The sequence below is a fragment of the Pempheris klunzingeri genome, chromosome 10 (assembly GCF_042242105.1).
Source record: "Pempheris klunzingeri isolate RE-2024b chromosome 10, fPemKlu1.hap1, whole genome shotgun sequence".
Lineage (NCBI taxonomy): Eukaryota > Metazoa > Chordata > Actinopteri > Acropomatiformes > Pempheridae > Pempheris > Pempheris klunzingeri.
In genome coordinates, this window is record NC_092021.1 from 26174992 (window position 1) to 26295736 (window position 120745).

Consider the following 120745-nt stretch of genomic DNA (forward strand, 5'->3'; position numbering starts at 1 on the left):
TTGGTAAACATTAGCAAAACATTAGCCAACATTAGCAAACATTAGCCAACATTAGCAAAACATTAGCCAACATTAGCAAGCATTAGCCAACATTAGCAAAACATTAGCCAACATTGGCAAACATTAGCAAAACATTAGCCAACATTAGCAAACATTAGCCAACATTAGCAAAATATTAGCCAACATCAGCAAACATTAGCAAAACATTAGCAAACATCAGCCAAAAAAATGCAGTGAAGTTCGCACATGACAAGAACTTCGTACGTTTCACAGCTTGATTGTAACAACGTCCAAATATGGTTTTAATGAAAATCCTTCTTGGATTTCTTCAACATTTTTAAAAAACAAGAAATAATTGTTTGCATCACAAACACGTGTGAACCTTATTTTTGTCTTTTATTATGCCGTGTTAAATATCGTTGTGTGCATTGAAAATGTTCTGTGTAGGCATTTTTATATTAATCACAAAATACATTTGCGAATCCTTCTGTGTGCATTCATCAATATAGAGGCTGGTCGGACTCCATGGGAAGTATTATGCAAACATAGCACAGACTGGAAGATCAAATGACAAGTGTGAAAGAAAACAGAGGGCTTATGGGAGAGGGAGGCAATCAAACTTTGATCTTGGCACAGACAGTGTGACACAATAAAGACATCCATCCATCCATCCATCCATTCATTCATTCATTCATCCATCCATTCATTCATTCATTCATTCATTCATCCATCCATTCATTCATTCATTCATCCATCCATTCATTCATTCATTCATTCATCCATCCATCCATTCATTCATTCATTCATCCATCCATTCATCCATTCATTCATTCATTCATTCATTCATTCATCCATTCATCCATTAATTCATTCATTCATTCACAGCAGACTGAACTACATGAGCAACTATATCATTGATAACCCCAGTGTCTGACTGTCTTTGTTTCACCAACATGTGTGTTCATTTCTGCTGTTATGTGTCAGTTATAGTGGGAAATGTAATGAAAGCTTTATCTTTAATAAAACACACACACACACACACACACAATTGGAACATGACTTCATCCTTGACTCAATGAATGTTTCCTTGGTCTTCCTCCAGTCGGTGGTAATCAAGCACTGAAAATAGAAATGCATTTGCTCTAATGAGGACAGCATACATTTGGCCATGTTTTCTAAAGGTTGCTCAGATCAGATGATTCTCGTGGCTCAGTGTGGCGATCACACACTGAGACAGGAAGTCAATGATGATGTTGGTAGTGTATAATCACACTTTCACTTTCTCTGTCTACACACAGCTGTTATTGGCAATATCACAGTTGTAGACATTTACAGTCCACACCGTTCCTTGTGGAGATGAGCTTTCATTTCCTCCAGCATTAACAAATTGCAGGAGGTGAGGTATCAGATTAGAGATGCCCTCAGGCAGCCAAAACACACATTAATCCTGTAATCACCTGTGCTGAAGTGAACGCCATTATTTTTCCAGTGACATGGAGCAAGCGCTGGCAAAGTGCCTGCTCAATCAACTAGACAAAATCTGAAATCGCACATCTCAATATCACAACTTGGGCAACTGACGTCTGAATTTTACTTCAAAATCACATCAAAACTTATCAAAATCTGATGAATTTGCACTTACTGATAAGAATTAAAACCCTGTGGAGAGTCAAGCAGCACAGTTGTTTAACAATCTAAACAATATCATGACATCATTCATAAGGACACTGCAAAAGTCCACCATCATTACCTCCAGCTGTAATCGATGAGGCACAGCAAGAATGAAACTATGAGACCGAACATTCACCAAAGCTGCATCTATTGCTAAAAGTCCTGACGTTTATCGACAACTCACTACAACTTTCTGAGATGGAGCAGCATTTTCTGAATGGAGGAAATGTTCCCAGAGCGTCCTTGAAGCCCTTCAGGCCGCTCTGATGTCGGCTTTGACGAGCACCTGACACAGATAGATAGAACAAAATGGTTTTAACTATCTTGGTTCATTTCATGGGAATTCATATCTCATCTTGTCCATACGAGGTGTTGAACCTGTTGATCTGTGAGAGACAGAGACACTGACAGGAACATTGACCAGGGGCGGCTGTACAGGATGTATACATGGACTGAGGCCTCAACAAGTATCTCTCAAGCTGTAATATTCATGCAGAACACAGCAGCTCCTAAAGTGGCTTTCACACCTCCGCTTGGTAAGTCACTGCCTGCAGACATTTCACTGAGGGGACGGAGGGGAAGCTGTTTTAATCTCGGTGTAGCTGTATGAGGCAGTTTCCACCTACATGGATGTGCACAGATTTTGCTCTGAACTTTGGGCCGTAGCGCCAAATAAAAACCAGCCAATAGAAACAAAGGGGACAAGCATCAGGGGTCAAAGAGAACGGTGCCCCAATACCCAGAGCTGTCCAGCGTGGCACTAGCTAGTTATGATGCTAGCACAGCTGCTACGATGGAAAATGTGGTTTTTGTTTGATTAGCAAGCTGCTAAGGGTGGAGATGATGTGATGTCACACTCTCCTGGACACTAGGTGTTCGTATGCATGTTAAAGAAAGGGCATGCTCCAGTGCTGTGACGTAATCACAGCCTCTGACCAGCTGATTTTAAAGCCACTTTGCTTTTTTGGAGTCTCTCACATTGTCAGAGCACAGAGGCGGTGTGAAAGGGCCTTAACATTATCTCTTGTCATACTTTTTTACTTTCTCTCTGTGCTCTCATATCTCCCTTTGCCTTTGCCTACCTTGAACACAGGAGAAATTTAGAGTGTGAAATACTGAAGGTCACTCAGTGACACTTTGCAGGTAATTCTTGGTAAAAACTGAGGCACTCTTGAGGTGAAACTAGCTCTGTCAAGTGAGTTAACATGGTGAGAAATCGACTGAGAAAGCACACGTGTCATCCCAAAGAATGTGCCAAGTGACACACTCCAGTTTCACTAGTGGTAATTAATCTTGTGTTACATGTGGAAAGAGGAGAGGAGGTTACACGAGGCACAGAGTCAACAATTGCAGTGGGACAGCAGACAGCAATGAACGATTCAGAGGGGAAGTTTGTCGGATGGATGAAAAGCAAAACTTATAGATAAGGAAACAGCATCAGCCACATCACCACCTCTCAGCGTACAGTTATTGATGTGCATGATTTTTCCCGAAAGACAAAAACAGAATCCACATTTCTGAAAAACATCGATTTGAGGATAAAGCCCCATTTTGAAATAAGACAATAGCAGTGAGGCTTGTGACAGCGCAGCACCTTCTCAGTTTCTACAGATGTTCTCTGGGGAGTCATTTTTGTGGCGATGAGAGAGAAGATTGTAATTGTAACTGTAAAGTCAGTTTTTTGTCTCAGCAGAAAGAGCTTCAGTCACGACAAGGTGGAATGATTTGCCAGTGTCAGCTGGCCGCAGTGTACAATCCCCAGTTGGGAGCTTAGCTGCTCTCAATTAAATCCACAACCGAGTACTTTGATGGTGGAGGGCTGCACTGTGAATTAGCCTTTGTGTGAGGCTTTTCTAACTCTGCCACTGGCTGAGTGCACTCACACTGACCTGTTTTCTGTCCCCAAGCCAAGACAGAGAAAATTAAAAGGGAAAGGCAGCAGTGTCACTGAAAAAGTGTTTCATTAGACACTTATAACAGAAGACTGTGAAAATGAGGAAATTATAGTACTTTGTGTTTGTTAGTAAAGAATGCTGTGCTGCCTCGATCCCACCAGGTTAGCCACGGGGGAAAACATCTTTCACTTTAACACCGACTAATGAAGTTAACACTTCACAAGAGCGTAGCTTAGTTCACCAGTTTGAATTTGAAAAAAAAAAGAGCTTTTGCCCCCCTGTGCTTCCACAGTAATACAGTGGAGAGTGATACGCTCAGGACGGGACGTGGGCAGAAGCAGTGGTTGGGGGCAGGTCATTCAGAAAAAAAGGTCCTTTACAAAATACTGACTTTGATGTGCAAGGAGGAAATGTGCAGCTGTTGGCTTGTGGTATTACCCTTTGTTACTCATTCATTCACTCACAGATTTAAACTGAAATTCATTCCCCATATGGCCGACGTTCTTTTTTTTTTTTTTTTTTCACAGCTAGATATCGTTTATTGATCCCTCAGTGGGGAAAGTTTGCTGTTACAGCAGCTCAAAGGGGAAACAGACAAAAGCACACAGTTAAAAGAAATAGAAAATTAAATAGCAATAATATAATATATACAGAGGAAAAACCTGTTTACACAAAGAAACAACTATATACACAATAATTACAACAGGGTGAGGTGGAATGGGATGTGAGAGGTTCTTGTGAGATGTCCTTCTGTAAGAATCTATTTTTATTTATAAAAGTCCTTCAGATATTCATGTGAACTGGCTTCAGCAGGATCGGTCGCTGCGTCTGAGCTGCCTGTTGCACTGTGGCTGTCGTTAACTGAGTTAAAGATGCCCACATGCAGAACAGCGTCTAGAGTGACCAGAGGTCTGTCAACAAGCTGTGACAGCTCAGATATCATGTATGTTGATCACAGAGACGTTTTATAAGTAGTTATGCTGAACATCAGGTTTTAGCAGCACTGGAGCTAAAGTCACGTTTGATCACTGTGAATGTAGCTTTACGGTGTGAGGGGAGACTGTTACCTAAAAAACGTTAGCACCCTTGACTCTTTGTGTTAGGATGAGATACCTTGAACCCTGATTGATTGTGTGTTGGTTTTTCTCTTTTCACCTCCCAACAATGTACTGCAGGACCACACACACACACACACACACACACACACACTTAGCTGCTCAGGCAAAATCTGCAGCGCCGACGTGTTCGGCTTTGTGATTTTCCACCAAGGTCTTTCCATCCCCTCCCTCTCTGTAATGCAAGATGGTGGGAGCCCAAGTATGACAAAGAGTATGTGTCTCTGTGTTTGACAGGGTGACCCAGTGGGCGAGGAAAAGCTTCGGCAACTGGAGGAACGCATCTGGTCGACTTGGTATTATGACAAATCTCCCTCAAAATAAGAATACGCTTGCAATATATTACAATGCTGGATAGCAGCCTCGTGGACCGTGATTCCAACAGCTGAGTTCACCTTCCTCTTCCATTATCTGTCTGGGAATATGATTGAGAAAAAGGTCGTACAGGATGACTACGTCAGGGGTTTATTTAGAATCTTAAAACAGGAGGTGTGAAGCAAATAAAAACAGCCAGTTATGCTAAATGAAAATGGGATTACAAAAACGCATATTTTCTTTCTAATTGAGGGACTGGTCTGCAGGGTAGAGAAGCTGTTATTGAATTTTTCTTCTCACTTTTTGTTAGTGGAATGAAATGACCCTGAACTATTGATGGAGACCAGGTTCCTCTGGCCATCAGTTGTGCTGAACACTGTCCTCTGGCAAAGATTACAGTCTGATGTTACCTGGGAACATAAAATCCACCTCCTCTTATTCCACCTCTCGTTTGGCTCTTTTGGTAAAAACTGAATATAATTAACTTTTAAAGAAATGTCACTAATGAGGGTAAAATTGTGAATAACAAACGTTGTCTTTAGACTCAAAAGTCAAAGTCTGTCCTTTGAAAGAAATCACAGGAAATGCAGATTTAAAGCCAGTGTTTGAGGTATGCTCAGGTCACATTCAGGTCACACGCTAATACACACCTGTATATGTAATAAGTATTGTTTCCATTACAGAGAATAAGAGGCTAAAATGAATAGAGATTCGACCAAGTATACCTCACACACAGTTTAAAACAAGCTGTAGCACTGACTGTCTACTTTTGATAATGATTACATAACTACAAACACTTCATTGATTGGGCTGCAACAATATCCAGGAACAAGCCAGAAGAAGAAGAAGAAGAAGAAGAAACCAATGAAGACAGAGAGAGATTATCAGAATGAAATCACCTTGTTCACACGGGACTGAGGCGTAAGTTAGTTACAACTGGATACAGATCAGATTAAAGAGATGGTGGTTGAGGAGGGAGCTGCTCAGGTGTGGATGATGGCTTGTAGTGATTGTGGTTCACTATAAATAAGTGGGAGAGGTCAGCAGTGACTTCATGAGGTGATGGATCATAAGCAACAAATTAAAAAGACAAGATATGTTGCTTGTAGTTGCTGTCCAGCTGGATGGAACAACACTGTGGTAAAGGTTTGGGTGCCAACAGTTAGAGAGAGCCTGGTTTGGTGTCTGTCTCCATTTAGCCTCCTATCAGAGCGCTGCTGAAATATTTATTCTGTTTTCTGTTTATGCCAGTAAACTCTGGCTTTCTACTTTTAGTTTTGGTGTAAGATAAAAAAGTGTCTTCAGTTTCAAGAGCTGGTCAATTGCACTCCCATATTTAGGGCAACGGGAATAAATATTCATGTGTGTGATGTTTGGAGTGTTTGTTTGTACCTGACATTTCCTCAGAGCTCTGATTGGACTTCTGTTAGTGCAGATAACTTCCTCCTGACAGGAAACAGTCTGCAGCTCTCTGTTTTCCACATTATGTCTATGCAGATGCATCTCCTGCCCTCCAACATAGCAGGACTACGTCTTTAAAGCATAGAACGAGCTCAGGAGAGGCAGCTGTGATATGACGTAGCGGCCCTGCTAGCATGTGTTGTCTTTGTAAACACCGACAGCGTCCCTCGATGCTTGTGGAGATACGTGTAATCTTACAGCATTTAGCAGCACTCTCCCCCTGAGCCTTTCCCCTTTTAATGCACTCCCCTCTCAGCTCCACCTTCTGCCTGTTGTGTTGATGTGTTTGTGCATGCACCAATCACATGTGATGACAGGCAGAGATCAAACCATCAGGATAAAAGCAAGCAGAGGACGGGTGGAGGGGTGGGGGGGTTAGTCTGCAGCTTGGGGGGACTTCAGCTGCACTGTCTGATTTTCCCATTTTGTTTAGCATTTTGAACACTGGCCTGACACTCGGGGGCCAATCAGCCTGCCAGGCCAATGGGGATTCACCTGGTGCTCCTGGTGGACAGTCCAAGCCTGCCATGGACACGGTCATGGACTGTTTCCAATCAGTTTAAACACTCCCAAAAAACTTCAGGATACATATGATGAAATTCCACAAAGTTTACTTGGAATCTCAATTACAATACAGTAAAACATATCAGCATTAATAAACAGCTTTGTTGATCAAACACACACATCACAACAGTATCCAGGCATTAAGCAGATCTTAACTAGCTTAGCCACGGAGCTAATATAATAAAGGCACGGCTAACATGGTCAAAAAGACAACCAGCAATTCACTAACTCAGCAACGCAATTAGCATCCAGCCGCACTTCTAATCATGCAAACACAAAATAACTCGATGGCTTCATGTCATTAGATGAATAGTAAAACTTTTTAGTGCTCTACTCCCATCTAGTTGCTGATATGACCGTCAGATGGACACAGACGTGTTTTAACCCAAGTTTGTTAGTTCAGTTGTTATTTAGTTTAGTTATTTCTTCACTTGTTCCATCCATCCATCCATGTTTACACCAGCTTGTCCAGGATTGTTCATGGTTAAAAGAAGAGCACTGAGAGTCGGTAGGAAGCAGGCAAACACCCATTTTCTGAATTTCAAATGAGCCGCTGCCCAGGGTGTGTTAGTTTGTTTTCCAGGTTTGAGACCTTGTAAATGATGATGTGAAAACCGCTTTGGTGAACTTTGGGGTAAAAGTTGTGAAACACTGAAATTTGAGACACTTTCAGAGCTGAGTTTGCACCATCCACTTCTCAGAGATCTGCCCCCACAGTTGCAAGCTTGATTTCTGGCAGCGTTATCTCACAGATCCGGTCTGAAACTCTAAAGCTTTGAAACAGACAGTTTGAAAAAAAAAAAAAAAAAAGGAAAAGCTGTTATCATAGAGGCAGGCCCCTTTGTTCTCCTTTGTTCTCCTTTGTTCTCTGGTGAATTCAGTCCAATCCCATGCTATGTTTAGGTGAATATAACCAACTGTTCTCTGTGCAGACGAACCTAGAGTGCCTTGTTGTGGCAAGCATGAGATCTGCAGTAACGTTAGGTAAAAGAAAGTAGCTGGTTAACCAAGTTAACTGGTTAACAAAGTAAATATAAGCTACTTTCTTGAGTTGCCTTTAATTAAAAAGCTCTGGGTTCTGCAGTCATGGTTCACCTTCCCCAGTTTTCACACAGGATTCAGATTAACTGTTAGTGAAACACTCTACACACAAATGCACTCATAAATCACTGTCTGCACCATGTGCTCATTTAGAAAGCACTGGCATTCAATATCATTAACTCAAGTCATCACAAGTGGAACTCAATTAGCTCAAAATTCATCAGATGGAAACGCTAAGAGTCAAAATTGCTCGCATGCCAGTCTGACTTGCAGGTCCAATGAATTGGGCCTAGAGGAGGGTCCTAAAACAACAACAGGGAAGCTGTGTCCGCTTTCTAAATCATGAGAAAATGGTCAGTTGTTCCAGGAATTGTGTCAAAGCAGTTAAGAAAAAGTGATTGTATAAAACTGAGTTTGTTCCTTATTGGTACAGGTACAACAGTCCATGGCCCTGTGAGCATCTGACGCTCCATGTCCACGCCTGCCACAGGTGGGTACTCTTGGCTCAGGTGTGGATGCATCCTGTTCATGTATCCTGTGCACAGCTGTCAGTCCCACCTGACCAGGTAAGCACCATGTGGATGGACTGTTCTTCAGCAGGAAAAGCCTGCTTTTATTCATTTATTCATTTATTTTTATGTTTTCCTTCTGACCGTCAGTTTCAGACCAGTTAATCAGATCAAATACCAAATAATGTGTGCAGAGATTTGATATTTCTTCAGTTTATTAAAAGATTATAGAAGCATTTAAAACTTTCAACACTGCAAAAGCTTTTTGGTCATGTCATTGTCATTTTATTTTTAAAAGAAATGTAAAAATGTAATTCTTTTTCCCAGTTTGAGAACACAGCATGGCATTCATCCCAGTAGATTAAGGATGGCACATACTTGCACACTTGTCATGTGCTGGTTTTGTTATTCAGTGTTATTAATCAGTGCTGGTAGAGTTTTTTCCATTTACCCAGCATGAAGGTTTTTCTTTCCCAAGACAAAATTAGGAACTTTAGCAAGATATCTATTCTAGTGCGAGAGGATCTAATCAGGATTTAGTCGACAAAATAACTGATCTTATCTCGCATCCTGTTAGAGCCGCTTTCTGCTGCTTGTGTGAAATAGAAGTGATGAGTGTGTCTGAAACTGCTCGTTACAGAAGCAGAGAATAATGTCTGAATGACAGATAATGTTGTTTTCATAAGTATTAGTCAGATTTGCCACTTAGGTTTCTTAGTTAAGTGGACATATTAGGTTGAGCAAACATGGAAAGGTGATAATTGTATAAAAACATCGAGCCTGTGCAGAAATCTTCCCGAGTACAAGGGCAGTCATTGAAGACAGACAATGAGCTTCTAATGGGAGACGAACAAGTGCTTACAAGTGAACATAGAGATGGAAAAACATCATTATAACAACACTGAAGAATATCTATTCCATCCAAATGAAAGCGAGGTGTACTCTGGGCCCATTTAATTAGCTGTTTTGTGAATGCATCGCAGTCATTATGTCTGGAGCCTGTTATATAAACGCCTTGGGTCATTTTCACTGGACAGAAGGCTTTAATAGCAATAAGACAACAGCTCTAACGTCCTGCTTAGTGCTGAGAGCAAGTCAAGACGCACAAGAAATGAGAAATGAACAGAAAGAAGCACAAATGCAGCACGTTGGCAAAATGAAATTCCTTGTATGAACTGTAAACCCCACAGTTATTTCTGCAAATCCCCTGCCAAATATGATTCTTCTGCCGTGTGCAGCAGTGACTTGTGCTGTGCAGTGTAAGAAGGAGGAATACAGTGAGCTGCAACAACAATGTAGGCACTGAAGGTGAAAATCACGTCAGCTGGAGTGTAAATTGAATGACTGGTGCGAGCGGCCCAGAGTGGACACACATTTAACAGGTTATCCTTTACCACAAAACAGCTCGTCATATACCAGAGCCCTTAGTTTAGACACTTTAACAACTGAACATCACCTTCATTCAAACATGACTTCCAGTGGAGGGAAGTGGAGCATGTGTTACAGTAACTGTATCTGACATATCAACCTGTGACATAATCACAATGATGGGGAAGAACAAATATATTTTATTGCTACAGGAAATCCTTCTTCTGACCTTTGCTTTTCTTCTCAAACAGTGTGTTGGTAGCTCCAGCCCTCCGTGCCTCTGATAATATTCAAATGAAACAATCTAAGAGAATCTCTTTGATGAAACACGTGTGGCATGTGACAAGGCGTTGGCATCGCTTCGTTTTAACATGTGGATCCACTGATCTCAGCTCATTGGTGGAGGATTTTGTTTTCAGTCTTCTTACACATGGGTTCTGTCGTGTCTTTCCAACGCACGGCCTTGTGTCTTGTGCTTTCGTCTGTTTTATTGTGTTGGATAGTGCGTTGCATGTTTGCCTCTGTGTGCGCCTGTTTGATTAGTTGGTTTTCTCTAACATTGCTTTTGTGACTGCAGATCAAGTCTTGACTTGTTTTGCTTTTCAACCAATTCCAGAGGCTATTTTCAGCAGCCCCCTGGTTTGACAATTGATATTTTCTCAACCAGAGAATAAAATCAAGGAGTTTTGTTTCTGTTTCTGTCGGAGCCAAGAGCAGCAAACCGTGTGATCAATGTGACAAAACAGTAGCAGCTGAACAAGGTGTAAAAGAACTTGACTTTTTGTAATCATTTCTAAATATTTGGGTTTTTGTGAGATTGTTCTGCTAACCTCTAGTCAGTAATGACGACCGTTTCCACATTTCCCGTGAGGGAATTTTTCTTCTGGTGAACAAAAAAAAGCCATGTGATTCAAATAAAAGCATGAAGGGACTTAATTGGCTTTTCAGCAGAAAGAAAAGCTATGACAGAGCAATATAATAGGAAGGAAAGTGAAAGGCAATGAAAGAAGAAACATTAGCTTTGGAAACGAGCTCCATGATCCATGCAATTAAAATGAAGTGGCTGACAATGTCAGCTGGCCGTTTCCGCTCTGTGTTATAGCGCTGCCTGAGCACAGCCCGTCGTAGCGTCATCCTCCTTTGATCCCTTCATGGCTCTCTGGAGCTCAGTACAGAGGAGGGGAACATTTAGGAACATTTATTTCAATGACCACAGCTGTGAGCTGTTTGAATATGAGAACTATGTTTGCATTATGTGGGCACAAAAGCCCACACGAAGATGCAGGAAAACATTAGGGCCATTCAAGCCCGGTCTAATTCCCCCACTGGCGTTGGTATTGCAGGGCTTTTGTCCACTTGGCAGCTGTGAAATGGTGCTGCTGAGGCTATCTGAGGAAGCGAAGTATAGGTTCCCTTTTTGGGGCTCACAGATCACCTGAATCTGTGACACCTTTCTGATTGCAGCTTTGTCAGGATCCTCTATCTGGCACAAAACTACTGAGTGAATCGTCCTCTGATGCAGCCACTGTGGAGAATTTAATTTGGGAAACACAGACACAGCGAGAGCTTCACTCTTACAGATGATGGATGAGCGGGGTTTTTCAGATGCAAAGAACTTCCACATTTAGGCCCGAGCACTTCTGTTGATAGTGTCCTTGAGGGAAGTATTCTCCTTCACAGTCGGTGTCCAACTAACCAGAAAACAGGTGGAAGTGAGTTACAATTACACTTCCTTCTTGTGATAAAAGTCTCTTCCTGAGCTCAAGGACTCAAACATTAAGGTAGTAGGTAGGAACGGTAGCTAGGAGGATCCATAATAGTCGTGTGTTAAGTAGTGTTAAGACATTCTGCAGACCTTCCACGAGCACCTACTGGGCTCTACTCGGTTTTTAGGCTTTTACCTGGAGTCTGACAAAAAGCCACAGCAGGTACACCACCGCCTCCAAGTCCTTTGTTGTGTTTGTGTCGCATACAAATGACGTCACTGAAGTCGAGTCGAGCAGAGCTAAAACTGTGTAATGGAAAAGCGCCATAAGGGAGCACAACTGCTAAGGAGGCTAAAGAGCTATCCTGCACAGTAATCCAACAATGAGAGGAGTAATGACGTTAGTTTCTGTCAGTGGAGAGACAGACATCGATGAATGCTGATGGCGTTCTGTGTCTTCTCCACGTGTGAACGTCTGTCAGCGCTTCAGCTGCTCCAGTTTTATCACTGCTGTTGTCACACCTCAAGAAACTAGAAGAATAATCAATGGTTAAGTAAAAGTAGAAACTCCAATATAGAAATTCTACATGAAAGTCTTAAACTTTGTATAGAACATGCTAGAACATAATCTCCTATGTTCGGCTGGCCTGCTGTGCACTGAATAATGACTATGTATAGGTTACACTGGAGTTAATTGGAAGTAATCCCCAGAAAGTCCACCAGTCGGACACCATGTCATTTGTCGTTTTCTCATTTCAGTCTTCACACCTTCACTGAAGTTCCTCACTTTGAAATGACAGGAAATTGGACCCCAGATATGAGATGTTACTTTAGTGGAACACAGTCATGTATTTTTCTTTAATTTTCTACATGTGGTTTCTAAATGGATGAAGATAACAGGTCAGACTGTGTGGAGGGAGGAGGGGCTGTACGGTGGTGTTGAGGGTCTGCAGAGGGGGAGCTCCTCGCTTTTAATGTTTCTCACCATTATATCCAAACCTCCAGCTACTGTATGCCTCAACTTATAGTAACTTTCTTAGGCTGATTGTTTTATCATCGAGGTAATCAGCTACCAGGAAATGCCACAATTTCCGCACACTCTCCGACCAAAACAAAAAAATCAAGATTTACTTGGGGAATAAACTGACATTGTCAGGGAAGCAGCAATGTGTGTCAGAGCCTGAGGGAAAACCACCAGAACACAGGAATCTGAGCTGTGCTTCTTCAAAATCTGTCCCCTCTTTGTTTTTTGTATTTTACTTTTTTATCTCTTTCCAAGATTTTCATCATAGAAGAACCATTGTTAAAGTATATTTCATCTCCTCGTATATATATATTCTTTCTGTACATCTCTGAGAATGTGTTCCTCCTCCATTAAAGCGGCATGTGGTGACGCACTGTAGCCGTACAGTATAGTGGAGCATTATGTATGGTGCACAGTGTGCCTGGTGCTGAATAATGCATCTTGTAGGCTATAGAAATGTAAAAGAATTTCTCCAGAACACTCTAAATATTACTTTGTGGGCCTTGTACAACATACTTTAGCACCACTGTACTTAATGATGCCAGTAAAGCACATTTAGACTGAATTAAGGGACTAAACAGGTACTCACAGTAAGCTTTAGTGCTATTCAGCATTGAGCAGACAACACAGAGTGGTAGATTATCTGGGCAGTGTGAGCAATCAGCTACTGAAAAAGACTTTCATCAGAAAAGACTGAGTGAGCACACAAGTGACCACAAATTGTCCATTGAGGCTGGCTGTCACTGGGAAAGCTGGCAGCCCACAGAAAACAGACTCAGAGTCAGCTCTGCCAATAACAAGATGCAGGGAGGGCCCACACGTCCTGGTACACTGCAGCCTGTATGAAGACACAAGAATCAAGTTCTGTAGCGCACCAGGAGAAAACTCTGTATTTACTAGGGGGCCAAAGACTGACCATGCAATCCAAGCAGCGAAGAAGCTGGAGGGAACAGCAGCAGCACATAAAGCTGTAATAAGCTCTTTAGAAATCTGGCTCCTCTCCTCAGTTTTATTACCTCTTTTCTTCTGCGACTCTCCCCATTACATCACATTCAATTGTTAAACTACAATACATCTCACATCTTTTATTCTATTTCAGTGATCTGTTGCACCTACTTGTTTTCCCGTTAATGACTTCGGTGATCCCGACTGTTCCTGCAGCGCCACTGGCAGGTTAACATTCGTGCTTTAGAGCGACATAAAAATGTCTCAACCTCTATTGGATGGATCGTCATGACACCCGGTACAGACGTTCATGTCCCCATCAGGATGAATTGTACAGATTTTGTTCATCTTTTAAGTTTCCATCTGCTGCCATCACGTTCTTTTCACTTTAAGAAGCAATGTGACATTTTGCTTTTAAAGTTAATTAGCAAACGTTAGCATGCAAACACAACAAAGTAAGATGGCGCAGATGGCTAACATTACAGAGAGTGGAAGTCATCCTGTGTCATGTGGGCTAAATTAGATTAGCCTACTTTGATCACAGGAAGAAAACTACAGTTCCCACGGAGCGTGAGCGTGGCAGCGAGGGAACATGTGTGTTTTTGTAGTGCAGCCTTCAAATGGAACTTGTGGTAAGAACCTGGGAAGTCGTGCACACGGTATGCTTTACGTTCAGGGGATTATGTGGCGGGAACACTGTTGCTTGGCAACATGGAGCCAAAAGGCTGCTCGCCATCAGCGTCCAGAAGCCACGAGGCTAACAACTGAGCTACCTCATGTTAGTGTGAGGCCATTATTATTATTATTATTATCATGAAAAACTCTACATTTACTACCTATTAACTTACTGCCCACCTAATAATTAGCTTCCATGGCCTCCATCATGGAAGTGAATTATTCCAGGTAAATATAAATTATTATTATTATTATTTCCAAACTGGACTCAGTGTTTTGGATCATCTGGATTTATGGTTAAAAACAAGAAGGTAAGAATGTGATCTGTTCATCTTTGGTATTATTCTGCATTTTATTGGACATCTCAGAGAGAGAGAGAGAGAGAGAGAGAGAGAGAGAGAGAGAGAGGGCTGTGGCTCTCAGGGAGAGAGAGAGCCGTCGTGGTAGCGCTCCGCTCCTCCTCATCACACTCCTTCCATCCCTCCGTGCTGGAGGACCGAGGAGGAAGCTCTCTGTCGTTCTCTCTGCGGACACACGGATAATACCTCACCCAGGCTGGGAAGATGGTTTTTCTGCTGCATGTTCTTACCCTCTACACCCTCTCCTCCCTCTCCACCCTGAGCGTCTTCAGCGGAGCCTCCGCCGCCTCTCACTGTGAGTATTCCGCCCTGACGCGCACCTGTGAGCCGCTCTGCTCTCCGGTGCGCCAGGTGGAAGCTGGTGGACACATTCAGGCACAAGCAGCCAACTTTGCGCCCGGCTGTGCTGCCTTTGCTGGAGAGGGGGCACGGTGGCTGTGAGAGAGGGCTGGAGGGGGTGGGCTGGGGGTCATGTTGAGTCCACTTTGCGGACTCTGGCAGCGTCGTGCAGATGAGCAAGCTGTTGATATCCCTTCGCCCGTGTCTCTGCTGGGCTGGATGGGCGATGAAGGTCAAGCAAACAGGTCCGTCTCTCCTCCGCCACAAGTCAGACGCAGAGAGGCATGGCTGCAGCCTGGCACGGCTCGGCACACTTCGGCTTGTTTGGCGTGTGGAAAAAGGCTTGAGGTGATGCTCTCAGAGGCAGAGCCGGTCTGAGGACGTGTTCTGATGCTGCTCTGTGTCGGAGGACAGAAAGTGCTGAGTGACCACAGCTGCTCCGTGCAGACGGATGCTGCTCCTCAGAGCAGCCTGCCTGCCGAGGACACACTCCGTCTCTCCCATCTTAGATGTGGAGCTGCACACATTCAGCTGCGAAGGGATCCACTAACTTCAGTGGATTAGAGTGTGTTGGGATTGGAACAGTTTGAATAAACCATCCATCATTGAATTTTCCTTGCAAAAATTCACATTTTCCATCCTCCTCTGCTGCACTTTGGTCTCTGTGGTGAACTGGATGCACTGATTCCACAAAACAAGCTGCCTGAATTCAAATGTAGAATATTTTGTACTATTTCTTTGTTACAGACCAAATCAGTCAATCAAGGAGACAGCAGACCAGTCAACACTGGGAAATCTTATTCAATAAAATGTAACATCCAGGTTCCTCACACCTAAATGACACACACACACACACACACACACACACACACACACACACTGATAGTAGCACTAATGCAGAGTGTGTTCATCCTATGATGCACATGCTGCACACTTAGTTGCCACACAGCTGGCGGAGGTAGTCTCTACTGTACTGTATGTGCACCCCACTTGCAAAATATCAGAAACACCTTTCAGCATAACTGAGTACAATTCATTAGCTGCACAGACTGCAGTGCAGCCTCCAGACTGAGATGAGGAACACAATGGGAACAGTGGGATCTCAGCAAATGGCAGAAACGTGTGCAGCCTCGGTGCTTCAGTTTATTCCAGTGTTTGTTGTCCAAAAATCTCCAGTAAATATGTGTTTTAATTGGCTTCACTTGCATCATGTACCAGAATAACTGTGTTGCCAGAGCATAAAAAAGGAAAAATAGTGGGTTTAAAAAAAAAAAGCTATTACAATTTAAATACAAAAACAGTCGGAGAAACGGACCGAAGGCATGTAAGAGTGATGCAAGAGCTCATTGTGGAGGCCACAGTCGGTTTAATTACCAGACCAGGCTGAAATGTGCTCACGTTGTGTCTCACTGCAGTGTGCTGGGCTGCTGCCTGTGTCTGGTTAGATGTGCTTGGTGCCGGTAGTCCTCTACCCGGAGGAAAACTTTGGCACCCAGGAGGTTAAATGACGTAGACAGCTTGTGTCACCAGGCAGGTCCTGACTTTTCTTTTGTTCCGTGGGTTACTGCTCAGATTGTTCCTGTGGTTGTCTCCACCTTTACACAGAATCTAATGGGTTGATTGCCAAAACACATTCATGCCCCCAGAGGTTGAACCTTCCCATTCTGGGCTCAATGAGTCTTCTTGCTCTGCTTTAAGACAAAAATGCCAATTTTTCTCACAATTATCTACAAACTAGTTTTGGTGATCCAGAGGGATACATATTTTTATTTCACTGACCCCATGACCTTCTATCCCTCTAGCTAACCACCGCGCTGCCCCTTTATTCTTTATTCCACTGAGTATTTTCACGTTGTACAATCTAAAACACAATCAAATCAAAATAATGGAGCTCCCCTGCAGGCTTTAGGTTTTTCTTGCCCTTTCTTGTCAGGTTAAACATGTCAGAAGAGAGTCCCAGCAGCATGTGAATCCACCGGAGACATGGCATCATTTGATCTCTTTGTTTGCCTTTGCTTCTGAGACACCAGACTTGTGTTGGGGTTTAAGCAGTTTATGTTAAGATGAGGAACTGAGCTAAACAGACAGCTGCATTACTCATTTATGACAGTCCTGGCTTCCTCAAATGAGCGCAGGGATCAGCTCTGACATGCTGCGCTCAGGTGAAATGGTGAGATGCTCCTGGAGGTCAAAGAGCAGCTCTCATATTTAAAGCTGAGAAACGAAAGGAGGGGAGCGGGGACGTGTCTCGGCTTCGCCAGGCGGCCGCCGCTTCCTCTCAGACGTCCTTGAGCGACAAGTACGTCATCGGATATGTCAGCATTTGATGTTTTGATTTTTCAGCAGGACTTTATTGACGCTGTAACAGTGTGACCTTTAGAGTAATTGCCAAATCGAGCAAACAGCGAGGCCTCCCACGTTGTCCCATTTACATGCTGTGTCTTCTTCATGTGAAGTGTGTGTGTGCAGACCTGGGGGCTAAGCTAGCTGTCCAGGGTAACCACCACAGTTTTACTGAATTCATACCAAGTTTTACTGCTTACTTATTACAGACAACGTGGCTTGTGGGTGGTGGAGCTTAATTTCAATGAGTACCATCTGATAAGTAATTGATCAAAGCAATTTAAACAAATGTGTACTGTAGGGATGCAGCTAATGATTAGATCCCACCGATTAGTCTGATGATTCTTTTCTTGATTAATCATTAGGTCTGTAGAAAACCCCCTTAAAGCCTCCCAGAGCCCAAGAGGATGTCTTAAAACTATACAAGATATTTAATTTTCTGTAATATAAGAGGAGGAAAAAACATATAGTTACATGTGAGAAGCTGAAGTCAGCACATCGACTTTCAAAAGATTAGAGGATTAATCCTCTGATGATGAGCCACTGGTTCGATGTGTCTAGATGCTTGTAACCTCAGCGTGTTGATGTGATTGTCAAATCGTGTCTGGCATTGACGATAAGGTTTGTTTTTCCCACTTCTGCTCTTCCAGTCCATTGTTTGTCCCATTCCTGCAGGACTATGGGATTGTTCTGTAATCTGCTTCGGCCCTTTTCACGCGGACGACCTCGGCCGTGTCGTAGGCCACCGTGAGGCTGACTGTGAGGGGATGTTTCCTGCCACAGTATGAGTTTGTTCTCGGTTTCCCTTTGGTTAAAAAGAAGGCTTCCATTACCGGATAATATGAAACTCTTCACCGCAGGTCTGTGGGAGGAATACTGCTACGCACTCGGTGATTACCCCACAGCAGGTGGAGACCGCTGCACCAGACATCTATCTTTTATAAGCTAGAATGTGTTTCCGGTGTGGCAGAGCACCACGCACACACATATTTACTTAAAATTTCATGCTTCAGGTTAGCTCAGTGAGCTTACTTCACAACTAATTATTTCCCATCTGAAGCACCTGCAACGTACTGGAGCCGAGCTGGTATTCAGGATCACAGCTGAAGTGACGGTGTGTGTGTGTGTGTGTGTGTGTGTGTGTGATGGAGATGATACAGCTGCAGATTCACTCGGCTAATCAATGTGAAGCAGGCACTCAAGGCACAGCTACTGCTGTACACATCCAAGGCCTGATGAATTTATCAAAAGGTAAATGAGGCAGAACACTGTGGCGTGACAGCGCGGGCACTTTTCCTCATATTCAAACACACAGTGTGTTTCTTCTACTAAACTAACTGGAGACACTGGCTCCACTAAGTCATACGTCACTGAATGAAAGTAACAGAAATAGTGTAAGTAGTCCTGTTCCACTGGAAAAATATAAACTGTTTGCTCATTTTGTCTGATGTCGTCTAACACTCGAGACTTTTTCTACAATTAACATGTACAAGAGTACATGTTAATTTCAGGGAGGATCAAGTCACTGCCGTGTTTGGTTCTGGGTTCACGTCATGTGGAAAGCTGACAAGATTACATCTCCATCCCGATCAGTCTCCGTCAGAATGACTTTCAGAGCTGAAGCTGAATAAATAGTGCTGCTTTGTGTTTATTCTGCTAAATTCATCAATTGAGTAAACAGAGCATTTTAAAGCTGCGTGTGTGATCTGTGACTGACTGCAGCTCTGCAGGGACACAGAATGAAGAGACTTGGAGTTTACATTTCATCTTGGGCAAAGCTTTTTGCTCCTTTTGATGCAGTTCTGTTGAATTATTTGGCTTTGTGGCGTGGAAACGATACAGACAGATGCTGCTGTCCTCACACTGTTTATTCATTATTTTAGCGTCGGTGGTAAAGCCCCGTCACGCTGCGGTGCCGTGCATGCACAGTGTATGTAATTCCATGTCCATATAATCGATACATACCTTCACACAATACATTTTCTGGAACATTTCAAATTATTTTAATGCATAAAATAACCAGACATGAATGTCAGCCCTTTAAATTAGATACCTGAGAGATGAAAATACTTTGATGCAAGAATCATGTAATATCTCTCCTTCATTTACATAATTGTTTTCATAGGTCTAATTCACCCAGAGATATTAAAGGGTTAGAAACCACGGTATGGCAAAATCCTTCTAATTATAATCGCCCACTGTTAGTGAATAGGAAGATGTGAAAGCGCCATGTTGTATTTTACTTCAGAAAGCTCGGGGTGGAAGCTAAAGGCTTTTCCACTGTCGTCTTCTGCAGATTCGATGTGCTGAACAAAATGTTTTTTGATTGTAACGACTTAGAGGAAAATACAATGGACACACGATATAAGACTATTTAGAGAAATAATTTTGGCCCGGTCCCTCAGGGGCAGGAAAAATCTATTGTGATGAATGTGGCGCCAGTGGAGGTCTTTCCATTTCCAGCTGCGTTGGTCACACAGTGACACTGCACCAATTCCCAATATATAGAGTGCAATGAATATGCTTCAAATAGCTGGAGAGTCTGTAAATTTCATCCTCTATTTATTTTCAGTGTTACTGGCAGAGGGTTTGAAAGGATTATCAACACCCACTTTCTATCGACTGTGCCAATAAGATTGATGCAATAATCAGCAAGGGACGGTCACAGTGATGAAAAACGAGACAAAAAAGATTCTGGTTTGAACATTCAGACTCTAAATAGTTGCTAAATTAGAAAAATGCCAAGGCCCGGTCACACTTGGTGATTCTGCCGAGCAAACTTTATTGTTTTATGTAATTACACCGTGTGATTATCTGTGAATCAGACACGGGCCTACATGGTCACACTCTGTGATTTGATATTGATTATGATATATTGGTGGGGAGCTGAAACAAACTGGTTCACAGGATCAGTTAAAAAGGAAAAAGGAAAAAAAAGAGCTTGTAGTTTCAGATCTACGATGCAGCGTTTCAGTTCAGTTCAGCAGTCACTGTTACAACACTTAAAGCAGCGTCTCCAGCCTTTAATTGTATATTTTTTTATTGCAGAGGAAGTAAATGGATGTGAATCCAACACTGGCCTGGATTAGAAAACATCTATTTCTCTGTGTATGTTTTGTTCACTATTTAGAAATTGGATCATCAGGAAGAGGCCACTTTAGTTTGCTTTTAATAGCACACGTCGTCATCCAGACGTTCTGGATTGCACGAATACCAACAATCTATTATGACCATTTATTAGTCTGTATAAATATAGTTTTACTGTGTGCTGTTCTTCAGCCCTTATTCTGCTCACTGCAGCAGCTCTGAAGCAGGAACTATGTGAAAACAGACTGAGGGCAGCACAGCCAGCATATTTACAAATGTGTGTTGACTGGAGTAAGTGCTCCACTCACCACCAAACGCCATGTAGAGCTAAGACCAAAAGTCAATCAGCTTCTGGTGCCGGTGCGAAAGTCCCTGGACCTCCATGAACCGTCCTCCCTGGTGCCTCTTTTTTTAAAAATCCACACCAGTCAGGATCGACTCTCTCCGAGGATGTTTTCCTCTTGTCTCAAATAAAGTCTACCGAGTCAATATTGGTTTGAACTTTTACTGGGAAGTACATAATGTTTGGACTGTATGGATATTTGTCTGGCACCCGAAACACAATGAAAATAATGAAAACCCATTTGAGTTAAAGGTCATTTTATAGCAAACTGCCCACTTTTGTTCATGCTATGAACACAGTGAAAGCATCGCAGTATTATGTCATTACCAAGCTGTTCCCCCCCGTAATAATAATAATAATAGGCTGGGACTTAAATCACAAATATACCATAAAGGCTATCGGCAGGGTTTTAGCCCAGAAGTACCCATTATGACCCCTTTGTTAACAAGGTATTATCCTCTTATTTCCTGGTCTTTGCCACGCTGGTGTTTTAAAATTGTCTCAGCAATCCTACAGAAAATCAACTCAAATCTTGTTTCACTACATTCCTGAATGAGCGTTGAATAATTAATGTTTGGCAGACGAGATGTGTATAATCACTAAAGCTGTCGATAGCCCAGTAAAAACATCCCGCAGGCTGCCTGTAAATGCTTATAGGTCCCTTTAGATTACAGTATGCAGTGTGCAGAGAAATGAAGTGCTACAGCGATCCAGGCGCTTCTCCGTCATTAGTATTGATGTGTGCTTCCTTGAATTCAGCCAGCGTTTGGGACTAATTGTCAAACGATACCTCGGCTCTACGCAGGCCATCGCTGAGCAGAGGTCACTGAGCCCCAAAGCCTGTTAGTCCATGCAAGGTATCATATGAAGCTTTATCGATACCACACAGAGGTCTGAGGCTCCTCTGTTACCAGATACTATCGCTGTACCCTTTGATATTATTGACTCTGTGGTCTGTGTTGACTGAACTTATGCACTCTCCAACAGACGGCCTTTGCTCTTGTGGGGTTGATGGCTTCTCTAAAAAAAAAAAAAACGAGGTGCTATGTGTATGGTTTGAAGTGTTTTATTGCCTGATAGCAGAACACGTCTATAAAGACAGCACAGTTAGCATCAGCGTCCTAAACATAAGTAGCTAATATCCTGCTTTTAATAATCAGGCCTGCAGGTTTCTGTGTTGCTGACACATTAGTCAAAATATTTTCGCCCACAGATCGTTAATAGACGACAACTCTGATGAATTGCCTTCCTCATTAACAGTCTATTTCATAGCTACTGTATGTTAATGAAGCTTCTTTTCAGATCATGTCATAATAATGTTGCCGTCTGAAAACGTAGGCTGTGCTAATGTGTGACAGGCGTTTGATTATTTGTAGAGTAATGATTTATTCAAATAGGTCGATTGTCTCTTTATTAGCAGGTTTGCAGGTCGTTTAGATGCTTTTGTTTTTATTGTCCTGTGTTCACAGGGCCACCGGGCAGAACTGGGTTATTAATTGATCTTATTGGAGCGCTCTGTATGAATTAATGAATGATTGATCTTCCGATTGGAAAAAAAAATGGATTAATTGTTAAAGAGACAGAAATGTGTTATTATGGATGTAAAACAAAATAAGCCGACATAAAAAACATAAACTTTATTATTAAAAGCCTTTAAGATTATTGGCACATTTGAATGCATTTTGTTAAAAAACAAGCACTTTTAATTTGGACATAAATATGTGTATTATATATATTTAATGATTATTATATATTTTCTATGTAAAATATTTCTATGTAAAAAAAAATAATAATCAGTAACTTCTACTATGAGTCTGCATAAAATGGATTTACTAAAGTACAGTACAAATAGTGCAGTTCTACATAATGTTTATCAATGAAAATCACTTACTATAATTAATTAGAATGAGTCAGAAGTTAATTGTCAGTCCGTAACATATTAGTAAAGCGATGATAAGTCCCATAATAAACACACTTACAGGCTGCTGAGACGTGCTGATGTCACAACTGCTTGGTTTTCTTGATTTATACATCACTGGATTGCTCTTTGAGCGATGTGTGCGAGCTGCTCCCTGATTTTGCAGCTGTAACTTTAATCACATGGGTTTGATCCACCCGCAGAAGCGGATCAGGTCAGATTGAGAAGTCTGCTCTACTCCGCTCTACCCTTTGCCTACAGTATCTCTATTGCATGTTCTATTTTTAGGAAATCCCTTTGGCATTTTTTTTATATCCAACTGTTTGTACATTTCCTGAGACTCGATATCCAAGAGGAAACTGAGGCTTCCTCATATCTGGTGCGAAATGCTTTTTGGGATTTGGGCGTGTACCCGTCTTCAGGTGCGATTATGCCTCTGAAACTGTAACTTAAAATATTCAGCCCATATGTGCTGCAAATGGCGCTTTGTTGTGATAATTGAGTTTGAATTCTTTGTAGAGCAGCATCTGTTTTGTGCACCCGCTCGCTAATAAGCAGCGGAGAGCATTGGATAAAGGTCTGTTTGTACAATAAGTCGATGCCACGATTAAAACACTGATTTTAATGTATAGCTAAGAATAAAGAGGACGTGTGGGCAGTCAAATATCTCACACTCTCCTGACTTAAAATTCACACGACTGATGTCTGTGAATTCAGAAGATTATTTGTATGTTAATTAGAGACTCGACCTTAAAAATGACAGATTTTTGATTAAATGATTAACATCTAGCAGGCCACCGTAGAGTGAAAACTCCTTCAGTCTAAATGTGTCTGCAGTCATTTATCGGGGAATAAATGGTTAAGAATGAGACGCCTTTGAGTTTTTAAAATGAAAGGATGGTGAAATGGTGTGAGGACACTGCAAAGAGCATTAAAAGGATAAGGCTGGCAATATTCAATGTTTCTTATTGTCATGAAAATCCCATGAAAAAAAACAAAAACAAAGAACTGATCCCATTAAGAAGGAAACAAGCCTGATGCACTGCAGCTTATTGCTCTGTGCCGTGGAGCTCCATTGTTGCCCAAAAACCATTAAAAACACATCAGTGAGCCTCACCGTGACATGTTCCATCATCGTGGTGAATGCATGCACTGCAAGCACTAAAGTTTATTTTTAGTTGATCCCACGTTCACTGTCCTGCTGCTGTAAATACTCACGTGTGTGTTCATCCGCAGCTGGAAATAGTCCCCAACAAAATGCACTACTTGCTTTTAATTTGAGTAAATTTACTATAAAACTACAAATGTTAAATTACTTGCCCTTTTTTGGAAATACAACCACATGCATGTGAACTAACATTATGTTATTTTAATGTTCTATACCTGTACATTGGCTGTTGCAACACCTGAATTTCCCCCATGGGATTATTATTATTATTATCAGTGTGAACCAATCAGATTAAGGTTAAGTGCCCCAGAGAGGGAAGAGGCCGCGATAAACTGACTAAAGCATCGTCACTATTGGCTAATTTATGAGATATGTGAAAAATATAAAATAACACTTGTCGAATCCTCGACTGAAACTGCAAACTACAAATGTGTTTAATAGACAGCGCTGGTTTTCAGTGGGGCAGACACCAGGTCAAGTTTGATGTAAATACATTTGAGGCTGGGAGAGTGTGCCGGCGCTACTGTTTAATACATTATTTTTTATCACAGAACACAATCAGAGATAACCTTTGGTGTGCTGCAGACCCAAGACTGTCAACATGACACTTCTGTGCAGGCCTTCACTTGGTTTTTATAGAAAAACGTCATCCCAGCACTTTGGTGACTTAAACTGAAAGCTCTTGCTACAGCAGTTGATGTACTTATGATTTCAAGAAAGATTAAGTGTTCCCTCTCAGCCAGCAGTGGTGTGCATGTGATTATGCCCATGCGTTCAGATGCACGTCTGGGTTCATTTGGCTAGAAGATTCGAGCCCCTGAGCCTTGCATAGCGATCGTGAGTCAGCCTCGGGGGATTTTCAGTTATCCCACAGGCCAAGGAGCAGCTTTGCAGACAAATCATCCTCCATCCATAAGTCTTCCTGACTGACAGCCAGGCGTGGGGCTCAAAACCAACTCTGTCAACAACAACATGGTCTAGAAGATGCACATGGAGAAACTTTCTCTGTGCTTACACAGGACCTCCCTTCACCTGTCAGTTTGAGAACACGTGTTGAACCATCAAAGTATTGATGGTTTGTTCCAGCTTCTGGAAGCTGTCGTATATGGTGTTAGAGAGGGTGGGCGGGGAGGGAGCAAGGCATTTATCTGGGCTTTTGAGGTGTAACCTCACATCAGAGAGGGTTTGTCAGCTTCACCCGGAGATGCATTGTGCACGAAAAGACAGATGGACACAAATCGGAAAGATGGGGAGAGTGAGAGTGAGAGTTATCATCATCAAGGATCAAAAGTAGGATGTAGGAGACTTCTGACAGATTAAGAGTGCTGTGCCTGCATAATGACCCCAGTTCTAGTAGTGGTGTTAAGTTGACGTGCCACTGTTCTCATTTCCCCCGATGAACATCTGCGACTGCATTGCAGCTTAGCCATAATTTGAGTCTTGGACAAAACAGCATGATCCACTTTAGTCACACTTGAAATCAGGATTAGAGAAATCTCTTGGCAAGCGATCTGAGAGCAGTCAAATCAGGTCAGTTGAAATTCGGCAGGATGCCCAAAAGGAGAACGAGATCACTCTGTCAGTTCTGCTGTGCTCTTGTCTACCAGATGGATGGCCGATTGTCACTCCAGATGTGCTCAGAATACATCTGAACTCAAAGCAGAATGGCATCCAAAAACAAAAAGCCTCTCGCACTCAGAGGAGTGAACTGCACACTGATGGAGGGAGTACAGGGATAATTGTAATCAGGCTGGTGCCACTTTTCATTACGTTCCCAGAGACGGGCCTGATGCCGCTCTGCACTCAAGTAAAGCCAAATAGTGGAGGGGCTGCTGTTGTACAGCTCGCTGCTCTTATTGTGATGGCAAGAGTGGATCAGAGGAAGATGAGACTGACAGGTTTAGATCACTGGACTCTTAATCTGCCGCTGCCTGTTGGATTTGATGTAATCTCACACTGTGGGATTAAAAAGGAACACGCTCATCCACACACATGCACACTGAAGCAACCACAGAGTTTTCTGTGCCATCTTCAAGGGTCACTTCATGGGTTAATAGACAGTTTGGAGGTATCTGAGAGGTGGATAAGAGAAGCAGCCCTGTTATTTTCCCCAGCTCTGGCTTTAAATCTCTACCAGCGGCAGGTCAAAACGCCCTTTGAACCAACTTAACTACTCAAGGACGCATTTTCTGTTATTACCATCAGCTGAATAAATCCAAATATGGCACTTTTAATAGTCAGATTTGCATGTGGAATATATGAAGTGTACACAGCAAGATAAAAAACAAAAAACCCAAAGAGTTTTGAAGTTAATGGCCTCTGAATCATTTATGCTTTGTTTTTGTTTTCTCTCACAGATAATTGCAACGGTCCCCTGGTATCTACACTTCCCCATGCATCCTTTCAGAGCTCCTCTCAGTCCTCAGTCAGTTATGCTGCTCACAACGTCAAGCTCAACAGACGAGATGGTGAGTACGAGGCAGGGGAGGTTTTGTATGGATTCACTATGTTGCACCGGCACTTACCAGAGAGGCTTCAGAGGCAGCAGACCGTCAACAGTCACATGAATCTTTTTTTCATAACGGCCACGTGGGTCGCTAGTGAAGCCGACGACTGAGCTGTGAGATATGGAGACTTTACCACACACGGCACTCTGCTTTAGTGTTATGAAGAGCTGAGACACAGATTGGTTGGCTGTGTGTAGTTACTGGAAGCAAGAGTCAAACTAAACGTCAAAGGAACAAACAGAGTGACTGTTATTTGGCAAAGAAAGTGACTTCATGTTTTGATTGAGAGTTCAGGCTAATAAGGAAGTCCTGGCCTCTATTGAATCCAGGGAGGAAACTCTCTGCACTGTAACAGGCCATTAGTCCCCCTTTGGACCCCAGAGGAGCCAACAAAGAAAGTGTAGCTGTTTTACAAACCCAATCAGTAATAAAGGGAAAGGAACTGATTACTGTGATGGGATTCTTAATGTACTTTAACACAGACTTTCAGGTAAAACCAAACAGCTGGTGAATAAACAGCACTCAACAACACATGCACTTTGAGCATTCTTTATGTATGCTATTGCTACAGCCACAGCAAAAAAAACATTTGGATCACCCAGTTATGTTAACACAAATCACCAGGTTTAACCAAAAAGAAGAAAAGCATGGGGGAAGTCTGGGCCAGCCTCCCCCCCAACCTAACAACAGTGATAGAAAACTGAGCCACCAGACTTCCAGCCGCTAAAGAAACAAGAACTAAACAAGAGTTACTAATGAACTAAACCCAAACAATCAGGAGGGCTGCTTCATCTGCAGAGAGGCCCCTCCCTCCCTTAAGTAGGGGCTCATCAGGATCACCTGAGAGGGGGCGGAGCCAAAACCGGAGGGAAAACACACAAGAAGACTCACTGAAACTTTCACCACATAAATGCAAAATGACAAGTGTGCCCCCACAGCTGGCCCCCACATTACCACCGCCACAGATAGTCAATGCTGTGTTTAAAGCACTGATTCTCTCTAACTAACACTAAGCAGTTCAGTGATCTGCTCCTAGATCAGTTTAAGGGAGTGAATGGCACTGCTGGTGTGTGTGTGTGTGTGTGTGTGTGTGTGTGTGTGTGTGTCCACTGGCTGATGACTTTAAAGTCGTTCCTACGGAGCAACATGTCTTCTTTTAGTCAGAGCTTCAGTCTGTGGATGCAAACAAGGTAAGTTTTAAAATTCAGACATAAGTGGGGGCAGCAGGCTTGTGGAGCAGAGGCTGTGCAGAGGTTAAACTAGCAGGATGACTGTTGTCTGGGAGTTTTTTTAAGCCGGCTGTTCACATTCACGTGAATCCACTGTGGACGTCCACAGAGTGCAGCTCCACCCTGAAGCCTTCAGTGAACAAACACTCCTCCTGTACACATCAGGACTTCATACACTTTTGCAATCTGAGCCCAGTGGCGATCAAGCATAAACCACAACAATCCACTGCTGACGGACAATATCGATGTTTAACGGGTCCCCCCCCCCCGCCTGCCTGTGTTTCCCTGCCCCCCCACCCTCCAGGAGCGGGAGGCTGGTCTCCCATGGTGACCGACCAGGAGCCCTGGCTCCAGGTGGACCTCCGAGAGCAGATGGAGGTGACGGCTGTGGCCACACAGGGACGATATGACAGCTTGGACTGGGTCAGCAATTACCTGCTGCTGTACAGTGACACTGGCCGGACCTGGAAACAGTACAGGCACGAGGACGGCGTGGGGGTGAGTCTAACACGCAGATGTTTCATCTCATCGGCTCTCTGAGTGACTGTGGATTCATCTGTGTCTGCTGTTTACATCTGACGCCCAGCAGAGTTTTATTTGTTCTGTTTTCTCATGAAAGAAATGAGGATGTTTGGAAATGCTAAGGCTTATTCTGGGTTATTGGTGATTAAAGGAATGGGTCAACATTTTGAGAAATATGCTTATTTGCTTACTTTTTGAGAGCTATAAGAGACGATCAATACCGCTCTCATGTGTGCACATTAAGTCTGGAGCTAGAGTCGGAGGGAAGGGGGCTAGCCTGGCTCTCTTCAAGGCGCCTCTAAGGCTCAGTAATTAACTTGTTTGTTTAATCCATAAATGTAAAAATGACAGATTGTGGTTTTACGTGCAATTTGTGTGGGAACTAGTTCTTGTCGAGCCACGAGAGCTGTTTGCCCCTGCTTCCAGTGACTAATTAGCTCCCCGTCCAGCTCCATATTTTACACACACACACATGGCAGTGGTCGCTTATTGATCTTCTTGTCTTACTCTCGGCAAGAAAGCAAAGGCGCGTTTTTCCCCAAAATGTTGCTCTATTCATTCCCAAAGAGAGAGCAAACAACAGGGCCAGCTGATGCTGTGAGCGCTGAGGACTGTGTGTTATAGAGTGTAGAATCTTTTTGGCAGGATTTTTATTGTAAGACACAAACAGTAAAAATGACTTCCAGCCTTCTGTCACAGGAGGCATCGTGTGTTTCTCATACTCTGTCCTCCGTGGGCCAGTCTATTAATGAAATGGTGCTACGACGTCAGATTACACATCCTCTCAGCTTTTTGTGACACATTTTAAGGTGTAGGAAGTGTCTGCTGTCAACACGGCTATTGTGCTGCTTTTTGTGTCCTCCGTGTAGCGTAGCTGTTCCTGCAGCCTGCACAAGGACTCCAGGTCTAAGAAAATAGCCGTATGTTAGCACATGTCATTAATTCTTTACTCTGTTTGCCCCAGTTATGTCAACGGCTGCTGACAACATGTTAAATTGTTTTTGTGTGACTTGGCAGTCCAATTAGCAGAGTGTGTAGTTGTCCAGTGGTGTGTCACTGCTGCAAAGTGGTGTTTCTCTCCATTGTGTTGAAATTAAAAGAGTCCAGAGATCTGAGGGTGAACGTCGTGTCTAGTGCTGTGTGTTTTCAATTAATTTTAATGACCTTAAAAAAGCATTATCAACTGGAATTAGAGATGAAATGCAACATTATGGGGTTGAGTAAGACGGCTGTGGCTCTGAGGCAGAGCTAACTCCTTTAAGGACCAGTCAGAAGCTCTGTCACCGCCATCAGCACACTGAATGTGTCTTCATCCAAGGCTGGAAAATCAACACCTTGTAACCTTCTTTAACAACAGGAAGTCGTCTTACACAGAGCTTTAGACGGGTAGTTTAAGTATCAGCGCCACAGAAACAACTAGTTAACTATGAGATGCAACTGTGATGTCCAACAGTCAACTTCAGGAGAAATAGATTATACATTCAGCAACAAATGCTGCCACATCAACACACTTAATAGCAGAGCTTCTCATACGTGTTAATTGCCCATTTCCGGGGCCACAGATGGCCGAAGGGCCTTAAGCAGCGGCTCAGTCTGCTGACGCCTCACACAAGATACTGAATGTTGCAGATTCCCATCAACCATCTGGTAAAAGCGTTGCAGAATCTCCTCGTCTTTCTAGATATTTAACTAGAGGTTCATTTGTTTGTGTAAACAAGAACAAAGTAACATAATTCAGTTTGGAATCGGTGCCAAGAAAAGAAATAGAAGTGTTTGCTTTTCTGCAAATAAAATGAGGTATTTGCAGAGTGAAGTTCACTGAGGCGTCTCCTTTATGTGTTGTGCAGTGATTGAATTATTAGAATATTATGATAAGCAGCTCGCAGCACAGGGGAGCAACGCTGCCGTGCGATGAGAAGCCAACATTATGTCAAGAGATGCCCAGCGTGACCTGCAGCGATCACCCTTTGTAAGAGACTTACATGGTGGAATAATTCCATGTTAAACCCTAAACCACAGGACACGGTGCCACATCATCCCAGTCCAAACAGGCATCATCCCCCAAAACCTAACCGCCGTTAAAATGAGGCGTGACTGTATTTAATAATGTGTATTGAAGTCAGACTCACACAGACAATTTAAAGCCCCCCCCCCCACTCTCTTTGCTGTTTGTGTGAACTAGGATTTAAAGACGGTGCAGGAATAAAAGCAGCCAATTAGTGTGTGTTTTCTGATGAAGCTCACACCCAAGCAGACGAACTAAAGCTTCCACCAAGACCTCGCTGATGCTCACATCCGTCTGGCATTTGAACTGGTGAAGCTCAAAGGTAGCGGCTCTCAGCCAGAAGCTGAACCGGAGGGGGGGGGGGACTAATGAGCGAGCAGCAGCTGCCGACATGAGTGCTAGCTGGTAGCCACTCTGAGCTAATGCTGAGCCAAATTAGCTTCATGGCAAAATTAGCTGAATAAAAACTGGGCTAAAGACCCACAATCCCTCTGGGCTGGCCGTGAAGATGAAACGCTGATGGTTCAGCCAATAGTCCTGGTGATGGACACCATAATATACTGTAACATTAATGATGATGGGAATTGATCACATTTTATTGAAACTAATACCATCATTGATTCCCTCATTGATTCCTGATTATTTTTTCTGTGTGGGTGAACACAGGTTTTCAGCATCAAGGCATCAGTCTGTCCTCCTCTGGAATAGATGAAATGAGAGAATAGGCTATTTGCACAGCATTCGTTGTCATGGAGGTTTTCTAAGTTAAAAAACTGGAGCCCTTGCTGAGCCTGCCTGCGTGGCTCTAATGTTATTAGGACATCAGATATCTCCCCTTGGTAACGGATGTGCTGCTCGGTTGGGAAGCAGTGACACTGATGTTTAAGCATGTTGCTGGTGTCTCTGCTCAGCTTCCTGCTTCAGCGCTAAGCAAAATAACACATGTGGAGCTTTACGTTGTTGTTGTTGTTGTTGTTGGGGAGCTGCAGCTTTTATTCCCAACAAACTGTAAACTTACTGCTAAACTTTATTTAATTTATATTCAACTCTATTTACCCTCCCTCTGCGCTCACTCACCATATGCACCTTACAGATAGCCCCCGTCTATATCCTCTCTGGAAATGATCATTTTACAGACATCAGAAGCACCACTGTTGTTGTCCGTCTGTGTGAAATGAAGCCAGGCTTTGGACTCTTCCCTCCTGTCTGGACGCTAGGCTGTTGTTGTTTTGCACTGTCAGCATTGATAAGGGAATTGATTAGCTCGGTTACATATGAATCCAATGGACCGGACAGTTTGGGCCCAGTTGTCAAGTGGAACCGGTTCATGGCTCCCATCTCTAATCATTAAGTTTGTAACGAGGATGACACTACAGAGAGATCAGTGGGCTCATTTAAATCTGTTTATTCTCTGGAGAAAAGCTTTTTCAGGTTTGTTTTGGGGCAAATTTCTCCATAATGATGCCTCTTAAGAAAAAGCCAGAGTCTCGGAAATCAATGGCAGCCCACCTCTGAGGATCGCTGATATCCATTCCAGATCTGGAGAGTATCTCTAAACATATCTTGTTCTGGATCAAAGTGTTGGGAGGAATTACAGCCCCACTGACATCTTCATCCTTAAGCCCCCCCACTGGGTGCTAAGACACTGACAAACAAGTAAACACACATTAAATCACATATACATTAAATCACATATTAAATCACATATACATTAAATCACATATGTATTTATTTGCTATTGCTTATTTTCTACTGTTGTTGTCTTTACTCTTTTTCTATTGTTGCTGCTGTAACATGTGAATTTCCCCCTATGGGGATCAATAAAGAAAAGTCTTAAGTCTATATTAAATCACATGTATATTAAATCACATGTATTAAATCACATATATATATTAAATCACATCACATGTATATTAAATCACATGTATATTAAATCACATATACACTGTGACAAATACAACAGCAGAACATACATGTAACATCTCCTTCCCATGCCAACACTTTACCTCTCCTTCTTTTTACCTTCCTCCTTTAAATGATTCACTGGACAGTCTTTCTTCTGATCTCAGTAGCGGTATTGACGTCAGCGTCTCTTCCTGGCCGTCTGTGGGAGTGTTCTGAGCAAAGCTTTTTGTTTCACAGGAGGAACGTGTGAAACAACAGGATGGCACTCCTCTACAAGCCAATAATAACCTAATTAGTGAAAGCCAGGGGAACAAAAATCTGTGAGAATGACTTATGTCTGCAAGCTATGAGGAGATGAAATGTGGACTTTTATCACCTCGTATGCTGTGAAACTCAAAAGAACAGCTTAGTTAAAAAGGTTTACTCTTGAATGTCTTTCCTCCTGTGAAAAAATAGGCTTGTGATTGATGGTGCTTTTAAAGTCAAATCTTTAAAAATGGCAGATCCCCTGTTTTAAATCCTGCTTTAACCTAATTCCCTGTTTAATATTTGCAATCTACTCCATGGCGAATTAGCTGGATGCTCTTTGCAAATATTCATATGTGGGAAGAGGAGAGGATTCTAGCAGGGGTCCAGATTGCCTTCATTATCCTTGAAAAGACGTATTTAAAAATCTCTTTCTTTTAATGCAGCCATGAATACATATTTGAAAAAAATTCTCCTCCTTAAGGGCAAATTTTAAACATTAATTTTCATGCTTGTTAACTGTTCAGGTAGATGAGATCTAACAAAGACTAAAAGGTATTTGCATGAGTGCTAATTTGTCTTTTTATCGGAGTAATTTTCTGCTCCCAATTACTTCTTTAATATAATGAAAAAACAGCTCAGATTGGACTCGTGATATTTTATTTCTCACAGCAAATTCACATCGTTATTAGTCGCTGGAGCTCTGGGCTCCATCAGTGTGGCTCTAGGGATGGGAACGCCACGTGCAGGGTGAGATATCCGACCACTACTGGAAGTTTGCACAGATTTCCACAAGACGAAGCCTCCTGACCTTGGTGATCAGCTGACTCCTCTTCTAACACCACCATGAGCTCCACATTTGTAGGTTTGGAGTGAAATATCTCCGCAGCTGTGGGAATGATGTTTAAGGTCCCAAGAGGCTGAATTATAATACGTTTGGCCAGACTGTGCATCCAACAGTCAAGGCCAACTATTGGCTGTTCCTCCTCAACAATCCACAGTCAGGACAGCGGCCACATGTTAACATGTAGCTCCACTGGGCTGCTAGCACGCCTGTAGACTCTGGCTTTACATCAAAACAAAATCCTTGACATTACCTCGATGTTACTAAATATACAAATGCAAAATGTAACTGCAGTAGATCTATTTTATTGGCAACGTGAAATACCTAAGCCCCCCCACTAATAGCTGAGCTATTGAAGAAATATCTGAGGCCTTGTTGATCCCAGTCAGGGGACTTCTGGCTGAATGAATGGCAGTTAGGGTTTGCTGTAGTATTTTCACTCGTGGCAAGGTCACGGACTCATAGCTATCTCTTCACTATGTGCTCCCCAAGGCTGTTTAACTGGCCAATGACCTTTTGGAATGGTAGCGTCTTTATTGCCGGCGGCAGGATTTATCCCCCAGTGCATTGATTAAAATAAACTTATGTGCCTGCGTTGTATGCAACAGAAAGGAAAACTGACACAAGGGAGCTCATCACTGGAGAGGAAGAGCAAAGAGTCTTAATGAATGGGGGATGGAGACTGTTCCACAGTGACAGAAACATAAATAGAAATAATGAAGTCACTGTGGGGTTAGGACTGTTTATGTAGATAAGGGCCGACCTCGCTCTTCTGGACCTCTGGAAAACTTTTGGCGCCCTCAGGCCCTTATTCAGAGACTTTACCTCATCTCCCAGCTGCACTCACAGGATGCTCCGCCACGAGACTTTCCAAAGGGGAAAAAAAACAAACGTCATAGTTCAGGACAGTCTCAGAGGCCTTCTTGTAGTGGTGTTGCTGCTGAATACTAATGGCTCCTGCTGACGTGTCTGAGTGCTGGTAGCTAATGGATAGTTAGAAAGGCTGCACTGCAGCTTCAATCAGAGTTTATTTGGTTCATTAGATTTTCCAGACGTTCAGCTGGGAGACAAGTGGAAAGACAGGGATGGTGATTAGAACAAAAACAAGAGTTTCAAACACGTAGCGTACATCAAGTGAATACCTTGATTTTTTTATTGCGTGCTTTCAGATTTGGCTGTTTCACCTGAGACGTTTGTTGGCAGCACTGTCTGCCGAATGAGGTCCAACCACACCCACACAGTCCTGATGAAGAAGATTTTAAGTGAACATGTCATAAAGAAGCACTAAGTAATTTTAGGAGCTTGTGATTATAAGTCTTGAATGCAGAGCAATCACATAATCATGTACTGCTGTAATGCAGTGTCTTACACAAAGCCTGGAAAGAACAAGGTCATGGCTGCAGCCCTGTCTGACAAGCACAGGCGCTTGTTTTCATCAGCCTGATTCCCAATAAAACACTATATTAGATATTGTTGTCTGAAAGCGTCTCCAAAGCTCACATTTGTGAATATGCATGTCTCGTTTTTTCTCAAACGTGTTTCTCTGACTTGGTTTGCTCTAGAGGCTGTGTGCATCGCTAAAGTAATGCATTTGCTTTGACCAAATGTGTAAGCCCCAGTGGCATTTGTTAATCCCTCCTGTGCAGACGTGAATTACTGTGTGTGTGTAAATAAGCCGAGCTTGTATGCATTTTAAGCCACAAGGCTTCACTCGGTCAATGGCTCAAACTGGGAAAGCAGTGGCATAAATCACAATAACAGCCTGAACAGTCACACTGTTGGCTTGATTATCTACCAAGAAGCAGCATCCTGGTACATTTAATGATGCTTCTGCTTTGCAGCGTTCGACAGTTAATGCATCGGGCGGTCATTTGTGCCGCTGGTCATTGTGTTTCTGTGGTTGCTAAGAGCTGAATTATTGGCCTTGTCTGTCTCTGTTGAACTATTTCCAAAACCCTGGAGCTCCACTGCCGGTGATCTATATGTTTTGGTCCTTATAGCACAAGTGCTTATTGATTGGATGTGTCACCTGCCTAGAATCGGTTATGAAGAAGCTGGTAATCAGTCATTGAAGAGGTGTGATTGTTTGTCTTTGCTTGTGTCTCCATCTCTCACTCCTCTTCTCTCCGGTCATGTCCCCTGGCTTTGGCAGGTGCACACTGAAAGTAGAGGAGAAAAAAAATGGAACGACATCTCACAATGGTGCTCAGAGGCATTTGCTTTTAGCTCTGCAGGGAGAAAACACAATACGCAAACCATTACTTTGCCCCCGGCTTCCTCTGTGGTGATTCTTCCTCCATCTCACATGGACCCGTTTGAACGGATATTCTCATATTTCCACACCACACTATGATTCTTATCACTTTACATCAAATAGTATGTTCAAGGAGAGGAAGAAGACATGCCCTTGGATTTGCCTCGTCAGCATTTTGCCGCTGTCTCTGTTATTCAAGTATTTAGATTTGATTTTATTATATTTCAAGTATTCAGCTAAAAAAGACGTTCCTACTCTGGTGATAACATTATTACTATACTATTCATTTAGGATCTGAGGTCATTTGTTGTTTCTCAGTGCAGGTTATGTAAGTTATGTATGTGATGCTGCCACATTAACCACTCTCTCTGTCCCTCTGTGGTCCTGCAGAGATTTGTCGGTAATGTGAATTCGGAGGCCGTTGTCCAGAACAAGCTGTCCCACCCCGTCAGAACGCGTTTCCTGCGTTTCGTTCCCCTGGACTGGAACCCCAGTGGCTGGATGGGCCTCAGAGTGGAGGTGTACGGCTGCTCCTACAGTGAGTAATCCACTCGGCACTTAATGGCACACTGTGAAAGCACTCACCGCACACGTCAAACCTCTGGAGCTGAAACACCTGGCAGGATTTGCTGATTTATACATCAGGCTCTGCAGCGACACTCCTGATGGAGCATTATGAGCACTACTTTATCTTTACTTAGTTTTAACATGCCGGTTGATACACCGGAGAACAGTGGAATGACAAATTTTAAAAACTTGACAGCCAGGGTGTTAAACATAGATGCACAGTGATTTCCTCACACTCATCATTCCTCCAGAATAAAAGCTGAATTAAATCCTCCCTAAAGTCAGTGGATCAAGACAGTTAGCAAAATGCTAGTGCAGCTAACAGCGACATCATCTTTTTGCCATGAAAGGTGATATTATTATTTTACATATGCAGGGTGGGAAGATTGGCCAGTAGAGCTTAGAACATTACATCACTGGCACTAATGTTGATGTTGTTTATGCACAGCTCACACCAACACTTGCCGTGGCACCAGAAGTCCCACACAATGGACACAGGAACACTGACTAAGGTGAAGCTAAGCTCATAAGGTGCAACACACACTGGCAACTAGTGAAACAGATACCAGATGTACCTGTGCTGCACAGACAGAAGAAGCAGTCATGGTAGAGTAGCCAGGATGTGCCAGTCCTGCTAGAAATCAGCCGTGATGATGATATATGCCAAGACACTGCAGGTGTGTGTGTGTGTGTGTGTGTGTGGCTACAGGTGTGTTAAGATGCATCACATGCTGCCAGTGTGTGTTGCCCTCAATGCTTGGCTGTTATTTATCTTAAGATAATGAAAGAAATAAGATAATTCATCTATATTACTTGGGAATAATAGTCATAAACGATTTAATCATTAAAATGATTCATTTGATGAATAATTGTAATGAAATGCAAAAGCAAACTTGGGCCTCAGTGACTGCACACAGAGGATGAGAGACCGAAACGCTGTTCAGACTCACGCCAACATTTATATCCTGAGTAATCCCCAATAAAGTACATGTAATGGGGATTCACAGACACATCTCTCCCATCACTGTGAAGCAGCACTAACTAGATGAGACAGTGAATTAATGCAGCGTGAAACACACTCAGAATATCCCACAGTTTTATGACGCCCAGCCACCACGCAGCACCGAGGTGTACTAATGTTGGACAAGCAGGTATAAAACTAACGCTGCCTCGTGTGCTCGCTGTTCCTCCGCTGGTCCGGATGTGTTCGGTCGGAACCGGTAACAGAACCAAGCCAGACCGAGAAGGAGACGCAGGCGGGCCACACATGCATCTCCCTGTGCTGTAATCTATGCAGCAGCGTCTGTCTGAAGCTGAATTATACAGAGGTGACACAGAGACTGCCCCCACGCTATTAACTGGTGTATTCTCCACGACTGCCTCAGATCAATTGTATATGAATGAGCGGAGTGAAACAGGGAGGCTGTAATAGAGATAGACATTCTCTGCGTATTGATGGGGGGGCGGCTGGTTTGGGGGAGGAAACGAGTAGAATAAACAGACACACCCTCATGGCTGAGTACAGCACCCCCCCTCCCCCCCCTGCCTCACTCAGATTACTGTAAAAGAACCAAACAGTGATTAACAGAGCTGCAGACTGTATAAAGACTGACTGATTAACCTGTGCACTTATTTGCCATTGACTCGACGTGGGTAGACTGTTCTGACAGCCACTGCTATTTAATTACATTTTTAATTGTTTGATTGTTTTGATACCTGTAGTGCAGAATGGATTATCGTGGTGTATTAAGCTGAATTTAATACTATTGCAGCCAGCAGCTATGTAATGCCATAAATGAAATGGCTTGTCTCAAGGAGGGGGCGGATCGATCCCCCGAGTATCAATACCACCCTCACTAAATCCTGCTAGGAGCACACGTGCCCAAAATCTCTTCCCACTGCTTTTACTCTTAATCAGCTACTAAATGTAAATCGAAATGGATTTATCTGAAGATAATCAATATATATCTTCCTGAAGTAGCCTCCTGAGTATCAGCACACATTTTTCTCCCACCACATCAACATAGTTTGCCAGGCTTATCTACCAGATTTGACGGTGATTCAAGTTTAGTTTCCATGAAATTAAAGAGAATTTCTATCAGCAAGAAATCTGTCACTCCAACACTCCAACAGCCATGGAGCATTTGTAGTAGTAATGGTAGTACCACTAGTATTAGTAGTACTAGTACTAGTACTAGTCGTACTAGTGGTGGTAGTAGTATGCAGTTGTTACACCTAAATTGTCTGGTGTTTGTGTATTTGATTTTAAAAATAATCCAAATTTGGGTTAGTGTGCCTGTGAAAAGCAAAAATAATTTGCTAATACTTCAAAATAAGAGTTTAAAAACTTGAGCTCGTTAAAAAAACAAGCAATAAAAGATTAAAAACAGTTGTAACAATATAAACATTTTCAGTGCAGTCTGTGTTTTGTTGTCAAGCCTTCCTTTAATGAAAAAGATTGGTCCAGTCTCAGGAGAGCTGTTTGTCAGACTGTGATCTTCAGAAAAGGCCAATAGCAACAAGCATTTAGAACATTTCTCTCACTCTGGTTCCCTTTTAGAGTCGTACGTAGCAGATTTTGACGGCAGAAGCTCTTTGCTATATCGGTTCAACCAGAAGTCCATGTCGACGGTGAAGGATGTGATCTCTCTGCGGTTCAAGAGCCATCAGGCCGAGGGGGTTTTACTGCACGGAGAGGGGCAGAGAGGAGATTACATCACCCTGGAGCTGCACAGAGGAAGACTGGACCTCTACCTCAATTTAGGTGAGCTGTGCCTTCCACACCGATCTCTTCAAACTCTATTTCATATTCCTCAGTGAACGTGTGTCTCCGTGGTGATCTTGAGAATCACTGCTTGACTGAGAGGACGTGAAGCCAGTAATGACTTTTTCCACAACACACCACAGACCAAAGTCATGGGTTCAACTGGCCTTATTTAGTTTGAAGCTTTTCATTTTTAATTGATAAACGACTTCAACAGTAACTTGATTACTGTGTGTGTGTGTGTGTGTGTCTGCAGGCTCAGTGTGGAAGACGTAAAGCCTCTCACTGTGTGTTTCCTCTTCCTTTGTGCTTCCTCAGATGACAGCAGGCTGAGGTTCAGCAGCGGTCGTGTTGCCGTCACCGTGGGCAGTCTGCTGGATGACCAGCACTGGCACTCTGTTCACATAGAGCGCTTCAACAAGCAGGTTAACCTCACAGTGGACTCCCACACACAGCACTTTCAAACCAAAGGAGAAGGACACTCGCTGGAGGTGGACTATGAGGTGAGTCCATGAGATGATTCAATTACATAAATTGGAGGTGAGATAGCGAGAGCGGCTTTGTAAATGTGAGTGTTAAGCACTTAGCGAATGCATCCAGGGAGGCCGAGACAACCACAGTAATAAGTGTTAGTCATACGCCTAGGAGCAACATAGTAAACAGAGACTAGTGCACGTCAGCCCTTTGGGGAGGGACATGATTGGGAGAGGTCTCCATAATGAATGATAGCAAAGTATTTGTGTTGCCTTAAAGGAATAACAAGACTGTGTGCTCTGGAAAATTGGTCATTTTGCTTTAAGCCACAAAAAACAGGAATTATTTGCAATTTTCATCTCTGTTTTTTATCCTCGTTTCAATATTCTAAACACGTTCCAACTATATTCTTGTGAAAGCGAATGTGAAATATGCCCTTACTGCCATTTAGAAGCCCACAAACTGATTCTCTAAACTGATCCCCCAGACAGAAACTGTCCAGTCATAGTTGCCTACATTTGCACAGTTGCAGCCAATTTTGAAAAACAACATACATATTTGCCCTCTCTTCCAAAATGGGCATTAATCTGCTGCTGTAACAGCCTCCGCTCTTCTGGGAAGGCTTTCAAAAACACTTTGGAACCGGCTGCAGGGATTTGCTCTCATTCAGACACAAGAGCATTAGTGAGGTCCAACACTGGTGTTGAGCGATAAGGTCTGGCTCGCTGTCACAGTTCCAGTTCATCCCAAAGGTGTCCGACCGGGTTGAGGTCAGGGCTGTGTGCCGGCCAGCCGAGTGCTTCCACACCAAAATTGGAAACGCCGTTTGAAGGACCAGTCTGCTTGTTGAAAAGGTCCCAAACTGCTGCAGTGTTAAGATTTCCATTTGAAAAACAAACCATGAAAAACAGCCGCAGAATCAAAGTGCACACACTGTATCTGTTTAGTCACTGCAGTGTGTGTTTGGATGTTGTTTTCTCACTTGCTGAATCGCTGGCACAGACGTTCACGCACTAACTGGCCGTGTATTCTACGATTGTGTTTACAGTGGTGATGATTTAATGTGCAGCAACATACAGAACAGCGTGTGGATTTGATTCATGATGAGCCGCTCTGCCTCTTCTGTTTCCTTTCCTCCGTCAAAGCTGAGTTTTGGAGGCATCCCGCTGCCTGGTAAACCTGGCACCTTCCTGAGGAAGAACTTCCACGGCTGCATGGAAAACCTCTACTACAACGGGATCAACATCATAGACCTGGCCAAGAGACGCAAGCCACAGATACACAGCGTGGTGAGTTTCTAAGTTATTTCTACTTAACAGCGACGTACACACAGACATATACATCTGTGGCACCAACACTGGCCAGTGTAGGGACCTCTTGGTTACTGACAAAGATGAATACGACCAGATGAGGAAAAAGCTTCGGCTGTAGATCCAGGATGATTCTGTGCAAAAGACAAATGATACAGTCACTGTGCTTCTTTTCCAAAAGCAGATTTACTGCATTTAGAAGCCACAGAGATGTGAGAAAGCACTTCGCTATTTAAAAGCAATCTCACAGAGCAAATCATCTCTATTAGGGAAAGAAACAGATGTAATGATATTTAAAGAGACAAAGTGGAGAGCATATTTACAGGAGTCAAGTAAAATTGCATATAATCTTGTCCTAATTGCAATATGTGCAATGCAGTGTCCTTTTCTGGCTGAGCAGCAGAGTGTTGGAGCTGAGCTCACGCTGGAGTGTCTGTCTGGGTTGAATGGATTCATACACAGTGCGTCCCCCCGATATGAAACACATATAGAAGTGTTTTTCTCAAAAGGTCAAGTCTCTTTAGGAGACATGACACAAAGAAAGTGACTGGGTGTTAAATAAAAGCAGCATATGATTATTAACATGGGCCAGGTGCAATCCAGATATTTAATTTATTCACAGTTTTAGCATGGTGGGTTTGGAGTTGCAATTTAAGTATTTATTTATTCATGATCTGAATTGTGTTGACCGAGGATGGCTGGTGCCGTGCGAGTGCTTAACAACAAACTGAATCTCTGAGGACAATATTTCAAATATCTTATATATGCAGGAGGATATTTAAATGCAGCTTGCAAGCTGCAGGCTGTCTGTAAATGTACTTTTTATTATTGTAGAATCATCCGGGCTCAGTTGATATTCCATTCCATTTTCAATTCCAACATATTTTTTATTAAATTAAACTTAATCATATGAACACTAGCAAAAACTATAAGAAATAACACACAGGTTTCAGACTCAGTATTCAGGCCCAGCGGTGCCATCAGCATGCTAACATGCTAACATGGTCCCAGTGCTAACATACTGATGTTCACCATGTTCACAGCAGCGGCAACAATACACACCGTGCAGCTAAGGCTGATGGGAATGTCAATACATTTGCAGGTATTTTGTCATGTTGTCATGTGGTTGTTGTGATATTTTACACCAGTCACAAATGTCACTCTCGAGGTGCCAGAGGGAGATTAAATTAAAAAGTGGGAGAGGTGTGTGTGTGTGTGTGTGTGTGTGTGTGTGTGTGTGTGTGTGTGTAGGTAGGTTTCACCTGTGTGCATGAGCGTTAAATTAAGAGTAGCCCTTTGGACCCCCTGTTTCTGCCCCCCTTGGCCGGAGGTGACTGAGCCTGGGCAGGATAATGAATGTCAGTCAGTGTTGAAATATTTCTCCGTGGATTAATATGGCCGAGCCAGCGAGCTCCGAGGCCACGCAGCTCGTGTAGCTACATGGATGCTTCACCTTTATTTCTCCTGCCTGTGAGTTTTCACAGTTTCTTCCCTGCTGATTGGTGACGATATTTGATTAGTCAGGTTTAAGGCTCTGCAGACTCTGCGAGGGGAGAACAGCCTGAAAACAATCATGACACCATTGTTGTCCTAACGGCTGTATCATTAAGTCCAAGTGTGTGAATGGATTCATTTGGAGAGTCAGCCACCCTCACATATCAGAGTGGTCGGCCAAAGAGCCGCGAGCCCCATCTCGTCGCGACACCCTCTGCCTCTAAAGGCTGATTGCTGCATTAAAAGGCCTTTACTGACAACAGAGGCAGAGGGACTGTCATGATGGAAGCTGTATGATGGAATTTCAATGGGACAATCTCCCTTGGTTGATGGGAGGGAATCACATTGAGAGTCAAAGAGCTGTGATTGCGCTGTGCTGCCCTGCAGGCACTGGGACTGATAGGACTCTGACCTGAGCAGACACCAGCAGGCTGTGTTTGAGAGGAGCTCACACACCCTCTGCCCTGCACAGAATTAAACTGAAAACTTAAATGTTTTTTATCTCGGCTGCTCCGACATAGTGGTTCGGAACAAATCCATGTCATGGATTTATCTCGTGCTTTTGTTTTGCTTAAAGGAATAACTGAGAGATTCGCTTATTTTTTCTAAGAATTAGCGGAGAAGGTAGATTCCTCTCTGAGGGAAGTATCGATCTCCACGTCTAACTCTTGGCAAGAAACAAATAAGCATGATTCCCAAAATGTCAAAATATTTCTTTAATTTCCTTTTTTATTGCTTTTTATTCAGTCAATCACAATCAGGTTCACTGCTGAATATGTTTTCACATCACGAGGATTTTGCCTTGGAATGTTGGTAATATACCAATTTGATGCACTGGTGCAAGAAACAAATATTAAGAAATACTTATAATAACTCATAATAGAAATGCACTGCAAAATACTGTGTGCTACGACATGTGGCATGCCCTTTGTATCATTATTAGGAATTAATATTGTCATCTGAGATTACTGCTGATTCTCAGGACAAATACTCGGTTAAACTGGTGAAAGGTTACATTTAATGTATTTGGTTGGGTCAGGTTAAGGTTTTGCTGATGGTTCTTTAACCATCTGTTCCCTTTTTGTGCATGCCAACATGACATTTATCTGCTGCCATATCACAATTAATTTCCTATGAGACCCACTCGCCCCAACATGTAGCTGAAGACACGTGTAAATCTGTGTCCTTGGGTTTGTCATCCTCCAGGGCAATGTGACCTTCTCCTGTTCGCAGCCCCAGCTGGTGGCCTGCACTTTTCTGAGCTCCAGCAGCAGCTTCCTGTCGCTTCCGTCAGCAGCATCTGCCACAGGGGGTTTCTCTGTTCGCTTCCAGTTCAGGACGTGGAACCCGGACGGGCTGCTGCTCTCGGTGCAGCTGAACCCGGAGCCGCAGAGGCTGCAGCTGCAGATCAGCAACAGCCGGCTGTACCTGACCCTCCACAGCTCAGGAGCACAGAAATCTGACGTCTCTGCTGGTGAGTCCACAGGCCACAGATACACCAAACACACGTGGAGTGGTGAATCACTGGAAATGTGAGGACTTCATTCTCTCCCACACACCAAGAGCTTTTGCCTCATGTTTTAGGGTGAAAAGAAAAAAGCTCTATTGTCAATAGATCATCATGATAATCACCCATTTGGTGCATATTATACAGTAAGTGGATTCAGTGCACTTTTTAACTTTTCATCTGAGGCATCAAACAGAAACCTGTGCAGATCTTTAAGATTTACAGCAGAAATATTAAAGATTGTGTTTAGAGAAGGATTCCTCTTGCGGTGCTGTGGGGGGGCTTCTCTGTGAGCGGGCTGCCGTGTTTCTCCTGTAAGAGGATCCACCAGCATTCACGTGTTGGAGATGCGACACACTCTCCTGCTAATGGTTTCACGCTGTCCCACTAATCTCCAGGTGACAGCAGCACACCGAGATGTGCTGGCAAACACAGCGAAGGAGAAGAGCGTGAGCAGGACCGTATTTGAAATTTGAATAATCTAAAAACAAAATCTGCTTTGCAAATGTTTCATCTGGAAACAAAATCAACACAATTCTTGGATGAATACTGATTGTAAAGATAACTTTTGTTTGACTTTGAGAGAACTCCACAGGGCCCCTTTTCCAAACCACAGATTCATTTTCTGCATTAATTTAAAAAAAACCCTGTGAGGAAAATAAATCTGATGAAGGAACCACAAATACATCCGGGCTGGAATGTAATCATGAACTTAATCGAAGACCTAAAACCTTAAACTTGATGAGGGAATCACACATCCACATGAGCTCGCACACATCCACATGAGCTCGCTGGCCCCAAAGCGCTCTGTTTGCAGTGTGGACTTCACCGACTCCTCCTGGCTTCTGGTTTGTTTGTGAGCTTCACTCGACTGAGACAAAGTAGACAAAAAGACAGTGCTGCCCTAATCCACGACGCAGAGACAGAGAATGTTGCCTCGCACAACACATTTCATCTGACTTACCTTCGACACTTTTGCCCTCAATAAACGTAAAATTTTCTTTTTCTTGGAAATAGTTGTCAACCAATATTTCTCACTCCTCCTGTATGGGTTTGCTTAGCAAATATAACGCAGATAACGTGATTGTTTGTGGAAGCCAGGATTTCAGCGTGTGGTGGGCTGCAGGGAAATATAGATGGAGAAGGCGTGCAGCTGAGTGGCAATATTCTCTTTCAAGAAATTTTCCTCAAGCTGCATTAAATTACCTCTCTGCACAAGGGACTATCAGGCCTAGAGCTGCAGCACATGAGGAGTGTGACCTGGAGTCCTCTTGTTGTCTGCAAAAACAAACTAAAGCAAGTAAAAGTTTCACTGCAAATGAATTAAAACAGAGCAAAAAGGTGATTTTAGTTCGATATGAATTTGAGGTTTTTATCTGTTGATATTCCCACTTCTCATTCATGTTTTCTTCCGTCGTGGGTGGATCTTTGGAGGTCACAACTGAAATTATTATCGAGCCAGAGCTCCGATAGCATCTTGGTTACAGAATCAGGAGGCTCATCTAACCACTCAGCACTGAGGTCAGTAACATTTGAAACATAGCGAGAGATAACCCCGGGGATGCAGCCTGGGAGTATGTGCACAATGCAGATTACTGTGCACGAATGGGGGGAAGGAGTAAATTCCATAATTTCATTCATACGGGACTAAAAGAAAGGACTAATCTGGAAATGTTCTTCGTGATAAGTGTGAGGTCCAAGCAGAGGAAGCCGTTGGGCTGGGTCAGTAAACATGAGCGTGCTGCGTCGGGTTATTTTAAGTCAAAAAAAAAAGCGTGCTAGCTGCTGTAGTTGGCTCTGTGAACACCCAGAAAGGAGGGAAGAAGTGATTTAATTAAAAGTTAATAGAATTTTTCATCACCATTCACTTCTTTCTCACCACTTTCCTCCCAAGGTACAACAGTATCACCCATATCACATGCCTCGTGGCAATGTCAAATGTAGCGCTGCGGCGTCGCAGTGCGATTATTACACCAAGCTGCAGGTGTCGGCAAAGTGGTGACTTTTTGTAAAGTTAACATCCTTCACAGTCCACTTTTACTAGAAGCATCACCTCATTGTTTGAAAGCTTCGTCGCGATGCACCCGGCCCCGTTTGATAGAGTGCTGCACTTGAGCCGAGCAGACAAGAGCATTAATGTGGAAAGAATATTGATCTGCATCTTCTTCTGTTCAGCCCACAAATGATGTGCACCAACAGTACAGCAGCACTTTTCACACAAGCAAACATCTTTGTGTTACAAACAAAGCAAAAGCTACACAGGTGTCTGCAGCAAAGGAACTACATCACATCACTCTGCTGCTGCCGGTCGGGGTTGTGAAGGACTTGAGGCAGCTGGCAGTGCAGCTCGGTGCAGCAGCTACACGCAAAAGTGTGTTTTTCAAGCGTTTTATTTTTCTTAACTGATGAGAATCACAGATCGCTGATGTGATATAAAGCTGCATCAGCTCTGTGTCCTAGATTGTACTTTGACACTTCAAGCTTGGTCAGCAGCGGGACAGCACGGAGATGATGAGACATATACGAGCTGAAAGCAGGGGAACGGAAACTCCCACTGATGCTCACCAGCAGTCCCTCGCGGCTACACTGCTTATTCCATGAAACAGTCAATGGAGTGGAGAAAACGCCCATGGCACTCTCAGTCTTCTGGGACAAAAGGTTGTGCTGTAAGCGAAAGGCATCATTGGATTGCTAGTGAAATTCTCCAGTTTTCCCAAGAGCCTGGACACATCTGACTTAAAACGAACTAAAAGAAGTCTCAGTGTGCACCGTGCATGACTGTGTTGACCCGTCTGAGCTCCCGAGCCACAGCACGGCTCAGCTTGGGTGCTAATTTAGTGTGGGAGCAGCACGGTCAGGATGAAGGTGTGGCTCGGTGATTTCCATCCACAGCTGCCATCGTGGCGTCGTCCTCTTGAAAGCCACAGCTCTCAGAGATTAGCCGTCAATTCAAAGAAATGGTTTGTGGATCAAGCTGAGCTGGTTTAATACTTTGTGTTTTAATAAAGACGGAGTGGGTTCAGTGCTGGCTTAATTGTTTAAAAAGTAAAGATCAGGTTTCATCTGTTTGAGCAGAGGGGGGAGCTTTGGCACTTGAGGGACAAAAGTTGGATGAAAGAGCACAATGAGAAAACTGGAGCCATTTCGTATTCAGAGAGAGTTCGGCAAATTTGCCTAACGAGCATCAGGGTGATTATGTGTGGGGAAGCTAAAAATACCCATCCTTTTTTAACTTTGCTACAAGCAGGAGTTAAATGGAGACTTGTTTTTTTTGGGGGGGGAGACTGAGTTCAGACTGTTTCTAAATTGTCTTGTTACGCCGTGAACGCCCCCAAAAAGCACACAGCCCCAGCCTTTATGAGGTCCTACCCTGCCAGTAGAATCCGCATCAGCTTTATTGGCCAAGTATGTGTGCACATACAAGGAGTCTGAGTCCGGTTTTTCATTGCTCTCAATGTACAACACACAAAAGAAGACAGAATACACAAGAAGACAATTACTTAGTGTGCATATGTGTGTATATATGTGTGTGTGTGTGTGTGTGTGTGTACATGAGGTAGATGGTTTAGATTATCTAATAGCATGTACACAATGTACAGTATACCTGCTTAGGTTTATATTTACATTTTGTATATTGAGGGTATAACTACGTATGCATTGTATTTCATATGTTCTTTAGAAGTTTTTAAAGAAGAACTAGTGCAGTAAAAAAAACTGCAGTGCAGTAAAAAGTACATTTCCCCCCCTGAGATGTTCAGTGTAGACGTATTTACACCCCTGGTGTTAATGCACCATCGTATTTGTTAACAATGACAAACAAGCAGGAGGAAAACTAGTGTCAGTCATTCCTCGTCATTTACACAGTAACTTTTTCAAAGTGATAAAATATGCAGTAAGAATTTTCTCGATAACTGACAGCGCGGGGGAGGGAGAGGTTTTTGTTTGGAGGCTCGGAGTGATGGAGGAGGAGGCTCACAGCTTGTGTCTCTTGCAGCTATTAGAAAATTAAAATTGTATCAGAAGTGTATTTTTCAGTAAGTCCAAACACAGGTGCACTGAATAATGAAGTACCCTGTTCTCCTGTGGGCGCTGCTGCGTGCTGCCCTCTTCATACAGATGCTGGGAGCTGCTGAGAAAACACTGCGGGCTGCAGCACTCAGATCAACCACAGAGTAGTCGTAGAAATCCTTCAAAGCTTCCAGGTTTCCAGAAAAATGGACTCAACAAATCTCTCTGGGCCGCTAAGATGTTTAACTGAAGCTCAAAGTGAAATGTTCTTCTTCAGGTCACAGAGTCAGCGATGGGCTGTGGCACTCTGTGAGTCTGGACACGAGGAACCTTCAGCTCACGCTGACTGTGGACAGTGAGCCGTCCTCCACTACAGATCTGTGGGAACAACTGGAATCCAGAGGCAACTTTTACTTTGGAGGTTAGTGGGTCCTCTCTGTGTGTTTGCAACGTAAAGATGCCGTCATCACTCGTCTTTAATGCACACGTTTGGAAGAGCCACGATGTCAAACTACAGTCAAACTAAAGGTCGCATCCTGTGTCGTCTCCTTTCAGGCTGTCCCACCGCGGACTGTCAGTACCTGACCCCGGCCTTCCAGGGGTGTATGCGCCTCATATTTATCAACAGCCAGCCGATGAATTTCAATCACGTGCAGCAAGGATTGCTGGGAAACTATAATGAGCTTCAGTTTGACACCTGCAATATAAGAGACAGGTAAAGTAGTGCGATAGTTCTTGTTTAATTAGAAGACGGTTCTCACAGAGATCTTCCACAAAACTTTGACATTCAACAGTCAAAATGTGTCAAACATAAAAATCTGTAAAACATTATCCAAGCTGGCGGCACAGAGTTATTCATGCCCACATTGTTAATTTGTAGATGGCAATGTGTTGTCTGCAGAGCTGCCTGAAAGTCACTGACATCTTGTCCTTTAGAGACAAACACGCTGACAGGATCGTCCAATTAAATTGCAACAGAAACTCAGCAACACCTTCTCTGGCAGAGGACTATGCTAACAAGCTGCTCCCTACTGGCCTGTGTGGCATCCCTCCCCATCCCGATCCCTCATTACCCTGCACAGCTGTGGGCCCTGTGAATAGGATTGGCAGACCTGTGTGCTCAATGAATGTCCGCATGTGGTTTGGAACATTTATAGGAACGAGACAAACATCCAAACTGCAGGTTTCTTTACCTCCTATTTGCCCTGAGGAGACTCTCTCTTCCCTAAGATTTCAAACTGTCTGCTTTCTAGTCCAGATTGTCCACTGTCAGAGGATATGCTAACACAACAGTGCTGCCAGTCTGTCGTGTCACTGGGCGAGCGGGTGCCCTGCAGGAAATGACAGAACAATGGAATTACATGCTTTTTTCTGTTCCCAAGCTGCAGCTCCAAAGACGTAATATATTGATGAATGGGAGCAAAAATGGTGTGTCAGGTGGAGTAAAATGGACTTTTTTATAGTATGAATAGTTCTTGGAGAATGCTTTCAGGTATATAAAGGATATCCTCATCATTTTTTACCCACCAGGGGACAGCCCCAAAGTACTAATACTGAATAATCAGATTTTGCCTCATTTTTGAGGAGTTAGCGAGGAAACATGAACACGACCATCGCACAAAGTTGATTAGCAAACAGTCGCCTATTTTTAAATCCAGTGTTCAATCCAAGAAGGAAATATAATAAATGTTCTGCTTTCATCACCTCTTGTTTGGTGCTGGAAACCAGTTTGATAAGAACCGTGAGCCTGGACCACAACAGTAAATGTGTTAGAAACCCAGAAGAGATCAGAAAGCCGGGTTTGTCAGTCCAGAGGACCACGTTACATTACATGTAGTCATTTCACTCACCGCTAAGATAAACAGTGTTGATTTATGGAGCTGGTTATTTGTCACATACACAGGTATACACAGTATAATGTGCAGGGAAATGTTCTTAGTGCCTGTTCCAGACTGAAACAAATAAAATAGAAATAAATATAAAAAACACACAAAGTGAAACAATAAGAATAGAAACATATATATATATATATATATATATAAAGATCAATAAATAATAAATCAAAGGCTAAAAGAAGATATGTGGGTGTATTTACAATATGCCAGAACCCTCCTTTAGTTTATTATTCAGGCAAATGTGAAATTCTAATAATATTAATTTGAGGTATTTAGTAAAAAAGCTTAGAAAGTTTTTCATGCATCCTGTAAATGAAAGCATCTAGTGTGTACATGCATTATGCAGAATGTTTAGACAGAAACAAACAAACTCATGCGTGGGAGACACTATCCACACATCCTTTTCCTTCTGTTCTCTTGTTTCTGTAGATGATATCTTTCTTACCTGTGCTGTCATCTGTTGTGGACACACGTTAAGCTGCTCTACTCAGTTTAGCTAAAGTTTAGCGCTGTTAGCATTGATGGTGACTTTCCCTTCGCCCACTGTGGCTGCAGCTAATCACCCCGGACCATCTGAAAATGAACTTTTAGCAGTTAATCTCCTTTTCTTTGGGTCACTCGGTCAGTGGTCAGTGTGCTCTTAGGTGTGCTGGCTACTGTAATTCCACGACCTGTAAGGGCAGTCATGAACACACCAGAAAATAGCTTGATGGTAATTAAACCAGTAGCTGTAACCTTATACATGTTGCGGCTGGCCCGCTCTGCTGTAGTTAATAGGTGGGAGATGAAAGTGTATGAAATTATAGATGCATGCTCGAAAGGCTGGCAATTATGTGAAACTGAAGGAGGCTTGAGGAAGGGACTATTAATCAGAAGAGTGCGGTTTGAAATTTCTGTGAAGCGCTCATTGTGTCAAAATCCCATTAACGGGCATTCTAGTTTGAAGGTGACAGTAATGCTTTTATTTTTAGAGAAGCACCTCAACGTGTCAGCTTTTTCAAACCCAGACAAGGGCACAATACGAGACACCATCGTTTCACAGTTGTTTGGGTTTTTTAATGAAACATGAATAAAGAGCAAATTAGTCTATTGGGTGCGTTCCAAAGCGTGTGTTCATAACGGCATACAAAAGAATAAAGACAACAGCAAGCAGGGCTCCTGCTTACCTGATAAATAAAAGATCAGGTTTGCAAACACTAACAAAAGAAGCATCTCTATTGGTACCTAATAAAAATACCTGAGAGGTTTGTTCCAGCTTTTGTTTTCCTGCCAAGAAAGCGTTGTTGTTTGTTTTGTGCTGCTGCTAATAGCAGATGATAGAAGTGTATCAGAGTAAATTAGAGCTCAGTTATACAGTAGCTGTTAGCAGCTATTCTGATACTCACTTCTACAATTCCAGCTCTTTAAATGAGGCCTCCTGTCAGGTTTATGTGTGTATGTACAAGCTAATACCTGCTGACATCCCGCTGGGGAAACAATTAAAGGATTAATCAGCTAAGAAAGCAATAACCAGGCTGATCGATGATGAAAACACTAATGAAAGCACCTTTTCTGCAGGTGCCTTCCTAACCTGTGTGAACACGGGAGCCGCTGCTCTCAGACCTGGAGCTCCTTCTCCTGCGACTGTTCAGGCACAGGATACTCCGGAGCGACCTGTCACAACTGTGAGCAGTTCATCTCGCTTTCATTTCTTCACCTCGTCTCAAACCTGCTATTACACCCTCTGCACCACCCACCATGTGTTCTGCGTCTACTGAGCTGTGTCATTTGATTCAGCACACACACACACACAGACACACACACCTTTACCTCTCTCGCTCATAGCTGTCTTTGCTTTGTGCAACTCTGAAGGAAAAGCAAAACCTTGTCCTGCTTCAACCTGACATGACCTTACAACCATTGCTGCTATTCTCGCTGTTTTCTTTCTCTCTGTTTTTTTCAGCTACATCCGTAAATAGATGTAGACCTGCCGTCTTAAGACAGACTCCACACGGAGGAGTTTTTCTTTACGGGTGTCACTTTCTGACATCCTCCAGCATCACCTTGAAGTGTGCTGTGGAGACGGCTGCTGGAAACTGTGTTAAAATTCCCGACCCCAGAATACTGATTCTTTGTTTGTATGCAGGAAACCTCAGTTTTCTTTGCAGCATGATCTCTAGAAACAGACATCTGCATATGAATGCAGGATGTAGAATCTTTAGGTAAGGTATTGATTGTAGTCTGAGTACTTTAACCAACCACGTGTGGAGAGTAAAAGAGGCGGAACGCACTGGCTGAAATGCAATCAGGGATCTCACAGGCTATTTAGCTTTTTATTAGCCTTTTCTAATTTTATCTATAGAATCCTTGTCTATAGAAATCAGTCAAAATGTCCGGCGCTCTGAAAAGGAAGTCTTGTCCCGACTAGCTGCAGGCTACACCGCAGTCACAGACACATCGCCCCCTCCCTCGGAGGGTAAATCATCATGACTGGCGATGGGTTCCATGATTGGAAGGAACATGAATGATAAGAGCAGCGTGCTGGATTAAACATGTTTTTTGTCCTCAACATTTCAGTGATGGACAGCTGATACACCTCCGAATGATGTTGTGGGCTTTCAATAGTCACATACGGAGCTGCAGCATCCATTTAGGAGCCGTCGCTTTGCTGTAATCTGCATCAGCGCCAAAACTGCCAGAAAGTGGATGTAGATAGAACAGCAACATATGTCACAGCCACATTTCACTTTTTTTAAGAACTGAAAACACTAACTTATCAACAGTTCCTAAATAAAGAGACTCTGTGCAGTCAGATGGAGCGTGGGCTCATTTCTCTTCCCACTCTGCTTCTTCCAGCCATCTACGAGTCGTCTTGTGAGGCCTACAAGCTGATTGGCAGCTCCTCGGGCTTCTACTCCATTGATCCAGATGGGAGTGGTCCCCTGGGGCCCACACAGGTATACTGCAACATGACAGGTGAGATCATTGTAGTTCACATGTTGTCACCTTTGCTCTTTGTAACTTCCACTGAGAACAATTTGCCCACTTAGAGATCCCACTGCATTAATCCATACCACAAGGGCTGCGTGACAGCTCACCATCCAGTATGAAATCATCAGGGCCACTCAGGGCAGGTCCTGAGGGCTTAGAGCCTGTCTGTCCAGCTCAATATCTTTTCTACATGTCCACGTGGGCACACTGCAGCCGCTCAGTGTGTCAGAGTGTCTCTACACCTAACTTCAGTTTGTGCCCTGTTCCTGTGGCTGGTGTACAGGCTGTCCGTCACACAACCGGGGACCGCTTCAGTTGAAAAGCAGGGTCTCAATCCGCTTGTAGGGGAACTCTGGTTGACTGGTTGATGTTAAAGTAAATGTATGTTTGGATAGCAGGTGTGTGATTTTAACATGATCCACCTGCCCATTGTGAACTGAAGTGTAAACTCTGTGTGGAAGCCACATATATATATAAACACTCCTCACTAAGAGTCAGGGATATCCAGCTTTCAGGTGAAATCTCAGGATGAACCTAAAATGCATTCTAACCTTTCCAGGTGAACTTAATGTGACCTTCTCTAAACCTTTGAATGCACATGTCCAACTGTTCAGTGTCTCAGTACTTTCTGCACCAGCTGCTGTTCTCTAACAAGAAGCTTAACAGCAACATTCACAACAGGTTTGATCCATGAATCCACCAATACATTTCCTGCTTCAGTTAGAATTGGTATTTAAACAGTCCTCCTCATCCTGCTGTTCACATTCTGACATCATGAGACCAAGACGACACCTAACAGTTGATCAGCAGCACCTCAACACTGGAGGCTTCAAACAGGAAGTCCTCAGACGGAGGTGTTCACTGAGCTTAGAGGGTCACAGAGTGTCATCAGGAGGTTGGAACAGTGATACAGAGACTGGAAGAGTCACAGAAAGGAGAGGAGTGGACGTCCTTTGGCCACATCCCAATTTATTGAGACACTGAACATGTTTTGTTGTGGTTTACCTACCACTGTTGGTAGATTTTCTTTTAATAAATTGTTTAAGATGAATAAAATCACCAGTGCATGCTTCTACTTAAATGTCCTACTTTCATGATATAATATCACTGTAGCATTCACTTTTTACATTTTCCATATATTTCACCTGAAAGTCGAACATCCCTAACTTTTAGTGAGTAGTGTATATATATACTGTGTGAATCTTTTGGTAACCATGGCAACACGGATACATATCAGCACTTTTCCCGATCAATCAGACAGCCAACAGCAGTTAGTTTCCATCCCACACTGTGTGCGGTTCATTGGGTTCATTAAAAAGTGTGCATTTCTGTACAAGACACCTCTTTTTCATCCCGTCACCATCTGTTTGTCATTATTCCTCACCGGCACGTCTTTTGTAGTATCGTGCACAAATACTACTAATACTGCTTACAGTCTTTTTTTTCACAGACACCAGAAAACCTCCACTAAATACACACGTTAGATGCATTAAAGTGCTGTTAGGACCTGAACACACCCTGCTTTCATCTACTGTTGGGTCCTAAACTCTTATTTTCTTAGAGACAAGAGACAACAACCTCCCCGCTAACGTGTGACAAGTCAATATGTTTATACAATATCCTGCCTCCTGCTGTCCTGAACTTTAATTAAAAAGAAAAACAAGTTAATAATACAAGCACCCCGTGGTTCAATTACAAGGAGAATCTTCTGCCCGTTCGTGTTTCTCAGAAATCATTTGGAATTATGGCATTTCAAATTAAAAAAGAGTCATGACGAGATTATAACAAGCTTAGAGGGCTAAAGTCACACTAGTGGCCTCTAGAGGCAACAATTTTCATTAGAGCATGTGGTCAATAAAGTCAATGGGTTAATCCCTTTGGGGACACTAATCTGCTCAGTACATTTCATGGCGGTCTGCCATTGAATTATGAGGGATTTTGTGTTGGCAAGACTGGCGTGTTGAAGTGAGGGTGGTGCTGTTGAACGTGTCGGCATGGAAATACATCTGTCAATAAAAATACCACAGCAACCTGCCAACATGCCACATTTGGATTTTATTGTGTACAACTCAGGATGTGGACCTGGTTGTGCTGCAGAAGCCAAAAAACCAAACTGTTAGGGTACATGTCCTGGGGACCATGAATACAATCTACATTCCCATTTTACAAAACCCCGTCCTGATATTTATGTGACCTCTCACTAGAGGAAGTTAAGTCAATAAAATCATGCTCAGGGCGGCACAAATATTCATACTTCAATCACAGACATTTCCATTTGACCTTTAATTATTTATACTGAACACTTAGAAGACTTTGGCAGGACAGTTTGGGTTTGTGTGACTAGTTTTATGCTCATAGTGCCGAAGCTTTGGTCCTTTGAATGTGGAAACGTGGACTTCTATTGCCCCCCTCAGACCTGCTGTATCAGTGTGGTCATGCTGTGCCGTCTATCACCTGAACTGCCACCTTAGATGTGACATTTGACAGGCAGGAAAAGGGGCACAAGCTGATCCACAGTCCTCCTGACATATAGGACAAACCATATTCAGTTAAGCTTTGACGCTGTGGAGACAGAATTCATCACGGAGCTGTCATAACTTTCTCAGCTACTTTGTCCTTCGCAAGGTTAATGTACCGCTGGCGTTACGGGGGAGAGCGATACCACCTCTCACCGTCTGGCTCTCCCTCAGTCCTCCCGTCACAAATCTGAATTGTTCGGCAGCAGATGTGCCTCAACTTGACCCCAATTAAAGAATCTATTAGAAATGTAAATAACTCTAAGCCTGACAACCTGATGTGAATAATCTCAAAGTGGAGGGGGATTTTCTCTAATGCAGAGTAAACATAAAATGTGCTTATAGCAACGAAAACTTAGTGAGGATGGAAATGGGATGGATTCCTCATCTGATTCTATTGTACAAACTCCTGACAAACTCCTTTTGTGTGTAAATATATAACAATGTACATGCGTCCATTCACAAGCAGCAAAACTTCACTTGGCAGAAAGAGTTCTGCTGCTGCGCCTTGTGGAACTTTAAGGTTTATTTCCAGGATATTTAAGGTTCACAGATTGGGGGGGTCAAGAAGGTTGAAATTGTTGCTTGGAAACAAGTGTGTTCCTTAAGGTTTCCAGTGATGCAAAACTGCCAAGATTTGTGAAACGCACCAGTAACACCGATGTTTCAGCCAGCAGCACAGACTGACTCACAGACTTGCTAATGAACTTGGCCACGACGGTGAGATGTACAGTAAAGTACGACACTCAAACCGCAACAGCAACTTCACAGCGGCACATAAATACAAAACACCCGCTGTGATATAGTATCGCTTATTTTTAGAAGTTCATTCATCTGCTGCAGCTTTATACTGGGCTCTGCTGCTGCGTTCTATTACTTGAACGTATTTGCTTTTGCTCCAGAGCACAATGGTCGTCCGTCTTGTTAGGGTAACGGTGTGGTTAATGTGTGCAGAGTGAGCGCAGTGGCTTTGTGTTAACAGATGCACTCTTGTCTTTTAGAGGAGAAGGTGTGGACGGTGTTGGCGCACAACATTACAGCTGCAGTCACAGTGCTGGGCTCCTCCCTGCACAAGCCTCACAGCATGACGTTCAACTACAGCGCCTCGGCCGAACAGCTCCGTGCAATCGTGTCGGGGTCAGAGCAGTGCCAACAGGAAGTGGTTTACAACTGCAGGAGGTCCCGCCTCTTTAATACAAAAGGTGGGTGTTATTTCCATCTGTAGTGTTTCTGTGCTGAGAGCAGATCAGTTTTGTGCCAACAAAGACTGTAAAATATGTAAAAATATGAGTCTGTGTGTTTACACGTGTTTGAAGCAGTTGGCTAATTTGTATTGATACTAATGTGCTTATGATTGCAGCATATCGATCCAATTCGTTATCGAGTTTGTGGGAGCAGCATGTCTGCCTAATGTTGGAATAAATTCCTAAGCTCATTTTCTTAAAAGTCTACAAATAAAATCAGACTGATAAAATGTTCTTCCTTGGAAAAGTAGGCATGCATGTCTGCTAACATCTGAATGAATCACAGTACTGACCAAATCTAAAACTGGCACAAACTATGATTCCATCTGGTTTTAGACTTTATCCAGTTTGTTTCTGCACAGATCTGAATGCTAATCTTCCAGTTTGTTTCACTACTGATTTCTTATATTCTTAAACTGTCACCCAGAGGGATCTTTGCCTCTATTTGTTCTCTCTGCTCATCAGTTACTCAGCATTTTGTTCTCCATGTACAAAACTGCATGCTCAAGAAACTCGGCGATCTGCTGCTTCGTGCAGAATCAGAAGATTGTGCCGGTGTGTCCTGAAGTGGGGGGGGCTGATCATCACTGCTTGCAGCTTCACCAATTAGCGCCGTTGTCATCTTTGTTTGTGAAATGAAGCTGTGCTTTGGACCGTTTCTTCTTCTCCACCATGACTCCTTCGTGTTACAAGGCTCCAGCGATGTAGACACAAGTGTTCGGTGTCTCCACTGTCGGACAGGCTGGAACCAGCTCTCATCTGGAACCGGCTCTCAGTTCCCATCCTGTTGCATTGTGTTGGGGCAGAAGTTGGGAGAGGGTTCAACTTTTCTGCCAGCCGACCCTGCATTTATCTGTGAGAGCCTTCTGCAGTGGTGCCCCCCCCCCCCCACTGCTACGGCCGACTGGCCTCATTCAAATGAATGATAGGGCTGCGTTTTTCATTCAGGGCTAAAGCCAATCTGAGCATTGCCTTAGTATGGATGCTGTGCGCCTCGACTCTTCTGTACTTTGCAGCATCAGGGGAGTGTTTGTTGTTACATTGTGAATTCAAAGTCAGGCGGTCTGTGCGTTGTTACATTGGGAGCCGCTGCCCCTTCAACACCCTGCTTTCTTCTTCGCTCTGCTTGTTATATTTTCACAGTAACTAGGGAGGCATACATCTTGAACTGCTCTTGCACCTATGGTGTCCCAAACATCCAAACATTTGCTATTAAATCATGAAACATTCATGAAGTCCCAGATTCTGCCATTTCCCTGGGCGCCATGCATGTGCAAACAAACAACTTCATTATCGCACCAGACATCAAAGAGAGAGAGAAAACAGCCCATTTTATAGCTGCATGAACACTTTCAGAAAGAGTTTCTGAGAGTTGCCTTTGTTGTTTGAGCTCAAAAATCTTCTGTGGAAGAAGGTGAAAGGTCCCTTTGTGCTTCGGTTTGCTGATCATATAGACTCAATATGAGTGTTGACAACATCAATCCTTTACAGTATTTTCAAATTAATTATTGGACTAAATTACACTAAAGCTAATTGACATGGAAATAAACAAGAAGCACAGCTGTTCGGAGCAGCCTGCTGGGATTAGAGAGGCAGACATGTGCCAAGGAGCTGTGAAGTTCACCTCCAGTTGTGGAGTTAAGCTGTAGAACTAAATGTCTCCTCTCTGCCGTCGTCCCCGTTCGTGTCTCCTGTTTGACTACAGCACAGATGATCAGCCAGACCACGTCCTCAGCGGTGTTCAGCCGTGGTCTCATCGGCACTCGTCTTCTTCCTTAATTTAACAATTAAGGTTTCTTACCGTAGATGTAATTCTGCAGCTTCTAACATGACAGTGAAGTAAGAAACATCCACAGCTGTGATTTAATGGCTATACTATGTGCTGTAAGTCCTATCAATACCTGACTCACCTCTCCTTCAGGAAGTATTGATTGTTGCCTTGTCTTATTTGTGTACCTGTTCGGTGTCTGAGCAGTGTTTTAAGAGAAGCAGAGGGATGCAGCATGTCTGCAGTGAGTGCGAGGACATGGGGAGAGGGTAAAGACAATAAAGCCTGTTTTATTTTCAGCCTTTGTAGTGCAAATGCTGGCTGGCTGGTCAGCGCTGTTCTAGCCCACATTATCTCCTGCTCTGACTGTGTTTCATCACTGCACACAAGCAACTTTTGTCCGTCCAATCTTGGTCACACTGGTCGGCCATCAGGTGCTGAGCATTATTACACAAGAGTAGCATTCACATGGGCAAACATGTGAGTGAATTTATGTTGATGGGACATTCTTGCTGTCTCAGACCCACTTGGTGACTAATATGACATGTGTATCCATACATAAAAACACTGGCTAATGCAGCTATAATGTATGCCGGATAGGAGGAAAGCAGCGTAGTGTGTGACACTTGATTATGCTTTGTGACATGTAGCTTAATGGGCTTTTCCTTTCTCGCTGGCCTCATCTCCAATGCAGGGTCACGTTGTGTGACAGATGATTGAAGCTGGGCCACTTAACCCCATAGTGGAGGTGATGAATTGTGCCTTTAGCCTCACTGACACTCACAGGCAGCGTGTCATGAAATGCCAAAGAATCTCACTTCTAATAGATTGAAACGCCACCAGAGAATCAATCAGGAGAAACAAATGCATTTATGCAAAGATGAAAATAACCAATTTGGGTGAAGTACAAAGAGCACAATGCATGAAGGAATATGTAGGCAGGGTGAGGCGAGGGCTCTCCCAGGCCCTTGGCCTCCCACACACTATTTATTTATTGCTTATGTGTTCATTTAACAGGGACCATTCAGATGAACAGTGTCACATACAAATAAGCAAAGCAACACATGATGTCAAGCTGAAGCTGACTTACATCCTCGTCCCTGGTGTGTGTGTGTGTGTGTGTGTGTGTGTGTGTGTGTGTGTGTGTGTGTGTGTACAGAGACTGTAAGTACAAATACAATAAGTGAACTGTTTTGTATATGTGAGAAAATGTCTCTGTGTTTATTATATCATATATATTACTTTATTTCTACGTGTGCTTGAATTGTTTTTTCGTCCTTCCCATTTAATCTGTTGATTTATGACCAGATTCATTACATCGTCCTGTGTTATGTTAGCCTCTCAGCACAGCTGCTCCACACAGAGCAGGATTTCTGTGGCAGGAGTATCTGTAAATGTTTTATTCCACTGTATTTGTTGGTGTCCCTCTCCATCTATTTTTTTGTGCATTTTTTAAGATAAGCCAGTGAAACAAATCAATGCAGTCCTCCAAAAACAACCCCTGACCTTGACCTACTTGAGCTTAAGCGGAGGCACCGGCAGGCATCGGGCTGTTGCAGAGGTCACTGACCGTCTTTGTATTGTTGCAGATGGCAGTCCGATGTCCTGGTGGCTGGACCGGGAGGGGGAGAGACGGAGCTACTGGGGAGGCTTCCTGCCTGGAGTTCAGCAGTGCTCCTGCAGCCTGGAGGAGAACTGCATGGACATGAACTACTTCTGCAACTGTGATGCTGATGCAGACTCATGGTACATGGTGCCCACACACAAACATGTCTCGTATAAAAAATAATCTTTTTGGACAATATATTTGAACTGACAGAGATCTCTATTATTTTACACATCCCTTTTTAATATCTGTGAGCGTGCGCTTCTTTTATAATGCAGTACACATCAGCATATATATAAATATATATACATACATATGCAGTAGTTTCCTGTAATTTCCTCACTCCAGTTTTTGGAGGTCATCATCTGTTTGTGTCAGAATCTCTTTCATATACTACAGTTTACTCTTAAATGATTAATTATTGCTCACACACTGTAATATGACAATTATGATCAAATCAATCATGACAAGCATCACAGCAGAGGACGCAGACAGAAAGGCTGTGTTTGTTCGCGGTATGTTAATCCGCTGCAGAGCTTCTCTCCATTCAGCTCAGTTTGCATATTTCCAGGGGCAGTTGTCTGCACTGTGATAGATTGCTCCCTTTTTAATGTGTTTACTCTGCGTTCTTTGCTAATGCTGAGGAATGGACGCCTTTATCTGGACCCCCATAAAGCGTGCAGCCCCCGAGGGCTTTGTGTTACTCTTCATTTTTGTGTGTGTGTCACAGGGCTAATGACACAGGAATCCTCTCCTATAAAGACCACCTACCAGTGAGCCAGATCGTGATTGGAGACACGAACAGAACAGGCTCGCAGGCCGTCTACCACATCGGCCCTCTGCGTTGTTATGGAGACAGTAGGTGATCACCTCAGTGCTGAAGTATTGATAGATGTGGTTGCAGATGGAGGCCTTGATTCCCAGGCTCAGAGCCGATCAGACACAAACCCCGCATAGTTGATGTCTTTGTTCCTCGTGTGTTTACTCGTGGATAGAGAACGAAACTTCATCTGCTCTGTCTGTCATCTTCATCTGCAAGTCTGTCAAACAGCTGCGTGGCCTGTAGCCTGCAGCCTCTTATCTGCTGGACTTATTAGCTCCGTCTTTACCAGTTCATGTTGTGCAGCCAGGCGGGGCTGCCAACATGGGGGCAGAGTCATTGGGGGGAGGCAGAGCTGGACAGCAGCACTGGAACATGAAAGTGATTGTAGATATTTACTGCTTCAAGTCCCAGACGGAGCTGTGCACACAGCGCAGGGATTCTTTAGTGGCTCAGGATTTTATTTGAAAGTTTCCAAAAAGACATCAGATGTGTCATTCTTGTCCTAATCTGGATCATTATAGAATGAATATGTACAGTAAATGGAAAAAAATAGACAGAATCAAAAATAAATGGCTTCTAAAATAGTTCTTTTGTATTTAAGCATTAGTCACAGTGAATTGTTCCTCTGATAGAAAATCTCTGACAGTATTTTTATAGCATAAACTGACATAATAAACATTATTATTTAACCTAACAAGCACCAAACAACCAAGCTTAACATTTTTATGTGCTCCAATAAAGCAGCTCATTGAAAAGTGTCACACAGAGAGAGACCGTCTCACCGCAAAAATAAATGTGCTGATTGTTGTTTGAAATACTTCAAATGCTTAAACTATTATTTATTTGGATGTTTTCCTGACAATGGCCCTCCATCAATTCCCTGAATAATGGCTGTGCTCTTTCAGTTGGAAAGGAAATAGAGTGATGTTGTTATACGACTGTAAAACCTCTCAGGTCGAGACAGACTGTCGGCCGCACACAGTGTGTGAATTCTGACACCAGAGACGGCGGTTTGCTGCCTGTTTCCTAGCAGAAGTCACAGTGGTGACAGATCAGATGTCAGGCTTCATTAAATCCTCACTTTCTTGTATTGTTTACAGATGTGAGGGAAAGTAGGATGCAGTTTAGACAAACGAGACTTCACCTTATTTATTCTGCAGCCTCCCTCAGCCAGGGATCTTCCTCCCTCCACTTCACTTTCATCCTTGCTTTCCTTTCACCGCTCCCTTCTGTCCCTTCCTCTCTCCTAGAGTCTATATGGAATGCAGCGTCTTTCTACCAGGAGTCCTCCTACCTCTACTTCCCCACCCTGCAGGCTGAGCTGGCCTCTGATATCTCCTTCTACTTCAAGACCAGCGCTCCTTCGGGGGTGTTTCTGGAGAACGTGGGCCTCAAGGACTTCATCAGAGTGGAGCTCAGCTGTGAGTCAACATCCAGAACCCGAACAGATAAGAAGACGGAGAACAGTGCAGCATGCAAACACAACATGACGACATGCACACAGAATGCTAAAGTAACGGCCACAAAAGCTGTCAGCTGTACATATTTTAGCTTCTAGTGGATGGAAATGTTAGCCGTACTGTATTTGACAGTTTAATTTCCCCGAGAAGCCGGCTGTCAGATCTGCGCAGCGTGATGTAATCCTAATGACACAGTCAACAGCGATGTCATGCTGTCACAGGAAACGTTAAAAGCATTTCCTTACTACCCATCGAGTGAAGCTGAATACAAATGGACTCATCAAATTACCTTGTAGATTTACTATAACTGCAACGTAAAAAAGTATAAAGCTGCACATCAGAGATATTTACACCAAATAATTGATTCGATTGCCTGAGCACCAAATAAGAAATCTGCTGTGTTCTCCAGGGAGCTTGTGCTTCGCCGACAGCATATTAGCACTTCTAGTTCTCGGAGAAGTAGTTTAGGTAGCAGTGGATTAGTTTATTTACAGCATTAGAGGTGTTAGAAAAGATGTGAAATTGTTGATTACAGTTTGTTTTGTTCGCAAACCTGAAGGAGGAGCTCTCAGGATATTTGGAGCCATTATGTATTGCTGCAGCATCAGAGACATTGTGAAATATTGACGAGCTGTCAGCCGAGCCCCCTCATAAATCTATTCAGGTCATCAAGTTTTCCCAGCAGCATTGTATCACATTGCATCAGAAAGGGGGGATAGAGGAGAACATAAAAAAGCTAATATCGCATTCAGTCTGACCTGGCTGTTTGTGTGTGTGTGTGTGTGTGTGTGTGTGTGTGTGTGTGTGTGTGTGTGTGTGTGTGTGTGTGTGTGTGTGTGTGTGTGTGTGTGTGTGTGTGTGTGTGTGTGTGTGTGTGTGTGTGTGTGTGTGTGTGTACACACTGGCCTCCCAGCTCCCTCAGTGGTGACTTTCTCCTTTGATGTGGGAAACGGTCCGACGGTCCTGTCCGTGAAGTCCCACCTGCCCCTGAATGATAGACAGTGGCACTACGTGAGGGCAGAGCGCAGCGTGAAGGAGGCGTCCCTGCAGGTCGACCAGCTTCCCCAGCGCTTCCTGGAGGCTCCGGCTGACGGACACCTCCGCTTACGGCTCAGCAGCCAGCTGTTTGTGGGTAGGCTCACCATCACACCGAATATACCCCCACCAGAGGCAGGGCTTTAGCACAGCCTGCATTCATTTGTTGTTTGGCTGATTTTCTGTAACAGTGATCCGATTAACAAGCTCCCAAACAGCTAATTTACATATTTAGTGAACTGGTCTGTGCTGCTTGGTGCTGGGCAGGTAGTGTACAGTCAGGAGTCTTTTTAATCTGAAAGCAGCTGTCTTCTGCTGGAAATGAGGCTGATTAGAGCGATGAGAGTCTAAACACCGAGAGTGTGGGCAATTAAAACGATGAGCTGTAAGACGTAAAACGCTCCATAGAACTGGGGGAACTGCAGAGTCAGGTGATCATCTTCTCTCTGAGTTTACTACTCGGAGGGACTCACCTGACACAGTGCACGTTCTTTCTATTGTCCGTATGAAAATATATATTAGCAGTTCCAAAGGAAAGGTTCACGTGATTTTGAAAGAGTTATCGGTCACTGTAATCATTCCCCCTCTTCAACGAACCTGCACTGCTTTTTTGTGCCAAAATGCATTCTTAAGTGCAGCTGAGCCTAAGATGAGGCTCCAGCAGTCTGAGTTATCCAGATCAAGTGGGTATCCCCTGACATTACAGCTTTTTCATATCAAACTCTCCTCTTTGTGCTTCCCTCTTGCGCACACACAGGACAAAGATACTTGATTTGGCTCAGCGTAGCTTTGGCTGAGTGCAGAGAAAGGGCTGTGGACTTAAAATGTAGTCACACCACAGCCAGAGTGGAGAGGAGAGGTGATTACAGCTGAAAATGACTCTTTAAACACACACAGTTGTCCTGTGAGTATTATACTAATATAGGCTTGAAAAAATGCAAACACATCCTGTAAGCTGCTGCAAAGAAGTCATGTATTTTATTATTGTTTCATTATTGCTCTGGTGCAGGAGCATGTCCGCTCTCTTTCTCCACTTACATTCCTCCAGCAGCCTTTCCCCCTCTGACATTTTAATGTGTCTCCTTAATAATACAGCATGCCCCTGGAGGGGACAGAGATACCATTAAAAAAGGGGTGTTTTTTCATGTGTTATCCATTTTAGTCCTCGGTTCGTGCACTTAATGGATCATTTACTTTAAGAAATAATTTATCAGAGGAATGAAATGACAAATGGAAGCAATAATTCTCTGTAGAGCTCAGACCAACTTGTCATCGGATGAAGATTTAATTGTTTTCACGAGAAGGTGCGACGGTGTCAGTTAATGAAAGGACACATCCGTTGTCTCCGAAAACAAAGTTAATATCAGCGATCAGCTTTATTGGCCAGTCAGGTCCACACACACACGAGGAGTGTGACTCTCAGTGTCACACACAGTCTCAATAGACAGACATAGAATGAACATGAGGCAGAAAAACAGACAAAGATGGGAAACATATACAACAATACACAGGTAGTAGGTGAAAAAATAGGTGTGTATATATTAATATATATAAAAAGCAACAATGACCTACAACATATAAAAGGCATTTACACGTGTTTCTGTCAATTGTAAACAAATGCAAATCAAAGCATGATATCATGGTGTGATTATGTCAGCTGATAGCGTCTAATAAAAATGACAAACATTTTGTGGAAATATAACAAAAGAGAAACGTTTATTGAGGATTTAAAAGAACAGTCCTGGTCAGTGAAAACTCACCATTTATTGGATGAAAGACACAAAATATCATCATGTGGTTTTATTATGCAAAATCTAAAAATAACACCAAGAAAGTTGTGCTCCCGTCGTATTTAATCCACGACGTTAAACAGCAGGGGTTAAGAGCACAGAGACCCCCTGATAGACGTTCGTCTCCACTAACATTAGTATGTATGGAAGCCCTGCTGTGTTTTGCCATCAAAAATGTACCAAATGGTTGACGAATGTCAAACAAAATTCAAAAAGTGTAATGAATGTTTGCAGAGTCGACAGGAGAGGCCTCAGAAACAGTACAGGGTTTGACAAATATCCTGTATCAGCCTCAGGGGAGTATGAAAAGAGGTTTTTCCACCTGCCTTGGATAAATATTCAGCACAGCAGTCTCACACCTCTATTAAGCCCAAATTAACAGCTGTTACCACGACACAAGTGTTTGTTTCCTACATTTGTTCCTGTGTGCACCTCACAGTGATGTCTCTTTGAAACTAGTTTAGTCCATAACATCGTACGTTTAGTCTTAATGAGGGCTCTCACGCTTCAGTGGCTGCAGAGCTGCGTTAGATGCTCACTGGAATTAAATAAATGTTTATCATAAATCCTCATCAGCCTTAAAGGGAGTCATGCTTATGAAGTCATCAGGGAAGCTTCTAAAACGGGAGCATTAGACCTGACTAACGGCCGTCCTGGTCGCAGGAGGAACGGCGTCCCAGCAGAGAGGCTTCCTGGGCTGCATCAGGACTCTGACCGTCAACGGCATGAGCTTCGACCTGGAGGAGAGGGCCAGGATGACGCCGGGGGTGAGCTCTGGCTGTCCCGGCTACTGCAGCGGCTCCAGCAGCCTCTGCCACAACAGGGGGAGGTGTATCGAGAAGAGTAATGGCTACGTGTGCGACTGCTCCCAGTCGGCCTACGGTGGAACCACCTGTAACCAAGGTGAGCGCCCATCAACAACAGAAGCTTCGCACGGAATGTAATTATTTTAATAGATTAAAGTTGATTACTACAAACAAATAATCGATCATTGTCAAGGTTATTCCTTTGCAGCGCGTCAATAGAAATGCAAGTAACGCAAGAGGCAATTAATACTTGTCCTGATTCCAGACTCCAAGAACATTTAAAATGCATTACACCAAATTATCTCTCGCAATGAGGGAGCACAGACATCAGCACTACTGAAACCAGCACAGCCAGCACAGATAGAGGAGCCCAAGGCTGAGCAAACAGCCATAAAGACAAACTGGAGATGGAAGACACATCCTGAATGGCAAGAGATGGCTGCAAATGTGACTAACCACATTGCACTATTTACTATTTTACTTCCTCTTGCTCAGTGAGCTAAGTATGAAAGCAGCATCCATGCCAGGACACGGCTAATCTGTCTGCTGTTCAGAGATATTTCTGGTTTATCACATCTTGGATCTAAGCGCCGTTAGTTGTGTTATTGCGGTGAGGAGCCTATCAGATATGTCACCTGTAGGTTATAGACTCTCCCTTTGATCCATGTCTCTCTGGGAGTTAAACTTCATAAACTTTCAGGAGCCAAATGCAGTTCTTAAATAAATGCTTTCAGTTGGATGATGGCAGATTTTCAAAGGTCTGTGTTGCAGAAGTTTTGACAGAATGAAAGCGCCCCACATTAAAAGCAAGAGGATGATTAAACAATGAGTGCTGCGTCTGCTGTCAGTTTTATTTTCCGGTATTTATATAGTGCATGAATATATTAGCTGTTTTGTGATAAACCAGGCATGCAGCGATGATGTGCAGCTGATCAGCAGCATCCTAAATATTACCTGCTTCAGCGGATGTGCTGCTAGCAAAGACTGTGGCACGACAGAGGCACTCTCATCATTAAGGTGTTACTGCAGCTGTGGGAAACTAGAGTAAGTGATGTAATGGTGTCTGGGTGTGTTGGCATACTGTGGCTTCCTTTCCCTTCACCCTCACATCTCCCTCTTAACCCCAGGAACTATGTATGTAGTTTGAAAACTATTTGCCTTGTTCACACTTAAAAATGCAGCGTGGACGCTTGATTGTAAATGGAGTTTTAAATTTCAGCATGCGTTGAGGCATCAGTGGACCAAATGGCACCGACTGACATTTAACACTTGAGTCTCTGTGCTGCTGCAGCCTCTGGTTTGCTGTCAGCGTCATCATATCTGTGTCATGGCCTCCCCGTGGAGATGCCTCTCCTGCCAGCTCACTGAATGAAGGTTAATAATGTGCTTTGATTTGTTCACTTTATGTTTGGAGTGGTGCATATGCATTATTAGCGTGCTGCTCATCCATATTACATCCCTCCAGCAAGTATCTCCTTCAGCACTCTTTAAACACTCTCTCCCAGGCTTGGTGCCACTTGTGCTGAAGTCACATTACAGAGTATATGTGTTGTTCTTACATGTTTTGCTGCAGCTTCACAGTGCAAGATGGACACTAATGTGTACCTATGGCTATTTTAGGTAGCTATACAGACACTGCCAGTGTGCATATACACACACCGCTTCCTTCTTGATGGACCCATTGGGCAAACATTAGTACGTTTGTTGCCCCACTCTTGGTCAGCTTGACCCTCTTTTCTTTGTGTCCCTGTGCCTGCAGAGGTGTCAGTGTCCTTCGACATAGAGTCCTCAGTGACCTACACCTTCCAGGAGCCCTTCTCAGTGATGCAGAACAGAAGCTTGCAGGCCTCCAGTGTTTCCACGGAAAGCAGCAGGGCCAGAGAGGACGTGGCCTTCAGCTTCGTCACCTCCCAGAGGCCGGCCATGCTGCTGACCGTCAGCACCTTCAGCCAGCAGTACATCGCTGTCATCCTGACCAAGAACGGTACATACAGGTTTTACATGAAACTCACTGATCAGAGCTGCACGGTAATAACTTCTGTGACCTTTACTGTCCACCTCGTTACATACATCAGTGGACATTAATATTCTGTTTGTCCACAGCCCGTCGGACTACATGCTGTACATAATACATTTGGATGGAAACACTGTTTGATGCATGAAGCCTTCAGGTCTCCGGCCATCAGTTGAAATGACAGTGATGTGATTTAACATGATTATTGTGAGGTCAAAATGGGGCTTTATTTTGAAGGCGTATTTCTGGGCACATGGGATGAGCAGCCATGGAATCAAAATGTTTGTGTCTGAGTGAGTAAAGCAGGTGTCACGCTCTATTATTTTATCCACTAGGCCTTAAATCTTGTTGAAAACAAAACCAAAGTCCTGATTTCATTTTGCAACTAAATCCATTGATTCCAGTGGAAAAGCTGCAGTCAGTGGTGTCTCTAAGTACAACAGCACAAATGTGTTTCAACTTTGGTGAATTTGTGCTGTTAACCAATAGTCAGCTGTCTTGACAGTGTTTGAGAGGACAAAGAAGCAAGTGTAGTTTATACACTGATCGTCACAGTCCAGTTTTATTTGACAGAGTTGTGTGACGGGAGTCAGTAGTACGAAAATGTTTCCATTAGTGAGCGTGCTAAGCTAACGCTTTGCCACTTTAGAGACTTTCATCCTGCCACGTGGACGCTGCATGCACAGACAGAATATAAACGAAGCAAAGTCACACTTTATGTATTTTCAGCCTCTGTGGTGACAAAGAGCTCGTGAAGAAACGGACGGTTGTGGCTGGAATTAGCTGCAATTTCACCCTGATCTCATAAGTGCTGATAGAACAGGGGATGGAGCGGTCAACACACCTGAGCTCTCAGTCTGTATGTTTCAGGGAAAATCTCTACATTCACAAATGTGTTACCGCGGTTACCAAATGATCTTGTATAATTATATAGGAGATTGCTTCCTTGACAGTTGGTTCTTCCACTTTGCGTTAACACAAGTGTTCACTTGGAAACAGGCTGAGATTGTCCTTTTTTAGGTGGAAAAAAAAAAGGCATCTACTTGAATAAAAGACTTAATCGTCCCACTGCGCTCCAGTTACCTCGATAGTTCTTTTCCAGGAAAAACCAACTGCAAGAAATGTGCAGATATGCCTGTCACACATTGTGAAAACTACGGGGCGCCTCAGGCGTTCTGGGGCCACTTAATTATTTACCACTCTGAAAACCTCAAGATCAAATCTTTTTTTTATTTGCATGTTTAAAGGTGTTGAGCAGAAAACGAGGCTGCAGTGAACGGGCAGCTAATGTGGATCGCAGCTGCTAGCGAGAACATAACACCAGAGCCGCGCCCACCACTTTGTGCAGACTGATTATAAGCTAATGGAGAGATTTTACCACCTGGTTTCTGACAACCCTCATTCTGCAGTGGGAGATTTAAAGTCCAATAATTCAAACATGTTCAAATGGAAGATAAATGCCTATCCAAAGGAAAACATTTAACTTACTAAACAAAACCAGAAGGATTCAACTGTGTTTGGTCTAAACTGTTTCACCTTAAGTTTGGAGAACATTTCAGGACATTAGTTCTGAACTCTGGTTACCAACTGTCTGCACAGCACTTCTTAGCCTCTGACACCAGAAAGGCCCACAGATCGGTCTTTAAGCTGTATGCAAACTTCCGAGTATGATCCTGAGTGACATCTTGATGCAGTGATAGCCCGAGTCAGAGCCCTGATACACTCTTTGAGTTAGTGTCAGACTGCTCGTGTTGCAGAGGTCTGTGTAAACACTGAAGGGCAGAGGACACACTTCATCCACAGTGACCTTCATCTACAGGAGCACTCTCCCATTTGAAGTCAATCACAACACAAAGCCCTTCACCTGCAGACCGGGAATTGTAATATTGACCCAGCTTCACTTGACAATGCATATCTTTCTGACTCTTTGATCTGGCAGCGATTGTGTGTGGGGGAGGAACACTGAGCACATATTGACTTATTCAGTGTGGGAGTGAAGAGCTATGAGATAAAGATCTCCAGGCAATTGAAGAAGTTTAAATGTAGCTGTCTATTTATAAATAAGCAGCCATCTCATTTCAGTAAAGAGGTGTATTCTCTTCCCCGCTTTGGCATTATAATGTAATGTACACACATTAGAGTAGAATACGTTGGACTGAATCTGTGGCTTTTAAATCTGTATTGAGCACTGAGCACAATAGTGCCTCTCATAAAGTGCTCAGATGGGGATTTCTCCAGTGGCCTCAAGGTCTAAAGGTCTCCATGTCTTTTCATGCTGTGTGTCCAGGGCATCTGCAGATCTGGTACCACCTTCAGACAGACAGGAGTCCAGACATGTTCAGCCCCGCCCTCAGTAACCTGGCAGACGGGCGACTCCATCGAATCAGGATCCACCGAGTGGGGAAAAACCTCTATGTGCAGGTGAGCGGCACAGAAACACCAGCAGGCTTTTTATGATTGTGAAGAATGCAAACAAAATCACACTGCAGTTATTCTGACAGATATGAGTCCCAGTTTATATACCAAACAAGCATGTTCCCCTGATGATGTGATTCTGGAGCTCCACAGTGCTTCACTCTTTATGGTATGTCTTGACACACTGATCACAGCTCCTGCGATTTTGGTAATATTTCGATGAATTGTTCAGCCCTGCTGTGTTGTAGACGGCCGCTGGCTGGTTCTCAGTGCGAGTGGGTGCACCCTGAGCTGTGGGTGGTTCAGGAGCAGGTCTTGCTGCCCAGGCTGTCTGAGACAGGCTGTAGCTCTGACCAGGACTCTCGCCAGGATGCAGCGTTCGTCATTGCTTTTGCTGTGATGTTGGCGGCAGACATAGTGGCTGTTCTTTGTTTTCTAATGACGCTAAATAAATGCAGTGGTTGTGTGTGTGTGTGTGTGTGTGTGCAGTGAAGGGGCATGCTGGGATCTGAACTCTGTGAAGTGTTGTTAACACATCTGTTGTATCTGACAGAGGGTTCAAACACGTGTAGCTAAGCAATGCCATAGTCCAGACTATGTACCATATTTACAGCCAAGCCGTGAAGCTGCAGCTGTGCTCAAAGCCAGGACACTGTCAGACCTTGGCTTTTTGAATAAGGAGCAATAAATGCATAATGTAAACTGTCACACACGTCTCCTTTCTGTAGTATCTTCTCTGAAGGGGCAGTGTGTTGTAACGGGACAGGACCAGCACACTAACGGTTCCTATGGATCAGGGGTAATGCAATGCTTTAATGTGCAGCAGGCAGCCTCCATCTCAAATTATGCTGATAATGTAACTTTTCTGCAGAACTGAGTTTATTCAGCAGCAACAATGCAGGAAGCAACGAGCACTTCATATAGTGCAGTGTAAGATAAAGATTGAGTGGTGTGTTTCCTTTCCGGGCTCTTAATCAGTTTTCACGCTAGTTTTTGACAGCAATATTAGTAGTGACTTACGCCTCGCTAAAGGGCAGGCCACCTTCTCATTGAGAGTTTTAAGACTCAATGAGAAGAGAGACGTTAAAGACGTGGGCAGTGTTCAATCTGAACATTCAGCAAATAACATTTACAGTAAGTAAGATAGAATCCAGATGGCAGCAAACTTTGCCCTTCTTACTCGGATGTAGCACCGAGCTGAACACCTACACAAGTTTTTGACCTACAAATCGAAAAACAGAAATCTGCGCCGTCAAACTTCTCAAAACCACTGGAGTGAAAAGTTCATCCTTGACCTTTGAATTCATAGTCTGACGCAATGAACTTAACTTACGGTCCACTTACTAGCTTTTTGCAGAGCTTTCAGTCTCACCCAGCAGTCCTCATTAGCAGATGGGATTTGGCAGGGACTGTATAGTGGACCATCTGCCATCCAATGTCTGAAATTCCATAATTACTACACGTGATTACAACTGAGCAAGCTCCATCTGTTGATGAAGACTGCTCGATGTGGCTGAAAGCTCCCTAAAAGGCTAGGAGGTGGACCTTGAGTAAATACTGTTGTCAGTCTTAAAGCTGGATTCTGGTTATATGTAATGTGTGTTTGCCTCTATCACCTCTATCAGCAATTAAAAGAAAGAAAAAGAAATTGCCATGACAACATATCTGAACTAACAGTACAATGTGCCACATAAATCTAATTCTGTACAATGAGACGATTTATTACACCAGCAAGGAACCACAGTTTAATTTCTACTTGTTATCCAAACACTTAATTGACAGGTTGCGCTGAAATCAATTTTCCACTGTAATGAATTTTATTCTTAGCTGGGTCATCAGCTGCTCTGTACATGCACCACTGTAGGCAGAGGACGTCATCAGAGTCCTGCAGTGTTTTATTGCCTGTCATGGATGGTAGGAAAGGACCCAAATGCAGACCTCTGAGGCAGAGCCGGTGCAGTTCAGTGATTTTTATTGCAAAAATCAAGGTCCAAAAAGGCGCAGAGGATACTGAGGCAGGCGAGAGGCAAAAGCAGGAGGCAGCAGTCCAACACGGGCGAAACACATCAAAAAGGAGAAGGCGGGAATCCAACGTCTAGTAATCATGAAACAAGGTCAAACAGGTGGGCCAGGCAGGCAGACAGGGCCTCAGGTACAGGGCAGGAAACAGAAAACAGACAGTCAGGAGCTGCAGTCAATGAACTAAGAGGCTGACGAGTGAAGGAGGTGGTGGGGAGTGAAGAGTCTGAAGGCATCTGGTGGACGGATGGAGGATGGCAGCTAAGGCCTGGGGGGGCGGGAACGGAGCTGGAGCCAAACGGTGACAACGCAGATCATCAAGTTAAGTGATGCAGCTGACTGAGCATGGGAGTGCAGAGGTGAAACACTGAAATCACTTCAAAGCTCACTGTGGGCGGATATGGTTCTGTGTGAAGCTGTGGAGAACACGGAGCTCAATCTATGATGTGTTGAAATGTGCTGCTGTTGCTGCTCGGTTTAGATTTCTTGTAATTGGCTTGTTATTTGATTTCTCTCCACTCAACCAGATCGACCAGGACATCCACACAAAGTACACACTGTCATCTGATGCAGAGCTGATCTTAATCAGATCCTTGACATTGGGCAAAGTCACCAGTAAGTCCTCTCAGGATGTTGAGAAAATTGTGCTGATGTTGAAACCCTCCCCAGTCACACCTCTGTTGTGATAGTTCTGTTCTCACCATTAATCGTATCCTGACACCACCAGTAACAGGATCTATTTTCACCCAGCGTCTGCATCTGTATCTGTGCAGGGAGAGAGAACTTCAACGAGGACGTAACGCAGGCAGCTTCTAAAGGTTTCATCGGCTGCCTCTCCTCCGTCCAGTTCAATCACGTGGCGCCACTGAAGGCGGCACTGACCAACAGAGGAAGCTCGCTGGTCACCATCCGCGGCCCGTTGGTCCAGTCCAACTGTGGAGCACTGGCAGAGTCCACCTCACACACACTGCAAGGTAAAACACTCCTCCTCATTGTCGGGAAGGAGCCTCTCTTTTAAACTGGCCACATCACCGGGGTTAAAGCGCTGCCCTCTTTTCCCCCCTCAGATTCTCCGCTGAGGAAAGACCTTATACTGTTTATGCAAATCATAAAGCAAAACTGTTCACTGTTCAAAACTGAGTTCACGTTGGTGATGTCACCAACCAAAGCCATGCAGTTACAGCATCGTATTGTCACAGGAGCCAACAGCGTTCAGTTGTTGATGCAGAAAATCGAACTATATCTTTTCTAAATATTAATCTAAACAAATGCAAACTAACTGTGGATCAGCTTTTCATGCTTGGTCCGTTTCCCACTGCTGCTGCTGCAGCCACGTAGTAAGAAAACCAATTAGTCTATTGGCATTTATCACAGATAATGTTCAATCAATACAATTCATCTAACTGTAATTTGGCCTAAAACTAAAGTGATTTCCTCGACTCCTTCGTTCTGGGACCGAGTCAGACCTGAATGGTTAAATATGCTGTGTTAGAAAAGAGCTGTGTGCTGCTGATGCATTAGAAATAAACAGGACTGAGTGGTAAAATAAATACGTTAGATTCTTCTGCAGCATTTTTATATTCTTCATATTCCTCCATTATAACAACCCTTTCCTCTTGACTGAACTGACTTATTTCAGTCTTTATTGAGAAAACATTTGGAGGTTTTGTGTGGAAGAAGAGCCAAATGATGTGTCAAACGTTCCTTTTATGTAACACACTCAGAGCCTGAAGCAGTTCACAGAGTTCGCAGAGCTGGTTGATAGCCAACTTCATGATACCTGTTATCTGACTGAGACTTTAGGGTTTGAGGAGCTATCTTTACGCTCACGCTCGGAGAGCCTGGCTCTGTTTAACTTGCTCCACAGGACAGGCCTCTGTCTGAGCTCCATGCTAAGCAGCAAACGCTGGGACACACAAACATTTCAGTGTTTACTAAGTTGGAGGATTTTGAAAGCACAGTTTGCTTCACACCTGCAGAATCAAGTAAGGAAAAGGTGATAAGTGCAAAATGCCCCCCTCATACTTGTCTACTAATCATTAGTGGATTACAAAACATCTTTGGAATCAATTCGTCTTTCCAGTTATTCATTCAGCACTAATGTCTTCATGAATGTGGGGATTTGCTGTTTTTCTTTATATCTCTGAGCTGAATGAGTGACTGACAAAACAAGCTATTAGAAGACGGCCCAGGGAAATTATGGAAGGGGATTTTCACTATTAACTGACATTTCACAGACTTAACGATTAATTTAACACATTATTCAACAATCCAAAAAAAGCCCTGATTGCTGCCCTAATTAGTTTCTTTGTGTTTTGGCCAAGATTCCAAGTGCTCGCTGTGTCTGTGTAGTTTTTTGGCCTCTTTCTCGTCCACTCTGTCACGTCGGACTGGAGCCCGTAGACTCTATTAGACACACTGCACCGACGGACGTCAGAGCAGAGTCAGTGTGTGTTGTTTCACACCGAAAACAATGAGTGTGGGTGTTTTGTCGCACATCAAATATGAGAAATGTGCAGCTGTGTTGCTTGGAGACAGTGACCAGCTGTTTGTCCATGTGAGCATCACGTAGAGGAGATCTAATGACTTTAACACGATACTTTGGTGTTCAGCTTTACAATAAATGTTAGTCATTCTGGGAAACAATGTCTCTCTCTAAGACTGATCTCCTTCCTCATTATTCTGCATAACAGACTGCTGGATTGTCCTTTTGTCACTGCACAGTGTTGGATACACTGAAGTGGCTCCATCTTTATGCAGCATGTCCATTCCACTGGTATCAATTCATTTCTAAATGCATTAACTTAAACTCTCCTCATTCTTCTAAAACAATGTTTTGTTCCCCAGAAGTCAGATTCTTCTTTCTTAAACCAAGTCGCCAGTGTTTTCACTAATGCTGTCACTGCTCCTTTATGACCATCTAATCTACAGATCGGTCATTTCTCCTGTGTTGTGCTGTCTTTGGTTATGTCTCATTTACTCTGACGTTTTGTTTGGGACTCCCTCGACAATGAGAGGATCCGTCTCCAGGGCTGTTTCCTGATATAGAATAGATTTCATATAAGTGACGTTTTGATCTGATCCTGTAAACTGGTGCTAAACTGCCGACCCGTTAACTTTCCTTTGTGAAGGAGGTCTCAGGCTTTGTGCAAATGTTCCTTCTAAAACTGACATGTAAGTAGTGCCTTGTGAATTTAGTTAATCACAGTCTGTCTAATCCAGACATGACACATGCCAGCTGCACTCTCCAGTGTCTGTCTGACAGAACAGATGCAATTTCACTTTTACCAGTGGAGCCGTCAACAGCATCTCAACAGTGACACAAATGTCTTTTTATGCTTTCAAGCTTTTTTCCCTCAATTATTTGTGTCAGCACAATTGTGTGTTTGTTTTTGTGTGAGCAGGTACACAAACATGGAGCACACAGTTCTGGTTACAGCTTTCTAATAAGGTGCAGCAGCTAATGTTTCCACACAAGAGCAGGAAAGCTTCAGAGGAGGACGAGGCAGCGCCAGTGAGCCTGTAGCCTCTAGCCAACGCCATGTTGCCACAACAGAAGTAAATATGCACCAGAAAACCACAACAGAACATGTCCTGGAAAAAGACTCCAGGATTCTCTGCTGAGGCGCTGATTTGAGCAAAGTTGGCTGATTCACCATTTTGTTTTAGCAGCTTCATGACATTCGCTCACCATCGTACGCTTTGACATTGATTCGATGGATCAACTCAGATGAGCTAACCCTTCCTCATCACCACCGTCTACTGATGGGGATTTAACGCAGGTCAGACTCTGGCTGCTTTTGAGTGGCCGAGCGTCTCTATTAGGGCTGGAGGATATCATGATGAGATGATGTTGACATTTAAAAGTCATTTAACCGGAGAGACATGCAGAGAAAACACATGTTGGCGCCCGCACAGAGAGAATATTATTAATATTATGTTTAACTCCAGAGCTCAGCAGCAAAGTACACACATGCATCTTTAATGTAATGGTGACATTAGCAATTTGTCTGTTTCTCGTTTCTGTTTTTCCAGATCAAACTGTAACAGCAAATAAAGACAAGGAGCAGCGTGGCAACGGCGCGCAGAAGGATTTGGCTGTAATAGCAGGTCTGTTTTTGGTTTATTTTTCTTTGGCTAATTGAAAATGAGCCCCAGCTGTTTGCCATTCTCTCCATTTGCATCTAGTGTTCATAATTAGTTTTTTCTGGTCTCTCAATAACTCAGTGTTAGCTCAAGCTCTTTCTCATTACTGTCAGTTTTGTTAGAAAATAAGCTTCAGCTGATGATGACGGTGTTAAAGGATTCCTGTGTGCTTTCTAAACAAATGCTCTGCATTTTACTTCTCTGTGCACTTAAACTGTGTTGCTGTTAACAACAGAGATGCCCCAAACTCGAAACGAAATCAATCAATCACTCTTTATTTATATAGCGCCAAATCACAACAGTGTTATCTCAAGACGCTTCCCATAAAGAGCAGGTCTAGACCAAACTCTTTAATTAGAGAGAGACCAATGATTCAGGAATTCAACATGAAGGATTCAAGAATCCCCACATGAGCAGCATCAGATGTTACCATGATGATGATACTGGAAATTTCATGATTTCATGTTTCAAGTCAAAGCAACAGTTTGTCGTTGTGGCACACATGCTTATTGGCTACTTGCTGAGAGGTCGATGAAACGATCTCTGACGCGGTCATGTCTACACTGTCGATATGAAGCTAGAGCCACCAGGTAGTTAGCTTAGCATAGAGAATTAAGTCATTGGTAATGGAGCTCTTAAATCTCAGGCTCCCTCCAAAAGTGCCGCTATAAACATGTATAGAAAACAACATGTATAAAGGAAGTAACAAGTAGAACAAAGCAGAGACCGACCTCCATAGTTACCGCAGACATATTTACATAGAGTTTAATTTCTGGACCTTTTATTCCAGCAGCATGTGCTTCAGTTTAGAACTACAAAGTTAACCAACTTTACTGTGTTCTCCCCCAAATCTGTGATGTTCAGTATTGAGTGACAGGATGCAGCAGGTTTGTATCAAATGAAGATAACGTAATGTAAAATTGTGTACTAATTTATTTTGGGCTTAAAAACTAAAACTAAAAAAATAAGATGTGTTAAACAAAGTAATGCAAAAACACTGTATATGTGTATATGCATCATTTATATCAGATCATGAAGATAAAGATGAACTTTATTGATCCCACAGTGGGGAAAGTTCTCTGTTATTACAGCTCAAAGGACAGACATGAAGCAAACAGTTAAAGAAAGAGAAAATGAAATAAACATCAGAACACTGTGTGTTTTCTTTACTGATATTTTATCCAAAAACATCTAATTCCAGCCGGTGGACATGACATGACCGCTGGCCGGCAGCTTTGTCCCCTGGAAAGCACTAATGCATCTCCCCTGCTGTGTTCTCAGGTGTGGTCACCGCGGTCGTCTTCATTGCTGTGTGCGCTCTGGCTGTGATAAGCCGCCTCCTCTACCAGCAGCGGCGCGCCCAGAGGAGCAGCAGCATCAAAGAGGAGAACAGACACAGCATGTACACAGACTACAGGACAGAGCTGCAGCTCCACAACTCAGTCAGAGACAACATGAAGGAGTACTACATCTGACTGCAGTGTGCACTCTCTGGACCTAAGCCACAAACTTACCTCTCTCTTATAAAGGACTAATAGGTGGACTTGCTGCTGTAGGATTTCTTACAACAAAACATCCCTGTGCCCTGGAAGTCTCTCAGGAACACTGCAAAAGCCTGTAGCCTGTAGTCCACTCTCGTAATGTTCCAGTACAAGCAAGTGGCTGAATCTTTCCAGCTGTTAGTGTATTTGATGTTGGTGAAACTGTCAGAACCAAGCCGCTGTTGTTTCTGTCGTTGCAAAATGTGTAAAGCAAAAGATGAATGTTCTGCAGTGGCGGACGGAGGGGCACCGCGAGTGCAGAGAGCGAAAGCTGCTGTCCATCCCGAATGCGCACAATTTTAAAACATTTTGTTTGAAACCCTCAAATGCTGAATATTCCCACATTTCAGTGGGACTCACTAAATTGTACTTGCAAGTCGGGAAATTTCGGCCGGGCCTGTAAGATATATGCGCGCATTCACTGCTGTCTTTGTTTTTCCAGTGGTGGTGAACGGTGCAGAAGAGGAAAAGGGGACAATACTGCCTATACTGTATGAGTGCCTAATTTGCATACAAGTTTTTATTTTAACATTTTAGAAGTTATTTGTGTGATTTGCACAACAGCAGTCGCATTTGCATAGAGAGGAGCCTGTGGTCATTCAGTTCTGCAATCCACGCTACAATAACAAGACATTTGAATTTCCCAGTCGCACGCAGCAGCTGCCAGTTAACCGTCAACAGCAGGAGAGACCTTCAGTAATGTTTCTGTCACTCAGCAGGTCTGTTACTCTGAGAAAGGGTCCACGTATCATCCATTGATTCGATCATTCTCTTCAGTCCACCACTCAAAATACTGGTCAGAAAAAGGGTTTTTGTTTTTATCTGAGCATCAGAAATGGGAAATAACTGTTCTCCTGTTTTCATATTGAAGTGGGTAATCAGATAAACCAACACTAAATACCACTTTAATCTCTGTTTTAGAGATTTTTTTTGGATTTGTTGATTTCTGACTTTGATTTGGTCCCTAAGGCACCCACTGCACACACATGGACAAGTTGATTTTGGTTTGTATTTACTAATGAGCAATATTTGCTTATTCCCAGGCGACTATCATCCAGCTACAGCCTCACATGATCCCATATAGTGTTTTTTTTATGTTTATGTGATCAGTACAGATCAGTGTGATCAGTTTGTCTGCCACCACAGATGAACCTGGTTATTATCTCCTATTAACAGCTCTTTTACTACATTTTTTCAAATTCCTTCAAAATTCCCGTAATCTTCAATTTCACAAATGCAGTTCAAAGGTTTTTTTTTTCTTTTTCAAGCATACAGAAACTGAAAAAACTGGATTCTGACCTTTCTTTTTTCATTTAGTTTTGTTTTTTGGATTGATTGAATGGATGATACACAGACCAGTAAGCACTGTACACCATTCATCCACATATAGCTCTGAGAGTCATGAGAGTAGCAGAAATAAGGATTATAGTTTTTAAATGAATGCAAAGTTGTCACCTGCACAGACACGTACAGTACGGGGTGTAGCTATCGATCAATCTGCAGTCGTGAATTCCAGCAAATTGTGCACATGGCCGGTAATAAGCAGGCTACAAACCACTGCAAATACTGGTGGATACTAATCTGTCAAACCACAGAGCTCCCAAACCGAATCTTTGGTGTTCTTTTGCATTTGGGCAGCAGTTTGGAACAGGATGTGTTTAACCAGCACACGAAGGTCGCAGCAGCAGCAGGTTTATTGGGACTGTGGGGTTAAATGTGTTAGTCACAGCCTACTTTGTCACAGTACTGGAGTCAGTTTGCACCACTGTTTAATGTTGTGATGCTTCTATCTCAAGTGCTAGCTCAGTGATATGCAAAAGACAAGTAGGCAGGAGAGCGAGAGCCTTTCTGTCTGTGGCTGTAATATTCCTTGGATGTATTATGAGCCAGTGGAGACTCAGTGTGTGACAAACTCAGACAGTACTGGTACAAAATGTTAGTTTTTCCATTATTTTGCAGCACTAGCCGGTAGTACTGAGAGCTTTTTGCAACTAAGACAAAGACCACTATGTTACCTTGTTTATGTATTATTTTGGATTACAGGGATATGTGATGTTTTCTATATATTTCAATCCGAATACTTTTTATATACATTTTACACTGGTTGAGCCTAAATGTCCATATACACACACACAAACAAGACAAAACGTCACTCTTGTGTCCTGCGAGCCTTTAATAAAAATCACAGCAAAGCTAAAGCATGTTTGGAAAATGGAGACAGTTTTGCTTTTTACCACTAGTGGAGCAAAAACACTTAAGTTTGAGCCAAAGGTGGTGTCAGAGAAAAGCAATGTTAGCCACACTTGTGGTGGGCTTGTCAGGCAAAGCTCTACATGATCAGATTTAGCTCATTATCCATTGGCTTCAGCTGCTCTTAGGCAGGTTAGCTGTCAACATCAGCTGTACTTTGAGCTTAACGTGCGAAACGTAAGGGATGAGCCCAAAGAAAGGCTGACAGGAATGTGCTAATTGTTTTTTTAGTGTGCTGTCATGAAGTCAAGGGTTAGACGAGCCATTAAAATTCATCCTCTCTGAATCATAAATGTCTGAGCAAAATTTTAAAGGGAAACAATCAAACAATTGCGGCGGTATTTCACTCTGATTCCAACTCCGGACCAATGGACTGATGGACGGACAGATGGTTGGAAAGACTGTCCATCTGGAGCCTCACCGCTTCCATGGCTAAAAGTTACATGACTGAAAGGGACACAGGAGAGTGGCATGGTCTAAAGATGAGGTCTCGACCCTCTGGACCCCATCTATGCATGTCCTTGTTATCTAAGTATGTCTCAAGATGTGATCTCCAGTATCAGTGAATGAATACATACCTCTCAGAGTGTTTTGGTTCTCTTGCAATGGGTAATATCACGTGGTTTCTTCTTCTTAATGATTTGTATAGCTGCAGTTTTATTAAGGATCTATTGTATAGATGTATAATTTAATAATAAAAGTGAATATATTGTTAATCCTCTGTTGTAAATGGCTTGGCTTCCACAGGCTCCCGTGTTGTTACTACGATGGTGAAAGGCTCTTTACCTTTGATGCCTGTGTCTCCTTTGACTCATGGTGTCTGCAGATGGGAAGCCAGTGAGGGATCACATCCTTCTTGCTGCACCAGATGGATGAGGGGGGTTTTAGGAGGCATTGCATGTGTCCCACCCCCACAAAGATGTATGGCAAGTTCTGTTTTTTTTAAAATGTGATGGAGGTACAGGGTTGAAATGTTCTAGCTACAACATTTGGCACCAAAAAGCCCTCGTGGGGACTCAGTGTTTTATGGTGTTTGCACCAAATGGTTGAAGAAAGAAATTCAGATTTATGACGCTGAACTTATTGGCATGCATGTGGCTGCTATCAGTGAAATCCCTTTAAAGTTTGCTTGGCTGGTGGTGGAAATAATTTAGGTGCAAGTGCATAATATCGTCATGAGTTATGGCAGTTTGTGTCAGATATGCCACACAAGTGGAAAACAGTGAGGAATATTATATAAAACAGATGTCCGGAGCTTTAAACACGGTCATGTTACTTGCTCCTCGTATTTTACTCCAGATGACAAATAAACAAAAATAATTGTGGAGCACATCCATAAAAAGCTTCAGTTCAGAGATCAATGAAATGAGACTAATTGTTAAATGGACTTACACCACTTGCATTTACTTCCTTTCATTACTCGTGACTTTAATGGCAAGTGAGTGAATGACTGCAATTTCATACATCATTTTCCTGAACTAAAGTGTGATGACTACACAGAGGCTCTTAAAAGTGTGAGGCGCTGTGTTCCCAGAAGTACTAAAAGCAGCTACAACTCCTCCTTGGCCACATCCCACAGCTCATATTATAAGTGTCAGTGGCAATTACACCACAGGACCAGCCAGCGCCCTGCACGCTCACGAGGGACCGCTGGTACTCTAATGACCTTCTACAAGCAGCTATCATGAACATTTGCTCACACATACACAGGATGTCAGGAGGTAAACGCACAGAGGGACTCTGAGACGTGTCTAAACCAGGTACAGTTTGTAGTTCATGTAAATGTGCTTATTTTGTACTGCTTATCTATTCAAAACTGCCTGTACAGAAATTTTCAAAGAAAACTATTTGGTATGTGATGCTCCTGAGAATCTGCTCCTTCCTCCAAGCCTCTTTATGTTCTGTATGCAAGGCAAGTTTATTTATATAGCACAATCCATACACATCGGCAATTCAAAGTGCTTTACAAATGAGCAATGAGTCTGCCTCTTAGTGCCTGTGTTGTGTGCACAAACAAAAGCAAATAAAATGTCACACCTTTTTGCATTTAATGGCTGCTCTCTTTTTATTTTTTCAGCGTTGACCCACTTTCCCGCTGTTTGTGTCAAGTCTGTGGTCTGTCAGGTTTGGAAGCAGGTTATGTTATTCAGAGTGCTATCTTTGGATTGGATGGACATGTTTTCTGCTACATAGTCATTAGAAATGGGCCAAACTACATTTCATGACGAATGATCACTTAGATGTTCTGTTACTAAACAGTTATCATCACTTACGGAGCTCCTCTGGTGTATTCACACTTCCCTTCATGCGCTTTAAAACCACCATGGCTGAGAAGTGGTACGGCGAAGCCCCCCGATGTGTGGTTACTGCAGCCCCTAAACACGTTGTTACGATCTCCAAGTGTATGAGGTTACCCTTCTACGTGGTTGTCATGCAATTATTGAGAATTGCTGTGGTTTGAATAGAATAAAATGAGAAAATGTGTGCCGATTTAGGTCAGCCACTATTTTTCTTTTGTGATATGTAATTCCCATCAATTGCTTCTTTTCAGTGCAACTGAATTTACTTCACTGCAAGACTGCAATTGGTTATAAAACACACTTAAATTGAATTAAGTTATGGTAATGATAGGTGCCTGAGCCCCCCATATATCATGCCTACATCTCAGCGATGGCAGACTGAGAGTATAGTCTGACAGCATGAGCCCACAGAGACTGAAGAGATCACTGTGAATGTATATGTTATATTTAAGAACTGTTCACTGCTTTACTCTGCCCTCAGGCTGCCCTTCCCATCGGCCGGCTGAAGCCGTTGTTTTGCAAAATGTTGCCAGACTCCATTGACTAAAACATTAATTTTTAAAAGCAGAACGCTGAGCGGAGCTGCTGGAGTGGTCAGGCCTTTTGTCTTGTGATGTGTAAACATGTTCATTTAGATCATGAAGAGTTAAATATTTGCAGCCTGATAGATCTGAGCTCACTAAATAAAGGTGTCTGTAGAGTAGCCAGGAGGTGCAGCTTTGAGTTCACATCATCTGGAGGACATTTTTCGACCAAATGCAAACACCTTGGCGACATATTGCCAATTAGCTAACACTCTGCACGCCCTGTCTAGCCAGTGTAACTTCATAGGTAGTCCTCTGTGCCATTAGCGGCAGCTTCACAGCAGGCGTTCAGGCTCAGTCAAAACAGTAACGCTGCAGAACGAGGAAACATCTGCTGACTACATTACCACACTCTTATTATCTGTCTGGTTGGGTTGTAATTATTGTGCCTTGGATAACTGTGTGTGCAGGGCTGTCTGGGAGGAAGGCCTCAGGAAGCCAGGTCACGCAGTGTAAAGACCACATGATGTGGGTGAGTGGGTCGACCCCCCGCTGGCCTTTTTCTGTTTCATACGTGAGACAAAAACTCAGAGTTGACTCCTTATTTTTAGACTAACTTGCACAAATCAAGACCAGCGTCAGCCAATCTGAGTGTGTGAGTGTCCAGTGAGAGGGTGCAACATGATAACGAAGCACAGAAACAGGTAGATGACATGTCAAAGCTCAGACAGCCACAAGTCTGTTAGCAGTGTGTTACCAGGGTAGATAGCCTGCTAGCATTAGCTAACTAAACCACCTGAGCAGGTGTGACGTCATCAGTCAGGGTGTGATGTGTGAGTGGAGATGCTAATGTCAGCTACTCCAAGAATACTCCATGTTTACCCATGCACACACACACACACACACACACACACACTCCCAGTCTTCACATGAGAGGCCTCAGATAATTTATTCAAACGAGTTCAGTGAAATCACAAGTGTGCTGCTCTCTCTGGCTCTTTCTATCTCTGTCTCACTCACTCATCGGCTTCCTTTTTTTAGGGTAACCATGCAATTATACATTTTGAGTCTTGTACTTTCTCTGTTTAACAGCCTTCTGTCAACAGGCTGCTGCATGTAGGTGTGAGAGATTTGCTGTGTGCTTTTGATCTGCTCCTGACCTGCTGTGCCTTTCACCTGCTGCACTACACAAGTGTTGATGGGCTGTGGGGGCTGAGCTGTCAGGCAGCAGCCTCTCTCCTAGCCTCTGAATCAGTTTCCCCTTTTGGTCCATGGAAATGTTGTCTTTGAAACGCTGTGGGTACAGAACAGCCCCGTTCCCTACGAATTCAGTCTGTATACAGCTATTATGCACGAGCAATGGTGCTCAGCGTGGCAACACATGGTATTATCATACAACCAGAACCCCTCGTCTTTCTCTAACCTTGACCAAGAGGTTTAGTGTCTTATCCAAACCAACACTGTGCAGGAACATCAGCTGACTCTTGGCTGAGGCCCAGACTAGAGAGCAGCACCCTGTGATGTGATGAACAAAAGAGGAAAGTTTAAGTCATACAGCAAACGGTCATACGCTGCACAGGAGACAGAGAAATACACAGGCAGCTATTGGATAGTAGCAGGTTAACACAAGTGAGAGGCTTGATGAGGGCTTCCTGACATGTTGTTTCTCTGATGCACTTCTCACATCTCATGAAGAGGACTGAGCCACTCGTGTGACTCTGGAGTCTGATGTGGAAACATGTGGGAGCTGCTCCCACACAGGGAATACTCCACTCACAAACAAACTCTGATGTTTCCTCATAAAGTAGTTAGTAAAGTACATTTACTTAGGTAATGTACTGAAGTACAATTCTGAGGGAGTGTTTCCATTTTTTGCCTCTTTGTACTTCTACTTGTACTTAATGCTCCATTATTTTTTAATTATACCTCCATAAAATCATAGTTTATTTAGTTTATGAAATACAGTGCATCATTAAAGATTAAACCAGTCTTGTAGTCCCACAAAAAGACTCTGTCACTGACTGTGGACGGCTCATGTTTCAGGGTGTGAAACAGAGCTGATGCACAGTGCTGGCTTATATAGAGGCTCCACAGGTCCAGTGCAGGTGTGCTGATGGTGGAAGGTACCATGTCTAACCTGATTATAGGTGGTGTTACCTGACTGATGGAGTTGTGTCAAAGCTCTGGGGTTTATTTAAGGCCTTTGACTGGGAGGTGGTGATGCCTATAAGTAGGGATATCTGTGTGATATGTTTGATTCAGGTAAGAACTGGCAGTGAAGCTGATTGTTTAAAGGGAAGATAATTGATTGATCAGTGGTTGGTTGGTCCAGGGGGAGGGGCTTAACATTTATAAGCCTCTGGCCACCAAAGCTCACGAGGAGTCAGTGTGAGGGGGGGTGTGAATCAGACAGGTGTTTTTGCTGTGGACGTCCAACTTTTCCTCACTGTTTTTATAAATAAAGCACCTCAATAACTTTTGCAACTCAAGCCATCTTTGTTATCTTTTTAGACAGATGACCCACTGATTTTTGTAACCCAGGGCCCCTTCAGATGCTCCTGCAGTCCCGTTCATATAAAGAAGTGGACGTGGGGAGGAAGCTGGGGAGGCGTTAGGGTGACGAGCCAATCAGAGGAAGTCTTTGTAGAACGAACGTCACTTCTTGCCCCAAGAAAATCAAGATGGTGACACCCACAAAGCCAAAGTTGAGGCTTCAACACGATGGTCCACAGACCGTGGGGTGACTCACAGTGTCTTCCACCACAGAGACATTCCCCCTCTTCACTTCAGATGGTTTAATCCAGATAACTGAGGCCCAAAGACGAGAAATAAGAGAAAAGTCCAAAAGATGAACACAGATTTGTGTAGCAGAAGGTTTTTCTGTTTTCCTCTCCACTGAATAATCTAATGACCCTCAGACTTATCTAAAAATAGCATCACTCTGGAACATGTTGAAGACTCTAAAGCTTGACCTACATTCCTCATTATGGTCAGACCACAGTTGGCACCAGACGGACAAAGAGTTATGTGACCCTGTTGATATGTATGGTAACTGACGAGCAGAGCAGGATGCAGAGCTCCAGGAGAGGAATCCATCGGTGTTTATAGACATTACTCTGTATAATCATCTGTGTCGATGATGCTAAATTGGGCAGAAAATATACAGTAGCAGACACTCACACACACAAACTCACTTTTGGGGACATTGCATGGACTAACATTCATTTCCTGAAGACTTAAACTAACCCTAACCTTAACCACTGACCCAAAACTCAACCAACTCCTTTTCTCATTAGGGATCCAGACTTCTGTCCCCAGGTAGCCTCAGTCAGACAAACACACAAACATACTGTGGAGACTGAAAAGGGTCGTGGACAACAAGACACACACACATACGCTCATGTGATTATTTGCATAAAGCCCCACATGTTCAGTTAGAGTTGTTTTTGTGCCACAGATGACCTACCTGAGCATACAGAGAGGATAACTGTAATTCTACCCTGCAGGGGGTGCAGGTGTACGGCTGCCTTGTTACACATCATAGCACACTTTAGTTTGGATCCTAACTAACCCTTTGAGACCAGCAGCAAACCAACCCTGTGTTCTGTTGCTGTTTTTGTTCGTGGAGTCTGGTGGCTTTGGAGAAAGGAATATAATGGCTGTTTCTGGTTGAACAAAATCAGTCTCATGTTTATACATAGAGCCCAGCAGAGGCTGGAGCCGATCCCAGCTGACACTGGGCGAGAGGTGGGGCACACCCTGAACTGGTCGCCAGCCAACCACAGGGCTGACACATCGATTCATTCACACCGAGGGGGAATGTAGAGACACCAGTTAACCTAACCTGGATGTTTTTGGACTGTGAGAGGAAGCCGGAGTACCCAAAGAAAACTCACCAAGCACAACAGGGCTAACCACCGACCAGAGTTTCAAATCCCTCAGCATCAATGATGTTCCTGTCACTTGCTAAGCCTCACTGCAATAGCAGATCCTGCTTTTGTAATAAATATATTCTAAGGGGCAACACTTCATTTGGGTGCTCCAAATGTATTTATAGATAGTGATACCTTCTGGTATGTATGATCCTGATTCTATCACATCTATAATATAAGACACATGATAGGCTGAGCCCTGCAGAAACCGCATTCCTGAACAGGCTCTGCGCTGTGAAGGCTACGAACACACATGTGAGGAGGTTTCTGCTGCTGATCCTCCAGCTTCAAGTAAAACTGGGGGAAATGATGGAACAGGCTAATTGCTGCTGCAATCCTGCTGCTACAATTCAAAAGCTCTTGGGCTGATAAACCAGATGTGACAGAGGCAGGTAATAGTTCTTCCTCATACCTGTCAGCTTATTTCTTATTCTCAAAGTGTCCCTTTGTGGAGGAGAAAGTCAGGTGGGAGGAATGTCAGACCAGCCAGTGAATTTTGAGAAGGAGATGAGGGTCGTGGCCTGCAGATCAGATCTCCCCTTGGATTCATCTCATCATGAGACTGGATGTATTTGGCTTATTTGACTTAGTGCAGACTCAGTAACAGAATGATAAAGAGAAGCAGAATTTGGTGTGTGTATGTTTTTTATTGCCCCCCACAGGGTTCAGCCTGCCTGAAGCATCAACATGAAACAATGACAGAGGACGAAAAAGAGCAACGGAGTCCGATGTGGATAATTTCTTTTTATCACCGCAGACATAAAAGGTCACAAGGTACCGGGGAGCTGAACGGATACCTCACCAGTGTTTCAGATAAGATGGAGCTTCATTTATTTCCTTTATTAAAGAGGTGCTCCCTCAAACTGCACACAGGCCTCAGAGCATCTGTTTAGCTGCTTTGATGGACCTCTCTTCACTGCAGAGGGAGCCAGGAGCCAGGATAGCCTCTGTTTACTGCTAAAACTCAGCGCGCTCTGTTCAGATATAGTGAAGATGGACAGGAAAGGATGGGACAGGAGGATGACACACAGCAAAGGGTCAGACTCACACTCGGCCATTAATGTGGTCTATGTTTAACGGCCGTGTTCACTTGTCTGTGGCAGCTGAAGCCTGAAGGCCCAAATGCACTAAAAGTGATAACTAGCACGATAATGTGATGCCAACGCCACAGAAGCATCAGTATTTTAGGAAAAGATCACAGTTTAGCCAAATGTATTATATTCCAGATCCCCCCATTAACGCCCAACACATTTCTATTTGTGGAGCTCATAACGGTGCATCAGGCAGGAGGGCAACAGTAAAGGCTTCTCAGTCTCTGCTGGACACTAATGGTTTCTAACCCACTTTTATCTCCTCAACAACCATGAAAATGAATGAAAGACCAACAAACAGCTCTTTGTCACTCCAGAATTCACACTTTTGGAGAAGAACGACCCTAAAAACACACTCAAGTATGGACATATCTGATACATTCATTATTCTTATACGACAAATACTAATTGATAGATTTATATTATAAAATCTGCAGCCTCATTTGATGCACCAGAATCAAAACAAAGGACGTGAAGGCAGTTTGAGGCGGTGTGACTCTTGTTACCCCCCCATCACACACACACACACACACACATATTTTTGTAACAAACCAGAAAAGAACATGAGACGAAGCAGATAGAATCACCTCCACTGCTTATTCATTAGAGTCAGTACTTTCTATTTTGACTTCAGGGCCACCTACACAAGCTCCTGGGAGCACAGGCACTGTTTTTGGCATTAAGAGAAGTTGGAGACATACTTTCTTTCCACCAAACTTCTGAGTTAATGAGCTATGGTGTTGTGGTGCTCTTTTAAGCACACTTTCAACTTCCTGTCTGAGAGCTACTTGACTGAGCTTGCGAGCTAAAATATTAGAGGCTTCACTGTAAAGATGTGTATAATGAAAGCATATAGAGCTGGATTTTCACAGCATGAAGCGACACACACACACACATCATGCAGCTGCATCATGCGTGTCGGTTGGTGGAGAGGTTTGTGACTCACAGTATCTCGGAGAGTTCAGCTGCTCGAGAATGACTTCAGGTACTCATTGTGCTTCTAATGACAGCATGCAGATACTGGAGCGGCAGAGCTGAGGATGGGGCAGAGGTTTTAAACTAATTAGCACACAAAGTACATTAAAAACAAGCAACAGCAAGTGCAACTAATTCAGGCTTATTTAGGCTTCTAAAACGTCGTGCAGAAAACCACAGGAACGTGTTTGAGCTCCTCAGGAAGAGTGACTAAAGAAACCCTCCACACATTGATGTAGGTGGAAGTGAGTCTCGCTAAGTGACAGACTGGGACTTGAGTACTTCTCAACAGAGTATACCTGCAGACGTCCACTGATGAAATGTTTCATGTGAAGGCTCCACACTCGGGGTAGAAATACACAGGATGCTGCAAGGCTACCACGAACCTCTGACAGCTCCCACACTCGGCTGCCTGTGGGCAGATCCATCGAGCCGTCAATCCAAATGCACTTCGCTGCTACTTCCACAGTTGTTTTCCCAGCTCACGGTGAAAAGAGAATAATGCAGAAGCTGCATCTAGTCGCTGTTATTTAAGGAGCGAAGCACCACGCTGCAAATGACATGTATTTAAAATATATGAGAGTCTTCTGGCCTCATTACACGCGTAGGTGCAAAAGATGATGTAGGAGCAAGAGTTGGGTATTGTGGATTTACAGGAAAACATAATAGCTGTCAAATAACTGGCATTGTTCCTCAAGCACAACACAGTAATTAGTCTGAAATAAATGTATAGAGTCCACTGACTGTGCTACACACTTAATGAAGACTAATGAATGAATATCACTTTAAGTTAACAATCGCAGCATTTTCTGCTTCCATCTGAGGCTCATTATCTCAAAACACACAGCAGAATATCACAAGTGCACAATAATAAATGATCACACCACCTCTCAGCTCTCCCGGGGGTAAATATGTCCACTCACACATGATCTTCGCTCACCTTTACACCACAAAAGTCTGATATGAGCGACACAGTTTGACCACAAGTGATGTTGGACTTGTTTTTCCAGTACTGGTCACAGGTTGTGGTTTTTGGGGATTCTTTCTGCCCCCCCCCCATGTGTCTCCATTATCTGTCCACAGTCTAATAAATAATACATTTAGGTTTTAAGTCTCATGAAGCGATAATGCCTTAAACGATAATCTTTAAAAATAACTCTTAGCTGATGTTTTTTTTATGTTATTTAAACATGATCCATCCATTAGCCCCCTCCCTCACACACACAGGTGACAGCCGCTGAGTGAAGCTGTCACATCAAAGCAGTGCGATATAAGAGCTTTCTGCTCCTATACTTAGCTGACAGGGAAAAAAACCTTCAGTACACAAAGGAAGAAAGGATCCGACCTCCGGTGGAGGACGATTCAGGGGCAGCGTGCAGAAGTATGTGCTCGACATGCCAGCAGTGATAAACAAAGACCGAACCGCTGCTCTCATCAGTGAGGTTACATTTAAGCTCTGATTTGATTGTATTTTATTTTATTTATTTAACCTTTATTTTACCAGGTAAAATCAGTTGAGAACAGCTTCTCATTTACAATGATGACCTGGTGAGAGGCCCCAACAGAGAGACATACAAAAACAAAACAAGACGATACAAAGCAAAGCAAGAGCAGATAAAAGGAAACAGTACAGAAGAATCCAAGACTCACAACCAATGATGAGGAGACTAAAGTTAAAAAGGACTTAAATAACTCCAAGAGTGTATTCAGATAATGTGTATTGAATGTTCTAATTTCTGTTTAAACATATGGACTGATGGGAGAACTGAGAGTTTAAAGGAGCTTTGAAGGGAGTTAAAATCATTAGCTGCAGCAAAACGAAAGGACCGAAGACTGTACGGGCTTTTGGAACAGATGAAGTAATGAGATCGGTCAACCTCAGGTGGTTATTATTATGATTAAAACACCACCCAGACAACGAACTGACGTAAAAAACATTAGTATCATTTCCCAGTTAGTGCGTCACATGACATGAAGTGACATAAAATGAAGTTGTGCTGACTGATTCAGGATGTCACCACGACATCAGCTGGACGTCCTTCCTGTCGTTTCTGTCCACAGACGCATGTCGAGGCCTGAGCAGATCCTTCAGGTGTGGATGAAGTCTCTGTGACAATCTGCTGCTGGCAGTTATTTCTGTTGGTTCTGTGTTTGCCTGATCAGATGATGAAATCTGTAGCTGTTAAAAGTCAAAGTCAAAAAAATCAGAAATGTTAAGTGTAATTCACTGATTTCTAAAGAAGTGTGGCTCTCACTGGAGATGGAGACTCACACAGCTCGTCCTCCACATTCCTGCATGTTCTCTCACTTCAGCTGAGAACGGATAGATAATAACACATCCTAACAGCCTTTTTACAATGTTAAATGTTTTTTTAATTATTAACTCGACAACCCGTGTCCCCGTGGAGATAGAGGACCGTGGCTTTAGCATAAAGCATAGATGAGCATAACTGGTCCTAAGAGTTACTACAGGAAGTTGTGAAATTAAAGGGATAAATCACAAAAACAGAACCTGCCCAGTGCTCCCTCATCATCCTTCATCACTGCACCCTCATGGGTGGAGAACATGTAGACGTACTTTACAGTGTGACAGGAGGAATATGTGGACATTGTGTGACAGATTTGGTTTGAGATGTGAACATCCACTAAAGAAGTACAGATAGAAAACTCACTTATAGCTCAAACTGACCTTTTAAAGCCGTGTACACGATGATTCACAGCATACTGAAGACACAGATAAGTGAACACACAGGTTTAGATAAATATGACTTTCATTACAACCCTGCACAACTATTCTGCATTTACTACCAACAGCATCCCAACTCCTCTCCTGGAGTCCATGAACCACATCTCTGGACCTGTGTTATTGTGGGTTTTGGGGCAAAAGCATGTGGGAATTTATTTCTTCTCCTTCTGCTGTAAAAGGATAAAATGACACAAAGTCAAATAACCACTCACACAAACATCACCCTCTTTAAATTCTATCTTCACAGACAGTTCTTCCCTGACAAAGACCTTGGAGAATTGTATTTTGGATGGCTAGATAAGATATTAGGAATACAAAGATATAGAAGATATGAAGGAATATTGCTAGTTTCATTTACAGGCATTACATGAAGTGCATGTAAGCCTGTTTTCCATCTGCTGCTGTAAAACCAGCCTGTGGCTCCATGATGCTTTCATACAGGTACCTTCATGTAACCGCAGGCAAGAGGTTAAATTTGATCCTGAGAAATGTACTTCACTTCATCAACAACAATAGGTGATCCAGTCTACAGTCACTGCCTTTCTGTCTGTATTTCTGGGATGTTTCTGCAGGTCCAATGAAAAGATAAATGTTTTAATGTATTCAGGCTGTGTGCTGCCTTCAGCCGTCACAGCCTGAATACAGCTGAGGGAACTGTAACATTATGTGGTAGCAAAGCTAAGGAATTAGTTCTGCTATGCTCAACATAGAGCCAGCGGTCTGCTGCTTATGAATCTAAAATCCTCTGAATAACGGGGGAAATGTCATTGAATTCAGCACCTGAGAGGTGGAACAGGGTCACGATCTGCTTCTGTCCCCCTCCTGTGTTCACTTTAAGGCCCTGTGTTGTGTTTGCACTCCCCTGGTTGTGTCTTGTGCTTTTGTCCAGTCATTGCATCCTGTTTTATATATTTTTTTAACAGTGTTGTTCCGCTGCACTTCCACCCTTGTGATTGTCTGCACCTGTTCCTCGTTGGCTTCACCTGTCATGCGTCACCTTCGTTTGCCCCCCCAGTGTTTCCCCAACCTATCGGCTCCTTTAGCTCGTCACGTCTCGGTTGTTCTCTGTTGCTCCTGTTTATTTGTGCCTGACGTGAAAGAATAAAGCAGCAGAAGCAGCTTTTGGGTCCATTTCCTGCGACATGACATGAACAGTCAGTTCCACAGTGTTGTAATGAATACCCTGTTTCCAAGAGTTTAGGGACCCACCCATAGGCAGAGGGGTAGTGTGACTGCTCCCACCTGGCAGCGCTACAGCATGATGGATGCTGCACTCCGAGGGCAGCACTCCATTAGTCCACCCCGGTCGCTGCGGCAGACGTGACTGTGGGTGCAGCTGGTGTGGACAGCACGCCAGCCTCTGCCCTTGCTGCAGGAGGAGGAGGAGGAGGAGAAGAAGCCAGGGCCAGTCGGCCGAGCAGAGAGAGGCTTAGGGACAGGCCGGCTCTTTATGAGGGAGGCAGAGAGGAACGAGGAGAGGCAGTGACAGGAGGAGAGGAGAGGAGAGGAGAGGAGAGGAGAGGAGAGGAGAGGAGAGGAGAGGAGAGGAGAGGAGAGGAGAGGAGAGGAGAGGAGAGGAGAGGAGAGGGAAAGGGCAGCCACAGCCCGTGGTCTGTCTGTCTGTCTGTCTGTCTGAAAGACTCGTAAATACATTTTGTTCAGTTTGAAATTCAACTCAGGTAACTCACTCTTGACAGTTGTGTGTATTTACAGCAAAATAAAATGACAGTTGAAAATGACAATTATGTACAGTCACACAGTTGGATTTAAATTAGCCAGAACAAGGATAAAAAGATTGTATCTTGTGGTGAACAGCGCTTCATCTGGAGAGGTTTGCTGTCTAGATGTAGTTATGTTCTCCAGGACGTGCAGACAGCTGGCAGCAAGCCTTCCTCCAACAATGTTCCCCAACAGGTTCCTCTCATCTCTGCTGACATCTTAACCCAGGTCCTCCTCCTCCTCCTCTTCCTCCTCCTCCTCTAGCACATCATGTGCTGTCAAACAAATGTTGAGGAGGATGCAGCAGGCAGCCATCACCTTCACGGTGAACAGAGGCCGGATCTCCGGATCCCCCCAGAATATAACACCCCACCGTGTTCACAGGATCCCAAAGGTTTCCTTCCTGCTTTGCTGGTTAACCAAACTTCACACAGAAAATGTGTGGTGTATTTCTAAATCAATAAGCTAACAAGCTAGCACTGTGTGTGTGTGTGTGTTTAATGAGACATAGAGAACGCTCTTACTTGCTACAGGCTGCCGATAGGGTGTCATAATCTCTACAGGATGCTGCAGGCACAAGTCGCCTCCGTCCATGCAGGAGGAAGGAGTGTCATGTGGCACCAGCAGCCTCTGCCTCCCTTCTCCTCTGGTTTGGAGGAGTGCCGTTGTCTAACCGTCGTCGTTTCCTCCAAAACGATGCTGACAATCCTGCAATCAGCGGCCAGTGGTGTGGCAAAGACGCCTGCCTCTACCTTTTAGGAGACTGCACGGTGGAGCAGTGCACCATGACCGGCTCGTCAGTCTCATGGCTCCATCCATGAGCTTTTTACAGGCAGACACACTGCTGCTGGTCTTAAGAGCCCGGAGGCTCATTTCAAATCAGCTCTGGGGAGAAGAGTGAGGAGGACGGACACACAGTCGTCTAGTTGTGTCTGTCTATCAAACGATAATTGTGCTTCTCTGTCCTCTCACTCTTCTTCCACTGCACGTTGCCACTTGTCACTTTAACCACGAAGGAACATATGTTGTATATGTACAATGTAGTAGAGAACTGACAGGAGAGCAGGGCTGAAAGGAAAAGGCGTGATTACAAATCCGTCTGCTCCATGAGCGCCACGGACAGCAGCATCGATTTATCAATACAGAGCACAGCAGGAGATGTGCGCTTAGTCATTTTGCTAATGAGGAGCGGCGTCCTCCCTCAAATGAGTGAGTCTGGTGTGAGTACAGCAACAGCTTGGGGAGGAGATAAGATGGCTGCTGTTGATGATGATGATGGTGGTGATGGTGTTTGCTTGGCTGCTCTCAGGAAACTATACATTTTAGGCCTTAACTGTTATTACAAGAAACAGCACGTGTACCAGTGATCCTGATGCTGAGGGGGTTAATGATGTTTGACAGTACAAGAGGTTTGTTTTTTAGGATTTTATCATGAACTCTGCCAGAACAACGTTTTAGAAATTGATGTTGTGAAGTGTTTTTATGTTACTTCCTGTTTTATTGTGGCGTTCAGCTTCTCCCTCTTGACTTCCTGCCCTCGTGTGCTTCCTGCTCCCGTGACTGACTGTCTGCCCCGCCCTGATTGATTCCACCTGTGCCCCCCTCCCTGGTGTACATACTGTCTGTGTTCTCCTCCGTCCTGTGTCAGATGGTCTTGTGCTTTGTGTCGAGCGCTCCAGCATCCAGTCTCTGGTTGAGTCAGGATAGTATTTGTAGTTAGTGTCTTTGATTGTGTCTGTCTGTTGTTCTTGTACAACAATAAACTGCACCTTTTTTTACCATCTGTTTGCCTCGTGTCGAGCATTTGAGTCCGTTCTCTTAGGTGTGCTTCTGGTCGTAACATTGTCTTCAAATCTATGCACACTTGTAGGCTGTACTACATATTCTTCATGTAAAATTAAGAGAAACCAAAGAAAAGAAATCCTAATTTCTGCAGGGTTCTATTGATTCTCCCCTCCAAGGAAAAAGGGTTGATTTTTTAATGAAGCATTTGTATCTATTGCTCCTGCATGAAAGCCTATTAGGTGTCCTGAAACTCTCAAAAAGCACTTTATGCTTTTTCAGAAATGGGAGTATAAACGGCACCACTCTTGAGTTCATGGTCAGTGGGCTGTCAATCAGGCCAGTGTGTCCATCAAAACTTGAGGCAGGCTTTTATTTTCGTAGCGAACATTAACGGGAACGCTTCGTGTTTGGAGGCTAAAGTGAATCACCTGAGTGTCAGCTGATCCAGAGTCACTGGGATTAAAAGAATCCAACCTTTGCATCAAAACAAAATGTTTTCTGATCTCTAAATGCTCCAAAAAGCTTGATCTGCATATTAAACCCACCAACACTTTCTTTTATTCTCCCCCAGACTCCCAGACCTGATCTTACTTTATGTCGTCTCCTCTTTCATCAGTTCTCATGTCGGTCATCTGCACGTGCATGTGCAGCACTGAAAGGTTAGGAGATGACGGCTCGATCTGCTGATCACGTTCACAATATCTGCAAATGGACTAAATGGTTGTGGCTCTCTAACCTGCTTTCTGTCACATTCGCATTAACCCTCCATCTACTCCATCACCATAATGACAGTGATTACAGCATGGAGAACACTGATAATTGGTATTCTCAAAGCTAAATACTAATGGATCTGGTATGCATTATGTGTGTGTGTGTGTGTGTGTGTGTGTGTGTGTGTGTGCGCACCCTGCCTCTGTCACATATCTGCTTGTCTCCTCTTGCTGGCCAAGGAAAAGAAAATCCAATTAGCCAACAGCTTGCTCTCAAGTGGAAGTGAGAGATTGAGAAACTCAGGCAAACACACAGGCACAGAACAGACCTGAATAACAATAGAAATCATTGGAAAGAAACAAAGGAGCTACAACCCATTTCTATAACAACCAACATTAAAATGAACCTGTGCTCATAACGGCGTGCCCAGTAGCCACAATATTGTCTGTGAAGCTGCACTAATGTCATCTTTATGTGTGTCATTGTAAAATAGTTGGTGTAAAGTTAAATCACATGCAGACAGACCAACAGAAGATCATCCAAGCCTGCAGCTCCTCTCATCTCAGCCCCACAGAGTGCAGCTGAGAGGAGGCTGAATACTGGACTCACATTCACCAGGTGGCCACAGACACCCAAGACTCCCAATGAATGCTAATATTGTTCCATCTCAGCTGGATGTGTAAATCATTAAGGAGAACCGGACACTGCACTATACAGTTTTTACTTGCTTTACAGCATCTTCACCATCTCCTGTAACTTTTGCACGTGTTCATATTTCTCATTGAACACTGTTCATGCTGTCAGTGCTGTTAATACTGTGTGTAAATCATCATCATCACTGTTTGCATGTCCCCTCTGCTCTTCTTGCATGTCTGTTCTCTCAGTACTTGTACTCATTCATCTAATTTAAAACAGCATTCAGAGAAGGTGCCCCATTCACGGCTATGAAAGCTGTTCATTTGGCCAAAAAAAGCCCCTGCAGGCCTCCCCGTTGATTCCACACATGCCCACAACTATTAGCTGACCTCCTGTTGGCACCCGCACACGTCAACGGGGTAAAACAGTTTAATCATCTCTGCTATACTTTTAAATGTTCTTGGAAGACACAGATAGAAACTGTGCTTGTTGGGCCACTGTTCCTCGCACCAGAAGCTGCAGTTCTCCAGCGTCGCCGCTGTGCCAAATCACTCGGAGTAAACTGTTTGCAAACACATCGGCCGTAAGCAGATGATGCGGCAATGCGGTGTTTGCAGTTTGCGGTCTCCAAGGCAGAGTGGATCCATCAGGTCACGTCCACGGCAGCATCTGTTCCACTAGCTTCTGTAGCTCTTCAGAACAGCTCAGTGTGTTCCTGGAGTTTACTTTCCATTGTCAGTTTTTTCCAAAGTTGTAGCTGAGACTGAGGCACCAAAACAGAATCCAGCCATCATGAATTTTAGTATTCATGTGCTTTTCCTAGTGAGACGTGTCCGATGTGTGAGCTCAGCTTGTTTTTTTAGTTTTTATTTCACCACAGGTGTGAGGTAGCATCATTCACTCCCTCACAAGTTAAGTGAAGAGCATTTTTTTCTTCACTGCTACTTTATTCTTTCAATGACTTGTTTCTTTGCCTTATTTTCTGCTTTTGTTCCGTTCCCAGTTGACGACGGTGGAGTTACTAGCAAGCAAACATGAATGTCCAGAAAAATATCTACAGCTAAAAAGAAAAAAAAATGGCTGCAGAAGATGTAAACAAGCGTGGACGAGCTGCAGAGAAATGACCAAACTAAATCTGCATATTTCATCAGTCGACATGAGAAATATGAACGACCCCAAACAACCTCTTTCGCAGGTTCAACTATAAATGACTTCAGCGGGACAAATGCATCAGTCACTGCTGACTGTGCAGCCTTAGGCCCGTGTCCACACAGCAGTTTTCTTTTGGCAGTAAAGTGCTGGCAGGGTGCTGGGGAACACTGGGAGGAAGCTCTTGAGCAGCGAGCATGAAAAACTCTGCACGTGGGTTGTGTTGCTGTGATGACACGACACCACCGTGACAGACTGGCATCGCCACTTTGCTTCTTATTAACTGTTTGTATCTGTCTGACGTTGTCTTTTCACCGTGAGCACCAGCCAGAGGATGCTGCCCGCTCAGCACCCCTCAGTGTGACAGCTGCAGGCCGATGTGGGAGCGTGACGCCATCAGTCTGGGACAACAGCACGGAGAATATCTGTCTCTGTTGGATAGTTTCTGTCTGACACGTCGTAAAGCTCCTGACAGACAGACGTGTTCTTGGTTACCACGGTGACAAGCCCCACCCATCTGATATAGGATTGGTTGCCTGAACAACATTGACATTTTCAGCTAAGCTCTCAGAGCAGATCGTACGAAAACTGTTAAGAGAAAAACTCTGTGAGGACACAGAAGCTGATCTGAGATGTTTCCTCCGACTAACACTAAAAACCACTCAGGAACTGTTACCAACTAATCAATTATCTAATGCGAACTACAAATGTTTTCACCTCCAACAGCACAGGAACACAGAGATGACCTTGTGAGATCATGATCACTGTGGCTGGTTGGCACATTACAAACTACAGTCATGTAACAGTTGCTACATCCTTCTGATTTTCACTGTCTGGTGAAACTATGTGTGTTTTTTTTCTATTATCTTGTCCCAGCGGTGTTTTCAGGAAGCATGAATTAGCATCCAGTCATGCACAGCAGGCAACTCTGCACAGACTTTTATTTCTATGAAATGCCATAATATGTCCACTAGAAACTTTTGTTTTCACATCAAGGTTGCTGGCTTGAGATAAGAAAAATAATTATTTTGTCGTTAACACAACAAGATGTCCAGCTGTTTGTTCGTCAACGTGAAATAACAGCGAGTGCAAAGAACGCTACTAATGAAGTGAGACGTGAGCAGACGAGGGCTGCTCACCATCAGAACGGGCGCTTTAATAGGATATGTGAAGAAGAATAATGTGGGTGTGGTAACTGGGCAATAACTGTTAATAAACCTGGTTAGAGGATCGAGGCAGTGACCCCCTTCGTCACTGCATCCGGCCAAGAAATAGTCCCTCACAAATTCTGCCGTGCAACTTTAACTTTTTTACACTTTAGTGTTTGTGCAGCTTGAACAAACAAGATATCAATGATCTCATCGCACTGAGTCCATCAGATCTGTTCTGTTGTCGCTGCCATCATGTGTACAAACCACCAAGCTGTGATCAGAGTGGACATCTAACCTCTCCAGGAAGAGATCTTCCTACTCTCTTCCCACGTTTGTACTTTTTAAACTGCAAACACACGTTTTATATTTTTGATATTTAGATGTTTCTTTGCTGGAAATGAGACCCTCCAGTAGGCTGTTGTTATCTACCAGCTGTCTGGACACCTCCCTCCAGCCAGCTGACTCCCTCTTTAGGTTTTTGGAATGAAACGAGGAGGTATCACAGAAATATCACCTCATTTCAGCCATCAGTTAGGACAGAAAACAAATCAGCTGATCTGATTTTGTGTCTGATGCCAGCTAGCAGACGAGCTGCTTCCCTGTTTCCAGACAAATGAAAAACATGACATTATAATTTGAAAAGTTGAGGACAATAACAGATTCCTCTAATCTCCCAAGCAGCACATGCCACCTTTTAACGTGGTTAAAGTTATTTATTGTGTTTGGGTTTGCTGTGTCCATCAGTGTCCAGTTCCTTTGTCAGTCCTCTGATCCAATGACCTCATTTCCTGTACAGTTAAATTTTGGTTTCAATCTAGATTAAAGGACCTTGCAGTGAAATTCAGCCCAACTTTGTTATTTAGATGGATGAGATTTCATCTGAAATCCTTCCTTAAACATGATGAAGCACGTCCTTGTGCTGTCTAATTCCCAAACTTGACTTCTTATTCGTAGTAAAAGGGCAGTAGGTCCAGCAAGATAATTCCAGCACTCACAGGGGAAGATTAACAACCTCACAGAGGGCTCTGCTGTAGCTTGTCAATCAGGCAACTCTCTGCTCCTTTTCACTGCTTTGTTCTTTGAGCTGATGCAAAGGGCACCTATTCATGTCCATCACTTGCAGCTCCCTCAGAATATCCTCGCTGAAGTGCTCCGAGAGAAAGAACCAAGATTGAAAAAAAACCCAAGCTCAATTGTAAGATGAAACAAAGGGATAGTTGCCATTCATCTCATGATCTTAGAGCTCCACAAGTGTGAGAGGCAAAGCTTTTTAGAAGGCAAAGCAAGGAAAAGATAAGGAAATCGCGTGGAAATTACATTTGCTGTACAACCATTTGTACCAGTCACAAGATAACGAAGGAAATTTCTATTCACATTATCGTCCTCTGCAGACTTATCAAGAACCAATTGCAAATGTATCCTGCAAGGCTGTATCATGCACATTAATTAGCAGATGATTCCAAGACATGGAGTACGTGAATCAGACCGCTTCTCTGATGTACACTGTGCAACTAATGTAATCACATTTTCTCTACTTTAACTATTAACACTGAAGAATCACGGGCAGAAATGCAAAATGCATCAAAGCCAGCCTACACTTTCCCATACTGTCAAGTCATCTTTTGAAAGTGCATCAAAGGTGTGAGTGAAGCAGCTCAGGGACAGACAGCACAGACGACTGGAGGACACTCACTTACAGTTTGAATATGCCACACAGGGTGCTGTTTTGCACAAAGGATGAGCTACATCTCGTCTATTTTTCCTCTCGTATGCACTGCACATCCTGCAGAGCCACATGTCCGCTGTTACATAGCAACCACAGTGACAGGGACAGAAAGAAAAGTGTTGTAGCACTTATTAATTTATGGTTTTGGTTTAAATGTTTTTACTCAGAAACAGAAGCAGATGCTCACAGGAGAAAACATTGACTTTGGGAAAATACACTGCTCATAAAACGTGCTACTAAAAGCTGTTGGCTGTGTGTCTTTGGCTTCCCACATCGGCGCGTATCTGGTGAGGGTTAAGGTTGCACTTCTCTCCGATCTGAGATGTTACTGATGTTCCCTGGCACAGTGGCTGGCCCTGTCTTTACATATCAGTAGTGAGCCCACACACCTCTTTAGGCAAAAACACTCCAGCAAAAAGTATTGGCAGTGCTTTTGGAAATCAGACAGGATGGAAATAACAGGCCGGGTCAATGATACATGGCGTCAATAAAGTGCACATGAGTGATGGGGGTGCTTTCACTCAAACATCACACTTGAACTGCAGCGACACATAAAGCACCAGAGGTGACACATTATCAATAACCCTATTATATGACTTGTCAAGGGGTATGACAGAGAACTCTGCCACCATGTCACATCATTTGTTATTAGTTCTTTAGCAGGTGGAAATCCAAACTGATGGCTCACATGTGATGTGAGCTGTGAAGCCCTTAACCAGGTACAGAGGCTCCGGCGACATGTCAAAAATAGAAATGTGAAGTCGGAGGTGTGAATTCGAGCATCGGGGTTCTACGGTAAAAGTCCCATTCATCTTCTGCAAAGTCAGTGACTCCCAGGGCTGGAAACATGGAAGTCATTAATATGGAACATGTGCCTCAGCGTCACAAAACTCAAGTGATAGAAAGTGAAAGGCACACGAGCAGGAACATAATTAATAGTGTTGTCAGTGGATCCAGAGCCGGATGCAGCCACAGACCCCGTCACTGTCCAAACACCATTACACACACATGAGTGAGGCGCACTGTGTCATAACCACCAACATGGACGAGGTACTTTATATCTTCATATCATTCACTCCTGTTCCACCAACATGCAGCTCAAACAGCTGTTTCAGGACATAATTAGCTTCTCTGTAAAACATCAGAGTTTATCTTTGTGGACCATGTTGTAAAAAGATTCACATCTTCGCTATGAATGAAAGCCACAGACTTTTAGGGATTAGGGAGGTCTGAAAGCATCGATGGAGAAATCTACTGGATCGTTGGTTTGGTCTGTTTGTGGGACTTATTGACAACAGGCAAAATAAAGAAAGAACACCAGCCTCAGCCTTTAAGGAGAGAAGTCAAGTCAACTGTGACTCCCAGGAAGCATCTCAGCAGGAAACGAGCATCGAGCTGAAGATTCAGCTGCTTTGTAGAAACCAGACATACAACATTTAGAGGTCAGAATCAGTTAGCTGTTGGATAAAACATATTGAATTTACTCCACCTCTCATTTCAACAATGATTGGCTGCTTCTCTTTAGCAACAGCTGCTAAGGATCATGGGTACTGTAGTATTTCAAGCCACAATGATTTTTTTTTTCTATTTTCTTCAAAAATATATTGTTTCCGTGTTTCATTTAGCGTGAAACTAAATGAAACTAAATGAAACTAAAATGAAACTAGAATTATAGTTTTCACAAAGTCTATTTTTCAGTTGAATGGACGTCAATTTATTCTAAATAAATGATTTAGAAATACATTTTTAGATAAAGTAAGTATTTCAGTTTATTGATGTAACTAACAAAACAACCCCCCTGCAACTAAAAAATGGTTTGTCCCACAGCATCACATGATGTCATTTCCCTCAGTGGCAGCCTTTCTGTTTTTAAGATATTTTATTTGTGATATGTGTTAATATACTGACAGAGTACATGAACTGTGAAGGGTCCATCGCTCCAGTTTAAATTTAAATTCAAATTTCTGTGGAAATTTCAGGTTGATGTGATGAACAGAATGACGTGTGGTCGGCCTTTAAAATGATGGACTAAAATAAGTAAATTGTCATGTAAGCCCCCCGGTCAGTGCCACAGCTTGTGTCACCATACTTTGGTAACTTTGACTATTATTACTATTTTAGCACTTCTGGACTCCGGTAAAGGTGGAAGGTTTTAGCGTGTGAAGCCAGGAAGGTGGTAAACAGGCAAGAAAAGGGTGCTAATGTTAGAATAGAATAATATATAATAGAATGGAAATACTTTATTGATCCCCAGGGGGAAAGTGTGGTGCTACAGCAGCAAAGGAAATAAATAAATCCATGGTGTAGCAACAATATAATGTTGCTAATCATAATGGTGAAAATAAAATCAGAATGGTATTATTATTATTGTCCTTTAGATCTCCATCTAAATGATGACCATTACACTAAAGGACGTGAGGCGACCTACAGTGTTTCTTCCCTAAAGGTGTTAATGTTGAGCTGTGTGAGTGAAGGAATATTTAAACCACTGACAGATGTACTGAGAGAGAACAACACTGTGCTGCTGTTTGGTTCATGAGACTAGTAACCTAATTTACAGGAAGCCCCACCCTTACTATTGTTGATCATCCAGCAGAGCCTCTGTGTTTCTGCGGTCCATCCTCTGTCAGTACCCACTCATCCTGTGTCTCTGTGCTGATTAGCACTGAGGATATTAGTCAAACAAAACTGGGGGGAAATCACTTGAGCAGCTCCTCTCATTGCCCCCACTCTGAAGCAGCCAAAGTGAGGAGAGGAGTTCACTCACATTTCAAACAATCACTGGAGAATGTGGGAGCTGCACACATCCACACAGCAACACTGCCCCCTGCTGCCCCCAGACGTCAGCCTGGGGGGTGTCGTCAGACGGCCTTCCTCTTTAGCCTTCCACATATTAACAGACACCCCCAACAAGACATGAAGAAATCATTCTAGCAGGCAGTTATGTTTAACTACTTAATGAATGGTAATTAGCCTTGTTGTGACTTCCACCCCCCCTCCCCGCTCCCTGTCCCTCCCGCTCTGGTTTTCTTTCCGGGCTCAGGGGCTCCCACGATGCAGAGCAGCAGCCACAGCTCACTGCAGCTGAGAAATGAGCCCCAGCTCCAGTAATCTTCCCTCAGCTTCATCACCGGGTCTCACTGCAGGGCTTCCCAGGGCACTTCTATGGAACGCTATTTGCTTTCTGGCGCAACATGTTCAATATCAGTCTGCTGCATAGCGTTAAATTAGTTTTAATCCTGGAGGCTGTGGGAAGAAGTCGGCTCTTAGTGAAGTGCTCTGCAGGGATGTCAATTTACCAAATCCCTAATACATGACAAAGCTCCATCATTTACCTCCAAAAGCCAGAAACCTATTCAGCTACTTGGTAGAAGCCGAGGCCACAGAATAATGACTGCATTTTCTTCTTTTCTATCAGCTGTGTGCTGCTGAGTGACTTGGCAGGGTGAGATTAGTGTGTTTAAAATCTACGAATAAATGAACTAAAAATAAATTCATACCGATGTGAGTGTGAGCAATAATTAAGTTGGAATGAGATCATGATTTTAACCAGTGAGAGGAACCTATGGAGTAAGAAATGACTTAAACTGAAGGATGTAATGCAGGGATGGATGGAGATAAAGAAAGATTGTAAATATGAATATTGAAGTCATTTATAATGGGACACAAGCTAACTCCCCATGTAAAGCATATAAAGACTAACTGAGAGAGAGAATCAGTTCTCAGTATAGAAATGTCCGGGGTTAAACACATGACTGACGGGTTTCTCATCCTATTATATTTTGCTGCTTGCCTCAAAATGTCTCACTTCAGCGACAGACAAAAGCAGCGAGCAGCCTGAACCTCCTCCAAATGTCCCCTCACTGACTCACAAAGTGGCACCATGAGGCCGCCTTTCCTTCCCCCCCAGTCTGTGGCTTTCACTCTAAATCTGTCCCACTTCTGAGGCGTCTGCAGAGTTACGACTCCATCCCACAGAATATTCTACCTTCCCCCTGCCCGATAAGACCTCTGTGTTACATTATTCCAGACAGGATACTGTGCCAGCTTCCCCTCTCCAGAGTTCATGTTTTCCATCCTCCATTAGCTCGGTGTGACTGCACCCGGCCGCTGTGCTGTCAATCACTCACGCTGCCTTTGTGTGAGCGCTGACGCCGTGGCCGCGGGCGTGCGCGTAGAAATCTGGCCTCTGCTGTCTGCTGCCTGTCGGGGCCAACTAAGGGCCGATAACTCACTTTGCTGCACTCTGAGCGACCTGTGAGATGTTTTTATTTTATTCACACTTAACTGTTTGCCAGTCTGCACTGGATGTGCAGCAATTTAGGTCTTTAGCTGCAATACAACAGTTCTGGTTATTAGTTATTAGTTGTGATTCAATCCATCAAGCACTTAGTTTGAATCATTCATCTAGAATTGTGTATTCTGTGCAGAAACCATCGTTTTGGATGGACAATAAAACCACAAAGTCTGCGTCGTGGTCCACGTGTCTTTAACCTGAGAAGCTGGTTAAATATGTAGGTTTTTAAAATGAACTCTGGTGTGTGTGTTAACTGACTCTCTAACAGGCTGAGAAACTTTGTAATAAGCACATTTATTTCTTTTTTCTTCAGCGTTTAGGTTCCATTTCCTTTGCTAGATTTCAGACCTTATTTCCTCGGGCGGTTTCAGCTTGTTAAAAGGGATGTAAGTGTCTCTCAGACTTGAAACACTGCAACTGCTAAGCCACAAATTTCTCCACTGCCCTCAGCAAAGAGTATCTGGATCTGTCCAGGAACCTCCTGACGGGGGCTCCCCCGAGGCGCCTCTGCAGCACTTGGAGGGACCGAAGTGTTGGAAAGAGAATAACATGATTTCTCTGGAAGAAGGCAGCACTTTCATCAACCTCCAAAGCTGACGGAGGCTGAACCTGCTCTCCGTCCTGAGGGACGCTTCTGTCTCTCTGGGAATGGACTTCCTCACAGAGCTTATCGTGGCTCAAAATTATCTCTGTGTCCTGGGGGGCAGAACCTTTCCAGAACCTGGACCATCTTGTGAAGCTGGACTTAAGTACCTCCATTACCCAGCACGCCAAGTCCAAGCTTCCTGCACCAGCCGGTTCCACTGATGATATATCAGTATACAGCATGTATGAGGATAATGAAGGCTTCTAGTCACACCCAGGGACTGCTCTGTGAATATGATAACAGTGGGCAAACAGCAGACCCCCTCATGGATGGAAACAAGTCTAATCTTTGGTTAACTACGGGTGGTGGAGTTCTGCAGTCAACCCTGATCCTGGTGCCACATCACAGACTTGGAGAGGGGGCTCTGGTTGGTGATCTGTCCTATCCTTGTCTGTTCTGCCTGAACTAGTCGACCATCATGTGTCCCAGTCGAGCCAAAGCCAAGCAGAGCAGCTCCAGTTGTCCCAGCACCGTTGGCGTGCAGGGTGCAGGGTGTGCTGCCACCCCCCCCCAGCCAGCAGTGGAGCTGGTCTAATATAGCTGGATTAGAGTGTACAGTCTGGGTGATGTACGGGACTGTTGGAGAGGGAGCTCTTTACTTAGAGACGGCATCTGGAAGCGAGTTAAATCCCCACATCTCTCCTGTATACCCTGCTACTGAGCCCAGTTTATCCTCGTGGCTGCGCTGGTGATCAAATCTTGATTAGAACAGCAGCCTCCTTCAACAAACACAGACTAATAAGTTTGCGTTTGACTTAACAGAACAGAGACGGCGGTAAGCTTTGAGAGAGAGGCTGTGATTGGCTGATATGAGGGAGAGCTAACAGCAAAACATGAAGTAAAACAATGAAGGAGGACATCTTGAGGTGAATTAACTCAACTTTGGCTGCCAGGTCTGTAATTAGTGACAGTGATGCCACCCTCCTGTCGTCAGCCCATGGGCTCAGGACAAAAACACATTCAAGACATTTCGTAGACTCAAAATTTATTCTTTTAATACATACATATTATTCAAGAACAGAAGACAACTGGATCAATAATGGACGAGCGGTTCAGTCTGTGGACTCGTTCACTTCAGCCAGATGTATTTGTCTCCTACGTCTGCGTTGTAGCCGGGGGCGTACTTCTTCCCAGGGAGCTACAGGGACAAAATAATAAGTTTAAGTAAAAGAACCACACACACACACACACACACACACACACACACACACACACTAACTCCAGATTAACTGCTTCTAATTTAAATGACTAAAAACTTTTAATCAAGATAACTGGGATTAATAAGTCTTTAGTCTCAGTTCAGTTGATCAGTTAAACAAAAATCAATTCTTCGCCTGTTAAAACACCTCCAGCCATGTTTTCCCTGAACTGCACGGTGGAAGCTGTAATACATCAGTGCCGCCAGCGTCCTTCTGTGACTTTACTTTGCCAGCTCGGACGAGCTGTGGGACATTACGCCGCCACATGTCACAGTTTTCACTCTCTCCGCTGAGATCCGGGCTCAGAACAAAATGTCAGGTCACTGCCTCCTGTAGCATTATGCAGCCTGCTTTCTGCAGCAGCCAGAGACACAAAGTCTCCAGTCAATAAACAGAAAAGGTCAGACCCAAATGTTTCCCTGTAAGACTAATGACACCAAAAGCCTTTTGGAATATTCCACATCTGGCATTTGCCTCCTCGTAACCGAGTCTTTCAATATTTCAGCTGAAGGAAATGAGTTCCTTCAGCGCGCCGACAGCTCAGCGGCTTCACCTTCATGTGAAGACTCATAAAGGTAAAAGAACATGAGCTGACAAACATGTCAGCAAGGAAAGGACGCCTCTTTTTTCTTTAATTGCATTTGTAGAATGAACACATAGGAGCAGACCAGAGGGGGGGGGGGCGGAAATCTAAATACATAAGAAATGGTTTGAGTTGCAGGGCTGAAAAGAAGCACTGACTGTTTACATGCACACTAAGATAAGTGTTTCCTGAGTAAGAGCTGCTGGTATGTTAATAATAATACGAGGCTCAGTCAGTTTCTACAGCTACAGCTTTTCTACTGCTGCCCACATTTCTGCCTGGACGGAGAAACACAGGGACGTTTAAACCTTTTGAAAGACTTCAGCAGGTTAGGTTTATAACGATGGGATTGTCATTAGAGATGCTAACAGCTTAGCAGGAAGGTTTTCTTTTTCTGAATGAGGCCAGAAACCAGAATGTTTTGAGCGCGTTAGCTCTGTGCTACATTACAGACAAATATACCACCATGTAAATGAGCTTTTAAATATCAGTTTTACAAGCACACGCAGAGCGAGACGCCTCTTAATGACACCCACAAAAGCAGTAATGACTCTGAATGAGTCAGAGCATCCTGGTGATTTATTGAAGAAATATCACAGAATTTATGAATTTGTAACGCCGACACAATAACTTGTAATGATCCTTTAAAATACCTTTAAAGAGTCCACACACGAAACTTGGCTTCTACCTCTACAGATGATCCCACACTGTTTCTTCAAATGACCTCATCTCAAAAAGAAAGAAGTCCCTGCTTTGTACGCATCATCCTGCATTATTGAAGTCCTAACTCATTCTTCCTCTCCCTGCCTTCCAGGACACACTTCTGCTGACGACTGTCAATCAGTGGCGTAAAAGCTGTGAGTGTGTTCTGCCTCATGCACATCTGCATCTTCACGGGTGTCCAAGATACAAAGAGGGGGGGCTTGCTTGTAGAAACTCCATTATAAGCAGTCAAAAACATACGTTTAAGGCATCCACATAAAAGAACAGCATCAGCAGGGATATACAGTGAACAGCTGAGCTCAAAGTGTCTCTACACTCTCTAGAAATAGAAACACACAATGCTTAGAAATAAAGAACTGCAGAATGGACCATGAAAACAAACACCAGAATTCCCTTCACCAGCTCAAACAGCCTGCTGCTCCTCTGAACACCGTGTTTGGATTCTTCTATTTTGCTCACGCTGAGAGCGAAGAACCATCCTGACACCTCGGAGCCAAACTCATCACTGCCCTCCACGGATATTACAAACACTGCAGATGATGCACACATTAAACCTCACTGACACAAACACAAACACTGAGACACCAGACAAGTTACTAAAGGTCACCACACAGCACCCACATGAGAGGAAATCCATTCAGACACAGCTTTGATGCAGACTGCATCTCTCTAGCACGCAGCTTTCCCCCCGTTAGAAACACACGTCTCAGCTGGACTGGCTTCAGTAGTTTAGCTGTGAGTTTGTGTGAAAGCTGCAGTAACAATCATCTCTGTGTATAATCAATAGCGACGACACTGCAGTGCCACATATAAACGCTGGTTACGGGCTCCCATGTATAAAAAGAAGAAGAGGAGAGATGGGGATGACATGCAGCAAAGGCACCAGGCCAGACGAGCCAGTGAGAACAGATCTTATCTCTACGTACCGATTTATAGGCATAGTATTTTTCATCAAAGTCGTGGGCTCCGATGGTTATCTCTGGCAGAAACTTTGCTATGTGGGTCAGATTTGCCACCCCATGCTTGTTTTCCACGCTGTAAAAAGACAGAAGAAAAGATCAGCTTATAGCAAAGTGCTGCTATGGCAGAATGCAGTCAGAACAAATGTGTGTTTTTCAGCTCTCCTCAGGATTCACTGCAGGTACATTTGCACATTTTTCCATAATGAGTGCAACAGACAGACGCTGAGAGTGTGACATGTTGGTGTGAATCCTGTTTCATCTGCTGGAGATCTTCCTCTGTGTCATTTGCATTTCAACGTGGGCCCGTATAGCACCATGATCAAGAACTCACAGCATCCTCATGTGGTGGTAGGCGACGTCGTCCTGCTCCAGCCACGGCCCTTTGTCAAACTTCAAACTATCAATGTCTTCTACCACCTGCAGGCCCACACAACAGAGAAGATGTCAACAGGGACGGTGAGCAGGTGTGACCACAATGTCCAAATAAGGATTCTTCAGCCCCATGCTGTTCTCTGTAGCCTCACCTTTTCAATATCTTGGGCTTGGGTCGCATCATAAACAAGCACTTCTGATGTTTCACTGGGAAAAAGAAAAAAAAAGCTTTAAACCCTTTAACGTCCTCACCAAGAAAAAAGCAATGAAAAAATGTATTCTTTATATATTTTATTTCTTTGGGGCACTAATCACAGAAATCAATGTTTTTTTAAGAACAGACCCCACATTTTTTTGAAATATTGGCCTCCACCAAAAGGTTGAGATGTCGTAAGTAAAACATGTTTTCAATAAGATATAGTGAGTCAAAATGTGCTCTACCACATGGTTGAGCAGAAGATGAAAGGGTTAAAGCCTTACAGCGCTCTACAGCTCTATTACAGACAGTAAGTTCAGTGACTCACCTGATTTTGGGCAGGAAAGACTTTTTATAGGAATCCTCAATGCTCTTCAGGTAGGCCAGGGGCACACTCTGCAGATAAGGCTGCCGACAGAAGGATCCAATTTAAATGAACAGTGAACACGAAGCTTAAAAAGCTGCATGAAAATATCCCCATTAAGGGTGACAGTAATGTTAAGGTCCCCCCCCCTCGGCATATGGCGGTGAAATGAACCTCTGTAAGATCTGCAGTTCTGCCTACTATCTAATACTCTACAGAGTTTACATGTTTTCACGTGTGCCCGTTAAAAAAATGATGAAAATCTAAAGGAGCTGTGGTGGGGGGGGCACACAATAGCAGCGCAGCGTCAGATGTAACGATCTGTTTTTGTCTTACTTTGTTTTCATCATAACAAGAATAACTGGTGGCAGAGATTCACTCAGCACTGCAGGAAGAAGAGCAGCAGAGCCTGAGACGACGGCTGCAGCGCCACAGGAGATAAACAGCCCAGCTCATTCCGTTCATGGATGAGGATCAAAGATTTTTTTTTCACAGAAGTCCAGCATCTCACTACCTTGTCGCTCTGCTTCAGCTTCTTCTGCACCTCCTCGGCCGGCACGTCCACATAAATGGAGAGGTGTGGGGGCAGGAACTCACAGATGCTGATGTCTTTGATCTCATTGTAGTGCTGAACGCCTGCGTCGTGAAACACATGAGCCAGTGTTACATGTCTTTGTGTGATTTCATCATTCCATCAAAGAGAAACCAGCAGAGATAAAAAGAGAACTGAACTCTGAAGTCATTGTCACAACAGTTTTCCCGTGGGTGTGCTCGCTATGTGGCATCACAAACCAGTGGGAGGATAAATAGGAAGCGTCGTCCTGCAGGTTTGCTGCTGAGGACACTGAATACTCACACTCCTTCCTGATGTACTTCTGTTTGAACATGGCCTCCAGGAAGACCATGTCACTGAAGGGCGAGCGCTCCAGGATCACTCCTTGGCCTTGAACACAGAAGATCAGGTCAATGTTCACCCACACTCCCGTTCTCACTATTAGCAGTGACGCCTGTTATCACAAGTCACAACCGCGCTTTTACCAAATATGTACAAATCTGCTGTACGCTGGTCATCCCCCCCCCCCCCCCCCCCCCCCCCCTTCAGCAGAGCACAGGAAGCTACAGTGCACCTGAGCATCAGGCTACCTGTGGTGAGCAGGTGTTCGATGGCATCGGAGTACTGAAGCAGCCTCACGATGTACATCCACAGCTGTAGCCTGTAGCTGTTCCCATCAGCAGCGTTGGGGTCCGTGTAGAACTGCTCCAGGCTGCACATCCCGTTGAAGTGAACAGGAAGTGGCTCCTTCTCCTCGGTCATCTTGTCCAAGTAGAAAGTGTCAGCCTCCGGCATGTAGAGCATCCCTGTAGATACAGAATGACTGGTTTTGGCCAAAGTATCGTCCATGTTGTCTTCCTATGGAATCCCCCAAGCAGCTGTAAGCCAATACTCCTGTAGTACACCTCCCACTAAGACAATATCTCAGAATATCTGCCTTTCATGCGGTTACGTCCATATTACAGCCTGATATATTAGATTTCCTCAGATAAGACAGGATTAGTGATTATAACAGCCAGAGACACACCTGAGGTCACTCAGAAGTGGTCTCACCATGAGGTTTCCTCACTAAGGAGAACTGAAAAGTGTATTTCTAAAGAAAATAGTCCCACTCAGTACATATCATGGTCACAAATACCGTTTTCATTCCTAAATGTAAATATCAGTGCTAGCCTGTCAAAGTTCAGCCTGATGATCTAAAGAATGTAAGGTTTCAGTCAGGAAGCTGCTTTATTCGCCCCCGTTATGTTTCTGGTGAAGGATCTGGTGAAGGATCCCCTCAGTGAGACAGTTACCCAGCTTGTCAGCCAGCTTCTGGGCCAGCGCTCCTTTCCCTGAGGCCAAGTTTCCGTCCACCGAGATGATTTTGCTGTTAAGCGTTAACCGTGGTGACGTCCTCTCGCCCAGCATGTACGACAGCCAGCCATAGCGTAGGCTTCTCACTGAGCTCGTATGAACACCTGCCTGAATAACACAGAGCAAAGGCACCACCTTTAACTGATAATATGTCCTGAACCAGATTAATTAATGGGCCCATATTTAGGTTTAGTGTAAGTACAACTCAAGTGTGTCTGAGAACATGCACATGTAAACATCATGATGTTTTGCAGGTGTTAAACCCTGATATGACTCAAGGCCACTCTGAATGAAAAGAGGCCTCAAGACCAAATGAAACACACAAACAAATCTAATTTGTACTCAGTAAAAATATCACCAGAGAAATATCACACCAGCATCCTGGAGCTTTGTTCAGCTGGTAGTCCAGCTTTAACACATCTTAACGGCTGTCTACCTGTGCCTTTATTATAACTGGATAATGAATCACAGTAGGTGGTGACAGAAAACACTCAGTGCTTCTTACTTTAAACATTACATTTGTGTGTGACAACCTTATAGTGATTACATTTATAATACCTTTATGATGGTTAGAATGCTGGTGTTCGTTCATATTCTGACCTCCTCATTCATTCATTCATTTCAATGATCACAAAGATCACTGAAATACATCTTAAGATCCTTTGAATAAACTAGAACTAGAACTACAACAGGCTCTTTTGGTATTGACACAGCGGACTGGCTAGCTTAACTGAACACCTTATTTACAAAAGGTATCGCGACAAGTTTGACTAATAACATCATGTGTGCGTCTATAAATAATAATTTAGCTTTTATTTAGATGACTGACTGAACTTTATTCTGTTCACACAGACTAGCAGCTAACGCTTTCTCACTGACTGCTGGACTGTGATGCTAACGGCTAGGCGGCTAGCTAGCAAAGTTAGCTTGCCCTTGAAACGTTTTGCGGGAGAAATAAAGTTCCGGGTCTGGTTGTCTTCTGTCCTTACCTTCTGTGCACAGCTGGCCCCTTTGAAAGCAGTCGCTCCCGACGGGATGACCAGTCTGATCACCCTCAGGGCCATGATCACCTGTCCTCCAAAATCCCTCCGACCTGACCGAGAAATCACCGCAGCCCGGCGACTGAATATGACGTCAGATTGTACGTCATTGAGGGCTTCGCTTAGCGTCGTCTCATACGTTATACGTTTGAGGATGTCTAGCCGTTGCCTGAATATATTTTGGTTTTGAGGACCAAAAAACGTGTCTAACTGTCTAAATGTAATGTCAGTGCACAAAAGTACCGATAAAAGAACATCAATACATGTAAATAATGATGTTTTTAATTTGTTTTGTCCTTAAAATGTAAGAAAGTGTGTGAAAAGTGTCCATGATGACTTCCCAGAACCCAGCTGACATTCACTCTCACTATCTGATGTGGTCCATACCATCATAATTATGGGTCAATGCCACATTCACTCATGTAAATGGAAAAATCAGAAACCATCACTACCTTTTTATAGAAATCATTTAATTGGCACTGCACCCTCGTTAGATCACTGTGTGGTGTATTAATGGGCTTTCAAAATGGGTGATTCATGGTGCAAAGACATGTTTGGCTTGATGAAGTCAGTCTACTCATTTCATTTAGATTTTTTCTATGTACTTTTTCTTTCTCAGTATAGCCTCACTGTTTTGAATGTGTTTAAGTTAAAATGAGGAATGCAAAATCAATATTCTTACATGAAACCGTTGTGTCCTGAATTATTCAAAATAAAGTTCTCATTTTATCTGACCAACAGTGTAAAACTCAGAGATATTGAGTTCGTCATAAAGAAAACTTTAAATTCTTGCATGTGGAACCAGCTAATGGTATATTTTGCTTGAAAATGCAGTGATTATCAATTATCATTCTGCATTTTCTGCATTTTGAGTTTCTCAACTAATCACTTTAGCTCTACAATCAAATAGCTGTGTGCTAAAATGCTAATTTCCCCCATGAGACTGACTATTGTAATCATTCTTGTAATTATCCTTAAATCTGATCAAACACACCGTCCTAATTGTTGTAACATCCTCGTGAGGGCTCACTGGGATTATTACAGCAGACAGTAATAGATCCATGCCTGGTGTGTGTGTGTGTGTGTGTGTGTGTGTGTGTGTGTGTGTGTGTGTCCTTTCACCAGCAGGTGGCAGTATCACTAAACACATTTCAGAAAGGTGTCCAGTAAGTCATTTTACTGACAGGACTTTTGTGTTTAACCTTTGTGATGAGGACTGGAACGATGCTGATTCTCTCTGCTGTCTCCATAGTAACGCAGCAGTGTAGTTTAAGAGGTGTGGTGGAGGTGCTGCTCACTGGACCATCAGCAGCAGGCTGTGATTGTAACAGTACCGACATCACCAACACACACACGGTTCTGTTCATTCCATTCTCCGACTGTTCTCGCTGCTTTCACAGTGTTCATGATGACTTTACACGTGTTTACTTATCACCTTCATTTTCTCCTGCAGCTACAAGCTCGCCAAGTTCACACCTGAATTCTCGGGAGTTTTACTCGACACCTCTGGCCTGTCAGCACGCTGCTTCCTCTGGGGACCAGGAACCCACCAGAGTGAACGCAGCTTACAGTCAAACACACCACTTCATATGTCACAGTCAAACCTGAGTTCACTTTAACTAGAGTGGAGCTCTGCATCTATTGCTTTTTCCTGCTGCATAAAGTCCACATAGACCCTCATGAGGTCGTCCCACCCTAAAGCCCCCCCCCTGCTTTCTGGTCCATTTTCCTCTAAATGGGACCAGAGGGAAGGTCACAGAGCATCCTTGTGTCCTAAAACACTATTTAATATATAATTCAATTATCAGCATCATGTTCACTGGCAACACAGTTTAGTTGTTACCCCCACCACATCCACTAAAGTGTGATTAACTCTTTTTAAGGTTATATTTGGGAAAGTCACCGTGCTTGGCTGAGGTCCGACAAGAGACAGGACATGTTTACCATCCACCCCCCCCACCACCACCACCTCCACCTCTCTGTGCCTCACTACAACACAGCAGCTTGTGGACTCTGTAATTAGTCACCAATTTAAAAGGAAAAACTTTTCTCTAGTCCAGGAAACGCATCACTTCACTTTGCTGGGTTGGATCGACCTCATCACACCACAGAAGCCTGTTAAATGAGTCACAGCCAACCAGCAGCATCGGTTAACTCACATTACGTGGCCGCGTTCCATTCTGATGCTTCTCCTCACTACCGTGTGTGTGTGGTGTTGGTGCGATGAGGCTGATCCAGTCTCACAAAGTGGAGCAATGTGGTTTATTTATGACTTTAGTCTCAGAGACTATTTGTGTTTTATCTTGTAATTTTATGAGCTTTTTACCACTTTAATCTCAGATGAAATCCAGATTTTTTTCTCATAAATTTACAATTTATTACAACTTATTTTTTCAGTTCTGTATTTTTTCTTTTTCCCTACATTAGCTCTAATACACAGTGTGCATACTATCACCTTAAACATCTTAAACAAAAGTAGTTATCCTCGAGGAAGCAGAAACTACTCAGGAACTTTTATGGATTGAAATATCGTTTGTACAAGCAGAGATTTTAGCTGCTGGGATTCATCTTCTGGGAACAATGAATCCTAAATGATTATCATGGCGGTCGGGCCTTTGGCTGATAGAAAGAGTCGTTTTTGTTAATAGACAACACAGGAAATTTAAAATGAGCAGTAACGTGCAGGAAAAGGGGAACAGAAATGAGTGCAAGTAAGAGATGTTTAACGCTGAGAGATGAATTCATTCAGCACACACACACACACACACACACACACTGTTACAGTAGAGTACCAACACTTTCCTGTGCACACATCCTGACACACACACACACACACACACACACACATCCACAGGAACCAGAGCAATTAGTCAACAGTAAAACAACAATACTCCACATTCAGGTCTCACGGCTGAAGCCCTGTGAGGCCAGCTGAGGGGTTTGGTAAATCCGCCTCTGCCAAAGTTCCCCTGGTTGTGCAGCACGTTTATTTCAGCAGTTTGTGACGACTTTAACGGTGCCAGCAGGGAGGAGGTTCGCCTGCACTGTTTATCATTAAAACAAGTCAAAAACATGGCAACCAAAATAGTAGCCCTCATTTCCTGCTCTAAGGCCGACACAGAAACGTGCGTCAGCGGGGCGTTGACGTAATAATCGGACAGTATTGATGACTTTAATCAGCTCTGACACTCTGACGCTACACAACATGCTTCATGCTTCCTTGGGAGACAAACAGAACCCATCGTTCATCTCACAGTTGAAAATAAAATGAGTAGCTGACACACACATACGTCAGCACGCCGACCAGACTCAGTCAGGCTGAAGGGTGGTGTAGATGGTGGACTGTGGTGCATCAGCTGAGACGACCGTGACTGATGAGAATTCTTTGAAATACATTCTGCAGACTCTTTGTAGTGCTGAGATCTGAATTTGGCTGCAGTGTTCCAGAGTCCTCTGGTTCAGGCCTGGTGTCGTTTCCTGCTGTAATGTCTCACATGCTAACTGTCAAGTTCGTGCTCTGTCAGTGTTAGAGCATGATGTCACAGGGTGCAGTCAGCAGGTAGGATGTATCTCATTTCATTTCATCTCAAACATCAAACTGTCTCTGAGGAGTGAGTTATAAAGTTATGAAGTTACAGAACGCCGTCTATCTGTTGATCCTTTATTCATCAAGAGAAAATGTCAAACACCCTCCTCCTCCTTTCTGTACAGAAGACTGAGTGTTTTCAGTGTATTTTCTTTACCATCACTCAGGTGTTCTAACTGTGTTGGACATGTTACAGTGTAGACCAAACAGTTCATTAACCAATCAAAAAAAGAAATAATCAGCTGATTGATCAGTAATGAAAATGTATATGCAGCTGAGGCGCCTCTGTATCCCACTGATGTCAGTTGATGCATATTCTATGTGTACATTATATATACATAGATGCATGCATACATACATAAATATATATATATTCTATGCGTATATACACATATATTATATTATACTATTATCATATTGTACTATTCTATGCTCTGCTATATTCAAATTAACAATCTCCACTTAATGTAGCATCTGCTTGAATGCAAAAACACAAATCATTTATTTTTTTTCTATAATTGTAAATAAAGTCAGGCAGTGAGGGGTTTAAGGGATGTCAAAAGGTCCCCTTAATAACTCCACACCATTAGAGGAAGGTCATGGGACGCAGCATGTGTACTTCCTGTAAAGGGTACGTCCCCAGAGACATGGTTTTCCCCCCTCCGGCTGCCAGCTAACAGCATCACACTGGAGACTATCGACCACACAAGTGCAGAAATCGTGGCACTCACAGGGTGTTTTTATACGACCTGACGTTCATTTTACTGGAGCTGCGGTGGAGGTCTAATGGATCTCAGTTAACATTTCACTGTGTTCAAGAACAACTAAAAAAGCCGTCATCTTGTCCTTCACACGCGATTCTTCCCCTCCCAGAGGGCAGCAGTCCTGCTTCTCGTCAGGCCTCTGCCTGTTTGAAAAGGTCCTGATGTCCAACAGAATATGTGAATCTACCCGTCTGCTTTCTCACTCGTTCACTCCTTCAGCCCATGAAAACCACCTCCCCCAGCTACACCGCTGCACTGATACAGTTATCTTAGTAGGACCTGACTAATGATTCATTTTAATAAGTAATGACTTCATATTTGATCATTCCCAATCATAGGCGGCCCCCCTATTTATGACTGTATGACTTGATTGAATGCCTCATGATTTGATAAGATTCAGTCTAAACTGTTGCATATGAAGTCATGAATCTGAATTAGAAAGTCATCATTACTGTGAAATCATTCCTGGAGGTGTCTGAGGCTCAGTGCTGCAGCTCCTCTGAAGGAGAGCAGTGTTGGAACAAGTCAGAGGGCAGTTGTGCCGTGGGTGGAGAACAATAAAAGGCGGTGAGGTAGCTGGTCCTGCTAAATGAAAACCACTGCTGGGCTGAATAAAGCCTGGCTCTGAAGTCAGCGTGGAGTAAAGACGCTGGGCCTGGTGCTGACGGCCGTCACACAGGAATGCACCAAATAAAGCAGCACACTGAGGGTTCGGCCGTGGGAACACTTTCACAGAGCTCACCAGCAACCACACGGCAGATTCTGTGCTACGACAGCTGCCATGTTCACGTTTTCCTCCATTCTTTGTTATCCTGCTCAGCTGGAGGAGGGGGGGGGGGGTTGCTACATCAGCCTGTGGGTGGGTGTCTTAGCCTCAACTAACCGGATGGAGATGGCAACTGATGGTGCCGAGGAAACTTCACCTCTTTAGAAATGTCAGAAAAGAAGATATTGGTGTCTGAGTCCCAGTTTTCTCCCCCAGCACGACTCTCCTCATTTCTCCCAGTGTTGCAGCTCAGTGAGTCCAAATGTGACCTCAGCAGGACAGACTGACAGACTGACAGACTGACAGACTGACTGATCTTCTCTCATTACGGCACATTTTGTTCTTTTAGTTTTGTTTTTTAGGGTCTGATTTAATTCTCCTCACGTCCTGAAATGTTTTTCAACCATGTAAAGCTTGTTGTTTGGTCTAGTTTAGACATAAAATAGTAATAAAGATGACTAACAGCGTCCTCACTGCTGTGTGTTTCCAACAGCTCTTTCCCTCCTCGGTTCTCGCTCCACCACAGGGTTATCACACCACACGCTATGAGCCGTGTCACTGCTGTTTCCATGGAAACATGGCTCCTGGTTGTAAGTTCACACAGAGAGACAACACTGTCAACATCTACTCCATGTCGATCCTAAACACGTGGAAAAGGCTGATTGAAAGTTGACAGATGTGAACACTAGAGTGGTTTCTATCCAGAAAAGGTTTATTTAAATGTGTTTACAGGTGGGAAGAGGCTCCTTTTTTCCCCAGTTTGTAGAAGTTATCTTTCCTAATGTTGTCTGCTGACATCCTGGATGCTTGTACTCTATAACCCTGCGTCCCTGTCATGGAGAGGCTGTTACACACTGTGAGTTCTGACAGTAGAAGCTACAGCGACAGATAAATGTCCTTGTGTGATGCTGTAGTGGTTTTCAGTTTTCACCTGGTAGTGAATTACTGTCTTCACAGGAAAACAAACTACATCATGAGAGAAGCAGGATTACATCCAGATTAGCAGAGCGCTGGTGATGAGCTCTCTATGGAATCACCCGCTCACCCATCCTCTCAGGTGAACACACGCCTTTCCACATGTTTTGCACTTTGAAGTTATTTGCTGTGTGTTTGCATTGCAGCTTTTCTGCTCATTCAGGTGCAGGTTAGGAAACAATGGTGCATGTCCTGACAAGAGCGGCACAAACAATGAAACTGTGTCTGTAGAAGCACAGTGAGGAGGCTGAGGAGAAGCAGCCCTCACGCTGCTAAAACGGTGAGTCAAACGCTGCATTTAGAGGTGAAACAATTACACTGTGACATAAAAGTTGAATAAAAAAAACAGAGCGTGCAGCCTGCAGTGAGAGCTGTCAGCCTGTCCAGGTCTGAAGTCAAAGCCTTTTTCTTTTGTTCCATCAAGGAAGCCAGTGACAGACATGAAGCGGGGAATGTGAACGTGACAGACGGCTGTTATGAAGAGCTGCAGCGCCCAAGATAAACACGGCTGTTTACGGAGGAACGATGGGGAAATCGCTGGTTAGGGTGTGAGTGGTCTCCATGGCAACTCTCAGCAACACATGTCCAGCCGTCACCGGCGGCTGGTGCGGTGATAGAAGTCACCTTTGAAGCAACTGATGATGGAAACTAAGGAAACCCAAACATGGAGCAGTGACACAGAGAGCTGATTCTGTCATGTCGACAGGTGTTTCCATTGTTTTGTCCACCCTGTTTCTATCACTGAGGCCAGTCACTACACTTACAGTGGCACAGTGTGTCCCAGGACTGCATCAGTTTTAGTTAGGTGTACCTAATAAACTGGCAAATGACTGCAGATCTTATTTATTAGTATATTTATACAAATATATTATTATATTACACACTGTTGCACGTAAAGTGTGAATAATTGTTCAATACCCCCAATTTAGTTAAAGCCTGAATCCACAGTCTGCAGGTTCATTGTGGTTTAAGTTTCACTGTGATGTGTTTGGAAGAGTTTGATCAATAAAGTTGAGAAGATATAAACTTTATTTATCAGGAATAAATCACATTGTCACAATCATTTCATGAGAAGAGGTGAAAATCATTTTAGTCCAACTAAAAGCAGCAGCAGTGTATTTATTATTCATATATTATCTGTGGCAGCAGGAGAAAAAGAGAGGGGACGGTCTTTACTCAGAGTTTTGGTGTCACATATTTGCATTAAAAAGACATTAAAAAGTGCATTTTGCATAAAATGGGAGCTTTAATAAATGAGGCACATGCAGCAGAGGGAGAACTCCTCCGACAGGTGGAGGCTGCTGTATAAACAGATGAGGGAAGACAGTATAACAGTTTTATATCACAGTTAATCATGTTAAATGTGTCTTGAAAGGAGATGTTGTGACAAATACTGCGCTCATAAACACTTTTTACAACACCACATCAAACCACATTATTATTTAGTAGATGTTTCATTGCTGCATATAAACAGTGGGACTGAAACTGGGACCCAACAGCGTCACAGCGTCGCCACACACTCAAAGCTGCTGAGGAATAAGTGAGATATGCCCCACTCAGTCTGCTTGTGTGTACTGACACCCAGACCTGGACCAGGACCAGGACCAGGACCAGGACCAGGACCAGGACCAGGACCAGGACCAGGACCAGGACCAGGACCAGGACCAGCCTGGGCCCAGTGCTCTCCCTCCTGCTAGCGCCCTCACCCTCCTGCCCCTCCTGTCTCTTCTTGTCATGGCCTGTGAGCTGAGTCATGCTGACATCGACCCTCTTGGTGGAGGGCTGTGTTCTGTGGTTTGGGCACGGCTCCTCACTTCCAAGAAGCGTTCAGCACACAGCGATAAGTGAGACAATAGTGTGCTTCTCCAGAGCAGTGTAGGGTGTTTAGGGTGTCCTGTCCCAACATGACGACGCCTCGATACTCAGGAAGATCTGTCAGTTTGGGAGGTTCCCAGTGGAAGAGTGGAGGCTGCTATCAGTACTGCTGCCCACTGTTGCTAAATCATTTGTGCAACGTTTTGGTGTCCACATAGTTTATTTGAGTGTTGACACAGCTTTATCTGTCTTCACTCCCACTGAACGTTGCATCATTCATTCTTTCTGTCTTGCAGCAGGAGGAACACTGTTTCACCACTGCAT

The 120745-nt window shown here is 43.6% G+C and overlaps 2 protein-coding genes across 2 annotated transcripts; one reads left to right on the forward strand and one right to left on the reverse strand.

Annotated features, from left to right (window-relative positions):
- Window positions 1–25072: 25072 nt before the first annotated feature.
- LOC139208700 (contactin-associated protein-like 5) lies at window positions 25073–77463 on the forward strand. Its single transcript, XM_070838428.1, has 24 exons — window positions 25073–25106; window positions 26203–26313; window positions 27886–28079; window positions 35748–35895; window positions 38485–38688; window positions 39007–39191; window positions 40308–40451; window positions 43173–43440; window positions 47759–47902; window positions 48037–48196; window positions 50934–51040; window positions 52212–52331; window positions 55864–56064; window positions 59464–59620; window positions 60211–60338; window positions 61554–61724; window positions 62677–62895; window positions 65252–65491; window positions 67154–67378; window positions 69696–69829; window positions 72370–72457; window positions 72616–72816; window positions 75878–75952; window positions 77270–77463. The coding sequence occupies exons 1-24, from the start codon at window positions 25073–25075 to the stop codon at window positions 77461–77463; spliced, it is 3852 nt and encodes a 1283-aa protein (XP_070694529.1).
- A 28672-nt stretch (window positions 77464–106135) lies between these two features.
- On the reverse strand, window positions 106136–112602 carry ndufa10 (NADH:ubiquinone oxidoreductase subunit A10). Its single transcript, XM_070838574.1, has 10 exons — window positions 112465–112602; window positions 111415–111583; window positions 110710–110925; window positions 110423–110509; window positions 110081–110202; window positions 109531–109610; window positions 109159–109213; window positions 108966–109051; window positions 108599–108707; window positions 106136–106305 (listed from the first exon to the last, which is right to left on the reverse strand). The coding sequence occupies exons 1-10, from the start codon at window positions 112537–112539 to the stop codon at window positions 106237–106239; spliced, it is 1068 nt and encodes a 355-aa protein (XP_070694675.1). The 5' UTR covers window positions 112540–112602; the 3' UTR covers window positions 106136–106236.
- Between the last annotated feature and the right edge of the window lie 8143 nt (window positions 112603–120745).

Bases quoted from the DNA above. Each gene is read 5' to 3' on its own strand.
- LOC139208700 (XM_070838428.1), top strand. From the start codon at position 25,073: ATGGACACAAATCGGAAAGATGGGGAGAGTGAGA. The intron at 39,192-40,307 runs GTGAGTCCATGA...CCTCCGTCAAAG, and splicing joins CGCTGGAGGTGGACTATGAG to CTGAGTTTTGGAGGCATCCC. The intron at 51,041-52,211 runs GTGAGCAGTTCA...TGCTTCTTCCAG, and splicing joins CGGAGCGACCTGTCACAACT to CCATCTACGAGTCGTCTTGT.
- ndufa10 (XM_070838574.1), bottom strand. From the start codon at position 112,539: ATGGCCCTGAGGGTGATCAGACTGGTCATCCCGTCGGGAGCGACTGCT. The intron at 110,203-110,422 runs GTGAGTATTCAG...TTCACGACGCAG, and splicing joins GAAGTACATCAGGAAGGAGT to GCGTTCAGCACTACAATGAG. The intron at 109,052-109,158 runs GTGAGGCTACAG...GTGGGCCTGCAG, and splicing joins AAGCCCAAGATATTGAAAAG to GTGGTAGAAGACATTGATAG.